The sequence below is a fragment of the Notolabrus celidotus genome, chromosome 21, assembly GCF_009762535.1.
Source record: "Notolabrus celidotus isolate fNotCel1 chromosome 21, fNotCel1.pri, whole genome shotgun sequence".
In the NCBI taxonomy this organism is placed as follows: Eukaryota; Metazoa; Chordata; class Actinopteri; order Labriformes; family Labridae; genus Notolabrus; species Notolabrus celidotus.
In genome coordinates, this window is record NC_048292.1 from 12,132,846 (window position 1) to 12,256,300 (window position 123,455).

The 123,455-nt window shown below is 40.3% G+C and overlaps 4 protein-coding genes and 2 long non-coding RNA genes across 14 annotated transcripts; 5 read left to right on the forward strand and 1 right to left on the reverse strand.

Moving 5' to 3' along the window:
• Positions 1–801: 801 nt before the first annotated feature.
• trim24 (tripartite motif containing 24) lies at positions 802–19,414 on the forward strand. Of its 6 annotated transcripts, none has more exons than XR_004629361.1 (20): positions 802–1,558; positions 4,338–4,456; positions 4,546–4,693; positions 6,627–6,756; positions 6,918–7,034; positions 7,128–7,242; positions 7,329–7,475; positions 7,590–7,704; positions 10,916–11,058; positions 11,199–11,459; positions 11,716–11,838; positions 11,923–12,070; positions 12,166–12,223; positions 13,879–14,005; positions 14,105–14,406; positions 14,946–15,054; positions 15,177–15,251; positions 17,186–17,347; positions 17,509–18,594; positions 18,745–19,414. XR_004629361.1 is itself a non-coding variant. In XM_034673825.1 (19 exons), the coding sequence occupies exons 1-19, from the start codon at positions 1,285–1,287 to the stop codon at positions 18,277–18,279; spliced, it is 3,447 nt and encodes a 1,148-aa protein (XP_034529716.1). In that variant the 5' UTR covers positions 802–1,284; the 3' UTR covers positions 18,280–19,414. The 6 variants fall into 6 exon arrangements, 4 of the variants coding, with proteins under 4 accessions (XP_034529716.1, XP_034529718.1, XP_034529717.1 ...); XR_004629360.1 differs by having other exon boundaries at positions 6,624–6,756; positions 18,745–18,978; XM_034673825.1 differs by having other exon boundaries at positions 6,624–6,756; positions 17,509–19,414.
• Positions 19,415–22,148: 2,734 nt separating this feature from the next.
• Positions 22,149–40,010, forward strand: LOC117804671 (fibulin-1-like). 2 transcript variants are annotated; one of them, XM_034672971.1, is made up of 17 exons: positions 22,152–22,457; positions 22,684–22,792; positions 23,524–23,659; positions 23,787–23,940; positions 26,660–26,728; positions 26,854–26,943; positions 27,421–27,558; positions 28,058–28,195; positions 28,276–28,419; positions 28,537–28,659; positions 28,756–28,881; positions 30,627–30,746; positions 30,854–30,985; positions 31,116–31,239; positions 36,686–36,822; positions 37,860–38,000; positions 38,133–40,010. In XM_034672971.1, the coding sequence occupies exons 1-17, from the start codon at positions 22,403–22,405 to the stop codon at positions 38,270–38,272; spliced, it is 2,076 nt and encodes a 691-aa protein (XP_034528862.1). In that variant the 5' UTR covers positions 22,152–22,402; the 3' UTR covers positions 38,273–40,010. The 2 variants fall into 2 exon arrangements, with proteins under 2 accessions (XP_034528863.1, XP_034528862.1); XM_034672972.1 differs by lacking the exons at positions 36,686–36,822; positions 37,860–38,000; positions 38,133–40,010 and adding an exon at positions 32,353–33,184 and having other exon boundaries at positions 22,149–22,457.
• Positions 40,011–40,236: 226 nt separating this feature from the next.
• On the forward strand, positions 40,237–57,498 carry atxn10 (ataxin 10). The gene is made up of 12 exons (XM_034674166.1): positions 40,237–40,257; positions 42,803–42,984; positions 43,136–43,327; positions 44,855–44,940; positions 45,045–45,141; positions 45,863–46,027; positions 46,174–46,254; positions 47,832–47,988; positions 48,177–48,294; positions 48,621–48,805; positions 53,260–53,323; positions 55,481–57,498. The coding sequence occupies exons 1-12, from the start codon at positions 40,237–40,239 to the stop codon at positions 55,660–55,662; spliced, it is 1,530 nt and encodes a 509-aa protein (XP_034530057.1). The 3' UTR covers positions 55,663–57,498.
• A 1,057-nt stretch (positions 57,499–58,555) lies between these two features.
• wnt7ba (wingless-type MMTV integration site family, member 7Ba) lies at positions 58,556–66,659 on the reverse strand. Its single transcript, XM_034673370.1, has 4 exons — positions 66,577–66,659; positions 65,099–65,325; positions 60,648–60,919; positions 58,556–59,765 (listed from the first exon to the last, which is right to left on the reverse strand). The coding sequence occupies exons 1-4, from the start codon at positions 66,657–66,659 to the stop codon at positions 59,286–59,288; spliced, it is 1,062 nt and encodes a 353-aa protein (XP_034529261.1). The 3' UTR covers positions 58,556–59,285.
• Positions 66,660–85,711: 19,052 nt separating this feature from the next.
• LOC117805212 lies at positions 85,712–86,896 on the forward strand. Its single transcript, XR_004629370.1, has 3 exons — positions 85,712–85,962; positions 86,126–86,155; positions 86,717–86,896. It is a non-coding gene; the product is annotated as an uncharacterized LOC117805212 (long non-coding RNA).
• A 38-nt stretch (positions 86,897–86,934) lies between these two features.
• LOC117805211 lies at positions 86,935–121,495 on the forward strand. 3 transcript variants are annotated; one of them, XR_004629368.1, is made up of 6 exons: positions 86,935–87,143; positions 91,842–91,898; positions 112,671–112,806; positions 116,787–116,836; positions 119,914–119,969; positions 120,642–121,495. It is a non-coding gene; the product is annotated as an uncharacterized LOC117805211 (long non-coding RNA). The 3 variants fall into 3 exon arrangements; XR_004629369.1 differs by lacking the exon at positions 120,642–121,495 and adding an exon at positions 105,129–105,147 and having other exon boundaries at positions 119,914–120,021; XR_004629367.1 differs by lacking the exon at positions 120,642–121,495 and having other exon boundaries at positions 119,914–120,021.
• Positions 121,496–123,455: the final 1,960 nt, after the last annotated feature.

Consider the following 123,455-nt stretch of genomic DNA (forward strand, 5'->3'; position numbering starts at 1 on the left):
GAGGGATTTTTTGGCTTCAGAACCGTACACCGGGAAGAGGCGGAGCAACGCTGTTCATTTTTATTTACAGTCTATGCTGAGAACCTTCACAGACACTTCTAATGTGCCTTTGCAGGTTTTTTTTGTTGACCCTGATAAATCACATTTTCACCTTGCACAGTCAACACTCTGCCTTTAAACTGTCTATGCTGTTGAAATACTTCCAAATTTTACTGCGTTTCTATGGAGCCAAAACAATGACTTTAATGTTTGGTATTGAAAATAAAATTTGACATGGAAAACAGATCCTGAAACTGAAAAAAGAAACATTGGCATCGAAACACTTGTATTGTAAAAAAAAAAATGTAACGGCATCAAAACAGGTATTGGCATTGAAACGTTTCACTTAAGTTAAAATCACAGACATCAAATGTTATATTTAATTTCTAGAAATGTTTACATTCTAAAATGTTTTTTTTAATGACAGTCATATTATACGTGCTTTGGCAATAACATGTCTTTGTTCATACCAATAAAGCAAAATTGAATTGAATTGAATTGAATTGAATTGAATTGAATTGAATTGAATTGAACTGAATTGAAATTATATTTATTTGATGTCACTTTTTTTTCAATGACAGATTCCTGATCCCACTTCTCGTTTTCTCACCTTTCCAATCACGTGAGGCTTTAACAGAAAAAGACGAAAAAGTAAAAATAAACCGGCTCCCATCATTCACCTCAAAAGAGCCAGCTCTTAGAACCGGATTGTTCGCGACCGAAACATCACTATTTAGAATCGCCCACCACCACATGTAGTTGGTCCCTTCACGTACACCGTAGCTTTAAGAAACCGCAGTGCCGTCTGGGTAATATGTGGTATATGTTTTGAGCTAAGAGTTCGCAGATGGTCGGCTCTTATGACATATGAGCTTTAAAATACTACTCGAAAAGCTTAATTTAAAATATTTTAGTGAGCTTGAAATGTTAACTTTCATCTTTATGATGCAGGAAATCCACAAAGGAGGAATACGTGATGGTTTTTTTTAAGCATTTGAGTAGTTGTAAGAATGCTACGTTGCTAATTTAGCTTCGAAAACGGAACAAAATATCAACAAAAGCTGTTCTCAGAGTTTGATACGACGACTTGTGAGATGGAATGATTCTATTTTTAAAGAACTGATGTATAATTTTCACATCTATATTCCCTTTTAGGCTTATTAAGCCAGGAACAAGTACAGGCTTTGTTTCCAGTCGTAACGCTTTATTGATTGGTTGACTGGAAAGATCTGGAAGTCGGTAAAAATGGATGAAAGTGCTGAAAATATGGACAACGACGACATAGTTATTATAGTGGAGAACGAAGCAGAAAGTTTACCCGCCGAAGAGGAAAGGCTGAAACAACAAGGCACATTCGGGCTCATGGATACCTGTCCTGTCTGCAAGTTGAGCTTCCACAACAGAGAGCCTAAACTCCTGCCATGTCTCCATTCGTTCTGCAAGAGGTGCCTTCCTCCCCCTTTCAGGAGTGCTGAACCGAGACGGGACTCACAAGGACAAGCCGACAACAACAAACCATGTGAGGATGTAGTCTGTGTTGATGGGAGGGCTTGTTAAAACTGCAGTGGTGGACTAAGTACACAGCTTCATTACTTAAGTCAAAGTATAGATACTCCAGGTCAAATATTACTCCAATACAAGTGAAAGTTGCTTTGTCAGATTATCACTTGAGTTAAAGTACAGAAGTTCTTCCTTTTTAAAGATACTGAAGCATTCAAAGTACTTACATCATGTTTATTTAGAAACAATTACTTGAAATCTCTAAAACTATAGCATGGAATAAAAACAGACACTAAGTTACTCCAAGCACAGACAACTTAATTTGAAATGTTCATCTGAAATGAAACAAATGTTACATAGCTCAACACGCTTTCTCAGGTTGGACAGTGAATGTTTGTACGTTTGGTCAGAGTGGGAAACAGGGAGAACACTTCACATGATACGTATCATTCCACAAGTCAAAAACCTCTAAAGGGGAACTACTTTACCCTGAACTAAAAAGTTCCTGTGCCCCCATTATTGTCTGCGTTTTGACCGCTGGCTGAAGTCCCAGGTGGATTGTGCAAATCAGGCCAATGACGTATGGAGAAAAAAAATTATATTAAATAATATTTTGGAATCTTAATCAACAACTAAACTAGTATGCATTCCCAGGAACTCGCTCTGTCTTTTAACAACTGAGTAAACTCCACAAACACTGTTACGTTCAACCGAAAGTCCCAGGATCTTTGATAAGTACTACCCCCAAAGTAGGCGCTTTTCACCTACCCCTGAACTAAATTTAGACCCTGGTTCCTCCGGTCGAAACACATGTAGTTCCAGGGTAAACTTCCTGTCGTCGAAAAACGCCTTAACACGGGCTGAAGATGTGGCCAGTAAGGCGTTTTTCGACTGCAGGAACTTTGCCCCTGAACTACGTGTATTTCGACCGGAGGAACCAGGGTCTAAATTTAGTTCAGGGGTAGATAATCTCCCCCCTGAAAAGCCCCTGCTTGGGGGGTAGTACTTTTTAAAGGTCCTGGGACTTTCGGTTGAACATTACGGTGTTTGTGGAGTTAACAGAGTTGTTGAAACACAGAGGGAGTTCCTGGGAATGCATACGAGTTTAGTTTTTTATTAAGATTTCAAAATATTACTTCATAAAAAAAAAATTCTCCATACGTCACTGGCCTGATTTGCACAATCTACCTGGGATTTCAGCCCGCGGTCGAAACAGGAACCTTTTGGTTCTGGGGAAAGTAGTTCTGAGGGCTAAAAGAACCCGGAACTCTTGGTCGAAATGCACCTATGGGTGCAGAGGTGGAGAATTATAGCCATCATTACCACCTCTACAGGAACTGCCTGATCTGAGTGAAATTTGCTCTGTGTTTGCTCCCCGTTCAACCGTGGGATCAGATTTCAGAAAAGAGAAGTAAATTCATGGTCTGACTTCAAAGCCAATGTAGTGAGTAACTAGAGCACTGATAGAAATGTAGTGGAGTAAAAGTACAATAATTGTCTTCTGACTGTAGTAGAGTAAAAAGTAATAAGTTCCCTCATAAAATGATACTCAAGTAAAATACAGATACTCAAAAAATTTACTTAAGTACTGTACTCAAGTAAATTTACTCTGTTACTGTCGACCACCGTAAAATTGTAATAAAGATTGAACTCTCAGATTCAGACAGCAAAGCTACTCTGCACGTTGTTCCTGTTTTAGCTGCATGACTTCTTGTCACAGGACTTTTTGGACTATGTTGGGCTGCATGATGTCAGCAATACAACATTTCAGACTGTGTTGACTTAATATCCTAATACTGATGTAATTGATGCTTGTTAGTGACGTTATTTGTCGGCTTACTCACTAATGACATCCATTCAATTTAACCCTTCTGTTACCCTCAAATTTACTAACATCTTTTATCCTTGGGGTCAATTTGACCCCAGCAATTTAAACCCCCAGAAACTGATTGTTACCCAGGTTTATGTTTCAGCTACTTTATGTATCTAAATAGTCAACAAAATATATTTCAAGCACAAACACAATTTAAAGCATTTAGAAGGACTTAGTTTGTAAAACAGAAAATCAAACTGCTGCGAGTTTGTCATGCTCTCATCGGCCCTGCCTTGTTTCTATGTTATCAAAACGTATGACACAGGACTCATCATTGAATGTCTTTAGAGACACTGTGGCTGGAAATATTATATCTCAATCTAAAGGTTGGCGGTTCGATCCCAGCTCCTGCAGTCACATGCGGAAGTGTCCTTGGTTATAGTGACCTCAATATCATCCAAAACAACCAAAACAAATGTGTAAAATTTGATATTTTTTATGTTATATACAGCTTAAACAGACAAGGGTCAAATTGACCCCAAGGAACACCCATGCATAATTTTTTTTTTACAGGAAATTGTAACATATCAACTTTTTAATTGTATGCTTTCTCAGTTGCCCCTTTTAAATTAGAAAGTCATGAAATATGATGTTTGTCATTCATTTAGAGATGTCAAACATTGAATGGGGTCCAATTGACCCCAAAGATTAATAGGAGGGTTAACTGAAATATTACACTGAAGTCTACACTTAAAGTAAGACTAAGATTCTTATGTAATAGCATCTGTCTAATAATACAACAGTCTATTGGAAATCCCTCTTTGTGTTTAATATTACATTTCAGTGTGATTTTTTTTTTTTTGGTTCAAGTCCCTAAATATGTCTTTAATTGCTTATTCCTGTGTTTTAGTTGAAATGATAAGGTTGTGGGTTTAGTTGTAAGTGAGCTCACATTTCCAACCTTCAATCTGGTTTCTTACTCTAGTGGGCGCCCTTCGATGTCCAGTATGCAGACAAGAATGCTGGGAGATGGACGTGCTGGACAATTTCTTCGTCAAGGATTCAGCTGAGGTACCGAGCAGCACGGTGGAGAAAACCAGTCAGGTTAGAGCCACTTGTTTCCGTGTCTGCCCTCTACAGACACTGCAGTGCTGTATTTGCTAAGTCTTCCTGTCGTGTAATGTCTTTTACAGGTGTGTATGAGCTGCGATGACAACACAGAGGCGACCGGTTACTGCGTGGAGTGCGTTGAGTTCCTGTGTGTGACTTGTGTCGAGGCACACCAGAGGGTCAGGTTCACGAGGGATCACACCATACGCCAGAAAGAGGAGATGTCTCCAGGTAGTGTAACGTCAACTTTCTGCAATTAGATTCATCTTAAAGGGGACAACACCTTTTTTATTGACTCTTTTGTTGTGATTATGCGTTCTGCTGCATTCACTTTGAGCCATTCATGAGGTGGAAGAGAGCAGGGTCAGATGTTTAGCAGCTACCTCACACAAAAAGGTGCACATTTTGAAAACTAGGGGTGAAAGATTTTATTTTTTTTGAACATTTCATCACAAAACAACAATGCAGCCATCAGACTCAGAGACAAAAAAACAAACAAGATTATTGAAAACACCTAGTTCATAGTCCGAAAGTAAAGATAAGTGAATAAATAAATAGATAGTTCACAATTAAAAATAAGTAAATACAAACATTCAAAATAATAATAATATTAGGATTGTAATGATTGACACAGAGATAAAAAATAGTAATAATAATAATGGTAATAACAATATAAATACTTGTAAAAATAGTAATTAGGATAATAATAATAATAATAATAATAATAATAATAATAGTAATAATAAAAACAACAACAATAATAATAATAATAATACAAAAAATCCTCACAGTAAACTTCAGAGAAAATAAGTCGGGGGGGGGGGGAGATTCTAAATGAGGAAAAGAAAAATAAGGGATGCACCAAGACTTCTTCTTTCTCTGTTATTACGGTGGCCCTGAAGTACAAAATAGAACAAATAAGACAACACAACAACAAAAAAGAAAACCCCACAATAAATCAGAAAACATGACAAATCAGAAAATAACATTAGCTCCTGGACAGTCCAGTGTTCGAACAATCAGCAATGATCCTGTCACAGCAGACACCTCTCTTTTCCGCCAGAAGTTAATGTTGTTGTAGTTTTGCACTTCAGGGTCACCGTAGTTTATGTCAGAAGTGAATGGTTAACCTCCGAGGATAGACTCAAAATAACCATGCACGTTCCATTGAGTCCTTTAATACCTGTAGAAGATTAGATTGTTGTACCTGAACTAGTGTTGCAAAATTCTGTGAATTTTCAAAGTTGGAAACTCTCCATGGGAACTAACGGGAATAAACCAGGAATTTACTAAATTCAAAGTTGGGTCTTACTAGGGAACTTAAATATAGTTGGGGAAAATATATTTTAGCATAATCCTGACTAAAACAACCAGATTTCAGGCAAGTACAGTTGAATATCTATGCTATTCCTCAATCACATGCACATAGCACACTGCTTACTGCAGGGCTATTGAGACCACGCCCCCTACATGCACTGTGCATTCCTCCATCACATGCACAGGTGATTTCTAGTATCCTGCAGAGGATAGGTTTTAGAAGCTTGTGGGAAGATGCTTTCTATATGCATGTTGAATGGGACTTTTTTGGAGGGGGAGGGGGTCTTTTCATTTAACATTTTGAATTGGACTTTGTTGGGATTGCATTTTTGTTAATTTTTGAATGGGTTGGGTCGGGGGGGATGAGTAATATTTAACTCAACATTCATGTTTTTGGTCTTCAATGAAAGAATTGATTGTTCAATAAGATATTTCACTCTTGATGAAGTTCTACTTACAAATACATCTGTTTAGTTGTATTATTTTGGATGGATGTCTGCTTATAGCAAAACAAATATTTATTCCTGGATATGATACCTTTCCATTAAATTACCCTCAATTCACCGTTAATTCCCATAAATTCCCATGAAAAGTTTCCAATTTGGAATATTTCCAAAATTCCCAAGCTTAACTTCCCATGGAAATTTACCAAACAATTTCCACCCCTTTGCAACCCTGACCTGAATTGATCTCAAGGTGTTCTGTCTGCCTGAATCCTCAGGAATTCTTCTGAGTCTAACACTGTTGAAATGTTGAAATGAGAATATTTTTTTAACAACCAGGTGACTTATGCTGATTGTACATTTCTCTCTGCTCTTGAATCCCCTCTTTCTCTGTATCCCAGAAGCAGTTGGTATTACCACACAGAAGCCCGTATTTTGTGACATCCACAAGCAGGAAGCGCTAAAGTTGTTCTGCGAGACGTGTGACCGACTCACCTGTCGAGACTGTCAGCTGCTTAAGCACAAGGATCACAAGTAGGCTGCACATTTTTCCTACCCCATAGACAATGCATTGTTACACGAAACTGTTGACGCTGCCTGTTATAGCGTTGTAGGTTATTTATCAAACATGCTTCGATGTTACAGGTTTTGTTGAGCACTCCAAACTATTAATGCACATGTCTTTTTGTCTGCAGTTATCAGTTTTTAGAGGATGCGTACAGAAACCACAAGCAGTATTTGGAGAACATGACGCAGCAGTTGCAAGACAAAAGGAAAGCCATCGAGGATGTGTCGAACTGCATCAACACTGGGTAAACTCATCCTCTACAGCTGGAACCTGATCAGAGCTCATGTTCAGATAGACGTTTATTTGCTCATTACGCTGATGTCATTGATTCTCACAGACTCCAGCAAGTAGAAGAAAACAAGAGGGCTGTAACAAACGAAATCAAGAAGTCCATCTGTAACCTCATCATGGAGATCAACCGGAAAGGAAAGATCCTCATCAACCAGCTTGAGGTGAGATCACTCTTCTGCACAGTATTTCTGATTTTGTAACGATCAAGGAGCTTTCAAGACAATACACTTACACATTCACTCTAAAGGCGCTGACCAAGGACCACGAGTCGAGTTTGAAAAAGCAGCAGGAGGACGTCAAATCTCTGAGCAGACACCTGGACTACGTCATCAACTTCACCAAATGGGCCACAGCCAGCCACAGTGGAACAGCGCTCCTGTACTGCAAGAGGCTGGTCAGTGACTTCATCATCACACAGAAAATACACTCTTGTTGAAGCATGCAAGTGTTGCAGGCACCTTTATGTTACATTGACAGCTTCAGTGAAATACTTTTTGTTGTTTCTCAGATCCTTTTTCAGATCCATTACCTGATGAGAGCGAGCTGTAATCCCTCCATCGTCCCCCAGAGCTCTGTTCGGTTCCAGTGCCGCTCCGGTTTCTGGGCTACGAATGTAGACCTCGGTAAGACTGGCATCCCCAAACACTTTACAGGAGAGACAAAGCTACAACAAATGCCTGATTAGTTTATCCCTGCCGCTGATTCTTGTTGTAATCAATCAATCAATCAATCAATCAATCTTTATTTGTATAGCGCCAAATCAGAACAAACATTATCTCAAGACGCTTTTACAAACATAGGATTTCTAGACCACTCTATGTCAAATTATGAACAGAGACCCAACTTCAAGACAGGGTAAGACTCAGTCTGACCCCACCTTAATCCATCATGAGCACTGCACATCGCAGTATTTAGCTATTTACAGTGGCGAGAAAAAACTTCCTTTTAACAGGCAGAAACCTCAAGCAGAACCAGACTCATGTTAGACAGCCATCATGCCTTGACCGAGTTGGGTCTTGAAAGAGGGATAGAGGAGAGTAAGAGAGAGAGGTGATAGTGATGAGACGAGTAGTAGAAGCTGTTGCCGCTGTGAAGAGTTAAAGAAAATATAGAATTACCATCAAAAGTTTGATTTGATTTGATGTCTTTATTTCATGTGAAAGTAAAATAGAAAACAAACATACAAGTAGAAAAAGAAGAAATAGTTATACAAAAGAAACAAAATCAATCAGTTCCATTAGCAAGCACTGAAACATTTTACTTTACATGTGTGAAAAGGAGTAGGAAGAAGTTCAAAATGATCTAATCCTACCCCTTCATTCACTATTTTCTGGCATTATACTAGTGCACTCCCACAAAACAAATCTTCATACTCACTCCTACAATCAAAAGTAAACCCCTCGTGATTCTCAACACTTGTCTTCCTCCTTGTACCTCATGAAAATCATGTCTTTAAACCTCTTCCTGAACTGGATTATGTTCTGACATTGCTGTAGCTCCATATTGAGACTGTTCCACAGTTTTACTCCACAGATTGAAATACAGAAACTTCTTGTGGTCCGAACACTCACATTCGTTAATCTTAACTACCCTCTTAAGTTATAACCCCTCTCTCTTTCACAGAACAATCTTTGAATATTTCCTGGCAGTAAACTTTCCTTGCCGTATACACAATTTTGACAGTTTTAAAATCAACCAGATCAAATAATTTCAATATTTTGGATTTGAGGAACAATGAATTTGTGTGTTCACGGAAATCAACATTGTGAACTATTCTGATGGCTCTTTTCTGTAGTACTGACAGTGGTTGTAGTGAGCTTTTATAAGTGTTAGTTAGTGTTAGTGACAATGTTTAGACAAGATAACGTAATCAGCAGCTGAGGTTTTTGGAAAGGAAAGGGTTAATAATACCTCAACACACCCCTCAAGAGGGTAATGTGGGTGTCAAGCAGTTTGATAGGAAGAAGCCACTGTGGGATTGTTTGCTGCAGCGTCATCCATACTACAATATTATCTTTATTTGTCATTGAGGTTACACCCCACTAATCTATTTTGGCTTCAACAACATTTACCTCATCTTACTTTTTGAGATATCATAACCTCTCCTTTCTGCTATCTTCTGTTTTGTTGTAGTGTGTGAAAAGGAAGAATTCTTGTGGTCTTAGATATGTATGTTGTGTTAAAGTCTGGCCAACAGGCTGTTCTCATGAACTTGCTACATTTCAAAATATGGGACAACAGTTTCTCATACACAAGCCTCACACATTGTCCTGATTGCTCCGATGCTCCAGTCATTATATGTAAACATACCATACTGAATTTTTAGTTCAGAACAGAATTCACAAACCTGTAAAAAATTCACTCGCCTCTTTGCATATTAACCTTTGAACAAGATCCGAACTGAGATAAAGGGTCACACAGACCTTAAAATGAACGTTAAAGATTAACTCTGGTCTACAAACCATACAGTGAATTATGTGTGCCATTAGCAGGGTTGCAAAATTCAAGGAATTTTCAAAGTTGGAAACTTTCCATGGGAATTAACAGGAATAAAGCAGGAATTTACTTAATTGAAGGTTGGCTCTTATTAGGAAACTTAAATATAGTTGGGGAAAATAAGTTTTAGCATAATCCTGACTAAAACAACCAGATTTCATGCAAGTACAGTTGAATATCTACGCTATTCCTCAATCACATGCACATATCACACTGCTTACTGCAGGGCTATTGAGACCACGCCCCTTAATGCACTGTGTATTCCTCCATCACATGCACAGATGATTTCTAGAATTGGGACCACACTTTTGAGCCCAGAATACAAGACTATTGAAGCCACACATTTAAGCAAAGCGGCAAACTCTGGTCTAAAAATTCAGTCCAATGCGGAAGTGCTAAAAACTGCAGTTAATCTGAGATCCGCTTGAGACTGGCTCCTGAAGTCCCGGAAACCACATACACACCAATTCTAAAAAGCTGATCGTTACAGCAGAAATAAAAACATGTTTACAGCCTGGTACAAAAGACGAGTGTAGTCTGGATAGCTCATGTCTTGATCGGCACACACTGTGAGGGGGGGTGAATTATTTTCTAATGCTGTAATTTCAAAGATATTGAGATTAGGAGTCTTCCAATGAGAGGCACAGCTGACTTGATTGACAGGCGGGAACACTGTAGCTGTTGGCTAGGAGGCTCAAAGCCCGCCTCTTTACGTCACAATCACTCGACAGCAGCAATATGGCTGCCACCGATGATTGGCCTCAAAACAGCTCTTCAGAAACAGATGGGTGACGTCACGGATACTACGTCCATATTTTATACAGTCTTTGATTTGAGCCTGTGGACACAAAGTTTTCCCCAACTTAACTTCCAAAGGAAATTTACCGGACATTTTCAACCCCTTTGCAACCCTAGCCATTAGTTATTTCTAAATCTAGCAGAGTACATGTCGAGTACATTTAGATGAAAAGAGATTGATTCATGTGAGAGTGGTAACAGACAGTTTTTGTGTGATTGCTCCATTACTGCTGCATGACACAAAAAAAGCCACTGATGATGTCACTTTATTTAAAGTATGTTGAGACAGAAGACTACAAGTCTTAAAGTGATCTTTAAAACCCAAACCCAATCGTGAGCCAAATTGTTGCAGCCTATGTTGCCTTTTGGGTAATGTAGTTTCTTTGATTGTATCCCCTCTGTCTCCACAGTCCATGAGTGTGACAGTGTTTGGATTGCAAAGCAAACCTTAACTATCTTAAGAGCTGCTTTTAAAGCTATAACAGGTCATGATGACACCGCTCGGACAGGGTGAAGAAATCTTTCTAATGTTTTCTCCAGGGTCTCTGGTAGTTGAAAGGGGACCAGGCCGGCCGCCCATCACCAACCACCAGGCGGGTCCCAGACCAGAAGCACCCACAGGCACAGGAGGTCTGACAGCGGCACAGCAGAGACAGAGCACACTGGCTCAGCTCCAGATGCAGGTAGGACTCTCTTCACAGTTACTTCGTTTAGTGACCCGATGAGTCCACTTTTCACCCTTTGATCATTTAGTAACACCGAAAACACTCTCCTTTTAAGATTTTTTTTGAATTGATTCACGTCTCCTATTCTTCTGTTTAAGGTTGACAAACTTTCCCAGCATCCCCACAGGCAGCCCGGTCCCAACCACTGGTCCTGGTACCAGAACACCCAGCTCCCAGGACCTCCAGGACCTCCAGGCCCTCCACCTCCAACCAGACCCATCCACGGTGGATCCTCCCCCTCGCAAGGCCCGCCCAACATGGTGCAGCCAGGACGCAGATACGGCAACTCTAACCCCAACCCCAACCCTAGAAGCCCCACGTCATCCATGATTCACAACACAAGATTCCCGTCTGCTCAGGTCAGTGCATGTGTGAAGAAAGATCAGACCGTGTTAGCATGCAGGGGATTTAATGTATGTCTGATTTGCAAAACATTTCATCCCCAACATTGAGCTGGATCAGGTCGGTTCATCTTCTGCATAACTCTGTATCTTTTTAAAATTCTAGATTCATGCAGCAAACAGCTTCTGTCACACATAGTAACCTACATTTGATGCTTAGCTGGCTTTAAGGAAACATGAGCTACTGTCTTACCCACATTTTTTCTTCATCCAGTCTCTGAGAGAATTGATCCATAGCTCCAGCTTCCCCCCTAAACCCGTGGATATGTTACAGGGTACGTCCCGCTACCCTCAGCCCCTGACCGCTGGAGCCGCCACGCAGACATCAATACTTCAGGTTGGTGAGAGAAGAGATTCAAAATGAGGCCTGGATGATTTTGAGAAGCATCAGTTACACACCCTGTTCTCTATGTTCCTGTAGCGGGGCCCCGTGGAGTCGTTTTACATGAAGAGGACTGAGCCAAGTGGAACAGTGCCCTCCATCACCATCTCTATTCCCAAACCCAGCTTGGTGCCAAGTTTAACTTCAGCTACTGCAGACAAACCAAGCACGCTTAATCACATATCAGGTCATTATAACGCTATAATGAAGCAAAATGAGAAAAATAATCTGAAGTTAAGCTTTAAATCATAACAGTGTTTTTCCTCTTCTTCTTTTTTCAAGTTCAAGCAAGGCAGAACTCCCCGATGGCCAAGCCCTCATCATCAGACAGAGGCACGGGGTAAGACAGATCTTAAACACTGTTCCCCCTCTTCACACCATCCAAGTTAATGATCCAGTGTTGAGATATTCAGCCTCAGTTCCATGTTACCTGTAGCAGTCTGTCTGTTTCTGTTGATTAAAGGCATCAAAGTCCAAAATAAGACTTATTATTTCAACTTAATAACATTTTCCTTTAGAAAACAGTTAATGTACCCTGAAAATGTCACCGTAGAGTTAAATCTTTGAACCTTGCAATAATCATATAATGGTTGTTAGACAGAAACCTCATAATTAATCTCCATATTTATTTCATTTAATCTAAAAAATGACAGATGAAAGAATAAAAAACCCTTGTGGTTGAATCTCATGCAGTGCTTTTACAGGAGATGTTAGTTGAGTGTGTTCTAATCCTCCAGACGATGCTTTTATTCCATTTCAAATATTATGAAGGCAGGATTTATTTCTTTATCTCTTTAATTCTCTTTGATTCTATTAGCCTTTTATCTTTTGCTTTACGATGTTTGTTTTTATTTCCTTTTAGCCGTTGCTGTTTTTTTAAGCCTTTTGTATTGTTTTATTTCTTTTTTCTATGGTGGTCTTAAACTTTTTATCCTGATTTATTTTCTCGTATTCCTTACATTTATCTTTTATTCTCTTTCTCATTTGTAAAGCACTTTGTAACCCTTTTTTGAAAAGTGCTAAGTAAATAAAGTTTATTATTATTTATTTTTTAGTTTAAGAAAAACTGTTGATTTACTTCCTAGAAAGTAGTGGTTTTGGAGATACGAGGTTTCTGCCCCATTAGGTGCATTTCGACCAAGAGTTCTGGGGTCTTTTAGCCCCCAGAACTACTTTACCCTGAACTAAAAGGTTCTGTGCCCCCCATGTTGTCATCTGCGTTTCGACCGCGGGCTGAAGTCCAGGGTAGATTGTGCAAATCAGGCCAGTGACGTATGGAGAAAAAAAATTATATTAAATAATATTTTGAAATCTTGATAAAAAACTAAACTAGTATGCATTCCCAGGAACTCCCTCTGTGTTTCAACAACTGTGTTAACTCCACAAACACTGTTACGTTCAACTGAAAGTCCCAGGACCTTTGAAAAGTACTACCCCACAAGCAGGGGCTTTTCAGGGGGGAGATTATCTACCCCTGAACTAAATTTAGACCCTGGGTCCTCCTGTCGAAACGCACATAGTTCTAGGGTAAAGTTCCTGCGGTCGAAAAACGCCCATGGTCAGGATATTATTTTTATTGTGCAGATTTTTTGCCTTTTTTTTTCCTTATTACTTTTTTCATACATTTTTATTATTATGAGGTTTTACAAAATAATTGCTGATATTTTTGCTTCATGTTATTTTGCTAAATGTTTCTTCAGACATTGTAGCCCGACCAGATAGACACGGTTCATTTGAGTTTGATTGAAAGCCTTTGTGATGCCCATCATCTAAACGACTTTTGGATTGGTCATGTTTTGACGGCCCTTGTCTTCTTCTGACTCACAGAATAATAGAAGCAGTTGTAACCAGCCTTCAGTAACACTCTACCTCTTTGTTCTGTTTGACGATACATCAAACCAGCACAGAAATCTGTCTCTCTAGCTCCTTAATATGTATGCACAGTTTCCTTGTGAAACTTCAATCCTCATCTCTTCTCCGCTCTGTTCTTTTAAGGGCACCCTCCTGGAAGCCTACATTTGAGCCCCCATCTGCCCCCTCAGCCAAGCGGCGAAGAAGGTCGTCCCCCGGGCCCATAATCGTCATCAAGGACGAACCAGAGGACGAGGATGAAGTCCGTTTTGTAAGAGAACTAGTTGAACATCAGAGTTCATGTTTCCATCGTCTTTGACTCACTGTTTCTCACTACAACTTAATTTCTACACATCGTCTTCGCCTTCAGGTGCAGTCCAGCGTCAAGTCCAGCTTGCCCGACAGCAGCACCGGGGCTCAATCGAAGCCTCGGCAGCTAATAAAGGTTCCCGCCCCGCTCACTGCCCCTGCTTCTGAGTCCAACTCTGGGAAGGAGCAGCGCCCCCTGCCTGCAGCGCAGCCTGAGTCTGAAAAGAGCGCGGCGCCAGAGGAGGATCCTAACGAGGACTGGTGCGCCGTCTGTCAGAACGGAGGGGAGCTGCTCTGCTGCGACAAGTGTCCCAAAGTTTTTCACCTGGCCTGCCACATCCCCACTCTGAACGAGTCCCCCAGGTGAGGGACGGACTGTCTCTCCGGTCTATAGTTGCCTTTTTTAAATGTGATGTGTGCTGTGCTTATGAATAAATCTGAAGCTCTAATTTCTGGCCTGAAGACTATATCTGCACTCTACTTATTCTAATCACTCTAATCATTTAGCTGTCACTCACCAGTGTGAGAGTAATTCCTCATAATTACAGGAATAATTGAGCTTAATCTTTCTTAGTTTAGAAACTCTTGTGTAAAATGATTCAGTAATTTGCTTCTTTCAATACAGTCAACACAAATATGAGGGGCTGGTTGATTTGAGCTTCTATGTTCACTCCTTTCTTTGCCCTGAATGTCAAATCCTGACCATGAAAAATCAGCAAACAGTTCCTATATTTCTCAGGGTCAAACAGTTCTACACCAGGTTGTACATGTGTCAGAAATCTGAGTTTAATCATGGATAGATGATCTCTGTCTATGTAGGGAACAATAAATGAACACTGCTGACAGGAAGGACTATCCTTCCATGTGGTTAATTGCTCCCCCTCTCTGCCGTCTCTCCACAGCGGCGAGTGGTTCTGCTCATTCTGCAGAGATGTCATCTCTCCTGAGATGCAGTACGACTGTGAAAGCAAAGACGACTCCCATAAAGGCTTCCCAGCAGCTGAAAGAAGGGTATGTCCTCTCAGGTGTTTGTAAGAGTAACCTACATGAGACGCCCGTTATCCTCACTACAACAGTTTTTAGCTTCTTGTTCTGCCGTAACTTGAGTTTCATCTTGTGTTTTAAAAATGCAGCGGTGTGAGAGGCTCCTACTGCGCCTGTTCTGCAATGACTTCAGCACTGACTTCCAGCAACCTGCTTCTCCATCGGTGAGTAACTGTCTTGTGAAAGCTGATCTAAACGTTTCACTAAGTTGAGAAATACTTGTGGATTTTCAGTGTGAAACATCAGAATGGCTGCAGGTTTCTTTCAAAGATACTGTCTGACATGTCAGATGTTTTTTTTTTTGTCATTTAACTTTTTATTGTATTTTTTCAGTATTTCTTTGTTCACCAGAAGTTGACAAATGATATATACGTTATACAAAACCAACAAAGAGAAAAAGAAAAAAAAATACATATAATAATAATAATAATAATAATAAAAATAAAAAAGAATAATAAGAATGAAGACAATAATAAAATATCATTCTTAATTTTCTCGGTGATGTTTAGAGGTTAACAACTATAGTATTTTATGTCACAATATTACATTTCATAATCATACATGACGTTCATCAGAAATAATAATAATAATAATAATAATAATAATAATAATAATAATAATGAACTTTATTTATATAGCACTTTTCTTAACAAGGTTATAAAGTGCTTCACAACAAAAAAGCAGAGAAATAACAAAACATAAAAAACGGTGCAAACAGGGAAGAAAAAAAGACATAAGCAAAACAAGACATCTGAATGCAGAGCAAATTCAAGAATTAGGGGTGGAGAATTGCCTTCTTATATATATATTTTTTTAGTGAGGATTTAAAAGCAGTTAAGGTTATGGACTCGCTAATTGGCAGTGGCAGGGAGTTCCACAACCAAAGCACCCACCAACATTAAACAAGAAAACAAACTTCTTCTCAGACCAAAAGCCATCTTTTATGCAAATGTATATATAAAATAAAATAACATGAAAGGGTAGTACACAGTCAAAAAATAAAGATATCATATAATCTCCACAAGCTTCAATCAATATGTATTGAGGTTTCTATCAGAGAAAACTCATTCCTTCTCCTCATCGTCTGACAGCTCAATACTTTTCACAAAGGCAGTAAAGGGTCCCCATATTTTTTCAAACTCGTCACTTTTTCCTTTTATAATATATATGTCACTTTTTCCAAAGGAAGGGTTACAAGCATTTGTCTTACCCAGTATGATATACTTGGTCTGTTTATATTTTTCCAAAACATTTCAATGGATTTTTTGGCGTGCAAAAGACACAGATCTATCATTATCTGGTCATTCTTGGTAAACTTATGATTGTTTGGGTAAAGTCCTAAAATAAAAAGCCTGGGATCCATCGGAATATCTTTTAAAACATTTTTTTCTATCATCTTTTTAATCTCTTCCCAGATCATTTTAATCTCAGTACACTGCCAAAAACAATGAAACAATGTCCCCTTCTGCTCAGAACATTTTGTGCATAAATCTGGAATATTCTTATTATATAAATTTAATTTAACTGGTGTGATTTATGTTCTTATTATTCATTTGTACTGTAGCAGTCTCAGTTGAGAATTGATTGAGAATAAAAAAAGCTAATTTCACCCAAAAATACTTTTTTTTTTTTTTAAAAGTTATATTTTTGGCCTTTTTGCCTTTATTTGATACGACAGCTGAAGAGAGACAGGAAGTATGGGGAGTAGAGAGTGGGGGAAGACATGCAGGAAATGGTCAACCAGCCGGGAATCGAACCGGTGACCCCTGCGACGAGGACTGTAGCCTCTGTATGTGGGGTGCTTAGACCACTAGGCCACCAGCGCCCCCCAAAAATACATTTTTGAATGCAGATTAGTCTCCTCTGGTAAAATACCTAGCACACATAACGCTGGGCTCTTAGTGAACTCTGTTTTTAACATATCATTTATACATTTAACTACAGCTGACCAGAAGTCCTTTACAATTTCACATTCATACAGCATGTGGATCAATGTGCCCCGGCTTTTATTACATCTCCCCAGCCTTGTCATTTTTGAGGGTGACCAATATGTCAGCTGTTTTTATGGTGCTTAACTGGAACTGATTTTTCAACGCAGGAGACAAAGAGGTACAAAGAGCTGATCAAGACGCCGATGGATTTGTCCATAGTGAAGAAGAAGCTGGAGTGGAAGTCGAAGGATGGTGAATGTTACAGCAGCCCTGAGGACTTTGTCACAGACGTCCGGCTTATATTTAACAACTGTGCAAAGTACTACAAGGTAAAAATGGTTCACTTAAAAATAAAATCACGTTTTACTGCTTGTTGTGAAATAACGTGACAGTATTTTCAGGTGCTTCCTTCAACTTTAATTTGAGTTTTTCCAAATATCCATGAATCCAAAGTAATATCTCCTCTTCTACTTCTGTGCTATCTTCACAGGGGACCTCAGAAGTGGGAAGTGCAGGCTTATACTTGGAAGACTATTTTGAGGATCAGCTGAAACAAGTCTACCCAGACAAACTATTCCCTGGCGGAAGGGAGGAGCAGATGATCCCTCCTTTAGAGGATGAGATCGAAGATGAAGAGGATGAAATGATGGAGGAAGGTATGGCCCCCGTTGAAGACGATAAACCGCAAAGTCCTGCAGGAGAAGGAATCCCCCCTGTGGAGGAAGACCTACCTCCATTGGAAGAATCAACCTCAGCGCCGCTGGAGAGCGAAACACCAGCAACGGAGGAGAAGGAGGAAACTGATGAGACTACAAAAGAGATGGACACACAGGCAGATGTTACGGATGTAGCTGTGCCTCCAGTAGAAGAAGTAGAGCAGGAGGAGAAAAGTCCTGAGCAAGAGGGGGAAAGTCCTCCTGCTGCTGAAAGTGAAACAAAGGATGGAGAAGCTCCAAGCTCCCCAAAAGAGGAGATCCCTCAGCTACCCTCTGACAAGACTGAAGATCCCCCTGTGGATCCCCCTGCAGATCCCCCTGCAGATCCCCCTGCAGATCCCCCTGCAGCTCTTCCTGCAGCTCAACCTGAAGCTTCTCCTGCAGATCCACCTGAAGCTTCTCCTGCAGATCCACCTGAAGCTTCTCCTGCAGATCCACCTGAAGCTTCTCCTGCAGATCCACCTGAAGCTTCTCCTGCAGATCCACCTGAAGGCCAGGAGGAGGAGTCAGCTTCTGCAGAGATAGCCAAAGAGAAGGAGGGATAGATAGACAACTACAAGCAGAAACTGTAGAAATGATGGATGATTTTTTTTTGTCTTCCACTCAAGCGGCTCCAGTGGGGCTCTACATTTGCTGCAATCAGACAAATTTTTAAGGTTATATTTGCAATAGAGAAAAAAGGGTACTGCTTTACTAAATAGTCTTATTTAGCAGTGTTGAAGCTGTAGCTGCACTATGAGCGGAGCCCCTGAGCGCTCGATGGACTGAGGTTACTTTTTAACTGTAACATAGCAGATTATTTTCTGTGATGACGACACCCAAAAGCACACAAGAGACATTGTTTGTTGATAGGATGATGGGTAAGTCATCTTTTATCCTGCTTATCACTTGTTCATATGATGCCATGAAAAGAAGGCACACGTGCTGCAAGAGAATAAGAAGAAAACAGACTTTGGATAAGCAATGCATGTAAGATGTGCTGATATAAATGATCATTTTTGTGTTTTCAGACTTCTGCTCGTCATAAAGATCATACACAAGTGTTTCATCTGATGGCTTCTTATGGAGGGATGTTGACTCAATGCTAGGAATGCAATAAATGAGGACTGTTTTGCACTGAAGGGCAACATGTATCAGACATGCATTGTTTCTAATAACAGCCTTGCATTTTTTTTTTTAAGTTCAGAGTTGTTTTAGAGCAAAAAATGTCAGATATGTTGCCAGTTTGAGGCCTCTTTATCCCCCCCCCCCCCCCCCCCCCCCTCCCAACAATGCTTTATCATAGAGCAGCCTTTGTTTGTGTCTAATCTGTTATCACTGAGAGATAACTCAGAGACATGATCATCACCTTCTCATCATCGGCCTCAGACAACAGTGTTTTCCAGATTGTGTCCTTGCCTCACTGCAGTGTGATTACTTTACATGACAGCCCCTAGATGTGATACCCGGTCTGTCGGAGACCTCTGTTTCCTGAACACTCCTGTATGGACTTAAACTTGCTTGAGGTGAAAGAGCTGTCACTCTAACCTCAGTATATATACATCATTTTTGTTCAATGTCATTGTTTTTATTATTTATTGAGGATAAGAAGGTCCTGTACATGAGTTCGACCATTATATTGAAATTAGAAAAACCTGTATTTACAATATTTGTAATAAACAGGGTAATACATAGATCTTACTTTTGTCTTGCTCTTGTTATTTGTTTATTTATTCATTTATTCATTCATTTGATGATTTATCAATCTGCCTTCACCCTGTAGTTACAGCCCTTCGAGGCTATAGGTTATTTATTAACTTAATTTTAAGTTGTCTCAGCATTACAAAAAAAAAAAAGCTCAAATCTTCACAAACTTGAGGCAGTTGTTCATCTATACTTCTATCATCAATACTGTGGATTTTTTTGTTATTACTAATACATATTTTTCATTATTATTTCATTTAAGTTTTTACAATAACATACTTGGTGTTCCTTACTTCATTTATTTACAGCGGCAGATCCAAAGGCTTGAAACTTGATTGGCCCCCCTCAGGTTTCAACCCCAACCCCAAATCCTGAAGAACAACTGGTTACTTCTCTTGTCAGAGGCTTGAAATGTGTTAAAATCAACCATATGGGTCCTTGCAACAGGCTGCTAGTTCTGCATTTCAATGTAGCATACTTGCTTTAACTGGAACTTTAAATGGACGTAGATCTGTCTCCGTGGGTCAGGGTTAAGGTTAGGGTTAAGCAATTAAGCTAAGAGGATCTAAGTAACTTTTTAAAGTAAAAAAAAAATACACAGGAATATAATATCATTTAGATACTTGAATGTGAGTTGTTGAATTATTATTAGTTGAGATAAAAAAGGGTAAATATATGTAATTTATGTCATTTGTGTGTTTGTACCATAGACTATGAATAATGGACGTAGTATCCGTGACGTCACCCATCTGTTTCTGAAGCGCTGTTTTGAAGCCAGTCGTCGGCGGGAGCCATATTGGAAATGCTGAACACGACCTAACTTCTGTCGAGCAAGTGTGAGGTACAGAGGCGGGCTTTGAGTCCTGCCAACCGCTAGTGTTCTCGCCTGTCAGTCAAGTCCTTATTTGGGCAAAACTTGTAATCTTAATATGTTCTGAACTGTTGCATTCTAAAAACATTCACCCCGTACAGTGTGTGCCGATAGAGAAATGAGTTACTCTGACCAAAGTCATGTTTTGAACCAGGCTGTAAACATATTTATTAATGCTGCAAAGATCGTCTTTTTTGAATTGGTGTGTATGTGGTTTCCGGTGTTTCTGCAGCCAGCCTCAAGTGGACGCTCAATGAACTGCAGTTTATAACACTTCCGCTTAGGATGCATATTTTGAGACTGGAGGTCGATGCTTGTAGTGTTGTAGTACGGTCTTGAGACCACTTATTTAAGGTCTCGGTCTCTTCTCGGAATCGATTTCATTTTTACTCGGTCTCGGACTGGGCGAACTCCGTATTTTGTATCAAGACCGGTCGAGACCACAACTGATGCACTCTGTGTCAACACCTATAACCCATCAGATAAAAACACTACAAATATTACCTAAAGGAAATAAAATCCACACAACTAATGAGAAAAGAAATACTCAATACCCCTACGACCTCGTACCTCTCCTGAGATCACAGGTAACAGAAAACTCCATTTTAACTCCCATCAAAAGTGAAAGTTTAGGGGCGCTGGTGGCCTAGCGGTCTAAGCGCCCCACATACAGAGGCTACAGTTCTCCTGCATGTCTTCCCCCGCTCTCTACTCCCCACATTTCCTGTCTCTCTTCAGCTGCACTATCTAATAAAGGCAAAAGGGCCAAAAACATAACTTAAAAAAAAGAAAAAACGAAAGTTTATCTAACTACGACCAAAACTAAGCTTAAGGAGTCAAAAGTATCTCTCAGCGCGTCCAAAAGAAAGGCATCAAAGACAAAACCAAACCTTGTTTGGTGCTTTCAATTGTATTTAGAGCAAACTTAAATCATTTAAACAGAAGTCTTTTATTTTGTTAACTCTCATGATGATTTTTCATTGATATATATGGTCTTGTCTCGGTCTCGCCCTGCCTCGGTCTTGGTCTTGACTCGGTCTCAATCCCTAAATCTCTTGGTCTTGTCTTGGTCTTGGTGCACTCTGGTGTCAGACATGTCTAGGGCTGTTTCCGAAACGGCCTGCTACATACTACTTACTAATGTAGTAGGCAGTAGGTATTGCCTACTACATACTGCGTTTGAATTTAGTATGTAGTATGACTGTTCTGTCCGATCTGTCATGCAGCATGCTGAGCCAGACGTCGCTGGATTTCCGGTTTCGGAAAGCGGAAGTAAACAACGGCGAAGCCGATAAATAAAATGCTTATTTAGCATCCATGTATGATTGAAAAAGTTAGGAAGTGGTTTATATGTAATTTGATAACTTTCACAGCACCCAAAAACGGATTTCCTCCCGTCAAAAAATGAGGAAAAAGAAAAAGCAGAACGAGCGCTATGCATTATGGGAAACAGTACGCGAGGAAGACTGGTCCGATGCACACTGAGATATTTTCCCGAATCAGTAGACATCCGGGGAGTTCTGGCATACTGCAGATTTTGCTCTTGTTCACATACTACTTACTACATACTGAATTTTGGACATATCAGTACGTACTGCTAGTATAGTAGGCGATTTCGGAAACAGCCTAGGTCTCGTGGTCTTGACTACAACACTAGACGCTTGGTTTGCACACTTCCTACGTGCCACCCCTGCAACAGTCTGTGCTGCCCTGGTTGGGCCACCCGGTCAAAAAAAACCTGGACACGCCCCTGTTCATTTAACAAACTCTCTCATAATGTCCCGGTATATTATATCCTCTCCCATGGAAACAAGCTGATCTTTAGTATTAACACATTAAACCCCAGCATCAGTGGTGTTTTAATTCCCTCGTAGCCCTGACAGGGGAACACAGCTCCCTCCACCCCTCCCTCTCCTCCCCCTGAACCTCTGAGCCTCAGGGTGAGATGTCAGTCCCCGCTCAGCTGCTGTGAGTGAGATGTTCTCCATGTTGACGGGTCGCTTTTCAGAGGAGACGTCGTTCACTGTCCTTTTTTCACTCTCCTGCTGTTCAGAATTTATAACCTTCATTTTTATTAGAAACTTTGCGTCGGGAAACTCCCTTTGACACGTCTGATGGCACGGTGGATCATACTTTTGTTTTCTTTATACGGAGTTCTGCACGGACAAGGTAAGAATTTATTATATTATTAAAACGCACTAGCCTTCATTTTCTGAGTAGTCGAGGTTAACATTACTTCTCATATTCTACAATTTAGAGGATATTTTGAATTTTTAAGGTAATGTAGAATATTAAACATTGCTTTTACACCCTTTTTTTCTGACAGTGTGAGCACTGCTGCTTACTTTTACTGCTGTTTACTTGTAATACTCATCCCATCATCCCAAAACTGCAGAAATTCAGCCTCCTACACTCCAAGAGTGCTGTCAGGATGGGAGGGATAGGGCCCACGGAGGACAAGACTGTACAATTCTCCCTCTCATCTCCTCTTTCCAGACCTGCAGGTAAGCAACACCTGGTTTCTCAAAGCAGCTTGTTCCCTTTGAGGGTCTCAAAGTGGGACCCAAAGAGAGATCACTTTAGAGACGTTCAAAGACGAAGTTCTTGTATATGTGGTGTCTACAACCAGACCCTCCTGGGACCTCATATTTCCAAGGATGTATGGACTTGAGAGAAGCCAAAATGTATGATATTGCACATAAGAAGAGAGGGGGAGACTGGTGTATCCTGTGGACGGGAGCTTACAGAGGTATTTCTCTTTTAAAGCAGGAAACACCCTCAGGGTTACAAGCCCGAAATCATCTCCAACCATCCATCCTGCTACAGGGAAGTTTACTACATAGTAACTACATAGTAAGTGCAGGCGTTAAGAGCCCCCCTGGAGCATTTTAACACTAAAGGGCCTCGTTTGACTCTAAGAACATAGAGGGGTGATTGATGGAACAGAGGAACACCTGGTCAACACACGGAGGTCAGCTGAGGGAGCGTTTGCAAAGGAAAAACTGAGAGAGAGACACTGGGTGGACGTGTTTTTTTTACCATGGCAAAATGAATCATATTTAATATCAACAAACGTTGGTTGAAGAAGCTGCTTGTATTCATTTATTTGTGTATTCAGAGGGGCTATCATTCCTCCACATTTCATTTCTTATCCATCTCTTCCTCAGAGAGTAAAAACAGTGCACTTTCTCTTCTTAAAGATGCTTGGTACAACATGTCTTATGTTTATATGCAGGATCACCCAGGAGCAGTGCTGTACAGCAGCAGTAGCAGACCGACTCTGTGACAATGGCATTACGATGGCCAGAGGACAAGGGGCTTGTGAGAGGCCCTTCTTCCAAGGAGACCCTTGGGAAACCAAAATATCTAAGGTTAAACTCTCTAAACGGCATCATCTTTAATCTTTGAAAACCAATACATAGGGAGAGTTACGATTATTGAGATAAGATTCTTCCTCTTCTTCTTCTCAAACTTTGACCCTCTCTGTCTCCTGATTAGGCGTGCTGTGACTGCTGTTCGCTTGGTCTGATGCTAGCCAGCCGTGGCTCGAGCTGCGAGCTTCAGAATTTGTTGCTGGGGAGACAGTGTGCACACACGGCTAGAATTTGCTGTGGCAAGAACACAACAGAGGAAACCAAACCAAAAGCTGAAGGTAAAAGACCCAAACAAACTTGTTCTCTTTCTGTCCGTTCGAGCCTTGATTAGCTATGCTGTGTGTTATCATGAGGGAACGACTACTGGGAGTCTGTGACACTCAGTATAATCAGTGTGTTTGCTGTTTGCACATTAAGTGCTCTCTGATTAAAACAAAACAAAGTACTGACTCTTTTATTCCACCTTTTTTTTTAATCATTGTGAAACCTGGTGCTTAAATTACCCACAATGCAACTTTGGCCGTTCAGTTGGAGACGTCTTAATACTTATAAACCTATAAGTTACAACTCATAAGACTTATTGGTGTAAATGGTGCCTGTGATTTTACCAGCACTGGCAGCAGAACCTTGACACCCGCTGAAGTTTGTTTGGGTGAAAAGAGCCAGTTTTTCAATGAGTCGAGCACCTCACATCAAAACAGACAGTTTTCCTAGGGGCAAAGAGACCAGTCATGTTTCCATAAACTGCTGAATAAATGGCCTTGGTTTGACAGCTGTGGAGCAGATTGCTGCCAGAGAGACAGACAGACAGACTGGGGGTTGCAGCAGGGGTATTCACAAAGCTAATCTGAAGACACCTTGCCAAATGGTAACTCAGGGCCAACTGGTGTTTTGACTCGTAGCTTTTGTTCCTGTGTTAGCTTACAGTAACATAAAAATAGCAACAGCAAGACAAACACACAAAGCTGCACAAACACCATGTGAAGAAACTAAACAAGTGTCGTCCATATGTAGAGCGAAAGCCAGAGTGATGCAGAATACAAGACAAGAGAGGATAGTAGTGTTGTACTTTGTGACAGGGCTGAGAATGTAACCGGTAGTTGCTTTTAAAATATTTTATTTATAGATTTTCAGTGAATAGACAAGTAACACAACTACAGGAATAATACAGAGGTGGGCAAAGAAAGACAAGTACACATACATACCTACATAAATACAAATAAAAAGTAGACAAGGGAAAACCTGCTCTAACAAGATACATCATTATACAATTCTATAGAAGTATAGGTAGGGGAGAGCAGGGTTGGTTGTCTTACGGGATGGTTGGCGCACTTGTTATATCTCGCCACCAGAGGGCGCTGTCTCTCAAATTGGGGTATGGACATTTCCAGAATTAGGATCAGAGCTCACCTACATAGTCTTCTCTGGAGTAAGACAACTGAACTTGAGGGGAGAGGACTTTTTGTGTTTTTCATGTTAAATTGTAAATATTCAGCTCCTCAGTATTTTTCTTCTAGGCTTTTAAATGATGGGTTTATAACAAAACAAGTGTTACCCTTACAAAGTGTGAGGGGAAAGCTATAGTTTAGATTTTTATTAGCTAGCTAACTACTTGTTAGATGGTAGTTAGCCTTGATGCTAGCAAAATATTCCAGTTGGGGTTGGTCGTCATTCTCTTTGGGGTTGGTTGTCACATGTAACAACCAACCCCAATGTTGGCAAAATCATGCATGGTGAAATTAGTTGGAGTGCGCAGACCCTACATTTGCCATCACTGTAACTCAGACAGTGACTGCATGTAGCCTAGTTGAGTAGGTCATTATTGTTAGGCCTATTTGTTTTGTTCTTTATGTTGTTATATAGGCTGGTCTAAAGATGTGTTTCCTGTTCATGTTCCTTGTTCATTTTATGTTAAAATGCATGAAGTTATTCAGGCCTATCACATGTCAGTGCAATTAAACTTTCAAATTTAGTTCTGCCTTCTTGCCGTGTTTAAAAGATTTTTCCCATTGAAATACCATTGTGACAACCAACCCCATAGTGTGTGACAACCATCCCCCTGATGGGGTTGGTTGTCACAATGTGTCAGAGTGTCTTTGATAATTAATTGCCTCTTTGTCACAATTAGTTGGAAAATGAGAGGGATGCACATTTCAAGCACACCGTAAGCTTCAATTTAATGTAGGAATGACTATTGAAAGATGTTTTGATGATGAGCAATCATCAAAACAGTAAAAAGTGTGACAACCAACCCCGTTCTCCCCTACATCACAAAAGCCAACACTTATACGTAAATAGAGACTTTAGGTAATTCTCGATAGGTAAGACAGAAATGGTTGCCACATCATGTCAAAGGCTGCAGAGTTGAGAGAAACATTGTGTCAGATCTTTTCCATCTGTAACAGATTGGTAATTTCTGCTAGCCAGGTCTTAAAAGAAGGGACATCCTCATTTTTCCAATGAGTTAAAATAGTTCTGTTTGCAATAACCATACCATATTGTATTGTTCTCCAATGTAAGTGGGTAAGAGTGGAAAGAAATCAAGTGCCACCTAAGATCGATGTTAAAGGGTCAGGGGAGATGTCACAGTTATAAACGTCAGAAAAACACTTGAAAATATCAGACCAGAACTGATTTCATTTGGGACAGAGCCAGAAAAGATGACCCAGAGTTCCCTCAGCCGACTTACATTTTGGGTAAGTTGGTGAGACAGAGGGATAAAAAGACTGTAGTTTGGTGTAAGAGTAATGCAGCCTGTGGAGAACTTTACACTAAATAAGTTGGTGTCTGGAATTTATAGAGCAGTTGTGAATATCATTGAGATAAGTTTCCCAGTCCTCGTCATTGATCGTCAGATCCAGGTCTTTATCCAGGCTACCTTTAAGTGTTGTGTAGAGACTACACTACATGAAGTGAAAAGTTGGGAAATGAGTCTCTTCGAGTCAGGGTCTTGGTTCATACCAGTAGTTGCTTTTAACAAGGGTTTGTCTTCCATAGTACCAACAACAAAGAAGCCTGAGGCGAACGTTACTGCCAAGCCCACAGAGGAATCCCGTACCTGTAAAGGTACAGCATCTCTATTCCTATTCTGTTTTAACATGAGCTGTGAAAGACTTTAGCACTATCTGTGATCTAGGACACTTGTTGTATAATTTGCTGTCTATCTCTTCATTTGTCTCTGACGTTTTCAGACTCCAACTGCTCCCAGTTGTGTGTAGGTAACGGTACATGTGCTTGTCATGATGGGTATCAACTGCAAAAGGATGGAGTGAAGTGTGAGGGTAAGTAATGTTAATAAAAGCATGACTGCACCACTATTCTCAAAGTGTGAAACTTGATTCAATAAATTCATTCTAGACCCTCTAAATGACATTGCTGCAGGTGCTTGAGAGTTTGAGGTTTGCTTTTTTTTCACTTAGTGCCATGTTAAAGGCTTTCAACTTCTTACCTTAACCAATTCCTGCACAGATTTCCTTACAGTATCTCCACTCTGTCAGATGTGAAACAGAACATTCTAGCTAGCATAAACTCTAGATTTATGGTGTTAATGGAAAGCACTGTTCTCATTAAACGTAAGCCTGTTAACATTATCATTGTAAATATGTTGCATGCTTACATACCTAAATACCGACTCACAGAGATGCTAGCATTGTTTGTTCTTTCACTATAAAACAAATAGAACTATCATTCCGCCTATAGCATTTAATTATGGGATACATCGCTCTACCTTTCTTTTGAGTGCATGTCTCTCTCCTCAGATGTTAATGAGTGTCTGACAGCGAGTCACAACTGTGTGTACGGCCAAGTTTGCATCAACACAGAGGGCTCCTTTCGCTGTCAGAGGGAGACTGGTTGTGGCACTGGGTATGAGCTCACTGACAACAACCACTGTCAAGGTAACAAGATAAGAGCGCTGCAGGAATATGTATATATATATGTATTTCTATTTATTTTATTACTTCTCTATGTTTATTTTGTCATTTAAAATAATTTTTCAACAAAAATTTTCTTCACGTGTTTTCTATTAATTTATTTATCTGTTTATTTTATTCATTTTATTTTTAATATTATCAATTTTACTTTATTTCATTTCACATGTCTGAGCCTGTTTGTTTTTATTTGTTTTGTCCTGTTACATTAAAAAAAGTTACAAATAGAATATTAAAAGATAAATAAATAAGCACTGCAGGAATGACACAAAAGTATGAAATAAGATGGCTTATAAGAAATAAGAGAAGGAAAAAAATCTGTATGCTGTTATGTATTTGTGAAATGAAATTGTAACACAAAAAAATCCAATACATGACCTATGGTTTGAAGTATTGTAGACTTGTACAAACAGTTTTTGTAAAGTTTATTTTGATTTAACACGTATTCCTCCTGACCCTTTTTCAGACATAGATGAGTGTGCTTTGGGGACCCATAACTGTGGGGTAGACTTCCTTTGCACCAACACAGCGGGCTCGTTCCGCTGCCGCCCGAAAGAGAGGTGTGGAGGTGGTTTCATCCAGGATGCTGCCGGCAGCTGTATCGGTGAGTTCAGTATCACAATCAAAAGCTTTCCACAGGTAAAAGCGAGCTGCTTTGCCTAATGTGTTTTTTTTTATTATCAGATATAAATGAGTGTGTGGCTCACACCAACCCATGCCTGCCAGGCCAGACTTGTGTCAACACAGTGGGCTCCTATACTTGTCGCAGGAACTCAGTGGCCTGTGGAAGAGGCTATCATCAGACTGTGGATGGCACACGTTGTGAAGGTAGAAACTTTGTCACCACACCTAACTTTCTGTTTTATGCTGAAAAATGATTTTTATCTCACTTTAACTTTCCCTTTTCAAACTAAAGAGATTACATTTCTCCCCCTTACATCACAGATGTAGATGAGTGCCGTACAGGAAACGTGTGTGTTGGCCACGGTTGTGTAAACCTGCTGGGCTCGTTCCGCTGTGAATGCAAAATTGGTTTCACTTTCAACAGCCTTACCAAAACGTGTGAAGGTACATCACAAATTCACCACTATTTATTTACATTTCAAAATGTTTTTCTATGATTTTGTAAATCCTGACTCTTGAATGCACCTCTGTCTTCATTAGATATCAATGAGTGCAGGCACTATCCTGGGCGGCTCTGCGCCCACAAATGTGACAACACTGAGGGGTCCTACATATGCAGCTGCACCACTGGCTTCAGACTGTCCCATGATGGCAGAAACTGTGAAGGTAAAATCATTTGAATTATCAGTTAAGATTTATGTTATACTTTATGGGATAGTTTACAGCAGGGGCTCCCAAACTTTTCAGCCTGCGACCACCAAAATATAGATGCCAAAGACTCACAACCCACACTGTCCCTCAAAGTGATTTAATGTGGCTTCATTTAGCTGGTCTGCAGAAAATGACCCTACCTATATGAGCATGTAGCTGTGTTTCATGTGCCTTTATGAATTAACCTACTGCTGCTGATGCTTTTGATAATTAAGTGTTCACTAACCCTAAACTTAGGAGTCATCTGGCAAAAAGAAAGGCATTTACATTTTCTATTTTAAAGGTTTTATTTCAAGTTAAGCTACTATTTTTGTCAATATTTTTTACTATAATGGGTAAAATTTACTATTTTTAGAACAAAACATTCTGGAAAACATCTCACGACCCCCCATTTGTGTCTCGTGACCCATCAGGGGATCTGACCCAAACTTTGGGAACCACTGGTTTACAGTATATCTTATTTTAACATGGGCAATGCATCTCGGCCTCCTACTGCTGCATGAAAATGTAGCCCAGTTATTGCAATGAATGGGAAAGATCTCTCAGGTTGGCACAGTCTACAGCGTAGTAGCTTCTTGTGTTGTTTTGACCCTCAATAATAATAAGAATAACAATAATAATAATAATAATACATTTTATTTATAAAAGCGCTTTAAAAGTTTCTCTAAGACACTTTACAAGAAAATAAATTATACAATAGAAAAGCAAAGAGAAACAGTGCAAAAAAGAAATGGAAAGCAAAGCAACAAAACAAAATAAAACAAAACAAACAAAAATCAATCAATCATAGTTTAAAAGCCTTTCTAAATAGGTGGGTTTTGATTCCGGATTTGAATTTGGTGAGTGAGGGAGACAATCTGAGGTGTTGGGGGAGAGAGTTCCAGAGGTTGGGGGCAGCGACAGAGAAGGCCCTGTCCCCCCAGGTTCGGTGCTTGGGTTTGGTGAGAGGGGTGAGGAGGTTGGCGTTGGTGGAGCGGAGATTGTGGGAGGGATTGTATGGCTGCAGAAGGTCGGTGAGGTAGGAGGGAGCTAGGTTATGGAGGGCTTTGTAGGTGATGAGGAGGGATCTTGTACTGTATTCTGGAGGTGATGGGAAGCCAATGGAGGTTCTGGAGGACTGGGGTGATGTGGTTTCTGGAGTGGGAGTGAGTGAGGAGGCGTGCAGCTGAGTTTTGTTTGTATTTTAATTTGTTGAGGAGGGTGTTGGGTGAACCGTAGAGGATGCTATTGCAATAATCTATTCTTGAGGTGATGAAGGCGTGGATGAGAGTTTCAGATGAAATGAAAGAAAGGGAGGGGCGGAGACGGGCGATGTTTTTGAGGTGGAAGAAAGCAGTTTTTGAAATATTGTTAATGTGTTGTTGAAAAAAGGTTATGAAAAGCTCAGTGACACTTTATGAATAACTAAATGAAGCTAAACTTCTTGGGAAAGAAAAAGATACTCAATATAGTTTGATAAAAGCTAATTATGACACAAGGCATGTTTGAGGAAACATATTTGAAGTGTATTTTCATTTTGAAGTTTGACCCCTTTCTCATCTGTTACCATGGAGGGGGAGGAGGAGCCAGTCAGTAGGTGGAGCTCCTAATGTTTTGGCTTCACTTTTGAGGAGCTGTGCACTCGGAGATACATTGTTTCCGTCTTCTTTTCCAGTCTAGGTTAAAAGTGTAAAACACAAATTTTTTTTTATGTTTCGAAGATGTCAACGAGTGTGACGCAAACCCTTGCAGCCAGGAATGTGCCAACGTCTACGGCTCCTACCAGTGCTACTGTCGACGTGGTTACCAGCTGAGTGACTTCGATGGTATAACGTGTGAAGGTACTTCACGAAGGCTGACGATATAATCAAACAGGAAATCAACACAATTAAAATCCACACTGTTAACATTGAAATCAAGGGCTCACTGTTCCTTTCTGCTGTTTCAGATATTGATGAGTGTGCTCTGCCGACTGGAGGTCATGTGTGCTCGTTCCGCTGTGCGAATGCTCCAGGAAGTTTTTATTGTACCTGCCCTCCAACGGGATACACTCTAGCCTCCAATGGACGCACATGCCAAGGTCAGTGAACACATTTTGGTCGTTGCTTTTCTGCCCTTCCCTATACATGTAGTGACTGATTTATAACTTGTTGGTGTGCTATTTTTACTATTATCTACTCAACCTTAATTTGTCCCTACATTTTTTTTAGACATTGATGAATGTGCAGCTGGGAGCCATACCTGTTCTGTCTCTGAAACCTGCTTCAACATCCAGGGAGGTTTTCGCTGTCTGTCCTATACATGCCCTGCAAACTTCCGGCAAGCATCAAGGGGGTAAGAGCTGATGGTTACTTGGCTATGAGTTGTTTTTCTACAGCTGAACGTGATGTGTCTTTCTTATCTGTTGTTTAATATTTCAAATCTGTCCCTGCCTCTTCCTTAAAGGTGACATATCATGCAAAATCGACTTTTTAATGGTTCTCTACCTGAAATATGTGTCCCTGGCATGTCTACAAACCCCCCGAAAATGAAAAAAATCCATTCTGCCCCTGTTCTGATTTCGCCACCTTTCTGTAAATGTGTGCTGAAACAAGCCGTTTCAGTTTTCAGTGTTTTTTTTACGTCAGAACGCCATCTGTGTAACAGAAGTCAGAGCTCAGAGCTTGTTCAGCCCATAGACTGTATAAAATACAACTCAACTCCTCCGTTTTTCATTACCTGCACACGTGTGTGCTAACAAGCTTAGGAGGGAGGCATGCTAGTTGTTGGCTGTCTTAATAAACACAAAGGTCGGTTTTACTCCCCACGTCTGCAGATTTGAAGATCTAGTGGATGATTTTTGAAAGTGCTAGCGCTAGTTAGCATAGCCACATAGCTACATGTCGTAGCTGTGTACAAACACACACGTCGACATACTGACAAATAAAACAACAAGAAACACAAAATCTGTGACCAATCGTTCAGAAAGGTCCTGCTGCGGGCGCCTCTCCGTCAGGACCAAATTCTGGATCAAATTCAGAGGGTTGAAGTAACGTGGGTCTGTGAGCAGCCGTGTATATTCAGCCAACATGTAAACATTAGATCAACGTGCTGGAGAGCTGAGGCCACATCCACTTCCTGTGGGGGCAAAAATCTGATTTCAAAGTGTTTTTGAGCAATAAACTTTAAAGACATGTTTTGGGGACCTCTTAGACCACTATATTTTGATGAAAAAGAGCACAGTATGTCACCTTTAATGTAAACTCTTTTTCTTATTTGACCTTCTGTTTTGTGGATTTTTGTGGCTTCACTTCCTGGAGAGCCTGCGATTTTTTACAACTGTAGATCATGAGCTCCTTTCACATATCTACCCCACTTCATTTTTTCACTCTCCTTCCTCTCACTCTCCAGCCAGTTCTTTTAATTTGTTCGCCTTCTTCCTGTGAGTATCTGTTTTTTCCTTTGCAGCCGTTGCGAGCGCGTAACTTGCGAGTTAACGCGGGATCCTGCGTCGTGTTTTTTGCTCCCACTGAGAATCTCCTTCTACAACATCAGCTTCCCTATCAACACTCCCGTCCCTGCTAATGTTTTCCGGCTGGGACCCTCAAATTCCGTGCCTGGAGACAAAATGCTGCTCAGCATAGTCTCTGGAGATGAAGAGGGATACTTCATGGTACAGCAGCAGCAGACTCATGGAGGGGAGATTTCACTGCACCGTCCTTTAACCCAGCCCCGGGACTTCTTTCTGACTGTGGAGATGAGGCTGATTCGCTACGGGACGCCACATCTGTACATGGCCAAGATTGCTGTGTTTGTCACACCTGAGCAGATCATAAGGCCCTCAAGGACATTTCCGTTTTAGAAGTCTGGGAAATTCAAAGAAAAAGTTTGAGCGATTTCAAAAAGGTTTCCGAACTTATGTTAGCTACTTACTGCCGATTGTATTTGTGGTTTTAGATTCCCACTATCCTTTCGGTAATACTCAGAGATTCAGCTCTCCATTCAGACAAGGATGAGAAAGGGATTCATCATTCTTGTTGAGAGGAAAAACTTCAAAATATCCCAAAGCAAAAATGAGGCTACAACAAACTTTGTGGTGATTTTGAGTTAAAAAAATATGTAATTTCACCGTAACAGTTTTTTTAAACCGTTGTCTATTAAATTTCCTTCTTTATAAGGTACCTCAGCTCAACATATCAGTCCAAAACACCCAAACAGAGGTATGCTCTATATCAGGGGTTCCCAAAGTGTGGGTCAGGACCCCCTGGGGGGTCGTGAAACACAAATGGAGGGTCGTGAGATGTCCTCCAGAATGTTTTTTTTTAAGTTATATAAAAATAGTACATTTTACCCATTAAAGTAAAAAATGTGGATAAAAATAGTAGCTAAATTTGAAATAAAACCTTGAAAATAGAAAATGTAGTGAGTTTTCTGCCTTTCTTTTTGTCAGATGACTTCTAAGTTTAGGGTTAGTGAACAGTTAATTATCAAAAGCATCAGTAGCAGAAGATTAATTCATAATGGCTCAGGAAACACAGACACATGCTCATATAGGTAGAATCATTTTCTGCATACCAGCTAAATGAAGCCACATTACATCACTTTGAGGGACAGTGGGGGTCCCAAGTCTTTGGCATCTATATTTTGGGGGTCACTGGCCAAAAAGTTTGGGAACTCCTGCTCTATATCATTGTGCATCTTTTGCTTTAAATGTAGCTATCTTAATAATTGATTTTAAACTAAGTGAAAGCCTGAAGTGAAAGTTCAATATGTAATACAGTGTAATCAAAAGTTGAAATAATAGCTCAACATTTAAGAAACAGAGTATTATACTGAGTTCTTACAAGATTAAATGAAAGATTGATACCACTTGCTACAACCAGCAGTTTGTCAGCTTGGCTTAACAAAATCACTTGAATACAGTGGCTGCTTTTGGAAGTCACTGTGCCTAACCAAACTTGTTAAACACACAACTTTTGAAAAAAAAGAGAAGAAGTTAATGAGATTTAGAAGATGATATGGCAGCTAATTTAACCCCCTTTTGGTGGAGTGAAGTTTAAGCTAGCTGTTCAGTAATTGCTAACTAATTGAGCTAACTAGCTTCTGTAGTTCTTTTATTTTACATAAAAACACTAAAGTGATAATGATAGTTTTTTAATATTCTTTAAAAAAGAAGCATAATGCCTTCTCAAAAACATCCCAGTTACTTGGATTGTGTTTAATTTGTTAATTAATTCATTTACAAGCGCAAAAAGGCAACATTATTACAATTGCAAATTGTGGCCTGCATGTAACAGGGTCTCGAGATGTCTTACAGGCAGGGGCGTCATAGTGGGGGGAAAATGGGACTGACTACCTAGGGCCCAAATGGGGAGGGGGGCCCTTAATGGGCCTGAAATAAAATGTGTTTTCTAATACGCTTTTCTTTTGTTTTGTTATAACTGCAATAAGATAATTAAAATTGTCTGAATAAATAAATAAACAATCAGAATTCCTTTCGGGAAAAAAGGGGAGTCTCCTCCTGTCGACTAGATTTATCTGCTTCGTGAGATGTGCGTCTCATGCCTAAAGTGTGGAATTATCATATTTTCATAGCATCAAGTGTGGCTGAATCTCATTGAAAGTAAACTGTAGGTTTTTAGAGTTTTATTTGACTTCATGAGGTTAGATTATACCAAATAGTGCCCCCTTGTTGTTATTCAACAAGTCACTTGGATTCAAATAATCTTGTTCAAAGAGGTGGACAGTCTGAAGGTCAATATTGTGCAGTTACATTTCGAGAAATTGTAGTATATATATATATATATATATATATATATATATATATATATATATACATATTGATATGTAGCTTAGATTTGAGTCAGTTAACCAGGATAGTTAATCATATATTTTTGTTTAATGCAAATAATCCAGTATTATAGCAGCAATGTTATATTTTGTAGGGTTGGCTGTGGTGATGGGGCCCACTGAGATATCTTTTCAGGGGGCCCAGAATTCCTGGTGACGCCCCTGATTACAGGTCGGTATGGTCCGTGGATGGCTGATGATTTTTATATCATAGGATGTAGCAGTGAATTATATTGAGAAACCCTCCGTGATACCACTAGATGGAGCTAATCATCTGTTGAGTATCTTTTTTAACTCTGACAGGGTTGTTCATTAATTTGCACCGATGGCAGCTCACTTTCCCTCGTCTGTCCTGCAGCCTCTCTCTGTGTGTACTTTCTCTGTGTTTGGAATAAAATACTGACAGATAAAAATGTATTTTCAGTCCTTCTGGTTTCTTCCTTTTCAGTGGCCCCTGCCACTATTCTTGTGCTTCCTTCGCTGTGGTCATTTCTAATGTTGAGATAAATTTTTCCGATGATCTGCTCCAAGCGGCCTCGACGTAAGATCAAACAGGCTTTGCTTCAGCAGACAGTAAGAAAAATGAGCGCTGAATTTATTTATGGGCACCTGGTGTGCGGCCAGCATGGGGCTCAATTAGTGGTGGAGCAGCATTACGGCACATAAGATGGATTGTGCTTTAGTGTTGGTATTGGGTGGTTATCAGTTAATTTGCTGAAAATAATATCAAAATGCTTGTAGCAGTGTTGGTCAGCTTGGCGAACGCAGCTTTACACACTTTCCAGTGGTGGTTTTTGGGGTTTAATGCATGCAGAGATGAATTAAAATGCAAAGATATAATTTACTGCATCTCACGTTTTATTCACTTAAACCCTTATATTTCATAACCACCTGCTTCTGTAAATATTTGCTGGTTATTATTATAAAAATTGTAATTAAACATCAGCAGTTATTTGATTTTTTTTGCTCTTAAGCGGTACAGTCAGTTTGATTCTGTTGCAGATTCTGTCAATATTGTGAACTTTGTCTTTAGTCTTGCATGTAAGGATCACATCAAGGGTCTTTATATATGCCCTCTTGTGGTTTTCTACCAGCCCATTTTTCCCAAGTGGCATTTTATTAATGTGGAACACCGCACAATCATTCCGGTGGTTTTGGCTTCATGTTAGCTGACAACTTGGACTCACCTGCTTGCTGCTAATTACATGGCTCTGCTCCATTTGCAATTTTTGAGGTTATGTCTGAAAACGCTACTGTCTTCAAGTTGGTTAACCTCATAAACATGAGGATTCAAAGTTTTTTTAAAAGTTACCAGTCTCTTAGTCAACCATGGAAGTCTATGGGGCTATTCAGGTGCTGCCAGCTTTCTCTGTTTTTTTGTCTGTCTTTCTCATAAATACCATCGTACATGTGTTGTATCTTGACCGCCCGTGATGTGTAGATGCTGAAGGCATCTTTGTGACACTGGCTTGCTTGTTTAGTAATGCATTTATTACAAGAAAACAATACCAGTATCGGACAAGCACCACAGAATGCCTGGAAGACAGCGTGTCAATCTGTGTCTTTCTGTTTGCAGTTTACCAGCACCTCTTATAGGTCTGCGAGCCGTTGACATAGCCTACTGCAGAGCACAAACTTATCTTAACATCTAGCCTTTAATTGTACTCTCCTTGGCTCTGCTGGCTTAAGGGTCGCAAAACTTATCCCTGCAAGTCACAAAACAGGAAGGGGGTCTCAATCTAAATGTCCTTGAGAGTCTGAGACAGCATAGAGTTCTCCTTGACTTATTTTATGTCAGATACTTATTTTATATTAGATACTTCACATGTGTGGGTTAAAATTATGGGAAATTCACACTTTGCCATTAGATGGTTTGTATTCATTTTTTCTTTGTGCATATATGTATGTATTTCATTTTCCTTATATTCTTTCCATTATCTTTCAAATCCAGACAAGATGCTTCTGTCAGTGTGCGTTGTATTAAGGCCTGCCAGCTCAACGACATCGGCTGCAACCTAGACCCCATCCACCTCATCACCCACACCAGCCTGTCACTGCCAACCTTCAGAGACTTCACTGAGCCAGAGGGTAAGGCAAAGTGGAAGTAAGGCATGTCCTTGAAAATACATTTTAGATCCATTCCATCCATCATCCATAAAGGCCACACACACTGGTCCCCTTTAATTTGATAGTGCATGTCTGTTTCTTTGAGGCAGTTGTGAATGTTTTGTTGTAATTTCAATTTTTTGCCTTATTTTTTTTAGTTCCACATTTGTTTTATTATTTCCTGTATTCCTCAGTTTGGAAAAAATGCTTTTTATCAGCCATAAGGTGCAATTTCCACCAAGAGTTGTGGGGTCTTTTAGTCCCCCAGAACTACTTTACCCTGAACTAAAAGGTTCCTCTGCCCCCATTGTTGTTTGCATTTCGACCGCGGGCTCAAGTCCCAGGTAGATTGTGCAAATCAGGCCAGTGACGTATGGAGAAAAAAAATTATATTGAATAACAATTTGAAATCTTAATAAAAAAACTAAACTAGTATTCATTCCCAGGAACTCCCTCTGTGTTTCAACAACTCTGTAAACTCCACAAACACTGTTACGTTCAGCTGAAAGTCCCAGGACCTTTGAAAAGTACTACCCCCCCAAGCAGGGGCTTTCAGGGGGAGATGAACTACCCCTGAACTAAATTTAGACCCTGGTTCCTCCAGTCGAAACAAATGTAGTTCCGGGGTGAAGTTCCTGCGGTCGAAAAACGCCTATAACAATAGACTATAAAATGATGGATGACACAACCACTCTCTGAAGGGAAGCCAAAACACGCAATGCTCCCCCTGGTGACTGGCTGCAGCATAGGTCACTATAAGATGGCAGCAGTTCATCTGAAAATGACCCTAAGGAATTTGATCTTGGTCTAAAGTTAACTCAGTGTGTGTTGGCAAATTAGTTACAGTCTCATTGGAGTACAACCACTTACCAAACTGCCACAGTTCATAAGCTTCTGTTACTTTTCCCCCCACAAACAGATATTTTAACCATGCCATGTATATGTGGTCAAGACCCAAGTGCACTTTGGGGTTTGCTGTTATCGAACTAATACAAACTTCTAACCAATTTTTCCAACAGAAATAGTTTTCCTGCGGACAGTTGCAGTGGCTAACCCTGCTCCTCTACCCGATGCCACTGATGTTTTCTTCGATATCCTGGCTGCAGATCCTCAGTTCTCTTTCGATGTGCAGAAGAGCTCCCACCAAGGCATGATCATGGGTAAGAGGAGAGAGTTTAACACAAAACAAGGCAGTTCATTCTCACCCAATAGTATATATGCTTATTAAATTTACATTTATCTTTCCTCAAACTGAATTTCACTCAATCGTCACAATCTGTGTCATCCATCAGGTGTGGTTCGGCAGGTAAAACCTATCGTTGGCCCCAGGAACCTTGTAATGGAGGTGGCCATGAACTATGTCAAGTCAGGAGTCATATCCCATCGCAATGTCGTCATCATCAACGTCTTCATTTCTGAGTTTTGGTTCTGAGCTGAGCTAAGAGGTGAATACAAAACAACATCAACAATACAACAAGTAATATATGGAGGAGGCTCCACACCTACATTTCTACAATTTTACAATTCTACAATTTCATTTAGCGGACGCTTTTGTCCTAGGCGACGTACAACACAAGCAAGAATTTAGACTGGACGGCAAAACCTTAGTAAGTGCGACAAAGTGCCTCAAGTTGATTGGCCACAGGTTCTGCCGTCTAGTGCCACCTCTGTTGCAAAACACTGTAAAACACCTCAAAAGCAATGCTGTGTCATGCAAGATAGATTACTATATAATAAATCACTGGATTGTGTCGATTTTCTACTGTTAGATGTACCGAAATGTTTGAGGAGGGCGCGTTGCAACTTGTTCATGCTTTAGGTTCTGACAGCTCTTGCTATTTCACTGCAGTATTGACCAATAGAGCAAAACATGCAATCAAAACATACCGGGCTAATTGCCTATTGCTTTGATTAGCTTGCAAGCAGATCTTTGGGGCTTTTACAAGGCAAGGCAACTTTATTGGTATAGCGCATTTCATACACGAGGGCAACTCAATGTGCTTTACATTAAAACATTAAAAGCATTGGAAACATTCAGACAAGCATAAAAGAGCACAATTAAAATGACAGATACAATAAAGCAGAAAAGAAAAGGATTATTAGAAATATTTATTGGAAGTAAATTTAAAATGTGCATTTAAAGTGAGTTAAGATAAGCTAAGATAGGAAGGCAGTGTCAAATGAAAAAGTCATAAGTCTTAACCCTTACAGAGGGTTTTGCTTTTTGCTAAGGCTTGTATGCTAAAAAGATTGGAATAACTTACATGCAACTGTTAAGCTAGTATGTTGTCCACTAAGAGATGCAGTATAAAGACATGTTCATCCAGTTAACATCTTAGTTTACCATGTTAGTAAGTTTGCTAATTGCTGGTTAATGCTAACTTCATATGTGGCTAAGGAGAATGTTGTATCTGATCATAGACTGTATAAAATATGGACGTAGTATCCGTGACGTCACCAATCTGTTTCTGAAGAGCTGTTTTGAGGCCAATCGTTGAAAGCAGTCATATTGCTGCTGTCGAGCAATTGTGACGTAAGGAGGCGGGCTTTGAGCCTCCGAGCCAACAGCTACAGTGTTCCCGCCTGTCAGTCAAGTCAGCTGTGCCTCTCATTGGAAGACTCGTAATCTCAATATCTTTGAAATTACAGCATTTGAAAAAAATTCACCCCTCGTACAGTGTGTGCCAATCGAGAAATGAGCTATCCAGACTACACACGTTTTTTGTACCAGGCTGTAACGTGTTTATTTCTGCTGTAAAGATCGGCTTTTTTTAATTGGTGTGTATGTGGTTTCTGGTACTTCTGGAGCCAGCCTCAAGCGGATCCTGGATGAACTGCAGTTTTTAACACTTCTGCATTGGACTCATTTTTTTAGACCGGAGGTTGCCGCTTGTATCTGATCCAAAAAATAGTTTTCATAACACAAAAAATTCTCTTTTGTCACTTTATAAGAGCTGAAAAAAATCAAGTATTATAAAAACAAAGTGGTTTTATACCCTTAACCACTGTCTACTGTATTAACTTTGAATAATGTTTGTTATAACGAGTGCCATATTTCATTTTTACCATTGGTTGACTTGTTGAACTTTTTGATACTTGCTCCTTTACATTGATTTTGACAGACCAGCTGTAATATGCTTCATTTGATAATAAAATACTACATGTATTGACTTTCTTTCAACAGTGATTGTGATCTGCATCATCAGACTATAGGTCCATCTGAGGATAACGTATGTGGTTAATTGTGTACATGATTTAACAGAAATGAGCTGGATGTTCTACCACAGCAGACTAAACCAGCTGTCGTCTAGTAAACTGAAATGGGGTTTCCAGAATAACAAAATTCTGATAGAATTTCACGTCTTTCCTGTAACTCAACACTTCAGATTCCCAGTCATGCCCTACCACTTCCAGTTTGTGAGTATATTTCCAGTTATTCCACTCAAAGAATGAGTAATGGGATTCCTATACTGGGAATGTTTGGTTGCGCGAATGCCTCGTCTTTAAGCTGACAAATTGCTTGAGGTGGATACTTTTTACCATCCACAATCAACCCTCTTCCACATCAAATCTGCCTCTCACCACTGCTGTGCTACGCCTGGCCAGTGAAAACACAGGGGACAACCATACAGAGGAAAGTAGTGTAATCTTAAATTTGCCACTTTACATGAAAATCCCCAGAGCTTGTGTTGAGGCCTTGTTGTTACAGCTGCAACAGTTGATCCTCAATTTCTCCTGGTTCAAATAAAATTAATCGTCAGACCTTAAAAGTTGTTTTGGGTAAATGGATTTCAGATGTGAGCTCAGCCTGTGCAAAATTTCTATGTGAAAGATTTTTGGATGTAGTATTGTGGGTATTTATGTGTACATGTTTGGGGTGGGCCTGATTTAATAACACATTTCTGATGTGCATATGCTCAATTAACACTCTCTAACACCTCATCTGTTACTCATGTTAGATAAACAAGCTATAGCATCAGTGAGCTTCATCTAAACCCTCTGTGAGAAGTTCTAACTGGTTATGAATTCTACTTAAATCATCAATCAAAACCCTAAATGACCAACAAAAGCATACAGCATCATCAGGAACACAGACTATTTCTTTGTTGTAATTCTTTATCTCTCACTACTGCCACTGTGTCGGGGTCAGATGAGGCAATAAACTGCACACTGCTGTTTCTGAAAACATTCACAGGGTGATACATTCGATTGTTAGATCTGAAATGTGCTTTTTTGCAAAGCTTATTAAAATGCTATAAGGATGACATGCAGCTGATCTCATAGTCTTAAATGAACTGCGTAACATTTATGACTGATAGGGTCTAGTGTAAAGCAGTGATGGACGAAAAGCAAACGTATGAGTTGACATGTAAAACAAGGTATTTGTATAGGTATACAAAGGGTTCTGTTAGGTTTCAGTTCCAAGAAAACCCCAAGGCAGGCTGAAGCAGGTAACAATGTAGAAATAATAATAATAATAATAATAATAATTTGTAGGATTTATATAGCGCTTTTCTGAATACTCAGTTGCTTTATATAAAATAAAGTAAAAGTAAAACAGGTAAATAAAACAAAATAAGGACAGAGGTGGGGCAGGGTTAGAGGTCATGTGTTGTATGCTTTTTTTGAACAGGTTGGTTTTGAGGTGGTTTTGAATGATTGAAGTGAGTCAGAGTTGCCATTTAATGCTCAAAAAAACAAAACAGGCAGTGAAGGCAGGGAGCTGGCTGGCCAGGAAAGAGGATCCTGATGTCAAAGCAGGGAACACAGGCAAGGTTCAGTTGAAGCAGTGAGGCACACCGGAGTACCTAAGCACAAGAAGAACACAGGTAAGAATGGAGAACTTCCTGAGCACAAGAATACACCCCAAAGCAAATCTCAATAGTCCACAGAAAGAATCACTAGAGGACAGAGGAGTGAACGATCAGGCTTTTATAGACAGGATGATTAGTCAAGTGGAGCCAGGTGTGCCTCGTCTGCTGCTGAAGAAGCAAGCCACACCCCCTGCCACTCACATACCTGCAGGAGAAGGAAAAACAGAAAAGGGAGGGGCAGAAGGAGAAGAAAAGCAAAAACCCTACAACAAAACCAACAGAATCATCACAGGGTCCTCATCAAAAATGTGGTTTCTTTTTATTTTGCTGAATAAAAGCAAACAAACAAGTACTCTTAGCAGTATATGAAACTGAAGTCAAAGTTCTCAGTAAAAGTTAAAGGCAACATGGTATATCTTATTTTGCTGGTTGGTTATACCAGGTTGTTTAATTAATTTATATTGAATTATAACAAAATATTTGCAAAACATAAGGAAAGCAAGCAGACATTTATGTTAGCTTTGCATCCCTTAAATGTCAAATTTCTCTCCCCCGTAAACCCTGAAAACTAATATGCAACTTTTTTTCCTTTCTCCCCCTCACTGGTTCATGACAACTTTTTTTTTTTTCAACTTTATTTTAGATGTACATAACAAACAATGGGTGCATTCAGTAGGAGCATCATACATAAAGAATCATTGAAGACAGAAACAATACAGCTTCAATTGTTAAATTAAGGTAAATGAGAAAACTATACATATATAGAAAATAAATAATAAAATAAGTTGAGTAAGGTGAGGGAATCATTTTATTAATTTATTAATGACTGTAGGTATATTTGGAATTCATTTAGAAAAACAACAAATTTGGGGGAGATTTCATAGTCCTGTTTTTATGAATAAAGAATTTTGAGTGGCACAGGATTATGTTACAGCAGATTTCATCACTTTTATTTTTTTAAATCAAACCAAAAGTTCTGCCATTTGTGAAAATGAAATTAGAATGGATTCATTTTTTACTTTCAACCATTTATAGATATAAGTCAAGAAGGTTTTCACAGTTGTCAAGAGAAGAAATTGGTTCATGACAACTGTGAAAACAGCAGCACATGCTGTGACTCCGCCCCCTTTCCTTTCTGGGACCAATAGCGTACGAGCAAATTATCCGGATGGGACATCCGGGTATTGAAGATGACAAACATGGCAGCTACCACGAACAGCAACTTGGACCTCACAGCGTCCATCGCTGGCACTTTGAATGAGAAACACTGCCATGAACACTTGCAGGTTTTGAAAACATTTACGTCTTCGTTACGGGACAAGGACTACAGGTACGGTAGAAAGTTATTTACGGAGGTTCACGCAGAAACGGAGGATGTTAGCTTGACGGTTTGGCTAGCATGCAGTTCAGTTGATGACTACGCACTGTGAAATATAACCATCATATATACAATTATTTAAGACCCAACTTTCTGTTCACAGGGATGCAGTAAAGGAGGAAGCATTCTCCAGCACTTTCAAGGTGTTGTCCCGACTGTATGATGAGCTGCAGACTGCCAGCAGTGAGGATCAGGATCTGGAGTCTGTCAGTCTACTGCTTCAGTTGATAGCTGAGTGCTTCAGAGCTCAGAGGAACGCCTGTGTTCAGAGCACTCGCAACCAAAGTCTTATCAGGTCAGTCCAGATCCAGTCCTGGGCATATAAGTCAGCGTTAGACATGTAAGAAAGAGACTGTGTCCAGATATAAAGACCTATCAATGGGAGTATACATGAGAAAATACAGTTGAACTCTTTGTTTTCAGAAATGAATGCACAGTTGAATCTGCTGAGGCCCTCAAGGACAAAACAAATTTACAAAAGATGAAACACTTTTACTAAGTCGGAGACATATTTACATTTTGGAAAACATTTTTACATTTTATAAAACAAAATTACATCAGCAAAACACTTTTACCAAAGCCAAAACAAATTTACATTTAAGGAAACACTTTTACAAAAGATGAAACACTTTTACAAAAGATGAAACACTTTTACAAAAATTGAAACACTTTTACAAAAATGTAAACACTTTTACAAAAGATGAAACACTTTTACAAAAACTGAAACACTTTTACAAAAGATGAAACACTTACAAAAAATTGAAACACTTTTACAAAAATGTAAACACTTTTACAAAAGATGAAACACTTTTACAAAAATGTAAACACTTTTACAAAAATGTAAACACTTTTACAAAAGATGAAACACTTTTGCAAAAATTGAAACACTTTTACAAAAGATGAAACACTTTTACAAAAATTGAAACACTTTTACAAAAATGTAAACACTTTTACAAAAGATGAAACACTTTTACAAAAGATGAAACACTTTTACAAAAGATGAAACACTTTTACAAAAATGTAAACACTTTTACAAAAGATGAAACACTTTTACAAAAGATGAAACACTTTTACAAAAGATGAAACACTTTTACAAAAATGTAAACACTTTTACAAAAGATGAAACACTTTTACAATAGATGAAACACTTTTACAGAAGATGAAACACTTCTGCAAAGTTCGAGACAATTTTACAAAAGATGGAACACTTTTACCGTTAAGTCTGACTCCTTTTAGCCTGAGGCTATGTGGTCTGAGGCCGTTTCATCTGAGGTCTGACACCTCTCTCTGAGACCCGAGGATGTCCTTATATGTAAACCATGTCCATCTCCATTTGGTTTCTCTCCATCAAAACAAACTAAATGACCCCTGACTCGATCACTTCCGGTATTTGGTACATTCCCTTTCCGTAAAATGAAATGTTAATTTGTTTCAGAAATGGGAAAAGTGTTTCATCTTTTGTAAAATTGTTTTCTTAAATGTAAAATTGTTTTGTTCTTGGTAAAAGTGTTTTGCTGATGTAATTTTGTTTTATAAAATGTAAAAATGTTTTCCAAAATGTAAAAATGTTTTCCAAAATGTAAATTTGTCTCCAACTTTGTAAAAGTGTTTCATGTTTTGTAAATTAATTTTGTCCTTCAGGGCCACCGTATGAATCAGCCTGTTATTTCACACAGCCTTATTTGATGTTTTAGGTACGATTACAATGCTTTTAAATTAGGTTATACTGTAAAGTTTGTATTTATGTTTATGTTCACTGTCTTTGACTGAAGAGATGAGCATGGAAACAACTAAATATGAATGAATACATTTTTCCCCATAGGGAGCTTGGTTTCATCAATGTGTCCCTTAAACTCCTGAGTTTCCTTCAGACCAAAAACTTTGAGAGCAGCGATGGAGTATTTGAACGTAAGTTTAAAACAGGGCTTTTGATCCTGCTTTAAAAATGTAGTTATTTTTAATGTGGCCTGTTCGATACTGATACTACTTTTGACCCTTCCTTTGTGTCTCAGCTCTTCGTTGTGGGATCCAGTTCCTTGGTAACTTGGCAGTGGGAAACCAAACCTGTAAAGATGAAATTTGGAGCCTCAGCTACCCAGATCTTCTCTTGTAAGTTTTGTATACAACAGTTGAAATAAAAAAATGAATGCATATAATAATGATAATAATAATAACTTAGCACTTTACAAACAATTTAAAAAGCAGTAGGCAGTAATTAAGAACATATCATTATCCAGCAGTAGTAATAAAACAAGGATCAAAGCAATAAACCATAAAATCAATAAAAAGCGGGTTTTTAAAAGAGACTTAAAAGACGACTGTGTGTTAGCTTCCCAGATTTCCTTGGGCAGGTCATCCCACAGCTTTGGGGCCCGGACAGAAAACGCCTGATCACTTTTTGTTTTTTGGTTTGAGTGTGGAATAGTTAGTAAAGACCTACCGGAGGATCTGAGGTTACATGATGGCTCGTAGGGAGTCAAGAGGTCAGCAATTTAGTCTGGAGCTGACCCCCTGCGAGCTTTAAATGTCAACATCATCATTTTAAAATCAATTCTAAAATGGACTTGGAGCCAGTGGAGCGATTTTAAAATGGGTGTGATGTGTTCTCTCCTGCTGGACCTGGTTATGAGTCTGGCTGCAGCATTCTGGATTAGTTGGACTTCTTGTGCCTCTTTCCCAATAACACCTAATGTATTGAGACAGCGTCACTCATTTTTCTAACTCTAAAACTTATCTTGTATAAGTGTTTACATGTGAGAGCTTTTTTACAGACCTGTGTGTTTTAAGAATTTGTCCCCACGTTAAGTCAAACCCAAACATTCGCACACAGGCAGCTGCTCAACACTGATGATGAGAAGACAGTGAACTATGCCTCCATGGTGCTCCACACGTGTCTGGATGAAAGCAAGGTGGAAGAAATGTCCAATCCACAGAATGTCCAGTTGGCACTCAGGGTGATGGAGCTCTGTAGGACGCAACCAGACCTGGACTGGACGTAAGACACTGTCTGTCTTTATGTGAAGAGAAATGATTGGTTTGCATGTCTGTAGAGTTGAACGTGTGTGTATCATTTGAAGGAGTTACCAACTATATTCTGGTTCCTGTATGCAAAATTTGAATCCTGTTTTAATTCTTTTACAGGGTCCTTATTGCTACTCAACATTTCCTCAAGTCTTCAGCTCTGGTGGAGGGCATGTACTCAGGGATGTCAAACCATGAAAGGTACTTTTAAGTTTAATAATAATAAGAACTGAGGACTCCAGAGGGTTAGGGCGCCGATGGCAAACGTTCTGATCCCCAATGTGCGATGGTTGGTCTTGGTGATGAGGCTCAGGAGGATGGCATCCGATGATCTGGGGTAGCGTTTGAGGAGGTCGGTCAGGTATGAGGGGGCGAGGTTATTATTGAGGATTCTGTTGGTTATGAGCAGGATCTGAAAGTGGATTCGGTGCTGTATGGGGGAGCCAGTGGAGGTACTGCAGGATAGGTGTGATGTGTTCTGGAGCGTGAGTGGGTGAGCAGCCGGGCAGCTGAGATCTGAACATGTGGTAGTTTTTGGAGGTCAGAAGTGGGAAGGATGAGTGTTTCTGCTGCAGAGGAAGAGGAGAGGGTGGATCTTAATTGTTCAATGTTGCAGAGGTGGAGAAGGATGTTTTGGTTATGTTTCTGATATGTGGTGGCAGGGCGTAGAATTCACTTTTTACCTCATCTGCCATTGGCTAGTGACTTAAAAAAATGTACCGGCAAAAAAAAAAATTTTTAACGGCCAAATAAAAAAATCATGCCTTATTTGATTTAAAATAATTACCAAATGTTTTTCTTATGCAAATACAACTTAAGCATCACTTAGAGAATACAGTTATGTACAGATACAATTAGATTATTGCTATTTTAATAGGTTATACTTCATTTCAAGGTGACTGCTGCATCATCATGTATTAGAAATATTCAAAAGTGCAACCTTTTACATTGACTGAGTGAGCCAGCCATTCCCGATTTACCAAATCACAACACAAGTACAGTGTGCTGCGAGGGTTAAAATGGCCTGACAGTCGGCAGAAATGGACGAAAGTATGAAAACAAAACCTCACATGCAAAACAAAATTTTCTATCGGCCAATGGCAGGTGTGTGTTTTTGTTTTACACACCAAACTCGTTTTTTTACCTGCCATTGGCGCTTGGCAAGTGTTAATTTTACGCCCTGTGTGGTGGGAAGTAGAGAGTGGGGTCGAGGATGATACCAAGGTTACGGACTAGTGGGGTTGATGTGACTCTGTGATTATCAATGCTCAGTGAGACATTCTGGGTGGAGGGGAGGAGGGATTTGGGGCCAATGAGAATGATTTCAGATTTTTTGCAGTTACATTTGAGGAAGTTGCTGTTCATCCAGTTTTTTTATGTTAGTGAGGCGGTTTATGAGGGTGGAAAGAACGGCAGGAGTGTTTTTTTTGTGGAGATCTGAGAGAACTGAGAGAACTGAGTACCGTCGCCGGAGCAGTGGATGTGTAGTCCATTTCAGCGTATGATGGGGCCGAGGGGGAGCATGTAGAGGATGAACAGGAGGGGACCAAGCACCGATCCTTGGGGGACACCGTGTGTAACAGGAGTGGTATGGGATTTGCAGTTATTGATAGATGTATTGAAACAAAAGTTTGAGGAAAGGCAGTTCATGTTGATTGATCTGAACTGAACTGTAGCACCCAGAGAATTCAAAACTATCTATAATGAAGATCGAGATCCATCATAGATGACCGAGAACTGTGTGTGTGTGTGTGTATATGTGTGTGTGTGTTTTCTAGAGTTACCTTATTAGAGCTGATATTTGCCCAGCTGCAAGAGGAGGACTCAGAGGAGTTCGGCATCCCTCCCAGTGTGGCCGGTTTCTTAGCTAGTTCCTTCCAGGAAGGTTGTGGAGCTGTGCTGACACTCGCAACCGGCTCTGCTTCCAGTGAGGAGGTAAGCATAAATCAACCCTACTCTTTTTTTTTTTTCTACCTCAGGCCCTTATGAAGACTGAGGATTTGTTTAGCAGCGGCCTGTGACACTGTTTTTGGCATTGTGTTAGTTCCTCCTTAAAGTGAGGCTTTAGTTTTTCATCAAGTCCTCTCCATGTGATCACACCAGTTGCTTGCACTTCTCTTCAGGTCCTGCAGGAGGCGCTGACAGTGATCAGTCTTTTGGACGTGCTATGTGAGATGACCTCAGACCTCAAGCAGTTCATGTTCCTACAGGATCACCCTGATCTACTAGTAACTACCGTCGGTAAAGTAGAATACATACTTGTTTAACCGCTTTGAAAGGCTCACAAACTGGAGTTTGGGGGTCAGATTTTGCTTTTTCAGCAAATATGTCATCTTTAAACCACATCGAATCCTTCATGTGGTGTTATGACTGATCCAGATCCCCCAGCAGATTGTGCACAGAACACAAATAATAATTCCTTTGTGCATGGCCTACATTGACATGCAATAAAAACACAGCAGAAGTGGCATACATACAGCCTACTCTCGGACAAAATGTCAGAAAAAAATCTATCTTCTGTAGAAATCTCCTCCTGTGCGTGCTCACTCTTGATATCTCCTTCTCAGAGCTCCTGAAGCAGGTTCATGCTATCGGGAAGGCAAGTAAGAATATCTTCAGCCCTGCTCAGAACTTCTCCTCCTTCAGCGGCGATGTAGAGTCTTCCTCTCAGTCACCTGTCATTAGCTTCAAGGCCCACCTCATCAGACTGATAGGAAACCTCTGTCACAGCAACGTCAACAACCAGAACAAGGTTTGGAATGAATACATAGGAATACGTGATACGTGCATTATCGCCTTTAGTGGTGGTGCAGATTGTGCTAACGCTGACTTAAAATCAACATTTTGTTCTTACATTACTTCTCTCTGTCCTTTAGAGCCCCCCCCCCAGGGATAAATAACGTTTCTGAATTGAATTGAATTGAACTAAACAATAGCTGTAATCAGACAATCATTCAGGCTACGACTGAGATCGACAGATTTCACACTAGCTCCAGAATTTGAACCCAATGGGCGAATTGGCAGTTTGTTTATGCCAATTCAAACAGGTACAGAGTAGGGATGTTCACAATTAATCGACTATCGGTTAATTGATTGATAAGAACTTACTCAAACACATTTTTGTGTTTTAATTTTATATCACATGGAACAAACATCATGTGGTCTCATATTTCGTTCTGCTATCAGGGAGGTGTTTTAAGTTTAAAGGTAACATATCACGCTTTTTTCATCAATATATATTGGTCTAAGAGGTCCCCAAAACATGTCTTTAAAGTTTATGCTCAAAAAAACACTTTGAAATCAGATTTTGGCATGCCTGAAAAGCCCTCTTCTTCAGTCCTCATCAGAACACTCTGTTTTCTCTCTGACCACGCCCCCTCATGAAGTGGATGTGCCTTGGCTCTCCGGCACGTTGATCTAATGTTTACATGTTGGCTGAATATACACGGCTGCTCAGAGATCACGTTACTTCAACCCTCTGAATCTGATCCAGAATCTGATCCTGACGGAGAGGCGCCTGCAGCAGGACCTTTCTGAAGGATTGGTCACAGATTTAGTGTTTCTTGTTGTTTTATTTATCAGTATGTCGACGTGTGTCTTGGTACACAGCTACGAACATGTAGCTATGTGGCTATGCTAACTAGCGCTAGCACTTATCCATGATAAATAAAAATCATCCACTAGATCTTCAAATCTGCAGACGTGGGGAGTAAAACCGACCTCTGCCAGAAAGGCAGCAGGACCGTTCTGAAGGATTGGTCACAGATTCTGTGTTTCTTGTTGTTTTATTTGTCAGTATGTCGACGTGTGTCTTGGTACACAGCTACAGCTACGAACATGTAGCTATGTGGCTATGCTAATTAGCGCTAGCACTTTTCCATAAAAATAAAAATCATCTACTAGATCTTCAAATCTGCAGACGTGGGGAGTAAAACCGACCTTTGTATTTATAAATACAGCCTACAACTAGCATGCCTCCCTCCTAAGCTCCTTGTTAGCACACGTGTGCAGGGAATGAAAAACAGAGGAGGAGTTGAGTTGTATTTTATACAGTCTATGGGCTGAACAAGCTCTGAGCTCTGACTCCGTGACAGACCGGATATTGTTGTTACGTAACAAAAACACGGAAGTCTGAAACGGCTCGTTTCACACACATTTACAGAAAGGTGGAGAAATCAGAACAGGGGCAGAATGGATTTTTTTAATTCTCGGGGGGTTTGTAGACATGCCAGGGACACATATTTCAGGTAGAGAACCATTAAAAAGTCCATTTTGCATGATATGTCACCTTTAAAGCATGTTTGGATGTGAATCAGCGGACTAAAGGTGTTGCGCACAGCGGAGATGCTCAGCTGGGGCTGCGGCTGAGTGACAGGTCTCCACGAGCACTTTTTTTTCTCCGCTGCCAGACTGATTAGACCACGTACACATGCTTATTTTTCTCAATAAGAACGAGTAGACAGAAAACTGGACACTGTGAGTTTAAAATATGTCTCTGTTCAATTCTCTTGTTGTAGTCTGAGCCTTCACTTGTATGACCGTGTGTCCGCGGAGAATATGAGCCTGCTCCACATGTTGATATTCAGCGTGTTTAACGTCACCTCAGTACGATACGTCGCTATTCAATACTGTCAGTTATATACATTGTGTCGTGAAGGAAAATTTGATTCAGAGGAAAAACGCATTTGGCTTTGTTTTTGACATGGAAAACATCACGTTTTTTAATGATTAATCAATAAATGATTGTTAACATTTCCAAAGAACGATCAAGGAAAATACATCACATGTACACTTCCAGTCAAAAGTTTGGAAACACCTTCCCTTTCGATGGTTTTTATTTATTATAATAATTTTCAACATTGTACATTCACTAGCAAGGACCACACCAAAAACATGCGGAAACCAGAGCGAGAAAGGAGGAAATGGTCAGGTTTGAATTTATGGGAAAAAGGGAAGAGGCGCGGTTGAGGTGTGGCCCTGCTCCTGAAATTTTGATATCTTCACCACTTAATACTGAAGATATCCAAACTATGAAATAATCTGGTTTTGCCATAATATGAATTTCAACAGTAGTCAAACAGGGCTATCCATTGTGTACTAACCCTACCTCTGAACAACACAACTAATGGTCTCAAACACATTAAGAAGGCAAGTCATTCCACAAATGAACTCTTGACATGGCTCATGTTAATTAGAAACCATTCCAGGAGACCACTTCATGAAGCAGACTGAGAGAATACCAAGAGTGTGCAAAGCTGTCATGAAGGAAAAAGTGAGCTACTTTACAGAATCTAAAATATAAAACATATTCTGCTTTATTTAAGACTTTTTGTGAATTAAATAATTCCATTTATGTTCTTTAATACTTTGGATGTCTTCAGTATGAATCTACAGTGTTTCAAATAACTAAAATAAATACAAACCCTTGAATGAGAAGGTGTTTCCAAACTTTTGACTGGCAGTGTACATCTAGTACAGAGTGATAAGCAGAACACTTAATGTGAAACCTTGGATTGGATAATATATGTTATGTAATCATGCATATGTTTCACCCTAACACCATGTGGTAGTATTTGATGTTAATATGCTTTTTATATGCACTGGGCTTAGCCTGAAGTCAAAGTCTGGTTTCCTGTGCAGGCTTGGAAACAAGAAAATCACTATTATCTAACTCAGGTTTTTTTTGCCATACAAACATAAACTGCTTTGTTTATGTTTTTTTGGCAAACACCTACTGAAATGTCAGTTTTTGCAGCTTTAATTGCACTGCTTAACTAAATGTTGTGAAGCACATTCTAGAAGCACATTCCAAAATCCTTAAAGATGCCTATTGCCTTTACTTATTCATGACAACCTTATGAAAGCTTAGGAATAAAGTGATTAAAAACAATGTACAAAATGAGCATAAGAGCAATATAATGGTTCTCAGACACAAGATGTGAGTGAACAGTGAGAAGGATGAATAGCTGTTATTCATTCTTTGTTTATCCTTTGTATCCTCTCAGATCCTAAAGGGAATCAGGGGTTCTTAAGACTTACCAAGCACCCTCAATCAGACTAACACAATGAGGTCATAGGTCAAGAGGAGGTTTAGGAGGCCCCCCTGCTTGTACTTTCACAGCCCTATCTCTAGACCATTTTATAGAGTGCAGGTTCCTTTGACGAACCAACTGATCCTCTCAGGACTGCACCAACTTGTGATCGCTAATGAAGCATTGTGCGATGAGACTGGAAGCTTACAGAGCTCTTTCAACACAACAACTTAGTTTTGCATTGAAATGTGAAACGCTCCCTCCCTCCTCGCTGTAGAGATTTTTATCAGCGTCCCTCCTTTGCCATCTGTCAGCGTCTCTCTATTAAGAGAAAGCACAGATAGATAATAAAGCGGATGGGGAGGAGTTGGCCTCTTTCTGCGACACGTTACAGACTCAGTCCTACTTAATAGAAACAGATTTGTGGAATGCCTGTGGGATGGCCACCCTCAGTTGGCCTCTCTGTAATATTTATGGATGCTGATCTGTGGTCTGTCGGTGGTCAGAAATCACCCCATATCTGTTTTCACTGAGATCTCTTCCAGTAAACCGAATGTCATTCTGTTCACCTTTGGGAGAGATTGTAATTTCAGATGTGTGCATGTGCAAAGTGCTGAACTGTATGTACCAGGCATAAGTCAAGGTCCAGCCGCTCGTTATTCATCTCCTCATAGGTTTGGACGTATAAGCAACTTTGGGCAACTGAACTTGTTTCTTTGACGTCTTAAAGTGAATTTTCATTTTCTGAAAATCAGCACTTTGTATTGTTTCAGAGCTGCTGTCGTTCAGCTCGGGAGGGAAACCACAACGGCAAGAGGAGGGCAACAGCGAGCGAAACATTCAAACAAAACAAAACAAAAAACAATTACGCCTATAGAATGCAGCACATGATACAGAACAGAGCAATGCGTCCTGACGGTCTGAAACCACACTGCTGCTTTAGCATGGACATGGGGGTCTCTAAAGGACAAGGACATGAAGCTTGGATGTGTCTTACTTTTAAATGAAACTGTTTTTGCTGTCTTGCTACACCGCACTGCTCGACAAAACCATTAAATCTTCTCCAGTGTTTCAGAGCGTAACTCTTTCTCTGCTTGATCTTCACTGAGGATGGAAAGTGAGTAACGTTGTTCTTTCTCCTTTCTTCTACATCATTCTGAACTTCTCTCCTTAGGTAAGAGAACTCGAAGGCATCCCCCTCATATTGGACAACTGCAACATCGACAGCAACAACCCGTGTATCCTTTTGTTTTTATGGTCTGGACTCCTCACACATCCGTGTTTATTTGAAATATTTCAAGTCTATCAGAGCTGTATTTATGCTCATAAGTCAATGTGTATCTGATTGAATTGAATTTGGCGTGTTTACGCAGGAAAGCTGGTGGGTTTGTAACCAAAAATAAGTATTGATTTAAGCATTGATTTCCGCAGGATTTGCCAGTTGCTCAGCTTTAACTTCTTGAAATGTTCACCAACCTTTCCCCACATTTTAATACAGCTTCCCTTAAAGCAGGTCAAATACACAGACATCAGAAAGTGGACATGTTGACGTCTCTATGGTTATTATTTTAGCCACAGGGATGCTTTTATTTCAGTTTGCATTTTTATATGTGGTTCTTAGGTTTTGTTATGTTATCAGAAACACTTCTCAGTGCTCCACAAGTCAATACAAAGTCCCCAAATACATTTTTAAAAGTGGCCGACCCTTCAGAGTAAGTTCAGGCTGTGTGCAGATGGAGTGGTCACATGATGTGCTCTGACTTCCCTGCATCACAAAACTCCAGTTCTTGAACGATTCCCATCTCAAGCCCAAACCGAGCATCCTGCTGTCTGTTGGTGTTAGCTAACCAAAGTCAGGACTAGTGCTGTTAAGAGATTAAAACAATTGAGAGATTAATTAATTATGATCTGTAATTAATTTATCTAAATAATCTCTTTTTTAATCTCACCTAAAAATTGCTGAGAAAAGCCCTCAACTTGAGGTATTTCTTCTTCTTCAGCCAGTCGTTGAGACAGACCAGCTTGGTCACATTTTCTGGGAGCAAGGCTGCCCTTTTATTTTGCACTATGTGGCCTGCGAGGCTAAACAGTCTCTCACGAGGTACAGAGGTTGCCGGGGAGGCCAGGTACTTGCGTGCTAGGGCTGACAGCCAACTCACATTGGTAGCAGGATTTGTTTCTGTTCAGGAAAAAAAGTGAATGAATTCATGCGGGGAACTTCAGAGTGTCGAGTTTAGAATACGTAATGTCATGAAACATATCCCGTCTGCGGAGCTCGTTTGTTTGCTGAGCTGAATGTGGACTCTGCGACCTGAAGCAAATACCAGGCGGCGCTAATGAGTTTGACATCGGGATACGGTCATGTTTGGCACTACTGTTAACCTCTCTTTAAGATCTGTTAACCTCAACACATTCACTTTGCTATGAAAAAGATTTTAGTTTGAGCATCTGGCTTTAGAACTACGTGCACATGCTATTGTCTACTATTCGTTTTTTTGTTTGAGGTGATTGTGATCATCTGGATTTATATTCAGACAATGAAATTGATGCCTTGCAGGACTAATTAGTAGCTAGATTAGTCTATTAACTTTTTTAAAGTTATGTTTTTGGGAATTTTTGCCTTTAATGACAGGACAGCTGAAGAGAGACAGGAAGTGTGGGGAGTAGAGAGTGGGGGAAGAAGAGAGTGGGGGCCGTCGACCGTTGAGGACTGTAGCCTCTAAATGTGGGGTGATTAGACCACTAGGCCACCAGCGCCCCATAGTCTATAAACTTTTAAACTATTTTATCCATCTATCCATCCATCCATCCATCCATCCATCCATCCATCCATCCATCCATCCATCCATCCATCCATCCATCCATCCATCCATCCATCCATCCATCCATCCATCCATCCATCCATCCATCCATCCATCCATCCATCCATCCATCCATCCATCCATCTTCCTACGCTTATCTGAGGCTGGGTCGCGGGGGCAGTAGTCTCAGTAGTCTCGGCAGTCTTAGCAGTGAAGCCCAGACACTCCTCTTCCCGGCCACTTCCAGAGCTCCTCTGGGAGGACTCGAGGCGTTCCCAGGCCAGCTGAGAGATATAATCTCACCAGCGTGTCCTGGGTCTACCCTGTGGCCTCCTCCCAGACGGACATGCCCGAAACACCTCCCCAGGGAGACGTCCGGGAGGCATCCTTACTAGATGCCCGAACCACCTCCAGACTATTTCAGTTTATTCTAAAACAGCATATTTGTAACCTTATCCATTGACGTTCTCTTCATTTATGAAACAAATGAATGAAACAGTGCTGATCCTGTTAAACACCAGAAAGAAACCCGGTGACATTAATACAACAGACGTGAAATATTCATGTTTCTCTCCTTAATCACGTGACCTTCAGTTATCAGCCAGTGGGCCATCTTCGCCACCAGGAACCTCCTAGAACACAACTTGCAGAACCAGGAGCTGGTCGCCTCCCTGGAGCGCCAAGGCACCGCTGACTACTCTGCTCTCAAGGAGTTGGGTTTCCAGGTGGAGGAGCGAGACGGACGCCTGCTGCTCAAAACTGTGAGGAAGGACTAGTGACGAGCTCAGGGGAGCATCAGTCCCAGAGAGGAGGTGCTCGACGCGCAAGCAGGTTCTCATGAAGTATTTGTTTAGAGAGAGAACGTACATGCGCACACTTGTGTGAACATGTACTCATGTTATGCTACAAGCTTCAATAATACTAAGTCTATAACTCGTCCACTTATTCCACATGCGTTTGTGCCTGTCTGTAACGACCGACAGCCATACTGCCGATGTCTTAAGCAAAAAAGTCCTTTTGAATTTGATATTTCTATCAGAGAAGTATGCATAACGTACTTTTCTACCTCAGCAATGCTTGCACTATTTCCTAGATAGGGCTTAGGGTACTCTTGAGCCACAAAGGACCCTCAGGGTGCCCTCGGTATACAAGCAGGGGCTATTGTTTTGTCTTGACTTGAGTCTGGGAAATGAAGAGTTTGGGAGAGGCGAGCACATGCTGGTACCTTTTGGCAAGACTGCTGCTTTGGGGTTTAATCCAAAGACAAAAGCGCACCACAGTGTCTGTGGCTTTTCACTTTTCACAGACACCGGTGTTACCAGCAGGGGCTGGTTTTTTTAATCCCAGGCCCACAGTGACTTCTACAGTATCCACGAAACAGAGAGTGACCAAAACATGATGTAATCAACCCCTCACTGCTTTTTCCTACTTAAATACTGAGAATAAAAAATGTGTTTATCCACATTCAGGGGCTTCAAATAAATTATTATCTACTGAAAAAGGGCGTAAAACTATTAAATATACAATATGAGGACAAGTCTATGAAAACGCAATACTAAAAGAAGAGTATAGGACGCTATGCATGTCTTCTAACATAAAAACAGTGCTCAGTATACAGTGTGAGGTTGTTGCAATGTCTCCTCTTGCTTCTGCACTTCTTACATTAGGTCAAAACAGGAATGAGTATACTCAATACAACATACTCAACATAATGAATGTCATCTGTATCGTCTTAATCTTCTATTTTTATCTTATTGCACTACACTATGATACGTGAAGCAAAGGGGCTAACAGCATGCATAATACATGAATAAGGTTTTAAACTCATGACACTGACTTCATGTGTTACTCAATAGACTGCAGGTTATCGCTCTGAGAAAGCTGGATTTGAGTTCTACCCTCTGCATAGACTTTTTTAAGGTTGAGTTTTTAAGTGTGTTCCTGTTTAGCTTTAGCAAATAGTGTGTTTTAATAATTCTTGGATTAGTGATAGTACTTCTGGATGTGTAGATGATGTAGTGACTGAATCAGGGAGAGGGAATCAGACTAGAAGCATTAGTGTGCAGAATGACATCCCTCCCTGCTCCTCCTGTTGCTGGATAAGCTGAATAGTCCTGACACCTCAACAATGCAGCGCTTTACAGGCCTGCTCACACCCTGCTCACACCCTGTTTGCTCTGCCTCTGATTTTTAATGACAAAATGTATTGAAACAATCGGCCGGTCTCTCCCCTCAATCCGCCGGCATAGTGAGGGGAGCTTATGCGGTTCCGGTCCCCAGGATTTCAGACAGCTAACAAAACAGCTGTTACTCGCGCTCGGCTGGCTGGCTGCAATGCTATTCAGCCCCAACAGGAAAGAGGCTGTGCGAGTCAGCCGGGCTGAATGAGGTGGCACGGTTGCTGCCGCCCCGTTCACCTCCTAACACGTTAGACCCACATCAGCCGAGGCCGGGAGAGTTTGCGTTACCCATCTCAGCGTTTTCTAACACCCAACTGTACGATGATCTAACTGTGCCTTCTGGTGGAGACTAACACGTTGTATTAATTGAGGTCAATGCATTAGTCAACATGTTTATATTAAGCTTAATAAAGTATTGAGTGTGACAAAGCAGCTTTTTGTAATGATTTCAAGACGATCAATGAGGCTCAGTGTGACAAAAAGAGTCCAGACTTTAAAAAAAAGGATGCTCAAATTTTATTGGTAAAAAAGGAGAATGTACAACTGTCCATGTCGTGTGTTGTGTCGACTTTGATTTGCCACAAAACAAACAATGTGAAGTAAGAGCTACACTCTGAAATTTGATTGGTTCAAAGCTCCAGAGCGAGGCGGTTCCTAATGTGTGATTTTTGATTTCAATATTTTAAAAGTTTCCACATTTTTTTAACTTCTTCTTCTTCTTCTTCTTCTTCTTCTGTCTCAGCTTTTAAAGGCTACGTTGAATTGTGAACGCTCACGTTGAGAGATAGACAAATCTGGGCTACTGTGGTGAAACACATGGAATATTTACAATGAAGGAACTTTTTGATCAAAGACAGAGACTCCAATAATTTATACGCTTTTTTTAAATCTGAAAACAATGACATTAAAACGCTTGTAAATAGTGACTTTCTTCTAAATGACATAAAGTGCCACGTTCCTCATATAAAAATATACTCTTCAAATTGTTTGTAAGTTATATAAAGCCCTAAATAAACATTTCTGAATACATTAAGGGTGCTGTCCAAAAATAGCTTTCAGGCCTTTGATCCTCGTGTACCCCCCTTTCTGTGTGGTTAGCGCACATGCCATCCACCCAGGCAGGCCTAAACCACACTGGAAGGCCTTGTGTAAGCAAGAGGCCATAATGTGGAATTCCACATCTCTGCTGCTCATGGGAATGTTGGATGTATCTGAAACCTGATTGCACCTCTATGGAGTTCCAATGAGGCTTACATGCTGTTCTCCGAAGTCAAGAGCCCTCCGAAAACAAAACAGTGAACACAGTCAGGAGGGAAAGTGCCGTTCAAACGAAAAAGTTGGATGCTTAAAATAGTATGGGAGTATTTTCTGCCTCTTTGGTTCTTGGCATAACAAAAGGTCTGGACTTGGGGAGGGAAATGGTGGTGGTGGTGGGTGGGTGGGGGGGGAGTCCATAAGAGAGATGTCAGCACAGCACACAATAACGCAATACACCAACTTAACTATATCCCATGAAAAAGAGGAAGAGTGTGACTATAAGAGTGCAAAAGAAGACTAAAATGTAGTGTAACAGGCTTTTGATGCCTTGTGATGGATGAGGAGGAATTAGCAGACCTTGCAGTTGAATGTTTGAAAATGTGACTTCAACATCTGGGACTTGGGGAAATCATCAAAAATGGGGTCAAATGCTTCGAAAGCACATATCCGTCCTACAAGATTTTTGGGGTTGAGAGATTCTTTAACATAAATAAAATTGTTTTATTTCAGTGTTCAAACAGAATACAGTGTGAGCATACAGTTCATTTTTTCCTCTGCCATCTCTCAGTCGTCATCCGGAGTGTGTGATTCACGGCAGTCCTAAAGCGCTTCAGCATAAAGATTTCTCCTCTTGCTGTTTTTTTCCCCCGTGCAAGGCGTGGCATCTGTAAGCTGCATCTTTGTAAGATTTCGTCTTCCAGATATGACTTTGCCACAGGCCGACAAAGAAAATTCAAATCCTTTCACCTGAAGTACGTTTGAGTCGAAAGTCACGTCTCTCTTTTTTTTTCTTTTAAATTCTCCTAGCTTTGCATCAGTTTCTTTTTCTTTTAAAGAATTCCAAAACAGGATGTAAAAATGTGCAAATTGTTAAATAAATACTTCCAAGTCTTCTTCAAATTCCTCTTCTCTTTCATCCATTGTCTTTTCCTCATTATCTCCTCAGGCTTCTTCATCTTCTCCTACTTGCAGGTAAAAACTTCTGATTTCTCACTGCACGTGTTGCACTTGACAAAACAGCACCAGTGGAACTTACAGTTGCACTGCCAGATGCGTGTGTAGTGGTGTGTGTTGTAACCCCTTCCGCAGCACATCACGTTACAGCTGTCCGTGAGAGTGGAGGTGCCGTTGCACACTCTGCCTCTCGTCCCTGTGCTCCCCGTGGCTGTGTCCTCTTCACAGTAATTGGGCGACCGCTCCAGGTACACCAGGTCTGTGTCCGTCGGTTTCTGGTAGCCCCGGGCCTCTTTGAGTCGTAGGAAGGAGGGTTGGCGGAGACGCGAGGCCCGGACAGGCTCCACTTGAACTGCATCGCTGTAGCGCTCCCTCAGCAGGTAGCCGATCTCTCTGAACTTGGGCAGGGTGATCCAGCATGTCTTTGTGGTGCAGGAACCGGACACGCCGTGACACTTGCACTCCAGCTTCATCCTCTCCTCAAGGACCTGAACATAGAGAGAAGCTGAAGATAAATACACTCATTCTCAGGACCTGCTTTAGAAACAGTAATTCAGATCTCTCCGTCTGTTAAGCGAGGCTTTCTGCAGACACTTAAACTTTCAGCACACTCGTCAGTGCGCCAACTTTATGTCAGAATCTGGAGGGAAAAGAACCCTCACCTCAAAACTGTAGTCTCTAATTAACTTTACCTTTACTTCCACCACATAATGGCGAAAAACTGACCAGACCTGTTGTGCAACCATATACGTGTAGTATTACATCGTGGTTTGAGCCACATTTCTATTATAATGCAATACCAAGATTTTCAGATGATAAAATTGACAGGTGACTGTTGCGATTTGGCTGGAGCTTGAATTTCCCTCTCTTTTTTTGTGTGGATACATTTCCTTTTTTATTTCTTTTTAAGGCAGGGAGATTTGGACTAAGCCTAAAATTAAAGCAACTTGTAGCGCGGTCACATTCAGTGTGTGTGTGGAGGTGCAAAAACATGAACTCTGGTCCTGCTACTGACACAGAAAGAGAAGTCTGTCCTCTCCTCACCTGATGCAGACTTTTTTAATGAAGTCTGCACACTATGCCTTCCAGCTACTGCCCTCTAGGAGGCGCTACAGGACAATTGCCTCCAAAACAACCCGTTTTAAAAAACAGTTTTATTCCCCTTGTTATCAACTTTATTAACTCTGAACTCTAAACACCAAGGATGAGGCATGGCCCTTGTATTTATTGTTTTTTGAAATGTTACGTCTACATGTACAATTATGTTTCTATGTAATGTTGGAACCTGCAGCTGTACTGAAAACAAATTCCACTAGCTCGGCTGTGTGGTCATCAAAATAATCAATCAATCAATCAATCATTGACCTCACCTTTCGCCCTGCCTCGTTGTTGTGCAGGTTCATCAGCCGCCGGGCGTTTTTCTTGATTTCACGGGCGTCTACAAAGCGGCGTGAGAACTCCACGCCGTACTTAACGTCGGCTGAGCAGCCCCCCCACTTCCAGCCCTCCTCCTGGTCGTGGTAGCCCTGCTTCTCACGGTCGCAGCCACACTGGCTGAGGTTGCCTTGGCTACAAGCTGTGGTCACTGCATGGGCGACTCCTGCGGCGGTGATGGCATAGGTGAATGCTGCTTCCCTGCTGCCTAAACAGAAAGAGCAGAATCTGAATAACTTTGATGCATTCTTTGCATTTGATTCTTTATTCTTACGGACTTCATTCTTAGGAATTTAGAGGGCCCAATCTTCAAATCGTCATCCTATGAAAATAATGGCCTGAGTCATTTTTTGATGAAAATGAGTTTTTGGCCTAAATCATCTCTTGATGATTCTGGCCACCTCTGGTAAAATCACCTTAATCCTTAGTTGAAAGGATTATGCTCTTTATGCCCTATAGGACAATGGCCTATGTCAAGAGGGTGACTTAGGCTATTTTATTCTTCTCCTAAGTCAATTATTTTGATTCTTTAGGATACACCCGTCGAGTGTCATCACTTCTTTGACAATTTGCCACATAGTTAGGCAAATCAAGATGACTGAGAATGAAAATTCAGGGGATAAACTGAATAGTACTGGGATAGGTACAAAAACCCAGCAAAGAGCTGGACAAGTGAGGAGAGGGACATGCCTCCTCAGCATTTGATTGACCTGACATTTGTTCAATTTAAGTTAGAGTTATTTACGTTTTGAGTTTGCTTTATGGAATTAAAGAACAGTTAAGAGTCAGGTTTCAAAAAGTTGTCAAAACTGGATGTTGGAAATGGGTTAAGTTCAATAAAAACCCAGCAAAGAAGACCTGGAGAAGTGAGGAAAGGGACTGCCTCCTGACTAATTTGATTTACCTGACATTTGTTTAATTTAACTCAGGGTAATTTCAGTTTTGAGTTTGCACTATGGAATGAAAGGGCAGTTTAAGCCAGGTTTAAAGTTGCCTAAGTCACACTAGAATGTTCGAAAATTGGCCTAAGTCACTTTATTCTTTAATGTTAATTGACACACAACATTCTATGTATGTCAACAGTCATCCACTGTCAAGGCCTTTTTGATTGAAATGATTAATAAATATCATATGCTCTGCATTTGGTAAGGTTTTTTGTGTTTTCCCAAAAATTTTAAAAAGTGACTTATGCAGTTATTTCAATACGGTGACGAAATGAAAGATGCTGCTGAGCTGCATTATGGGAAAGTAAACCACCCAGTATTTGTGTAGCCTGACTCACAGAAGACTAGATCTCAGTTTAACTCATCTTTGGCTGATTTTTAATTTGAACAAACTTGTTTTATTGATCCTAAAAATCCAAACATCTTCTTACACATCTTGTTTTGGCGAGTTTGTACTTTCTAGTAGAACCTAAATAGAAATAAACATGATTTTAATGAGATCACCAAACTTTTGATCCATGTTATTAACAATCTCCCAAGTTCTCCCATCAGAACACATGCACAATAATACTAAGTATACTGTAGATTGGGGGCCACGCACAGTGCTGAGGAAAAAAACAATATACTTCAGATGTTTTGGGCCTTGGTGACCCTTGTGGCCTTGGCCTCTCCAATGAAGGCTCAGTACAAAAGAATAATGTTAAATCATTTAAAGTCTTCCAATAAATGTCAGTGCAACTCTAAGTTGTTACACTGTTCCTGTCAGAAAAGATTTCCACTACTTGTGGGTATTACTTTAGAGCCCTTTCCATTGGTCGAGTATATTAATGTTGGCTTTTTTATGACTTATTAGTAACCGTGCAACCACTTACTACTCTTTAGTCAAGTCCACTTTATTTATAGAGCACATTTACAAAAGAACCGCAGTTGGTCAAAGTGCTGTACAAGCTAAAAAAAGAAATCAATAAAAACAATTAGTAATAAAAAAATGATATTAAAAACACAATAGATCACACAAGAAAAAGAATAAATAAAAACAAAAATAAAATGTAGGATGTCTCGCTCAATAGGTATTAAAAAAATATTGTCATGTTTTTTGTTTTTTTAAGCTTTATTTTTTGCCTTCATTTGATTGGACAGCTGAAGAGAGACAGGAAATGTGGAGAGTAGAGAGCGGGGGAAAGACATGCAGGAAATGGTCGACCGGCCGGGAATCGAACTGGCGACCCCTGCAATGAGGACAGTAGCCTCTGTATGTGGGGCGCTTAGACCGCTAGTCCACCAGCGCCCCTGTAACAATTTTTTAATGCGTATTTAAGAAAGAATTATTGGATCTGATACTTTTACAGCACCTTTTTTGACCTTTAGTTGATTTTAAGTGTTAAAGTGAGATTATAAGGCTGCAAATCAGAAGTTGTCTTTGAGCCTCAGTATGAGGACAATTACAATTTATCTATACAAACTCAACACATGTTACATTTCATTTCTTTAAACCATGTTTCATATCTCAGATCTGCAGCAGTAGTCTCTCACAATAATTATTACAGTGAAGCAAACACAAGTGACATCTGCTGGCTGACTAGAGGAGCTTTTTTTTTATGAGTCTTTTACTGCCTTCATGTTTTTCATCAATAGAATTTCTCATGCGGCTTGAGTGTCGTTCTGTGTCCGTCGTAGGCGGTCCACATTATTATAGCAAATGATACCACTGTTCAGCATGTTGAAATAATCTGTGGCCAGACTTCACTGAGATCTGCCCGTTTCCAAGCTTTTGTATGTCACCATTTGATCTTCAAAATAAACACGTTGTTATTTATGGCGTGGAGGAGGAAATGAATTCATTGGCACTACAAATGGTAACAAGATACCCTCCCTCTCCAATCAGGATAATGTGGGGCCTTTCGTTTTTTTTTTTTCTCAGCAGCCCAGAGTATTAATGCACAGCGTCTCTGGTAGAGGCGATTCTAATGGCTCCTCTCCAACCTGACAAACTCGCTCGCAGAAACCATCGAGCCTGCGGTTCCCCCCCGATCCATAACTCATAACAAAGTCTGAAGTCCTCTCTCATCAGGCGAAATCCACGAGCCACTCAGATGTATTGTATGGTGAGCATTTTTCAAGGCATCAGGCGCATGCCACGGCCAAACAGCCATCTCTTTGCACTGTGATTTGTTTTCATTGTACGGCAAGCGCATGCAGGGCTCCATTGTTGCCATCCAGCTGCCGGAGCTGACTTCAATTAGTGGTTTGCTTGAATCTCTCTGGTCTTTCTCAGCGCCTAATGAGTGCACTGGCTCGGCAGGTCAATCAAATGAAGTTGAGGATAGTACATTAGTGACCCAAGAGGGGGTTAGGCCCTCGCATGGGAATCCATAATCCATCTTAACTAAATGTGTCTTTAAATTAAGTTTTTATACCGCTCTGTTTCAATCCTGTTTTCCAGTGAGCTCTTACTCTGTCAAACTTCTTAAATGAAGAGTACACACGGATCAAAACTGCTCCAAAGTGTCTCTCTGCACTCGTTTACACACCACAAGAGAAAAGAGACATTTCCTCTGACAAAAGAAATAAAGGGATCCAGACGTCTGTCTGCCCGTCTCCTGTGTAGAGGAAAGTGATTGCTCCCAGAGCTGCTAGATTAAACATGGATCCAAACCCACAGCAAGACCGCAACAAAACATCTCAGACTGAAACACAATTTATAGAAGAGGTTCACATTAGGAGCAAACAGGCCTCTGTGGGAAATAAAACAAGGAAGAATGTTGAATAAAACCAGGGAGAGCATGATGGATGGTGTGTGTTTCAGATGTAGGTTATTGTTCAGAAGGTGGCACTCGGATCGGCGTCAGAGCCCGCTTCACGAGAGAGTCTTCACACGGCATTTATATCTGCTTTGGTGTGACAGTAAGTCAGTGATGTCACTCACTTAAACCCTCATTGATTCTCCTCTGAGGATGTTGAGCTGCTTTTTTGTTTTAAGTTTCTAAACAAGGCAGAAAATCCTTGAAGGCTTCGGTGTGTGGTATTCCAAAAATGCTTTTATTGAAGTTTCGCCACCCTTCTGAAAGTCTGCTTCATGCTGCTGAGTGCAGTTATGCAGCAACTTCTAAGTTACACGACTGACAAGAGTCTCATTTTGGTTTGCTTGGACAGAATAAGTGGGAAGATAAAGCAACACTGAATGACAAGTAATGTCTTGATCACACTCCAGACAGTGCAGTTTCAGGCCTGAGATTTCTGCTTTTTGTGTTTACATTTGTTTTAATGATCTGACAAATCCAGCCGAGGCCTTTTGTTGCATATTTAGTTGAAATCTCACCAAAAACTTGTGCTCTAAGCATCTTTCTCCCTCTTACATGAGTGTACTTTTCTTCTTTTCTTCTATCTCTACTGCGACTGATGTACTATGGGAAACTCTATGACTGAAATCAAAACAGACTGACCTACTCTCAGCTCTTGTCCAAAGACCGTCCTCTCGCCCAGGGCCGAGCAGTTCCAGCGGCCGTAGCGGAACTGGTACTGACACTCGTTGATGCCCAGCTGGGCGCCTTCCCCGATGACAATGATGGCATCAGGGCGACTCTGACAGAGGGCTCTCTGACGGGGGGCCAGTCCTGGTATCTTGTTGCAGATGATGTTAGCACCTAGAGCCACCACGGAGGACAGCGCCCTGGACATGGAGAATTAGGGGTTAATAAATAAGAAGAATGTACCAAAATATACACATGCATATTGCATATTGTGGCTGAGCTTTCTGCCAGGTTTAAGCTTTACCTGGCTATGATTTGTGGGAAATGTGATAAGATTTGTAGTGATATGAAGCTGCAACTTTTGCATAAGCTCAAGTGCCTTTGCCTGATTAAATCATTTAAATACAACTAAAATAAGATATTACTTAACAAGACAATATGAGGAGATTAGAGCACCCTCTGCAAAAATAACCAACATCACATCATGTGCTTTTAAAAGGAGCAGCATGAAACATGAAAGTAAATAAGATTAACTCATAGAAATGTGTTTAAACCCAGTTCTATTTAACTTTTTCTCTGTCTGTTACAGAACACATGAGCCACCACAGCTATTTAAAGTGTCAGGACCTTCCCCTGCTCTGAATACGAGGCACGCATGGTGCAGCAATCATTCTCTTTGTGAGGGCCTGGGTCTTTTAATGCCATGAGAAAGAGCTCATTACATTTCCCTGCGCCTATATGCGGAGCTCCAAGTAGTCCAGTATGACTCTTTTCCATATGCTGCTTTCCAATTCTTTCCCATGTCTGACGAGGTGCTCCTGTGACAAAGTGGTTCTGGTGTAATGTGTAAATCCATCAGAGCAGGTTATCTCATCAGCTGAGCTCATAGAAGAACATGTGAAAAAATTATGTAGATTATATATTGGCTTCAGGCATTCAAGTCTTCATGGACTCTGCTCGATTTATGACACGATGTTGGAATGAGAAAGACATTACTGCTTGTGTTCTGAGGACAAAACCCACAGCTCATGTTCCGTGGCAGCGAGTGATTGACTTGTGGAATAAAATGAAGATGATTGAACAACTCATGTCACGCACTTCCAACCCACGCTCTCAACATTTTTGGTCAAATGGGTATTCTAGGTTTCATTTTGCCATATCCACAATAATTTCTGTGCCACAAAAGAGCAATAGGAAGCCACATGAAAGGGTTGAAATATGACAATTTACTTCATCAACCAGAGCTGACTTCAGAACTGCACTGATCATATTAAGCGCATTCTCTCTTCACAATAAAACACCTGCAACAAATAGCAATTGCTGTCAAAGTGCGCCCTATAACTTCAAAGTCCGCGCGTAATTGGCCAATGTGCGCGTAAGGCACAGCCACTCGCCAGCAGATCAAACCGAGCTGTGTTGGAATAAAGCAAGTGCACTGATAGTAAACGTACAGGTAGCTACCGCTGGTGAGGATGAGGAAGATCTGCGGGTAGTAGACGGACAGCAGCGCACTGCGAGACGAGATGATGAGCATGGTTGCGCATTGAACACAACTGGTCCTGCTCTCTTTTAGTTTGAAAAGTTAGGAATAAAAAAAAAAGAAGTAAAGTATAGGACGAGTTAAATCCTGATTTTTTGTGAAGTCCAAAAGTGCCGTCTCTTCTCCCCGTTGTTTGCCTTCAGCAGTGGAGCTGTGGCGCGCTTCGGCAGCTCCAAGCTCCGCTCTTCATGCGTCGGAGATGAGAGGCTGCATCCCACGGCCGTAGTGCGCTCCGCCACCTGGACTGATAGGCTAGAGGACTGGGTGGGAGAGAAAAAAACTGTAAGAGAGAGAGGGGGTGGGAGCATATGGGATACCGGATGATCGATACGCGCCGCTCACGTCTCCTAAAGTGAGAGTGTTGTTGCATCGAGAGGGTGGGAGGCAGTGGCCTCTCCCGGTGCACCAGCCCCCGGGGTGAGTGTGCACCCCGCACCTTACCGTATCCCCACCCATAACACACCTCCGACCCCCAGTTGATGCACTGCTTGTTTTGGGACCAATGTATAATCCTCAGGATTTGTTATCTCACTTGCAGCTCAAAACTGAGCTTGAATTCATTTCTTGCTTGTAGGATAGCATCAACAGGTTTATTGAACTGCATAGTTTTATCCTCAATAGAGTCACCCCGTCACTGTGCCTTCACATAACATGGCAGCTATATATTCATGTTTTCTGTATAATTTAACTGTTTCAAAGTACTTAACGAGTCTTTTTTTGAATCCAAAAAGAGTCAAGGAAGTTAGCATGGCATTAGAAAAAAGGTTGTAGAAATGTCGTTTGCAAAGCTGGAATTTAAGATTGGCTATTATTTTCAGTCACATACTTGTAAATTGAATCAATTTTGCCAACATTCTGGGGACCTTCTTTTTCGTTTTATTCATTTATTTGACAAAAAAATGCCCAAAATGATTACGTCACAGCTCTCAATGTGTCAGTTTGATACTCCTCATCGTTAATGATAGTAATTTGAACATATTCAAGTTTAAGTCTGCTTAATATTGTAGTTTCTTTATTTTTACTCTGTCTAACTTTTTAGAGATACATAAAATTAGCCATTTAATCTTAAAGATAATCAATTAAAAAAAAAAAAAAAAAAAATGAAGAAAAAAAAAAGTTAATTTGCAAAAACAGTGAACTCACTTTTGAAAAATTAAAAAAATGTTTCAAAAAACTTTTTTTTTCTAATACTAGCTTTTGATAAGATCAAACAACTGAGGTTGTGTGGCTTTGACTAAGTCAAAATGACTTAACTAATCAGAGATATCTTGAAAATTTAACTTTGTTAGGAATCTATATCAAAAAGAAATATGTTTTTTGAACATTTATTAAAACGGAGTTATCTGTTTTTGCAAATGAACTCTTCAAATAATGTTGCAACAAGACCATTTAGGAAGACTAGCATATTTGTGTAGAAGGATAAACTCCTTACACTGTGTGACACTAATCACGTGATGTGATTAATTCCAGGTGTTTTTTAAAAGGTGATTGAATTTGACGATTTTCAGATGTTCACTGTTTGTTCAGTAGCACTGATGATTTTGGAGATGCCTCAGACAGATATTTGACTGCCTGAAGCACCACACACATTCAAAACAGCGCCCTCGTGTGGTAGCATGAAGATGTCACTATTCTGAAACAGCCATTTCAACACTGATGTAAACGTGTGCAGCAGCAATCAGTTAAGTAATTAACAGTTCTTTCATTTTCTACTTTTTGAACCATTATATGAAGTCTCTATGATTGTTTTCCTTTAAGGAGATGCTAGATTTCTGCATGATGACTAATCCTCTTAAACTCACACACTGTTTCATGTGCCCAGGTTTAATCAGATGGAAAAGCCAACAAAGAAGACTCAAAGGTAAGAGTTGCTTCCTCTAAAGATGTTCAACCCTAAACAGCACCTTGTTTGTTGAAAGTTAAAAAAAGATACAATAGGAGGGGACCATCCTGTTTTAATCCCACCGGACCTTTAAAGGATGAAGAGTTTTACAGGTCTGTTTCACAGATCGGACAGAGGACAGAGTTCATACTTTATCCACGTGTTGACATTTAGGATGCCAAAAACTTGGGCGTTGTGAGCTTCACTTGAGGCCAAAAAATAACCACAGGGGGATAATATTAATAGAATCAGTTCCAAAATGTGATATAAATCATCGACACTGAAGTGATACCTTCTCTTAGAAATGTTTGAGGGTTAGTTTTGTGGAAATAAACCTGTAGTTTGAATGCACTGTAACCACAAGTAACACAGTTTGAAAAATAGCAGAGACTTGGAGTGAAAGAGAAGAGAATAGCTTTCATTTTTTGGCTGTTGAAAGATTTTGACTGATTCTCATGCCTACTCTAACTCTGTGAAGCTAAAACTGATGAAATATATGAAGTGCACTTTTCAGAAAGTTTGAAAGCAGCGTTGGACTACTGGACCATATTTAGCTGCTGAGAGATGTTCCAATTGAACATGATGAAACCTTTTCATGGGAACTCAATCTACAGCTGTTTCAGAAGAACACTGACAGATGTCTCCTGCTTCTGAGAGGTTAAACCCTTATTGTCAGTGTGTGTGTGTGTGTGTGTGTGTGTGTGTGTGTGTGTGTGTGTGTGTGTGTGTGTGCACGCATGTGTTCAGTATATCTCTAACTTCCTTCTTGTCTTTCTTGCGCCCCCCCTCTTAGATTTCTGTCAAAGTAATCCCCCCAAACCACAATTTCCAAAGCCAAGATAGCACTTTAGCAGCATACACTCACTGTCCTGGCGCCTGCTCAGTATATCTGTTTCTTTTCACATTTTTGACACAGAAAACGACTTGAACATGGAGACCTGAGGCTGCCAGAATATTCTTCTTCCTGTCCAACGGGTGACAGTGGCTTTAAATCTGAAACATCTTCTGTTTTTTTTTATTTGTCAGGACAGCTGTCAGAGTTTTGTCAGTCACGACTCTGATAGTATCATCCTCATGGCGCTGATGAGTGACAAGGCCGGAGACAGGCAGGGGGAAACTGGAGCAGTGATGCAGAGGGGGCCTCAAACTGTAAGTAGGCCTTAGAAGTCCAGACTAATAATGGTGTCAAATGGCTCTGTGGGCTTTTGGGACTGTCTTGTCCTTGAGCCCAGAATTTGTAGCCGAGTCCCTGAGTGGTTTTCGAGGGTTTGATACTTCTGAAAATTCAATATCAGCGGCTTCTTTCTGTTGAATAGCTGGGCTTAAAGGTGAATACGCAAACCACACACAGTTTCAAGTGTAAAGGACTATATTTAACAAGTTCAAGAATCTGGGGTCAAAGAAAAAAACATAATATTATTGTGTCAAATGCAGTAACCAAACCTCAATCCGCTTTGAAGGGTACTGCTCATTGTTCAGAATATGTAGTGTTAATAACTCTTGAATGACCTTATGAAATATGCTGCTTCAATTAATGCATCCTTCCAGATCCTTCATGTGGTTGCACTGCAAAAACTTAAAATCTTACCAAGTGAAATTGTCTCATTTTTAGTCAAAATGTCTTATCCTACTTGATCTAAGATACATTTACTTAACAAATAACATTTGAACAAGATAGAGGGACCTGTTTTAAGACATCTTAAATATCTTAGGTCAAACAATCTTGAAATGATCTTGTTTTGAGTTGTAATTTAGAAGAAACAAGGTTTATTTTACATTTCAGACATTTTTCAAGCTGAGATCTTATTTGTCGAAGACGGGTAATCTTGATTTAAGACAAACACTTTACTTGATTTAAGTAAATGCATTTTATTGGAGAATCAGAAAACAGCTCCATTGATGAAAGAAAGAAAGAAAGAAAGAAAGAAAAGTTGTTTTTTTTAAGAGTGGGTTACAGTTTTCAGGCACTGTTTCTTCTAAACCAGATCAAAATATACATCCTCAAACTACATGCACACAATGAAACACCTACTTTTGAGCATAGCTGGCTTATCCTAAAAAAACAACATGACTGAATATTAGTATATCCAGCTCACTATGAGAAGACATTATATCTCAAAATGCTCAAATTAAACTTTGTAATCTTATTTCAAGTACAAGATGGTTTTAAACCTAGAGAAGTGCCGCTATAATACAACTCAAATTAAGGTGAATATATCTCAAATTAAGAAAGTGACATGAAATGTATTAGTGCAGAAATCTCTTTTTAAGTGAAAAAAATACTAATTGTTAGCATTCCTGTCTTATTCTGAGACACTAAGCTTTTAATTCCTGGTAAAATATTGCTTAAAATAAGTTTTCCCTGCTAATTTGAAAGTTACAGTTTTCTAAATATTACGTCTAATTTTAAGAAATCTTACCAAGCAAATTTTCACTTGTACTATTGGCAGATTTTTTCTGCTTATTTCAAGGTAAAAGTACCAGTGTGGCTACTAGCTGATTCGTAATTTCCATTCATTTCAACATGTTAACAACACCACCTCTAACCCAAGCCATGCTCTATACAGTTAATATGAACTGTTACCATCAAACATGAGATACAGGGTACCACGTTTTCATAGTTTAGTGACCTAGTCAATTCTGAAATCGAATATGGAGCTGAATCCCAGATCAAAACTATGAAGAAGGCCTCTGACTGAGTGTTCAATACCCTACCCTACCACACCAATCCAGACCACACTCTGCCCCACCCCTCTATTTCTGTACCATACATCATTTTGATGCATGTACAGTAGGACTATAAAAAACGCATAGATAGACTTGAGTACTGTAACATCATGTGTTGTGATTTTAAATTAATTCTCATTCCTTCAATAGTTTAAGTCAAAGTGACTCTTTTTATTTTTTGTGTTTAAACCCCAAACCCCTAGATGGCAGTGTTGTAATTGCTCTGAATCCAAATGACTCGTCCACTTCAACATAACAACCTGAACTAAGACCGGAAGGATGTAGTACACGCATAAAAACAAAGAACATTTCCTATAAAACATGCGTCATACCTGGCACATTTTATCAACACGCCTTTCATTTAGCAACAAAACACAAAAATTCATAATCATCTGTTTCTTGATTGTATGGCAAGGCCAGATTCTTGGTATTACACTGCACCTTACACCTGTCCATCTATAAATTAAGATGTACAGGACTATTACAAACTGTCAAATAACTTGCATACTATATGGGATATTTTGTGGATTAGAAATAAACACATCTTTAATGTTTTTGTAAGTACATTTTTTCCAGGCCATACTCAATACATGTTTGTTAAAGGAATTACATAAACTAATACCTTTAAGAATATTGTATGCATCATTTTTCATCCATTACTGAACCAACATCTCAACTTCCATTATTGCAATATAGTCAGGAAGTATCATATTTTAAAACATTGAACATTTTCAAACCTACACTTACATCTGTCTTGTTTTTAAAGTTTTAAATGGGCTTGCCCCTCCATCATTGCTCAAATTTATTAAAAAAAAAAATATATATGGTAAATACTAGAGCACAAACTAGAGAGGACTGTGATGGACCGAGACGAAAAACCAAATTCAGCCAAATGGTAGAGTCTGTCAGAGGCACACAGTCGTGGAATAAACTACCAGCTCACATTAGGGAGCTTGAGAACTACTGTACCTTTAAAAAAACACTTTAACATTAAAAACAAACCAGTCATGTACTCATGAATAATCTGTTTTCTCACTTGATGCCCGTTCACCTTCCATCCTGTTTTTATAATGTCACAAATGTTTTGCATGTAAAATCTATCTGTAAGTCAGTTCCTGTAGTGTCCTGTTTACTGTTTTGTGACATCCTTTAATTTAAAAACGTATTGTTTTATGTTTTATGTGAGTACCTGCTTTAGGACTACGGATGAAATTTAGCTATTGTTCTAATTCTGGCATATTTACATTGAGGCATACTGTTGAAATGTTGATTAATGTGCATTGTACTAATCAAATAAAAATCATCTGAGAAAAAAAAGTAGGAACACTCAGAGGCCGGGTCATTACTGACTGTCACTACGTAATGTGGTGAGTATTGTGACATGCAGAATATGCTCCAAATTTAAATACAGGTTGTAATTACTGACAACAAGTAAACCAAGTGTACATAGTGAATTTCAGAAGTGACTAAAAAATTAAATCTCAGTACTTGCAGCAGACAGTTTAACAAAACACCTGGCTTTCTGGCATAGTAATCCATTAAGAGTACAATATAGAAGTCAATTTATGAGATATCTCTTTGGTCTGAAATATAGGACCACTAGTTTTACAAAGTATCTCAAATATTGTAAGAAAAAAGTAAGCCACGTCTGTGCATTAGGTGAGATGTTTCTTCATTACACTGGGGATTGTTTTGAGTGCCATGCACACCAGTCTGTTTCTGCAAACATCACCTAGCTCATGTTCATCCACAGAATAAAGTAGGTCCCAACACATTCACTATCAACCTTTGAATAATAGGATAGAATAGAATAGAATATACTTTATTAATCACTGAATGGGGAAATTCAGGTGTCTGGCAGTTAAAATTATAAAAATCACATAAAACAAGTAATTCATGTGTCTGACAGCTCATCTCCCATTGGCTAGAGAGTTATGAAGCCTAATGGCTGCAGGGATGAATGATTTTCTGTATCTCTCAGTCCTGCAGTGCAGAGAGATGAGCCATCCACTGCTGCTGTTTCTCTGGTCCACAAAGAAGTTGTGAAGTGGATGATCTGTGTAATTTAGAATGGCCTCTAGCTTCTTCTGTGTGCATCTCTCCACCACAGCCAACCTGGTTCCAATCACAGTGCCAGCTCTTTTCATGAGTTTGTCCAGTCGCCTTGTATCCTTGTGTTTTATACTGCTTCCCCAGCAGACTGCAGCATAGAATAACACACTTGCCACCACAGACTGAAAACGCATCTGCAGCATCTTTCTGCAGATGTCTATGGATCTGAGCCTCCTTGAGAAAAGAGGCAGCTCTGCCCCTTCCTGGAGAGTGCGTCTGTGTTAAGGGGCCAGTCCAACTTGTTGTCCAGGTGTACACCTAGATATTTGAAGGTTGGCACCGCCTCCATGTCCACCCCTCGAATGTTAACTAGCTGATGGCAGAGCCTGGATCTTCGGAAATCTACTAGCATTTCCTTTGTCTTTGAGGAGTTCAGTAGGAGGCGGTTTTTGTGACACTGAAGGCTTTTGTCAGATCCCTGTATTCAGTTTCCTGTCCATTCCGGATACAAGCCACAATAGCAGTATCATCTGAGTATGTCTGGATGTGGCAGGACTCAGTAGTAGTGTTTCCTGTAATCTGCAGGTCAAGAACTATGAGAATATTACTTTACTTCTGCCCCAAACCAACATGTAGTTGTTTTTGGTCTTTAGTCAATATCCTTATTCTTTTATCATTTTCATTATATGTGGATAGATGCATCACAGGCTCTGTTGTGTGTATCGTGTGTGTGTCTCTGTTCCACAGTCACCATGATGGGTTTAATTTGTTTAGACCAGACAAGTGCACATGGGTAATTTCTGCACACAGCTCCACACAGCATAAGTGGTTTGCTAGCTTTACCACAATGTCAGAGGCATTGTTTGGCCCGTAATATTGCAAGACAAACACATGGTGCTTATATGTGTAATGGGGTACAACACATGCTGGAATGCAAGAAATCTGATTGTGGTTTGGGAAATGAATCTCAACCCCCCTGCAACTTCGGAGAGTGTCACAGATGAAAAACAAACCAACCCGCGGGTGAGAAGGCAAAGAGAGTATTTATGACACGACTGAAAGAAACTACTTTGTAATCAAATCTAATTTACACCGTTTGGAGCATCCATGAGACACGACGAAGCTGACAGGGGGAAATTGCTTCCATGTTGCAGAGCGGCGATCCCACTTTTGAGCAATTATTGTCGTCGAAGCATCTTGAACCTTTTTGAGCACACATGAAGGCAGGGTTATATTTTCAACAATGCCATGAGGCACATAAATGTCTGAAGAAATTAGTCCTTTTATGTAAACAGGATTTATGTTTTTTGGTGTACAAATACGGATTGAGAGTTCTAAACATGTTGCAGATGTTGAGAAACTGGATATGAGAGACTCAGATGGTTTTGAGGAAAAATGACAAGTCCTGCTTTTAAACACGTTTGTGATTCAGCTTTTGAGAAGTTTAACAACTTTTGACAAGCTGGATAAAAACTATGGTTTGTGCATTTATCATTTATCATAACGTTTATGTGCAAATGGAAATAATCTGTTGTACGAGCTCATGACAAGAGGAATGAAATGCAACATTTGTCATTCAGCATTTTTGCCCTTTGGGGTTCTTGTTATTTTTCCACTTTTGAAAGATTTGAATCTTTCCACACTTTGAGCACTGCTTCTGTCTTACCTCAGTTGTAACTGCAGAGGGAGACAATGCACCAGCAGAAGGCTTATTCCACATCACACTCCTCCGTTTCGGGTCAAGAGTGTCACTTTTACGACTGCGTTTCCTCTTTCATCACATGAAAACTAAAAACTATAAAAGCACTAACACAGCAGAGTCTCACATTGCATTCTGAATACACTGATACAGTTTCTATTATAAAGCTACCTCATTATCCTTCAGTATGAAAAAGACTCATGACAGCTTTTGAGACACATTCTGTCTTCTTTCCACCCTCACTTCTTTTTTTAAGTCTGTGTGAATATTTCGTGTTCATCCTGAGGATGGTTTGTCATCACTCCGAGGCAGGAGTGTGTTAAGTGAGTAATTCTAAGATCCTCAAGGGGGCTCTTCACTCCTATGTTTTAAAGTACAGGAGGCAAAGCAGCTCGGAGTTCCCACCACCCCCTCGGTGGTTCCGCCATCTTGGTTCCTACCACCGAAATTTTCAAAAATTTAACCGTTACGTTTGTTCGTGGCATGAAACGTTTCCCCCTGAATCTGCACAATTTTAGTCACCCTGAAATCTGAATTTAACTATGTTCATGCATGTTTTTCATTTATCAGCTTTTTGTAACAAACAACAGATTTAAATTTAAAATGTGTTGCACAAGGTATAAAAAGAAGGGTATGCTTCTCTTTATTTTCCACAATCAATTTTTCCCGCAGGAGGTAATTTTGTCTTGAATAAAACAGAAGACGTCACCTGTGTGAATGAGGATGTGCAGTCTTGTACAGAGACATGCAGGGATGTACAGACTTTTGATGAATTGTACTGTGAGTGTGTGTTATGTGCAGACAGACACAGGCACCTGATTAGTGTTTGACAACGATATTTAAAGGCCATCAGATCTTATTAAGTGTTCGCAGCAATTCGTAGAACACGTCTAATTAACATAATGTGCTTTCTGAGCCCTGAATCCTGTTACACTGTAGTGACACGTCCTGTTACCTCAACGATGACAGGAAGAGTCATGTGAGGAGTGAGAAAGTCTTTGCATGATAAAGCCAACATATATGTTGTTGTTTTTTTGCAGGTTTTGATTGAAGAGTGTGTGGTGGTCGTCAGGCTCATAATCCCCCTGTGTAATCCCGGGTTTGAATCCCATCTGTTGCATTCTGTACTGGTATCTCAGTTCAGACTGCTCTGGCTTACAGAGTTTACTTAGTTTTTTCATAGGCTTTTTAATGTGATCATGCAGGAGGAAACAATGGGATGCATGTAACAGAAAAGGTTAGGATTGACTTTTTGATCTCTTTTAAAATCGTCATTTTATTTATTACTTGTATTTTATTTTATTTTATTTTATTTTATTTTATTTAACCAGGAGAAAACCACATTGAGATTAAAAACCCCTTTTCAAGTGTGTCCTGGCCGATATCAGCAGCAGCACATTACAGACATTACAACACATCATGGGTTCAGAACAAGTCATCAGTCAAAGCATCTACAAACTGAAGCATCTTCCTCAAGAGCCTTCAGTCTGCTTTTAAACACATTTAAAGAGACAAGCTCACTCAAACCCAGGCTCTCCTGCAACAGGTTCCAGGCAGCAGGAGGAGAGGATCTAAAACTCTTTTTACCCTTTTCAAGACGCACTCTGGGGACCGAAAGCAAAAGCAAGTTTTGTGACTGGGTCACAGAGCGGAGACTGTAGCTTCCAGTATTTTTTAAATGATTAAAATCGCATAAATACGAGGGAAGCAAGTTATGAATCACCTTATAAACAAGGACATGCCAGGGATGTAGCCCAGTGGTTCTCAAAGTGGGGTCCTAGGACCCCTGGGGGTCCGCGAACCATAGCGTGGGGGTCCGTGAAATAATTATGATAAACTTCTAATAAATTCTTAAATTGTGCTGTGTCATTAAAAACAACATATATACAAATGAGGTCCATTTGCGCCAATGAAACCAGCATATTGTGCCCATTACTCCCACCCTAATCGACTTTGGGCCAATAGAAACTGATATGACTGTGACACTCACATCAATCTGTCACTTATCACTCATTCACACTTCACTCCGGTCACAACTGTTCCTGCCACTACTTAGCTTTGCTTACTACCTCACTAGCATGGTGCCATTTTTAAATCAGTTCAAATCGTCAAGTGATGCTAAGCCCTAGCTAGCTAAGTTAAGAAAATATAACGACGTATAGAGACCAAAATGCGTCATGTGTCTTCAGGTGCTAGCGAACAAAGCTATGAAGCCAGCCAAGCTAAAGCGACATCTGATCACCCGGGATATAAGGACAAAACTAAAAACTTTTTCCAGCGAATACATCCGCCAGAAAACACAGATGGTGAAGTGTTTTCTGTTTATCACTAACAGGTCTGTAGTATTTAGATTGATACGTTTTACAATACAAATCGTTCCAAAGACATCAAAGAGTGCAAATGGTAGTAAGCATATGTGCTTAATCTATGATACAATTATGAGGGGGTCCTTGGAAAATATTCTCACCTGTAAGGGGTCCCTGGCCCTCAAAACGTTTGAGAACCCCTGAAGTAGCCTACGGGTAGACAATGCTGTCCAGCCAACTCGAGCATACAAGATTTGAAACCTGTAATGAACCTCAGAGCTCCATGAAGAACGGTGTCCAGAGAGTAAAGGCAATGAGTGGATGCATGCATATATAACCCATCACCATAATCAATCAGAGGCATGGAGGTAGCATCAACAAGTTTTTTCTTTGCGGCAAAAGAAAACATAAAAGGAAGCTACAGTCAAAAATATCTGCTTTTATAAAGGAAGTTTGGTTGATCACAGGATTAATTATATTCTTTCCTTCACAAAGGTTTGTATTCCACTACAGCTGGTTGGATCCGGTGTGACTTGATTTGATCTGTTAGTATTTCATATGTGAAGAATTATTGCACTGGGGCTTTGGGAATCAAACATGTGTTACACTTCTGTAAGTTTCTTCTCCCTGGAGAATACTTGGCCCTTAATGGGCTGGGCCTTACAGTCGAAACACACTCAAAATCGCTCCCACTCTCGATCTCTTCCCCTCATTCTCACACACACACACACACACACACACTCACACTCACACTCACACACACACAAATTGATATAACCACAAGCTCTCAACCGGTTTTAGCAGGCTCTAATAGCTCAAATCATTCAAAGTTAAGGGAAAAACTTTTGTAATAGTCACATCATGTTAGTGCTGACCTTGCTGATTGAGTTTGCGCACAATCACACGGGTCAAGGCTGAGGTCAGGCCCATGGATCATTTAGTTTAATGGCTGTTTCCTGCCTGCTCAAATGTACGTGCCACATTGTAGGAAACGGGGAGATACAACCACATTATTACAGGACATAATGCAGCATGGAAGGAGGTGTTTAGGGAAGAAAGAAGGAAGGAAAGAAAAGCATAAAGAGTGGGAAGAGAGAAAAAAGCAGGACAGAGTGGAAGATAGTAAAACAAATCCACACCAAATAAAGTGCAAGCCAGAGGAAAAGAAAGAGTCGGTGACAAAAGCAGAGAGGGAGAGAGAGAGACCTCTGCTAATTTTTGTGGCCTGTCTGTGTCACCAGCACCCTGTTGGGACGACAGATGTGCAGATGATGTCATGTAGAAAGGGGATAGGGCGGGAGGGCGGAGCTATCAGAGCGCGGGAGGACAGTGGACAGGCGGAGTCTCGGATGTGAGACAGAAGAGGAGAGGCGGGGAGAGAGGGGAACAGGACTGTGGCGATCCTTCATTGCCCTGCAGTCACGCAATTTCCAAAGATGTGTCTCAGTAAAGTTTCCCAAAGAGCTACCTGTGCTTCTTCAAACTCCTCGGTGTTCATTGAGCCTGTTCGGTGATGCAAACGACACCACTTGCAAGAAAGATGACTGCGTTTACTGTGGCATCGTTCTTTTTGCTATGCAGAGGCAACAAAAGTGCTGAACTGGTGGTTTTTAGTTGCAGGACCTCTCACAATGTGCAACCTCTCCAAACCACACAGGCTATTGGAGCTATAATTTACTTAGTGCAGTCATTGCCCAAGTTTACCCTCCCATCCCCTGACCAGCCGCAGCATAAGAACCCGATTGTTCTCATGGTCAGCAGTGACAATGGCTGTTTGTGGTCATCTAGAGAAAAAGATCAGGATCGAAAAAGGGAGAAAGTCGGCCTGTGCGATCAAGTCATTCGTAGCTAAAGATACAGTTGGGGTGAAAGTCTGAGTGGGGGTCAGGGTGATCACTGAGCCCCTGTTGGTATTGCCTCAAGGACACCATTTTCCCAACAGCCCTGCCCTGTTCTTTAACCCACCCAGGCCTCTAACGGTTAGAAGCGTATGACCGTTAGCCTGCTTGCGTTTCAGCCAAAAGCCTCCCAGCCTTCTCTGTCCCCCACCTGCGCCCTTTCAGGCCAATTGTGCTGGCATGGCGGAGGGAGAAATTGAATGAATTAGGCAGTCGGATGTTGCCTAATGGTCGTACTGCACAAATGCAGCCATTCCTGGCATTGTTACGTGTTCGAGTGAGACTGAGAGGGATTGTGCTCTTCGCTCCGGCACAGGAAAACAGCTAATAAGTGAGACAACCTGTGGGAATCAGCCCAAACCAAAAAGAGGAATGAGGCAGTTTTTTCCCCACCCTGTGTTCCTGGTAGCTTCACTTTTTGAGGCCTGCTTTTAAACATTATCGATGTGTAATGTAGGACAATGCTCCAGCAATTGATTGTGTGATTGAATCATGGCTGCAAACATGGAGGCTGTGAATCTGATGCAACACAATCAGAAGGTAAAAAAGGATGAGAAAAATGGCCACTAGTATGAAAATGCATCACATCATAAAATACCGCATTACCTCCTGCAGTGGGGCCCTGCCCACCAGAGAGCCCGCACTCATAATGTGAATACTATACAGCTTCTCAAACTGATAAGACACTGATAAAAGCATAAGCTCAGAATTACTGTTGTCACCATCTCTCATGACCTGAGCGTGAGGACACTCTCGCCCCCTCTGGGTAATCATTGACCTGTTACCTGTGGCAACAAAGGCACAACATATACTACCAGACCGCTGATGATGCAAGTGCACTGACACATTCAGACAGCTGTGAATGCTTCTGTGGTCACACTTTGAGTGGATGCCTAAAAGAATAAATTAGATAAACTGAACCATTATTGGCCTCAGGATAAGCTATTATCTTTTATTCTTTTTCATTATTTTACTAAACAGGGCGTTGCTGTAAAAACATGCATGCTCAGCCAACCTGCACTGTACAAACAAAGCTTTAATAAAAAATATTGAGCCCTTACCAACCGCAAAGGAGGAGTTGGACGAAAACAAGCTTTGAAGGTCAGATGTGGAGGAAATCATGGGTGCATTGGGGATCTTTTATTCCTGATATTGACTCTGACTAGTTTACTTCTTCAGAAGTGATCTTGTGTTTTTTAAATTATAATTCATATCTCTTTAAGTTAAACCCTTTATTTGTATCAGGTTGGACTTCTGAGGTCTTTACACTTTTGATTATTTAAAACAAATTATCAAGGCCAGATCAAGATGTTTTTTAGCCCTACAGTATTACTTATAGTATCACCCCAATTCCAAAAGAGTTGAGATGCTGTGTAAAATGTTTTAGAGATAGATTTTGATGGTTTGCAAATCATTTAAACCCCACATTTAATTGAACATAGTGCAAAGACAACATATCATATCATATATCATAACCTGGTGCAATTGTATCCGTGCAATAACTTACCTTATCTATTTATCAGATAGAAGTGTACATAATGTGTATACAACTATAATAGTTGCCATATTTTATTCTATTGTATTTTGTTTTATTCTGTTCTATTTTATTTTACCTTTACCATTGCTATTATTATTGTTATTATTGTTAGTATATTGTTGTATTCCCCTGTCCTGTGGTGTAAGCTGCTGTAACAAAAGAATTTCCCCCATTGGGAGACCAATAAAGTATATCTTATCTTATCTTATCTTATCTTATCTTATCTTATCTTATCTTATCTTATCTTATCTTATCTTATCTTATCTTATCTTATCTTATCTTATCTTATCTTATCTCATCAAATGTTGAAACATTTTTTTTTTATTGTTTAATGAAAAATATGTGCTCATTTTAAATTTGATGTCAGCAAAATACCTCAAAAAGTTGGGACAGGGACAACAAAACACTGATAAGTTGTTTAATATAAAAAAAATAATAATCTTCAAACTTTTACGTTTTATTTGCAACAGTTTGGTAACATCACTTGGTGTAAAAAAGACATTCCTGAGAGGCTGAGTCTCTCAGATGTAAAGATGGGAAATGGTCTACCACTCTGAGACTACGTGAGAAAAGAGTTCTAAAATATAGAGTGTTATTCTGCAAATGACTGGAATCACCTGCAACAATCCCTAAAGCTGACCTCTCTCATTTCACTCGCCACTTTCAAAAACTTAATACACCCCATAACTCAACATCACTACACTTGCTTTTAAATTGCTTTTAAGTTGTTCACTGCTGTCATATTTTTTGTATTGTATTGTTCTGTCTCTAGGTTTCTCTGTATGTCCTCTCTGTTTTTTGTTTTGTTTTTTATATATTGTAATGCTACCTGTGTTGCCTCCTTGCTCAGGTCGTTATTGCAAATGAGAATTGGTTCTCAATTAACTCACCTGGTTAAATAAAGGTTAAATAAATAAAATAAATTCTTCAGCGCAATATTGCAAAGAATTTGTGGATTTCGTCATCTACAGTTCACACTACAGTATCATTCAAATATTTAGAGAGTTGGAAAATCTCAAAATCAATGCTGGATGTCTGACTGATCTTTTTGCCCTCAGACAGCTCTGTGTTAAAAACAGACATGACTCTGCAGTGGAATTTATTGCATGGACTCACTAACAAACTCCACTGTCTATGAGTGCAGCTTGTCACTGCATCCACAAATTCAAAGAAACCATCGCCTCGCAGTTTAAGCGTGCGCCTCATATTCAGAGGCTATAGTCCTTGTTGCAGCAGTCGCTGGTTCAACTCCTAGCCTCAACCGTTGCTGCATGTCCTTCCCCACTCTCTTCTCCCCACATTTCATGTCTCTCTTCAGCTCAGCTGTCCTATCAATGAAGTCAAAAATGCCCCCCACAAAAAAAAATTACATTCAGAAATTCTTGTTTCTGTTGTGAGCCCAAGTCTATTTAAAATGGCTGAGATGGAAATCCTTCCTGTAGTCTGAAGAATCAAAATTTGACATTCCTTTTGGGAATCATGGACAACACTGACGTTATCTGTAATGATAAGGGGATGCATAAGTGACCATGGCATGGCATGGGTCGCTTTACATCCGAGAAGGCACCATTAGTGCTGAACAATACATACATGTTATTGATTAATATATGCTATCATCCAGACAATGCCTGTTTTTCAGGGAAGACTTTGCATTTCTCAATAAGACGATGCCAAACTAGATTCTGCTCATCTTACAACAGCATGACTCTGTAGTAGTAGAGTCCAGGTGTCCAGGTGCTAAAGTGGCCTGCCCGCAGTCCAGACTTGTCACCCAATGAAAATATTATTATTCAGTAAAGGACACCCCAAACTGCTGAGTTGCTGAAATCCTATCAATGCTATTGCACTATTTTTAACCAAACATAGACTTCAAAGGATTTTCAAACCATCAAATTCTATTTCCATTAATATTTAAAACAGCATCCCCGCTGTTTTGGAATTTAGGTTGTACGTATGCATTTGGTGCATTTGCAAAACAGAGCTGCTTGATAGTTGATTGAACTCTGCTTACTGTAGTTATTATCATTAGTCGTGCTTATCTTAATATTGTCATTCTGCTTGTAACCATAAGAAAGTTTTTCCTTGCCACTGTTGCCAAGTGCTTGCTCATGGTGGACTTGTGTTGGGTCAAAGAAGCCAAGTCCTTTCTTTGCCTGCTCTTTTTGTGAGGTGTCCTGAGTGTCCTGTTGTGAGGTGTCCTGAGTGTCCTGTTGTTTTGATTTGACATTATGTAAATAGGAATTGTTAACCTGATTGACTTGGAATGCTAGAATGAGAATTTGCGCAGTGTAGCTAAAGTTGGTGAAGGGGAAAAAGGTCACGATCAGCTCTTCTCGATAAATCCGATCTCATGTCTTTCGAATGGGCAAGGTGGGGTGTGGCACTGCACTGCAGCAAGTTGAGGAGGAACAGGGCCAGGGTAACATCCAAAGAGAGGAAGAGGAGGGTAGGAGGTGAGGGCGGTGGGGGAGAGGCAGCAGTTTGGCCCTTCGATGAAGCCTCCGCCCATTTTTCCACACCACACCTCCCCTCGCCTTCTTCCTCTTTTGAAACTTGCTTGTTCCTCCTCTCCTCTCCTGAGCTCCTGTCTTCGGGTGCTCTACGTAGAATGGTCTGTGTCTGAGAGCAGTGGCCTAGAATAAAACCCAAAAGGCGCCTTGGACGGACAAAAATGCTCGCTTTGTCTCAGCTGCCATCCACACTTTCTGGAGACAGGGAAGGAGCTGAATGAGAGTGTCTGATTGCAAATTAGCAGTGCCCAAACTGAGAACCAACATCACCTCTGAGAGATTTAGAGCCCTTGTCTTCCATTTTCTGCCCTCTTTTCCTCTTTATCTCTCTCCTCCTTTGACATATTTCAATTTGTTATGAAGATATTTAAATATGGATGAAACATCTTGTTAAAGAAGGTTTCAGAAGTCAGTATCATTTCTTTTAAAAACTTCTTAACTAATGTAAGTGATTTGATGTACAAGTTTTTTTAAATGAAACATTGATGAGTATTGAGCACCAAATTCAATTTTGGTGCAATGATTCGGACGATAAGTGCTCATTCCCAAATCTGCTGTATGTCCATTAGTGAGATTTAGAGCTATACTGTCATACTGATAATGATATTGCACTTTACTTCAACATTTCAATCATAATCTTATTCTTATTTATTCCCGACTGATTGATCATATTTCTGTTGAAGTGTCACTTTCACTGTTTGTCTCTTTCACCCCAAGTGATGAAAAGTTCTTAAAGTTCTTTAATAGCTTCTGCTTAAAATTTCTACAATACAAAACAATAAGTGTTCACAATACAGGGAAAAAAAACAACGTAATATTAAAATAACAAATAGCCTAGTTGAAAGTAATTAAAAGGAACACAAAATAATTGTATAATGTTAATTTAAACCGTCATAGGATTACCAAAAATGTAAATGTTAATTTGGGATTCTCAATATCATATAACATACCATGTGGTATTACAATAATGACATAAGGACAGTTAGAATATCTAACAGGCTTATATCTTAATAAGATCATCTGTATGAAAGTAAGAATAAGTTGAAGTCCAGTATAATTTAAACTTTTATAAATATAAAAGAAAAAAATGCCACAAATAATTAGTTTTATTAAAAATACATTTGATGTACAATAAATTACTTTTTTACATACTTTTCTTCAAAGTATATTTTAAAAGGCTATAATAAATATGTTAATGTGCACTCACTTTCAATACATAAAACAGCCTCTGTGACCAGAGAGCCATTCAATTTTCAACAAATTTTAACCACTTTTTTTTTTTTCTTCTAATTTATTCCAAGAGTGTTTACCAAAAAATCTGTTAGTAATGTTTGCTTGTCTGGAGTTACATCAGGTGAAACTTGTGTCACCCTATAATCCTGTAAGCTATAGCTCACATGCTTAGCCGAGCTGTGAACACACACACTGACACACACACACACAAACACACACACAAACACACCCACACACTCTTAATCCTATATCTTTCTTTGCATAAGGATATAGGCGTACAGTAAACAGAGCCTGGTCACTGAGTGCAACTTTAATATCATCTGTCAATACGGCTTTATCAGCACTCAATACACTCGTCCTGTGTGTGTGAGTGTGTGTGTGTGTGTGTGTGTGTGTGTGTGTGTACATGTTCGCAGTAGAACTTGTGCCTCGAATAATGCAAAAATCCAAACACACAAACACAGACCTGAATATGAATAGTGACACTACCAAACATTTTCCCCACTGACAAGTCAAATGCTTTGCTTTTTAAGTACTTTTTATTTTGCTGAAGTAAGTATTTATATTAAGTTGAAATTGCACTATAAATATCACTCTCTTTATGCTTCTTAATATGAGTTTTAGTGAAAACCTTTACTGAAACAATATTTTTGAGGGACAATAAAGATTCTTAATATGTTGAAGTAAAAAAAAATCTGATTAAAGATTGTGTTGAATTTCTAAAATCTTTGTCTTTTGGCTACTTATTTACTTTTTAACCTCACATACAAGACTGGTATGAGACATTCTAGGGTGTCCATTTTTTTATCCATTAAAAGCATCGTCCTCAAAAAGGCAGAATGCTAAAATTTGTAATCTTTGTTTAACTTCTCTTTACTGAACTCTGCTTTAATTTCTACCATCTTTAAAAATAAAGACTATCTATCTATCTATCTATCTATCTATCTATCTATCTATCTATCTATCTATCTATCTATCTATCTATCTATCTATCTTTTCAAGGTTAAATTAATTTAATCAAGAGACTACATTTAAAAAAAAAAGATAAAACCACACAGATGGAGAATAATCTGCTCAAATCTCTATTTATTCTCTCCATCCCTCAGGGTGAACACCAAATGAGTAATTTCCACCCCCAGTGTTTTCAACATATACAATAATTAGAAATTTAGGACCAAAAAATGTTCTATTAAATATTGATTTTGGTTATCTGTCTGAATTACATCTCATAAAAAACAGCATCACAGGTTTAATGATGCCCTGAATGATCACATGTCTAATATGAATATGTATATATATTTTAACACATTTTTGAGTGGGATTTTGATTGGTCCTTTAACAGCTCTATCCTGTCTCTCTTTCCACAGCTGATTAATCAATAAAGTGTCTGTGAGGCACATCGGGGAACTCAACAAGTCTGGGCTTGTCTTCATGTCACCTGGTGTCTAACTGTGTAAGTAGACCTTCATTGACTTGCAGTGAGGGGGGGGACAAACCTGATTTCACTAATTAAAGCAGGCAAACAGGTGTGAAAAATGCAGCTTTAAAACGCTTGAGTTTGTTTCATTAGCTAGCATAAGGAGAAAATAATTAAAAAGGTTTTTTCTGTCTTTAAGCATTGTTGGAGGATAGACCACCGAATCCAGGTACCTCATGTCACATTATTAAATTTGTTTAGTTTATTTAATACAACATTTACTAACTCCTATATAGACTTTATAGCCTACTTTACAATTTTGGCTACACCATGTGACAAGCTTGCTATTTAAAGGGTTGGCACACAAAAATACGTTTTACCAGTATATTAATTTAAAAAATCAAAAATAAATACGTCGAAGTTTCTCCTTGAGGCTAACTTTGTGATTTGAATGTTTTCATGCTGCACTCCATGTAATATTGTAAATCCATGAAAACAAATGTGTATTCTTCCTTTATCCATGTCATAACTTCATTTTATAATCCAGCATGGATTATTTTAGCTTTTTTCAGTCTTAGGTAAAGTAAATGACAGGATGAAACCTTTTTTTTTTCTTTTTTTTCACAAGACTGACATCATGTTAGTTCAACAAAGCATAAAGTGCATTTTAGATCTGCGGAGGGGGCAGCAGGAGGGGGGAGAGTGAGGCAGCCCTTAATAATCATCTCAACACAGGCTGCTTTTGCAGATATTTCAGTGTGATGTGTCTTTCCCCCTTTTTTCCCTTCAGGAGACATTAAATAATCAGCGCGATAGTGCAAGCTGCTGCACACCGAGGCTGCTTGTATAACGGGGATTCACCTCAGCTGAACTTGACGCATCTGGTTCATCGGCGGCGCAGGACGCGCACAGCGCAGTCAGCAGCCTCTGTGTCCCCGCTGAACCGAGCTGGAAGGCGGCGGAGTGAAAGGCAGAGAGAGGAGGGGGGTGGGGGGGGGTAAACACAACTCGACTAGACAGTCATCCAGCACATTCAGTTTGATGACTTTTTCTACTTCTCAACCTTCAAGTGCTCTCGCCTCGTGCTTTTTAGGCTATATTCTGCTGGGTGCAGACACATAATAGAGGACAAGAAGCCACCGTCTACAAACAGAAAGCCGGCGGACCTGGTTGTTGGACACGGGAGGAACACACCACATAACTTGAACTTGAGACAGGTTAGTGCGCAGTTTTAAATCCTCTCCCCTGTGTTAGGCCTGTTTTTAAGAGGTTTGCGTAAAGTGCGCAACATGACGGAGCATTGTTCGTTGTCATGTAAAGCGTAAAAGTAGCCTCCTTTTTTAAAGCATGAAACAGAAGGCAGTATCTCTCCTAGACTGGCTCAGTGAGTATTGACAGTGTTATATCTGAATCGGTCCACTGTCCTCGGGGAAGTTTCCAGGGTGCGAAAAACAAGCGCGTTCTGCGTATCAACGCCACAGCTTTAAAAAACGTCGCCACAAATGTAAAAAAACAAACAAAACAAATCAAAAGAATTTGCAGCCTTTCCTTGAAGATGAAATGGTCGCAAGGCGGTTTATTATGGCTTGCGATACACAAAAAGAGGTCGCCTTTTCGTGCCCTAGTTTCGCTTCAGTGAGGCATAATCTTTCCCTTTGTTGTCCCCGATGCAAAACAAAGATAGGCAGCAGGGCAGATCACGTCAGTCCAGCAGAAACATCAGCACTCACGGAATGAGCAATTTATAGGATTTCAGCTTAAATGTGCTTTTAATCAGAAGACGCTTCATCTCCTGTGCTGTCAGCCTGCAGAGAATCAGTGTATGTAAGACATGAGAACATATGGCAGAGCTGTGCGGTTTCCCGTGATGTGTCACTGTGGCTTCCCTCAGTCAAGTTTTTGATGAAATTAATTCATTGAAATGTGAGAGGAGCTCAACTCAGCATGGCTGGATGTATCTGTAATGGTTAAAAAGGCCTGTGTGGGTTTTAGTGTGTTTCTCAGGTGTGCAGCCAGCTTCTTGTAAAGAGTGAAGTGTGTTAAATATCTATAAAAAAATCCTTTGGGACTTGAAATCAGGTTTGCATGTGTTCATATGTATGTTGTGATATTTGTGAGGTTGAACACTCATGACAGTAGCTGCATATTCATCAGGGAAAGACATTGAGATTTGTCGGCAAGTGTGCCAAACAAATGAGTCCTTAGGTTCATACAGAGTTCATTGTTTATCCCAAACCTTTTCTCCCTGTGGCTATAGATTAATAAATAATAAGACTGCACATTTTCCCCCAAAAAAATCATCTGTTTTTTTAGAGCAATCACAGCAAAAAATAGCATCTGTGCATGTAGGATCATCTGCGCAATATTGATGTGCATTAATATCAAATAGTTTTTGACACGACACGCATAGAAATGCAGGATTTGAATTGTAAGTGTCCTGCTTTAAAGCACACGCAAACACATCGCTCTTTTATTTGTTTGTGTCAGCGATCTTGAGTTGACATACCGCAGATGTTCGTCATGCCAAAGATAACTAATACCCACAGCTTCACAGCACATATCTGGAATTTCTAATCAATACAATCTTAAGAGGTAGCTTGTCCTTCATAGCATCTGTGGCATTGTGCACACCTGAGCATGTTCTTTCTCTGCAGGCATGTGTGTCTATCGTGTGTGTGTTGTGTTTTCTTTTAGAGCTGGCTGCAGGCTGGCTGACCGGCTGGGTAAGATTGTGCTCATACCGGCTTGTCAGTCGAAATTGTAAAGAGGTTGAGATTCTTACGGAAAAGGTTTGTGTGTACTGACAGAAACAGAGCGTTGAGTTATTCTGTCCCCCCTCCTCGTCTCTCTTTCCTCACTCTTTCAGTAGAAAGAGGAACACAGAACTGGTAGAGGCCAAAACACGAACAGGATCAGAATGACCTTTTGCCGAAACACTCATTTGCACACATGCCCTGTCATGGGATGTATTAAAACACGAGTATTGCATTTTTAGAAACAGCGTACAGTTACAAAACGGGAAAACGCCTTTGTGACTGTGAGGAGTAGGAGCAGAAACACAGGTGGCCCTCAGACAATGAACTCGGTCTCATTTCTCCACTGTGAGTCAGTGGGACAGGAGAAAAGCACATGGCTGCAGAGGGAAAATTGGCGTGATTATCATCTGATTTAGCCTGCCACCCGGTAGCTCAGAGCCCCACAGTGGGCCATTCTGGCAGTGGCCGGTATAGAGCTGAGAGGAGGCTTGGATTTGCCCAAATTTTCTCTCATTTGCTTTCTGAACAGCTTCATCCTCCCTCCCACTCTCCCTCCAGCTCACTCATATCTCATGCAATTGATTGAAACCCTAAACGGTGAGATCAGGCCGAGCTCAATCAAGCCTCTCTATGAATAGTGGATTGGATGTGAATGTGATGTGGTGTGTTGTGTCTTTGAGGGCATTTCAGGTCAGAGGGTGGGAGGTGGTGGGGTTGGTGGGACGGGCGAGGGGATTTTTTTTTTTTGCTGTGCACGTTTCATACTGCAATGTGGTGTGTTGTCCCATCCTGTCCTAAGATTTGTGTGATGCTCTGAGAGTCCCGTCACTTCCTAATCAGGTCATCTGGCATTTTCAGAATGCATGCACGTCGTGCTTTAGTTTGTGCTTGATAAGGGATTCAAAGAGGTTTTCTAAGTCATATTTTTAAACATATCGTTTGTTTTATGATCTGTCTCCGCCACCTTGTCATGTTCTAATCCTCACAGCCATGGTATTTCAAAACTAGGAGCACGGGGAGTCAGTCACTGTTTTTTTTTATATTGCTATTAATAATGTGGCAAGCCAGGAACTGTCAGTGCAGTGTGTAGATAGTGTGTATTTTTGAATGCAACAAGCGCTTGTCTGCGTGCATGTTTGTTGCTCCAGTATGCCTTTGCTGTCCCCACCAAACACTTCATGTTTTAAATCTCTGCACATCTCAGTGCAGGGCATTTAAGTGCTTGACCTAATTTCTCTGGCAGCGAAGAATCCACTAGTGAAGGCCTTTCTCTGTGTGTATTTGTGAGTGTGTGTGCATGTGCGCACGCGCGCGTTGCTCTGGGTGTTTCCTTCTTGCCTTTCTAACAGGAAGCTGATGTGGAGTTCAACTGAGGACAAGGAAAAGGCCCTTTCTTTCCACTGTGAATCATTTGAGAGAGAGAGAGAGAGAGAGAGAGAGAAAAAAAAATGAAAAAAAGAGAAGGGGAGGGAAAAAAAGGACCAGGCCACTGCATTGATTCAACCCCTCTGCAATCTGGTCCTCTTCTCTCTCTCCCTCTCTTTCTCTCTCTCAGTCTCATTCCCTGCCTTTCTGTCTCTTCATTCTCTTTACCTTATTGTCTGTTTCAGCCTTTTTCTCTCACTCCTTTGTTTTATTCCTAGTTCCTCTGATGTTGGATAGACAGCAGTGTTCTGGGGGGAATCGGCGGGTTTATGGAGAGTTCACGAGTCCTGTGAGAAGATGGGGAGGGAGGGGGGGGGATAAGAGGAAAGGAAAGACGAAAAGCAAATGAACCAAAGCTCTATGGGGAGTAGTGCAGGTTCTTCCGGTTCACTTTTAACATACCCACAGCAAAAAGTGGATGCCTGCTTTAGGTACTTAGGGGGCTACAAAACATAAAACACCCACATGAAACTGCACCACTGGCATTATTTAGGCCAGTGTTGAGGCGCTGTGAGGGATTGTGAAGCCCCTTGTATAACCATAGATTGTATGGAAAGAAAAAGAGCTGAAAATAACTGATAAACCTGGTGGTGAAAGATAAATAGGTAAATAGCTTCAATATTTAACTATGTTTCCAGAAAAAAAATGGCAAAAAACAAGATTGGTTCTTTATATATAACACAGGGATATCATGCCAGCTGTATTCATGTATGATCATAAATGTAAAATGTATTCAATATGAAGGTCATTGATTTTTACGGAGGGACCTATAGTGTTGGGAGACATGAGTACATGTCTGAGAAATGTCGTCACAACACGTCCTTCACCCTCCGTGTTCATCCTGTATGTCATTATAGGTTTTCTTTATGTATCGCAGTAGAAATGGATTTTAAGGAAATAAATAAGAAGAGATATTCTGGCAGAGCCCCCTCCTCAGCCTCTCTCATGTGCTTGCAGAATCGTAAACTGTTGTGTTTGTACGTCTGCAGGGCTGAGCTGCAGTGTAGTAGGAGACGAGGCTGCTGCATCACCACAGAAATACTCTTTTTTTCAGGGAACATTTTAAATATTGTCTGTTTTTTAATGACCGGTGCTGTTCATGGAATAATGCAGTGACCTATCCCTCACCGCTGACTGTAAATATATTTTACTGTCAGTGTAGCAGCAGGACCAACAGACCTCAAAAAACGGGATTATGTTTGACTTTCCTAACAACCAGAAAAAGATTCAGTGAAGTGATTTGTTATTGTAATATTGAAATGTTACTTTATAAATCAGTTATCTCAAATTAAAAAAATATCTCACCTGTCTGTTTATGTTTATGTAAATCTTCCTTATTGATTCGCCTGATTAATGTTCTTAATTTAAAAAGAGTCTTTGATTTTATTCATGTAGGAAAATTATTAATCGTCATATAAATATGTTGTAAATAGGATTTATGAAAGTATTGTAATGCAAAAAAAAGTCCGTTGGTTGAATATAAAAATGAATAAAAACCATCTGGTGCTCTGACCAGCAGCGCTGACATGTGACAGCAGAAATGTTCCACTAAGGATGTACTGTGCTCAGCGTGTACTAGAACACTGTGAAACGACATGCAACAAATCATTCGACCGAATGCCTCATCACCGATTTTGATTGTTTTTCACTGTGCTGAACGAAACGACGGTGATGACGTTGCACACTTGTATTCGTAATTTGAACCTCTCTCTCGGTCTTGTGTTTTTGGTGCAGGGCAAGCGAGGACACGAGGAGATGTGGGAGCACAGGGCCTGAGTTGCTGCAGATCAGGTGAGCACATTGACACACACACAAACGGTCCTTCAGTCTGTGAAGAAGAACATAGTGGTAAATACAATAAGACAAAAATGTCAGAAAACAGAACATAAACTGTTAAAGTTGCCAACATAATTTTTCATTTTGTCACCCTATTAAGATAATGGCCGACGTCATTTTTTTTTTAAGTTTTTGGGAAAACACAAAAAACCTTACCAAATGCAGAGCAAATGATATGTATTAATCATTTCAATCAAAAAGGCCTGGACAGTGGATGACTGTTGACATACATAGAACATTGTGTGTCAATTAACATTAAAGAATAAAGTGACTTAGGCCAATTTTCAAACATTCTAGTGTGACTTAGGCAACTTTAAACCTGGCTTAAACTGCCCTTTCATTCCATTGTGCAAACTCAAAACTGAAATTACCCTGAGTTAAATTAATAAAATGTCAGGTAAATCAAATTGGTCAGGAGGCAGTCCCTTTCCTCACTTCTCCAGGTCTTCTTTGCTGGGTTTTTATTGAACTTAACCCATTTCCAAATCTAGTTTTGACAACTTTTTGAAACCTGACTATTAACTGTCCTTTAATTCCATAAAGCAAACTCAAAACGTAAAAAACTCTAACTTAAATTGAACAAATGTCAGGTCAATCAAACGCTGAGGAGGCATGTCCCTCTCCTCACATGTCCAGCTCTTTGCTGGGTTTTTGTACCTATCCCAGTACTATTCAGTTTATCCCCTGAATTTTCACTCTCAGTCATCTTGATTTGCCTAACTACGTGGCAAATTGTCAAAGAAGTGATGACACTCGACGGTGATCACATGTTTCATGGATTGAAGGTCCTGGAACTTACTCTCTTTGATTGGCAGAGCAAGAATTATGTGTAGAGCTTCTTCTGCCATCATGAAAGCTTGTGAAATTGCCCAAGTCAGACATTTTATCCTAAAGAATAAAAAAAATTGACTTAGGAGAAGAATAAAATGGCCTAAGTCACCCTCTTGACATAGGTCATTGTCCTATAGGGCATAAAGAGCATAATCCTTTCAACTAAGGATTAAGATGATTTTACCAGAGGTGGCCAGAATCATCAAGAGATGATTTAGGCCAAAAACTCATTTTTCATCAAAAAATGACGTAGGTCATTATTTTAATAGGATGACGATATGTTTGTTATAAACCATGTGATGTGTCCCATCTGAAATCATGCTCTCTATCAGCGATGCATCTTTTTTTTTTTCATAATGACATCTTTAAACCTAATTACAAACCTCACTTCCCCACTTCTTGTGAAAATAAGATTACAACACACAAAAAAAAATGTTTGCTCAAATTGACAGTTGCCGTCAAACATTCAATGAAGCCGAATATATTTTTAACTGACTGTAAACAGTGACGCAGATTACAGTGACGAGCCAGCAACACCCTGACAACAGACTTGTTCAGGGGCCTTGCCTTTTGTCTCATTATGAGGGAAAGTTTTTTAAAAGTGGAATTCTTTGTGAACCCTCTGGGACGAAACAAGGTGGTTTCATTTAAGTTACAGAATACATCCTGACAAATTTATGTTTTTGTTCCTCATAACTCCTTTATGCTTTAGACATGAATGTGATTTTGATTGAATTGAGCTGTGACTGAGTTTTTTTCTTATTAAGAACAGCTTTCAGGGTATAAACACTGAAATTAAAAAAAATAAAAGCATGGCTTCTAAAGAGAAAATTAATGTGCCCAGACTGGATAGAAGTAGTTTACTTTTTTTCATTTTTTTAAAGTTATATTTTTGGGGCTTTGACACCTTTATTGATAGAGGGTGAGGACAGTGGATAGTGTAGGAAAGAGTGGGGGAATGGCGTGCGGGAATGGAGCCACAGGCTGGATTCAAACCCGGGTCGCCCCCTACATGGGTGCACAACTTAACCAGGAGGCCAAGGCTGCGCCCAGAAGTAGTTTACATGTGTCGTAGTGTAAAATTAATTCTTAAATATATTTTAAAAGTTAGCTAAAAAAGCTAAAAGTTCACAGCAGTAGCTCCAAAACCAGATGTCCTTAAATCTGCACAGTGTCCATAATGTTAAATAATAACCCTCTTCTACATGAAAGACAGTGTCACTGACACACTCCATTCCCTGTGAAAGGCTTGACAGAAGCCACAGTGTTTAATACTTGTGTTATATAAGAGTTTAAAGATCTGGACACGTCGCCCTCTCATCAATTAAAATGATTTTCCCATAATTCTGAACATTTTTAGTTTATTTGGAAACATTAACAGCTTCAGTGGGATAGGGTGGGGTGTGGTTTTGAACAATACTTGGCAGCGGAATTTGCTTTTCACTGATGAAGTGAGATGGAGGAGTTTCTATTTTTCTTATTTTTAATTTATTTATTTGCTAAGCAAGCCTTCACCTATGTCGTTTTCTTGGGATTTTAAGGGATCAAATCTAAATGGGTCCCTTCATTGCACTGAGCCTTTTATTCATGTCAAAGTGAGTCCCTAAGGTATTCAATCTAATAAACTATGAAAAACTGGTGAAGTTGTTTGACCAAAATGTGGTCGGTCATCCACCTGGCCCTCCTTTCTCCTCTTTTTTCCTTCCCTTTCCCAACTAGCTATAGATCACGTGTGACATCTGTAGGTGTCAGTCCAGTTACAGCCGGTCAGACATACCCACCGCAGGACACTGGATCAGCTTGATTTTTTTTAAGACTGATAATAAAAATTAAGTTGGAACATAGCTCAGCTTAATATAAAAAATGTCAAAACAACAATTTTCAATAAAAAATTGATATCAGAGTTCTTTGACTTTGCTTGTGTGAAAGCAACTCTGTCTGTAGTTTCACTGAAGTCCTGTTACCAGATGCATTTCACTGTAAGTCAGTCAGAAGTCAACACCAGGCAGGAGGAGATGGGAAGAACAAGGGAGAGGCAAATTACCCAAGAGGGGATCAACATTTAGAGCTAAGGGCAGAGAAGAGCAATAGAAGAACTGACTGACAGTAAGTGGAAATGGACCTTAATATGCAACTTGGCTAAAATGGAAGTGGTTCGCAAGTGTGTGGAGGCATGTGGACAAGGTCATGGGGAGTGCTTGGCCTTATTGCAGGACAGGTAGAATTGGTAGAAACTAAAACAACAATGGAAACAACACAGTGGGCTCCTTTCCCCTCATACTCCCGATCCGAGTGTGGATCCAACAGACAAGGACATTTGAGGACAGACAAAAGCTGGATTGATCCCTTTGGAGATGACAAAGGGGCCAGCAAAGCAAAGAGCCAATTTCCTGGACTTTATTCTCAGAAGTAGGTTACATGTAGCCATGTATCTGGCCAGACCTCTGTCCCACAAAGTAATGAGGGGCGATGTACAAAGGCTAAGACTGAGGACACGCTGGCCTCCCTCTCCTGTTAAGGGAAGAGTATCAGTTGATGGGCGGAGTATTAACACAGGGATACTTATAGGAGCTGAATTGGTTCACTCGTGTTGTTTTCTCATTGGATTGTGGATGAAATTAAGTTGTTGATGGCGATTTAGAGACGGATTTTTTACAATTATTTTCGGAATTGAGAGATGAGTTGAGGTCCTCAGCGAGAGGTGATGTCTCGGGGAAACATGCTGTAGAAACAGCTTAGACGTCTGTGGATAACTTTGGAAGAGGAAGGAAATGAGAACTAGAATTAATGGTGCCTTGGTCACCAGGAAACACAGTAACAAAGTGTCAGGAAATGTGGGACCAGCGTGGATGACGAGCAGGACCACCAATTAGAGGTGTGAAAAAGTATTGATACAGCAATATATCGTGATAGTTTGACCTCTGATATAATAGTGATATTTCAACTCTTAATATTGATTTTTTGTAAAAATAAAAATCCATATTTTAGCCGAGTTGGAACTAAAATACGACTTCAGTATTTCAAAAACAATAAAGTGGAAAAGTTGTTTTCAATCAAATAATTTTGACTTTATTTGTCCTTTTAGATTTTTTTTTTTTTTTTTGACTTAAGTTTTATTGGATTTTAAATTTTCAACAGCACATATCCACAACATACAGGACCAAATAGTGCCGGGCCAAAGAGTGCAAAAAAATAAATGCTGTTTGACCGTCATGAAAAATAATAAAAAACAAACAGACAAATAGACAAAACAACAAACAGAGAAGAAAAATACTGTATCAGACAATAAAAATAAATAAATAATAATGCACAAATAATGATGTCCATATGTCCTTTAGATTTTGAGTAATATTGTGTGATTTACATATTACACCATCTCTATTTTTTTCTGAGTTAACTGTAGAATATCGCAATATATCACAATATTGTGTTATCGTGATATCTCGTAATGGTATCGTATGGTGACCCAAGTATCGTGATAGTATCATATCGTGAGGCTCTTGCCAATACTCACCCCTACCACCACTGTGGGTTCAATGTAAAGATAGTGTCTACTTATGTTTCGTACTTAATTCCACAGGAGACTGCTTTGAATAGATGACTATGAGGATCACCACCGGCTCAGCTGAAGTGTCCTTATAATGGGCGTTGCAGAATGACTCTCCTATCTTTGTTTGTCTTGGAACATGAGTAGCTGAAAAGAGCAAAGATGCTTCAAAATGAAGTACACCTGACCTGGCAGTGATCCAGATGCTTAGCTTTGCTGAGTTATTCTTGTGGTTGGTCCACAACAGTTGTCTTCCTCCTTTTGGTAACACATATTACACATGTTCCTGCTTGGTAAATCAGAGCCCTTCATACAAAACCTACACTTGGTCAGCATGTGTTGGAGTTTTTCTTGAATGGTCTTGACTGCAGGACATTTGGTTTGATATGAAAACAACACCAGTCTGAAGACAGTCTGCCACTCTCACCCCCTAATATGACCAAAAGATAAGCATGGGCAGAGTAGTGAATAAAGAGCAGAAGAACTGACTGGGTACCTGATTTTGACTTTGATGTGAAAACCCTGGTTGTTCATGCAGAGACAGAGTTTTTTTTTGTTGACGGGGCGAGGACTGCACTTGATGGTGGCAAGGGGAAGGATAATTCTTGTTCCCAAGGAGGCACTGGTGTACTTTTTTTTTGCTTGAGGTTCAGAGGCAGGAAATAAAGCTGGCCCTTTGATGGAAAAATGCCCACGTTGAGGTGTTGGGTGTGAGACGGAGGAAGAGAAGTGGATGGGTTTTATTTTAGATTTCTGCCTTATCCAGATATTTGAAAGAAACTCCAGAGAGTCCTCGAAACTTGGTGAGCACAGCACAGGGAAGGACCAACCAAAATGGCATGACAGTGAAGAGTGTAAAAGAAAGTAATTCTACAAGACTGTTAGAGTGTGGATTTTCTCTGAAGAGCCACTGACTGAGGTGCTCTCATCAGGCTAAAGAGCTTGCTTTATGCTCATTACCAGCCAAGCCCAGACGGACAGGGATAGTTCCATGAGCCATCATTCAAAGGGGGTGTTCCTCAAAGGGGGTGTTCCTCAAAGGTGGATCAGGGAACTGTAGGTGAGCCTGACAGCAGCTTAGCCATGACAGTCTCCTTGAGCATCGGCTCAAGAGTGAATTAGGGTGCCTGCTGCTGAAGGTAAAGGAGAGGTAGGTAAAGCCATGTGCAGGATGGTGACTGTACATGGCTTTGACAGCTGGAAGACTTGTTATCCTCCCTCCTCCGCTCCTGGAGACGATTGTCTGGCTGACTGATGAGAATGATGGGAACAATGATTCTGTCCAAGTCTTGGTGAAGCTCTTGGACAGAAAACACCTGTTTGATGAGATCAGACATTCTGTTATATATCAAACAAAAGAAGAGACATCCCACTTTTCTTTTTTGCAGCGACAGTTCTGACACCAATGGCGTAGACAACCACTTGACTTTCACCTTGACTTGGATTTAACAGACCACAAGCTGCCTCTCCTCGTGGTTTAAAAACCTCTTAAGCTTGTTGGTTAACCTCTTTACTGAAGAGTATGCAGTTGACTCGTCTACCCCTGTCAGGCAAAGTCCAATCCTTGGCTCTCCCACTCCTCTGATGATGGAAGCCACACAGGATCTCTGGGAAGCTGGAGCCGACAGTGGCTGCCTCACAAGCTGAGTGAGCAGGCGAACATCTCAATCAGTAGAGTCTGAGCTTGGAGCAGGTTGATCAGGAGGGATGGAAAGGTGGTGCCAGAGAGGAGAGAGCTGCCTATTAATGTATGGATATGCTCAGAATTTAATTACCATGATGTTTGTGTGATGAAGTGACCATTAGCCTGTGCAGCCTGTTTTTAAGTGGAGTTTCAGAGTTGGCATGGTCCATACCTGTATTTCCCTGTAAAGGCTAAGTTAATTCACCCCATAGCAAAGCCAGTTAGGCACAGAAGTTAAGGTCAACTTATCTGGTTGGGTGTCAGGCTATAGAGCAAGTTTCCACAAGGCTTTCTTGGGGTCATAAGAGCCAAAACCCAGACTGGCTCAGAAAACAACTTGAATGCTGTGGCAGAAGCACAAGTGCAAGGCTAGATGGTGTCACACAGTCTACTGCTGGTAGGTGGGAGTAGTTAGATCTGAAAGAGCAGGATAATTAGGACATGACAAAAGAAACCCATGACTTTACAACCCATCAAGTCTCTCTTTAAGAAGACCATCAAAACCTCTTAACTTCAATTATTGCAATATAGTCAGGAAGTATAATATTTAAACATTGAACATTTTCAAACCTACACTTACATCTGTCTTGTATTTAAAGTTTTAAATGGGCTTGCCCCTCCATCATTGCTCAAATTTATAAAAAAAAACACAATATGATAAATACGAGAGCACAAACTAGAGGGGACTGTGATGAACCAAGACAAAAAACAAATTCAGCCAAATGGTAGAGTCTGGTACCTTTTAAAAAACTTTCCTTTAGCAACAAAACACAAACATTCATAATTATCTGTTCTTGATATGTATGGCAAGGCCAGATTCTTGGTATTGGTACAGCACCTTACACCCGTCCAAAATGCAATAAATTAAGATGTACAGGACTATTACAAACTGTCAAATAACTTGCATACTATACAGAATATTTTGTGGATTAGAAATAAGCACAACTTAAATTTTTTTGTAAGTACATTTTTCAGGCCATACTCAGTACATGTTTGTAAAAGGAATTACATAAACTAATACCTTTAAGAATATTGTATGCATCATTTTTCATCCATTACTGAACCAACATCTCAACTTCCATTATTGCAATATAGTCAGGAAGTATAATATTTTCAAATCTACACTGACTCTGTCTTGTTTTCAAATTTTAAATGGGCATGCCCCTCCATCATTGTTCAAATTTATAATAAAAAAAAACCTACAATATGATAAATACTAGAGCACAAACTAGAGAGGACTGTGATGGACCGAGACGACAAACCAAATTCAGCCAAATGGTAGAGTCTGTCAGAGGCACACAGTCCTGGAATAAACTACCAGCTCACATTAGGGAGCTTGAGAACTACTGTACCTTTAAAGAAAAAGTTAAACATTAAAAACAAACCAGTCATGTACTCATGAATAATCTGTTTTATCACTTGATGCCTGTTCCCGGGGGCTTTGTCCTCACCTTCCATCCTGTTTTTATAATGTCATAAACGTTTTGTATGTAAAATCTATCTGTAAGTCAGTTCATGTAGTGTCCTGTTAACTGTCTTGTGACATCCTGTAGTTTTAAAACTTGTTGTTTTATGATTTATGTGAGTACCTGCCTTAGGACTACAGATGAAATGTAGCTTTTGTTCTAATCCCGGCATATTTACATTGAGGCATACTGTTGAAATGTTGATTAATGTGCATTGTCCTAATCAAATAAACTCAAATTTAATTTAATTTAATCAGCCTATACGGTCCAAATAGCTCATCTGCCAATGCTTGATAATGAATGACACCATTTTCTAACATTTTTCCCTCATGAAATTATTATCATGAACAAACTAAGCTGAACGTTTTTTTGAATTCAGGACATTTCAAGTTATTTCTGGTTGTTGTTTTAGCTCCCACCTCATGTCTACTTTGAATTAAACGCTTCATTTGATAGATTCTGTTTAGTGGAGGTCCAGTAGGCAGCATGCCTCAGATCAGGTGTTATCCAGATGTGGTGGTCAGAGCCATCCTCCAGATTCTACCAATCTCTCATTTTGTGGGTAGAGGGAAGAAGAAAGCACTTCATGACTACCAAAGACCTAATGTGTTGTACTGTACTGTTATACCACACAACAGAACTGGTTATCTGTGAGGGGTTGATTTGTTTCCTTTGTGCAGAATCATTAATCATAGAGGGCTGTCTTCATTAGGATTTTTTCATTTATTTTTCCTGAGTTCATAACTTGATAACCAATCCCCCTTTATTCTCTCTCATCGTTTCATATCCTGTACCCAGAATTAAAAATGAGGATATGATATTAGTCACAGTGACACACATTTAGGAAGCCCAAGGTGGATTAAGCAGTGTCTGATTGCAAGCATGACCGGTGTAACGCTTGATAACAGGAGAAGTTCAGGTCCACTGGCGTCCAATTACATAGTATTACGTAGAAGGTAATTATGGGGTAGAGTTCTGGCAGTGTAACATATGCAGTTTGGTAAGAGCACAACAGAGGTGTAGAGAAACTTTACCTTGTGCATGTGTCTGTGCTCAGGAAGGAGAAGTAATGAGAGTAAATGGTTACTCTCCAACAAACAATCAGAATAAACTGCGCAACTGCTAAAGAAACTCTCTCTCCCCGTCTCTCTCTCTCTCTCACCCTCCCTCTCAGACTGGGGGCTGCCCTGCCTCCACAGAGCACACGGCCACCGCTGCATTGTGGCCCGGGGCCTCATTTGAATGGGCCTTTAGTATTTTGTGTGAACAAGTCAGCGCCATTTGCATTTGTTCCAGTCACAAAGGTTTAACAGGTCAATAGGGACTCCCTGGCAGAAAACTAACACACTAGGGTACCTTTTTTTCCTCCCTCCCTCACGTCTGCTCCATCGCTCTGGTTGTCAGGCACCCGGCCGGCTCGTCCTGGCAGTATGTAACTCGAGCATGTGCTGTATATACGTCTATTTAATGTGTCTGTGTATGCATTTAGGGCATGATTGGAGACAGCAGGGTGCAGAGTCAGATAATAGGAGCTAATACTCTCCAGCCTCTGCTGACAAAGGTTTAATTAACACACAACTTATAGCAGCAGCTTGTTTGAGTGACAGAAGGGGTTTGTTGTGCGTCTCTGTGAGAAAAAAGAGAGAGAGAGAAAGCAGGCAATCTCTTTGGCACATACCCACCATTAATTTAGTGTCTGCCCCCTGCAAAGTTTCATTTCCTGATCCAGGAATATTTGAATAAAACTTTATTCATAGTGACAATATGTGGGAGCTAATTTCACCTCACTAGTTTCAACAAGTGTAATGGCAGGATAAAAGACTCTTGTGTTATTTATACGGAGATAAGGTAAAATTCACTCAAAGTCTTGCAGTTTTCTCTTCACTGGGGTTTCATACATTATAGAAAAAGTCTGTGGAGTCATAAAAATAAATTTGTAGCACTTTAACATTCCCAATAGAGTCTAATGGATTCTTTTGGCTGTAATATGTGAAGTTATCTGAAAGAACCTTTTATTCAAGAATGTGAAAACTTTAAAATCTTTAACTTTGTATGTTATGAGCCGTCAAAAAGCTTCAATCAGATCCCATTAAAGTAATATCTCATGTCCAAGAAAAATACAAGCTTTTTAATGTGTGAAGAAGTGCTTTTATGAAAGCCCTTACAACCATTATTGGTCCCAACATTGTAAAACTGCTGTTTTTGTGCCAGCAGGCCTATTTGGGGAGAATATCAGGAGGGAGCAGAGTATAATCTCATTAAAGATTTATTGTGATTTTTGGAAGGATAGCAGACTCGCTTTTTGTGGTTCTATTATTTTTTGAGTGTAGCCTCAAGTGGCTGGCTGTGGACTTTTGCAGTCCAAAGCTAACAACAGAGAACACATTTTTTTTTTAAATTCTACTAATTGTTAAATCAGTTACGTAACCTAATTTTAAGAAAATGTTAGATAACTCAATGTAAGCGGTATGCACTTGAAACAAAAGGATAATGGTGGTCCACCACCACACTTCTGTCCACTCTATGTGGGTTTTAATTGCAGTCGGTGCAGCAGGTTGTCCTAGTGCTCAGAGAGATTGTTCTGCATTTAAAATGTCACAGGTTGCATAGTCCTAACAGCCAGATGTGCTGCTGAAGGGTCCTCAGACAGGGTTCCCCCCCCCCCCCCCCCCCCCCCCCCATGTTTTAAATACAGGCACTGGGCTGTGGATGTTCTTTCTCTACCGATCATTGAAGCTGTTTATGTGTGGATTTTATATCAATAGCAGAATCCTTATTTGAGTAATCCTGCATGATAAGACGAACTCTTGTGTTCTTTGTGAGATGTAAGTTTCACAAGTCTTTGTTTTCATGGTGTCACAGTGCGTAGCTTGTGTCTGAGCAAAGATACAGTGAAGAGTACATAGAGTGTTCTGTGTCCAGCACACCTGCACAGCTGTACACGTGATTAAAATATGATGTTTGTATTTCTATCAGCACATATCTATTGATGAGTATTTGATGGACAGCAGACGAGGCTGTTATCAATTATTGGTGGCAGACCTGAGTGGGAAGCATGCTCATGTTTGCTCCTGTCATGTCTACCTCTCTTTAGCAACGCACTTTGCTGTGCTGCGTTTTGTTGTACTTGTTAATGGTTAGCCGTCTGACCCACTGTACGGACTTCTGTTCCATTATCTTTCAAAACTCTCTGCACCCCAAAGCAAAGAAAAAGCAGGGTGAGAGCCCAGCGTCAGGTGCTACAAGCTGCTAGCTAGGCCTGTAGCCAGGCCCAGAGAGCCAGACCTGGCAGCTCCGAGGCTGCGACGTGTGAAACGCTGCACACAAAGGAGCTCGCTCCATCTGTATGCACCCTACATAGGCAGGCTTTTGTTGCAGCCGACAGGCACATGACTGCTAGCATCTTAACCCCTGAGAGCCAGCGTCTCTTTTCCCCTCTCACTATACTTCACAGTGCAGTAAAAACCACAGTGAGTTAATACTGTATGGAGAAAAAAACACTCTATAGTGAGGGCTAATTAATGATCTCAATGTGTGCTCAATCTGTGCACATTTAGAGCAGTGCAACTCCCCCAAACATTATAAAAGATGAAAATTGAAACATTAACCTTTAGTTTATTGTAATATTCAAGACTTTTTACTTTCAATTCTTCAATTTTATTTTTTTTAAACACAATGAATGTCACACATTGTTTTAAGAAGTGGACCAGGGATTCATTTTCCAACAATGACTTGAGGTTAATATTCAGGTCACCCATGAATAGACCTGAGAGCAGAGAATAAAACAAAGAAAATAATTAGTTCTCCATATGAAATATTTTGATATAATGAAGGAGAATATTTATCATGCTGCTGTATTGATTTAAAAATCAAAATAACACAGGTCAAATGTTAAATGGATTTTTAATTTCAGCTGTAATTAAGTGTCTTGAGCCAACTTTACTTATTTGCCTTTACATTCTGCATGAAGTCGCAGGGACAATTTAGAAATGGAGCCGCCGATGTCCGCCGGGAGACCCCTCTGAAAAAATCCAATTAAAGATAAATCACTCGATCAAGACTCCACGGCTGCTGCAGATAGGAGAATCTCCGACCTATTAGCACTCTTCATTTTTCAATTTGAGATTTGCTACGTGGACAGAGTAGATCATTAAGTCACTCGTGTTCTGTCTCTGTCTGAGTGTTGCTTATTAAAACACAGCAGTAATGTAAAAACAAATATTACTTCTTATTGTCTAAGCCTTTAACCTTTTCCGCTCGTTTTTCTGTAACAATGGAGCAATACTGCAGGTTTATGTGGACGTACTTGCGTGCTTCATGTAACCCCGTGGAGCACAGACAACTCCAGACGTTTGCTGAATGTGTGTGCACGTGTGTGAAACCAGGAGCATGTGTGTGTGTGCAGACTTGTGCTCGGTATGAAATCAAACAAACATTCCCTTTGAAATGTTCCTGGATCCTTAGTCAGCAGACGATTGCACTGTCTCTCATTCAGACAAATACCTGCTATTCTAACAGCAAGAGACGAGAGGGGAAATCACAGGAAGGACAGAGGAGTCCCATAAAACAAGGCGTCACGTCACCCGCCCCTCCTTTTTTTAAAAAAAAAAATACCTTCCTCATACAAGGTGTGTGTGTTCGGTTTTTTGATGGGGGCTGTGGTGCGGAGGGCTCCTATCTGGGCCGAGCTAGGTCACACAGGCCCATCCAGGCTGCAGTGGCTCTGTGACGTGGCATTAAACTAGAACCAACTAGCAGGCCCGAACCCTTTAAGAGGTGGTACTCCCTCAGAACGCCACAGACCTGCCATGTAAGCTGATGTTTGATAAGAGCTAAAAACAAGAGAATTAATTGACGCAGGATGGACCCAAAAATGAGAGCGGGAATCAGGAGAGGTGTGTATGTTTGTGTTGGGTGGAGGGGAGAAGAGGGGTAAGTCCAGATATATATAAAAAAAAAAACATGTGAAGAAATGTCATTTGATTTATCTTTTGCAGTGTGTGATTTGTCTTTTGGGTCTTTTTTTCTGTGTAATTATCATGTTATTACAACACACATTAAAGTGTAGAAACATCATTTGAAGCTGCTTTTTCTTATGTTATCTAATATTTCAAAACATTTTGAAGTGATGCAGTGAAATATAATAAAATATAAGCTTCAAGCCGGATTTTGTTGGAAATTGAATGTCATGTTTTAAAAAATTTTGCAACAAGTTAAAGAAAAAAACCCTTTAAGACCGAATCAGAGAGGCACTGCTTTGTTCCCTCTGTAATAATTCCCTGTGATTACTTTTTTTCATGTCCTTGAGATGGGCAGTGTTTTCCATTAGGCAAATTAGAACCAAACTTTTTCTAATAAACCTGGCAGTTTAAAGTGACCTAGAGAGAAGAGTCTCATGGTTAACAGAAAGTGGGACGACGATTCTCCCAAAGCACTGCCCTTACTTTAATGAGAGAGGAGCTGGAAAAAAAAAAAGGGACGAGCTGCGAAGCTGTCAAAGTGCTGCCTGTTTGGGATTTATTGTCTGTTTGGCAGTTTTAAAAGCTGTTTAGGACACTTGTCTGCAGCGAGTGCAGGTCCATTTTGTCTCTCTCCTCTCTTCCAACCTTTGCTCTGCTCTGCTCTGCTTTGCTGTCGAATGGGCTGCCTCCACACAGAGAAGCCGGGTTTTCACTGGTGAGTGGCTTAATGATTATCAAAGAAATACATTTAAATCCCAGTGCTGTGTTGGTCCTCTGATGAGTGTTAACTGTGTTCAGAAAACACTCCTTAAGGTTGCTTTTTCCTGCTGACCTGTTCGACTTTGTTTATTTTATTTTAGAGCACCCTGAGCTGCTTTACCCTCTCGAGCGTTTGTTTTATAAATCTTTGAAGTCTTCTTCATAGCTTAGGCTGAATTTACACATTTACATAACACTTTAAGATAAAGAGTAAAAAGAAAAAGCTTAAAGATGGAAGAATTTAGGAGAAATAAAGCTGCTTTTAAAAGAATGATTTTTAATTACACATTCAAAATGTGTGAAAGATGTTAAACCCAAATGATTGTTGATGCAGATGGTCATTTAATTTCATGACAAAGACATTTTATTTTTGTGTCTGGCCTTTGCAAAGAGATTTAAAGTTACATAAGAATGTGTCGTAACAAGGAGAACAACCTTCTTACTACACTTTAAATTACTAAAGCTGGGAGAGAAAATTATCTTTCTTATTAATGTGTTTTTAACAAACTTTAAATATTAAACAGTTTAAAAAAAAAGCTGTTTCCTTATTTTTTTAAACTGAAATGATCGTGTTTCTTTTCTGGAGTTCAGTCATGGAAAGGCTGGATTGAAAAGAAATGCACCATTTTCAACTTTGCTTCATTACTTTGAAGAGTACAGTTTCTGTAAAAAAGGTCAAAGTTATATTTATTTTGAAGTTCTGTTTGACAGAAAACAGTTCAAACTAAATTAAAATTCTTATCTTTTTCAGATATGCTACTTTTTTCATGCAGAAACTCTGTCCTAATGCAGGACGCCTTTCTGAAAAACCTGAAATTCTTTTTTCAAGGTCACACAAAAAAGGATCAGTTGAACTAATTTTTCCAATAAATAAAGTCCTGTATTATCTCTATTAGATATCACATTTATTATGTTTTTAAAAAATTAATTCAGAACATAAATAAATGTTTTTATCTTTGACTGATTTTGTCTCTTTTTCTGCTTGAACACCAAAGTGAGACAAATCCACAGCATTCATAAAGCAGAAGGCTTTTATTTTTACTCTGTTAATTACACTTTATTTAACTTAATACATCATTAATGTTTAAACTTAGTGTATTTAATGAAGGTGCTCTATTCCTGCTTTTCAAACAAATCCATCGACCCACATTCGATATGTAATTATTATTCTGAGAGGGGGAAAAAGGGTAAATGGGTCTGATGGATTCTTTTTTCATTCTGGTTTTAATTTCTTAAATCCCATTTTAAAAAAGGATGAAAAGCAGAAAATTAGAAAACAGTTTAAATACTGAAATTTTCTCAAACTACATTTGAGGGGGAAAAAAAATCAGAGTGACAAAAAAGGAAAACAAACAGAATCTAATAAGTGGACAGTGAACCTGCAGACTCACTCCTCGTCTTTAACCTCTGAGTCTGTCTGGTCCCAGAGTGACTAAAAGAACTCATGTCTGTTTTTAGGATACTCCAGTCTTTAGGTTTTATTTTAGGCATCTGTTGAAAATAACTCTTTGTTTAATAAAGAGGTAAGTTCTGTATTTCACGTACGACAAACCGATTTGTCAAGTTCTGAACTCTACAAGTGACTGCATCACTCAGGCCGCCATGTTGTCTCCTCCTGTCCTCCATTTTGTGCTCCGTTCTCTCAGGTTCTTGTTCACCTGCTTTTATCGAAGTCAGAACAAACTCCATCTGATATTTTACCAGAGTTTAAAAAAAGGATTCAACAGAAATTTCACATGAACAATAGCTTTTATTTTCCATGAGACCTGTGAAGGTTATTTTTCTGAGACAGCTCACTTCCCGGTTGGTTACTCTGCTTTTATCTCATCCAACGTTCTTCAAATATTAAAATCTGACAACTAGTGCAACAGGTTAAAACCTGGTTAGAGAGGCGAAAGCTCTGAAAAGAAAGAGTCCTGTTTGACGAGGCGTTAACCTCTTACGACAATTGTCCGTGTAATTAGTAACACCCGTGTTGGAGGTTGCATGCGATGTTAAGTTTTAAAGCTCTGCAGTGAGAGCGACTGTGACCCGTGGCTCCTTAATGGCCGCTGAGGGTCAGGGAGGTTAATAGAAACTGATGTATGAGGCCCCAGAGTGACATCCCAAAGGGGATGGCCCCTTAATCCTTATTAGGCCTCTGTGTTAGTGATCCTTACCTTTCAAAGCAAACAGCACGCACTCTTAGCCGAGGGGCCCCGGCCTGCCCCCAGCGTTACACTTCTGACCCCGGGGTCGTGGCCTTTGTTCAGAAGCTTTTGGAGAATGACCTCAGAGGTCATGGCTGTAATAGAGAAGTTGTCGTGGCGCGTGCGGCTGAGGGGCCCCCTCAGCGGACCACCTCGTAGAGGGAGCGGGCGCAGCGCACTGGTCACCAGAGAGCAAAGAAAGAGTGTGTGTGTGTGTGTTCAACGGAGTGTGAATGTATAGATAGCTGTAATTTAGAGGGTGGGAATACGACGTGGAGTAAACCTGCTAGTTATCATTATTTTCACTGAAGGTTTTAGCATGAAAATCACTCCTCAGAGTTTAGATTTTTAAATTTAAAAAACATTAATGTACAGATTTATTTAAGGAGCTCACAGGTGGTTTTACGTTTAATTTACAGCAAAACTCCAACTTTCATTTAGAAGAAAAGGGAATTTCACCACTAAAATCAATTCTATATTTTCTATTTATAGATATTTTTGCCCACAAAAAAAGAACATCCTCCTTGAAAAAGCTTTTCATGAATCCTTCTACCTTCCAATGATTTATTTCATCTTTATGATTCAACTCCTGCCTCTGAGCACGGATCTATTGTGACTGATATCAGCCTGGATAGCTGAATGTACTGTCTGTCCTTGGTCCCTACATGCAGCATGTGTGTGTGTGTGTGTGTGTGTGTGTGTGTGTGTGTGTGTGTGTGTGTGTGTGTGTGTGTGTGTGTGTGTGTGTGTGTGTGTGTGTTATACATTCAGTGTGTGTATGTTAATTTGTTGTGTTAGCTGCAGTAGATTGGTGGCATGGATCATGAGGGTGTGAAGGTGTCAGTGGTCTGATAAGACCACTGAATCACAACTTGATTGTTTCATCTTGTGAGTGAACTGTAACTCATTTGGCCTGTGAGACATTTACTGCAGTGTTGTCACATGAGTTGTGCATCAGTGACATATTTGTTGCGGTCGGTTTCACTGCTTTTTATTTCATTCTTCTTTCTTGAAGTTTGGAGAGTTTTAAAGATTTGTTTAAACTAAGCGGTGTAATGCAGATCTTTGTCTTCCTGACTTGCTTTGGCTCAGCTGAAAAAAAATGCTGATCTTGAAAGCACAACTTACATCTTATCAAACATCATCAGCGCTATCTGCCTTCTCACCCTGACGAGACACGTGCGGTGAGAAGGCAGAGCACAGCTTCCATTTAACCTGGATACAAAAAAAAAGAATGTTTGTGGACTTTTGGAGGTGTCATAAACCAGGTTGTTAATATTGGAGTTTCATCAATGGCAGCATTACGCAGGCCGCTCCTGCAGGGGCGAGGCCGCGCAGAGGGCTACAGTGTCAGAAGTTGGCAGCTGAGCCAAAACCAGAGTCGTATCCTCAGATGAACTCTCCACGACGTACGGTGCAACAGGCTCTGCCAAGTTTTTTGAATTCCTGCCACATGTTAGATGGTAAACAACTGACTCGCAGAGACAGTGTCTGAGATAGACGAGGAGGGCTGAGGGACTCTTCACAGTGCTGATGAGACACGAAATTTGTTTACACTATTGTTTGATTTATATTCAGCATGCAAGTGGCGTTTTGTTCTTGGAGGGATTGCGATTGGTTAACAGACGTGGCGAGATGTGACGTCACAGGGTTCAACCTAATGACTGTTTGGTGCTGCGTCCGTTTTTCTCATCAAGGGGGACACAAGTGAATTTGTGTCCTGATAAAGTGCGCTGAAATCGACCTGTGGTAACCCGATTTCTCCCCGTCCTTCGTCTAAATCTTCACAATGAGAATTTATCGCGTTTGCGCCTCGTGTTTCTTTGATATGTGGATAGTGCGGCAGTACACAGAACCCAGGGTTTCTGAGTTTCATTCGAAGCTGAGTAGAGTTAGGCAAGACAAGTGCACTCACTCTCTATCTCTCCCCTACACTCTCTCTGAGGTAGACACACACACACACACACACAGCAACGTAATGCCTTTTCTTTCAGCTTCCAGGACTGAGAGTGAGGAGGTAGGAGATACTGCAACTAACCAAGCGGCCATATTAGCTTGCTTTTCAATGTCTTATATGCGTTTTGGTTTTCATCACCCCTCTAGTATGAAAAAAAAGAAAAACACGAGGCGTACAGGAATGTTTTCCCACCTGTATTTTCCTGTTTGTAATTTCCCCTTCGACTCTGTGTGAGCAAAACAGGTCGAATCAAAACTAGCTCGTCATTCCTCCGTGATGTGAGATGTGTCGTTTCTTTGGACAGTTTTCCCTTTTTCCTCTCTCTTTTGTGCGACTGCAACTTCGGGAAAAGAGAGGAGGGGAAAAATTTGCCTGTGTTGAGTTTCTTTTGGGAAAGAGAAGCCCTGCAAGGGAGGGGAATGGCGTCCAAAAAGAGAGGAAGTTGTTCTTCTGCCATGGGGGAATGTGTTGCAAACAGCTAAGGGGCATTACAGCACTTTGGCCACAGAGAGAAGGGGAGTGGGGGGGGAGTTGGGGGGGCGAGGGGGTGGTGGACGGAAACCGGACGGGTGTGAATAACCTTCAGCAGGCTGATGCAGAGGTTGGTAGGTGTGCATGAGGCAGAGGGGGAGAGAGAGAAAGAGAGACAGCAGGGCTGGTATCTGGCACAACACACTTAAAAAAGATTCTCCTCATGCAGGCTTAGATTAACACTAAGGTTCTCTGAGCCGGGCTGTTTATTACTGTAGGCTAGAACTGTGCTACTGGAAGGACAAGAAAGGGTGGGAGACAGAATAGGCTGGACGCTGAAGGGGAGGCGGAGGGGGAAAGGAGGGTGCAGGACACGAGCAGAATCATCAGCAGAGTCCATTTTATCGTTCAGTTACTGCCCGACATTTCTGCTCTCCAGACTCGCACGCAGGACGGCTGCAGATCGCAGCGAGGCGAGCGTGGCCTGATAATGGCACAGGGCGGGCACACTGCGGTAAATATTACAGGATTTTACTGCGTGGTTCAGTGTTGCAATCATGGCGGGGCAGTCGCACCCAGGTGCTTATCAGGCTTTGATTGCGTGCCAAAGCAGTCAATGTTGCTTTTCATTTCATTAACTGTGGTAGAGAGAGAGACGCAGCAGTCAAGACCAAATTCATCAGCGATGAAGCCCAGATTTCTTTTTCGGCCTCTTCAAAAAGAACGCCTTTACTTCCATTGCTTCTGTTGCCTCCTGAAAGTTTTGTGATAAAACGACCTGTAGGTCAAATTTACACGTCTGATATCAAACTCTTAAACGTATGAATGAGTTGTTAATCTTTACCATGAACCTCAAAGTTAGGAGTTGTAAGTTGCCCCAGAATCTTTTAATCATTTGTGAGTGTGTGTGTGTGTGTTTGCTGTGACTCTCCTCCTCAGGAAAGTGCACTCTGTCCCTCCGCTTCCCTCCCCAACCCGCCCTCGTGCGCGCGCACGTCGCATCGAGCCAGTGATGACAACGCGTAGAGCTGCACGCACTCCTACACGTCCCCTGTTTCATCATCAGCTGAGCTCCTTCTCCTCCACTCACAGCTCTTCTCCCCTCCCTCTCACGCCCCCTCCCCTCTCAGCTCCTCGCTTCTTTTTCTATCCATCGCTCTCCTCCTCCTCTCTCCCTGGGTCCCGGCCACATGCGAGAGGGTAGACTAGGACGCTGCAGCTCTGAAAAAAAAAAGAGGGGAAAAACGCTCTGCTGCTATTTCTACAGGCGGGCCCTCCCCTTTAGCTAGTCTGTGCCAAAAGAGGGAGGGATTTTTTACTACTCCCAGTCCCAGGATTTTAACCCTCTGCCTGCTCTTGCTTCTCTCTGCAAGATCTTCTCCTCAATATCATGCAACAAGTGGCTTCGCTTTACTCCTACTTCGACATAGCTGCGCCATGTTTGAGACATTTTTCAGGACCAGCGTTTTTTCACAGGCTGACTCTGATCAAACACACTTTTCCAGTTTTTGCTGCTTCTGGTTTGTGTTCAGTAGAGTTAAACCGGACAGGATGGAATCAGGTTTTTTTTTTTTTTTTTATTCGTACCCTCCTGTGATGCGAAGGCCCTTTTTTCGAGCACGTGCTTCTCGGTTACTCGCCATGCTTCCTTCTCTCGTGAGTCGTCCCCTGAAGCCGAGGAAGAAGACGGCGGCGGCTTGTTTCTCGTGCAATCTTTGACCAACTGTTTGATTTCATGCTACCTGTGCATGAATCTGGATTTTCTACAGATGATTTCTCATGCATTTCTCCCGTTCTCTTATCTCTCCTCTGCCCTCCTCCTTCCTCACCCTTCCATCCCCAAACCTCTCCTTCTTTTTGGTTTGTTGCCCCACCCTCTCTTCCTCACGTTCTCTCCCCTACTCCCTCTCTCCTTCTTTCTCTCTCTCTATCTCTCTCTCTCTCTCTCACTCTTGTGGGCAGTCTCCAGTGAAAGGGGAGCAGGAGGGCGGGGCGACAACGGGGCTTTTTCTGGGACAGGTGCCAATTCCAAACAAAAGACACAAAAAGCCAAAAAGAGTGAGATAGTTCCCAACTACTGGCAAAAAAGTGGCATATTGCGAGAAGTGATTTGTAGTAGTGACATGTGTGTGTTTGTTCCTGCCCTCCTGTTGCAGGACTTGAATTTTTTTTGTGTTTGCTTGAGTTAGTAGCAGCAGAGATCTTGAAGCTCTCTTTCCCCCCTCTCTCTGCTCTCTTGCTTCCGTGAAGGCATTTGAGTTTCGAGCTGGGGGGAAAAGAAGGAGGGGTGGGTGGAGTTGGGAAGGGGCAGCAGGAGGCGGAGCCATGCCTCCTCTCCTCCCTGTCGAGTCTTCTGCATTATTCATATGCCCGGGCCAGTGCTGCAATCTGACTGGCTGCCTGGCTTAGCATTCAGCCGACATTCAGCAGCTCTGTTTGCTAACATTCCTCATTCAAAGCCTTGTTAACTGCCAGACGGGAGGAACACGCGACTCCATGGGAAACCCACATGGCCTCCTTATTGTGGCGGGCCCTGACAGTGGCAGACTAGGAGGTGGCAGACAGGGGAGAGAGAGGGGAGCCGGTTTGTAAATAGTAGAAAGCAGTTAGCCGAGGTTATGCAGGTTACCCGAGGCTTACAGACCAGTTATGGCCAAGGCGGCTGGATTGACAGGGTGAAACCCAGACAGAGGGGCAGACAGATGGGAAGACAGACTCACAGACATGGCGTTGAGGCAGACAGGAGGCTGGTACTTTCTGGGACTCTGAATGGGTCTCTCGTTGGCGTGCCCGCCTACTCCTTGCGGGGAGTGCAAGAGCTGTGTGACTGAATCCGGGCTCCTTCTCTGCCCTTCTCTGCAGAGAGGATATGTGGACATGCCCGGAGCAGCGTGAGAGGGATCAAGCACCACAAACGCCCGGAGATTTCGACGCTTTACCCCCCGGATAGCTGATGGCTGCGGCGTGTGTGTGCCAGTTCTCCTCAAAGTCTTGTTGGGTAAGTCAGGGAGTATGTGTGGGTGTGGAGGTAAGTGTGTTTGTGTATGCCTGTGCAAGTGTAGGCTTTTAGAAATACTCACATGCAGAGTTTTTTCTTCAGACGAACGATGAGACAAGCGCCTCGGTGCGGTTTTGTTCGACCCGATCTCTGTGTTCACGTATTTAAACGTTAAGTTTGGGTGTTGATTCTCGAGGGCGACATGTCGACCCAGAGAGGGGAGGCTAACTGAGTATGGACAAACCAGGGGGGGAAACGTGGCAAGGCCTTTGAATTTAGACGAAATCAAGCTAATCTCTCCTCTGCGGCGTTTCCTACCTGCAGTTTGCTTTTCAGGTCGGCCTTTAGTGTGAGACAGAAGGACAGTTTTGGAGGGAGCAGAGAGGGACGAGTGCTGTAATGTTGGGCTGAGGGCCAGACAAGGCCTGCTTCACAAGGCCGAGCCCCACCACAATGCTCTGTCTCTCTCTCTTTCTCAGGCACTCTCTGAGTCTCTCTCCCTTTTTCGGTCCTGGTCAGCTATCAGAAAAGTGTTAGCCGCCATGCTCCGATAGCATTTAATCATGGAAACCTCATCCGCACATATGCATACGAGGTTTTTGCTTCTTATAAAAGGTTAAACATTTGAAAACGGGTCATCGCTGACACGTGGCCACTCATAGTGATGATAAAGTACAAACAGGCCTTTTTGAACATACCGCTTATTACGTTTTTTAACTACTGCCGCTCACACATACAGGATTATTTTACCTTTCTGAATTTTTCCTCACATACGTAAACAAATCAAGAAACTACAAGGCATTCGTCTGCAGCGATGTCTGTCTTTACAGCGATTGTACCGATACCAGACGTAATTCTGGACCTTTGGAATTTAAATATCGAACACAAACAGAGTAGTATGGTTAGTAAAGCTTCACAACCTAGAGTAAGTAATGGCTCTAATTTCGTCTGCATTGATTCATATTTGTTCTCCTGATAAAACAATATATAAGCCACACCCCCGGCGATGCCTTCAGGGACCCCATCTCTTAATTATCACTCATAATTCATTCCCTCGAACAAGCGCTAATTGGAGAATCTTCCATTTGATCCAACTTTGCCTGTTGCTATGTCTCTGTGATAACACCACAGCACATCAGACTGTACCATGACCAGTAGGTAGGAGTGGAGGCAGTGTGAATCATCACAGATAGCTCTAGTCATCCCACCTACGTCCCACGTTACGCACCACACTGCCTGGTGCGGGCTCCGCCATCATTGTGCGCCCCCACCCCTCTCCCCCCCTCTCCCCCACCCCCCCATCCCTCCCACGGCAGGGAACCCTAACTTTGCTTCCTGTATTAGGTGTGTCCAGACCCCCTTTTCTGAGACCAAGAGCCTGTCGTGACTACGACTTGGTACGTCAGTATTTGGAGAAAGTACGCGTCATCGCTGAACACCAATCGGCTCCCGAGGTGCAGCAAAAAAAAAAATTGCAGCAGAACCGAATGAAGAATGTGATCATATTTTGATTCTCCGCTCTTTTCTATTTCGTCCTTTTTTACTTTCTTTCATCGTAACACATGAGAGGTAGTGTTTGCGCAGACTTGTGACACGCTCCACAATCAAACGCCAAAATCGAACGGAATCATATCGTCACTTGGAACCTTTTCCTGAAAAAACGCCCAAATTATTTTTTTCTTATCGCTTTGAAATGACACGTAAAATGTCCTCTTTGTACTCAAGAGCTCTATTTCATATTTATATGAAAGGAATAAAATACAAGTTATTCAGTTTATTTCATCAAAATATTTAAAGACGTAGAATGAATAACGAATAGAAATAGGAATAATAATAAACTAACGAAAATAACATGAAATTCATACAAAAATAGAGGTTTTGTAAATCTGGCACCAAGTTGTTCCCAAAAATAAGAAGTAATCACTGTTCAAAAAATATATATATCATGCAGCTCCTGAATCTGTTACCTTTATATTATATTAAAAACGAGGAGCCCAAAAATAGCAGCAGTATTTTATTTTATTTTATGCTGAAAAAAAAGTGGTGACGATAAAATTGCAGATTTTATTGTCAAATTGAATCTGTAAGGAATGTTTAAAAAATAGATTTAATTCAAAGGCTAACAAAAAGAGTACCGCACTACATTGTGAACTTGACACATAGGACACATGCACGCCCTCAGACACACACACACACACACACACACACACACACACACACACACACACTCATGCAAACACCCAGACACATTTGATGCTATGTACCCCACAATGAACCCTGGCTCCTGAGATGAATGGGGTTCCCACGCCTCTCCCAAGGAGTGCAGGGCACAGCCTCCTCCTCTTGAGCATTCACACACACACACACACACGCACAAACACACACACACACACACACAATCACACACACACACATACACACACACACACACACACAATGAATCTACTACACATGGCCACACAGTCTTACTCAAACACACAGGTGCATTTTAGTGAAACACAGGCACACACACTTCCAGGGAAAAAGCACAAGGACACATTTTAATAGGCACACAAAAACAGAGATGTTTTAAAATATTGATGATTATTCAGAGAACCTGCTGCCAATGAAGAGCAATTTGAAGAAGCAGACAGACACATATCTGCTGAGACAAGTCATCATTTAATATAATGGATTTAATTTGTAAAGCTGCAAACAGGAACGTTAATGAGGCATGAGATGCGTTTGTGCAGGTTACATTCACCTCCAGTCAAGTTATATCTCTTCTTATTATAGAGAGCATTAGAGTGTGTGTGCGTGTGTGTGTGTGTGTGTGTGTGTGAGAGAGAGAGAGAGAGAGAGAGAGAGAGAGTGTGTTACTGTGAGGATGTAAGAAAGCCTTTGTTTTAAAAGGGGAATTTAAATGAAGCAGAAAATGTGGGCATATCTAACATTTTATTTTCTAAGCCTAGAGAGCAAATCTTAAAGTGTGTGTGTGTGTGTGTGTGTGTGTGTGTGTAGGTGGTTTATAATTTAATATCTTAACATAGCATTAGCTTTTAAATATAAAAATATGGTTATTTAATTGAAAAATGATTAACATATTATTTAAATTTATTTTTGCATTTTAACATTTACGTAAATACAATTTTAATATATTTAAATGATCAGGTTTTTTTTTTCTCGCATTAAAATATGAGCTTTAGTTTGTGATAGAATACAAAAAATAGGATTTTATACAGTGAAGAGAATTTATTTAATTACACATCATAGAGGACAGGACTTTTCTAGAATGACTGACTTTGACACCGCAGTGTGTGTGTGTGTGTGTGTGTGTGTGTGTGTGTGTGTGTGTATTTGGACTGGGAGGGGGCTAAGTATGTATTTATATAATGTGTCACATGCAGTGTTTATTTCACATTGTTTGTAACTAGAAAATATATTTTTGCAGTATTTTATTTTAAGCTAAATTTGATGTGTTTTTCTAAACTTGTCTTTAATGCGTTTTATCTTTTTAATCTGTAATCAGTATGATTTTTGAGGATTTTTTTTTTACATCTTATTTCCTGGAACTATAATTGGATCGCATTAAAGAAACATAAATTACAGAAAAATAGAGAAATGCCGAACAAAAAGGCACGACTTAATTTGTAATTCTAATGAGGAACAACCATTTACTCCCCCTGGTAATTCATGGAGCTTCTCTCTCAGATGAATCTTCAGCTTCTTCAACACTAGCCACTTTTTATCAATACAGTTAACTGGTCTAAAACGAGCGGTAACATTCTGAGCTGTGATCACTCTGACATGTTACATTAGCCTTAATGATTCACTCAAGGAACTACTGCTCGGCAGGTTTATGACCTGAGGGCTACATGGACACCTTGATGTGTGTGTGTGTGTGTGTTTCAGTGTGTGTGTGTGTGTGTTTTACAGCATTTTCCTGGATGTGTGTATCTATGTAACTATATTTAAAGTTTTTTTTTCTCTGTCATTTGCAGGCTCGTTATTTTGGATTGAAACATTTTCCTGCTCAGACCTCAAAGTCGAGGTGAGCTTCAATATCCTGTCTTTTCAGTATGAGATTTCGTCTTCACACTCATTGACGAATAACTGTTTGGTCTGTGTGGGTGTGTGTGTGTGTGTGTGTGTGTGTGTGTGTGAGAGAGGGAGAGTTAAAGAATGCAACCACACTGAAATTCAAATCATTTTAGGAAAGGTCTGCAGCAGGGATTATGAATCCTCTGGTTTCCTCCCCTGCAGCCTGCAGACACACAACACAATTAACACAGTTTGTCGTTAGTTTATTGAACACAGTCCGGCCCACATTGTTCCCAGCACACAGCAGCGACTGTGGCCGTGGACGTTGCGTCCCATCTAAAACCGGCTCTGGCGCATTGTGTGTGTCATGTCATCTGAATCACTAAGTCTGCGGTGCGGCTCAATGATAATCTCCTCAAAGAAAATTAGTCGGGAAAAATGGGGGAAAGAAAAGCCGTCAGCCTAAAGGTCAAATGAAGATTAGAGGGAAACAGTACACGAGGGCACACCGGCTGGCACCCGGAACTGCACAAAGGCCTCATTGTCACGGGAGCCCTGGGCTCTGCTGACACTCTCCCTGTGTACGTGGGGAGACATGACACCTGTTGGTGACTTTGATCAACTGCAAGCAAACTGACTAGATGCCTCCAAAGGCTTTTTTTTGTTATTATCACAATCGAATAAACCCCTAAATGTCTGAAATAATATTAAGTGTGACTCAGCAGACACAGAGACTAACACAGGCCTGTTGTTTGTTGTGACAAAGCAGGGATGAAAGATGAGAAATGATAAGAATGCCATTAGATAAAGATTTAAAGAAATCCAATAGTTAAAAAGAAAAAAGACAGAAACGCTTTTAATTTGACATTTTCCCAATGTAACTGTTACATTTCATTCCTCCGGGCACACAGGGCCTCCTCTCTTCCTTCACAGAGTCAAGTGCTTAGTGTCAAATCATTTGTAGAATTCTTCTTGACAGTTAAACAAGGTTTTACGGTTTATGGCGTTGTGCGTAAAACACTTTGGGACAAGTGTTCTTTGGAAAGTTTTGCTAAAGTGAATAGCTGCAGGGTGTCACAGCTCTCTTCAGATAATAATACCATTACATTTCTTACAGACGGGATACAGCTCTCACTCATTTGACCCTCCTGTTATGTTGCGGGTCAAATTGACCCTTTTTAAAGTGTATTTTAGGAAATACATGCCTTCCAAACCAGCTAAATGCAGCATAAAAATCTGGGCAGCATGTGACAGAAGAGGTGTCGTGTTAATTCATCAACAAAAATTCAAAATGAAATGAAATAAACAAAAATCTATGTCATGTGAAACTATTGTATTTATATTAAGGGCTTTCCAATGTACATTAAAAAATGTTTTAACATTAATTTTAATGAAGAACGAGTGAGTTATCCTCTTTGAACCATGATCTGTGAGAATTAAAGAACACCAATGGAACAAATCTTGATTTAAATGGTTAATAATGGAGTTCAAAATTAGATTTAAAAAAATGTGTATTGGGATTTTTTTTCGGTTCTGAAACTTTTGGATAATTGAATATGCCCCGGGTCAAACTGACCCAGGGACATTATTGCTGTTCCAGAGAAACGAACATAATAGGAGGGTTAATGTAACGCTCTGAACACATTTTATTCCTACCGTAGAAGTTTGAGATCTTATAAAAGTAAAGAAGAGGTTAAAAAAAAACCCAACAATTCAGAATATTAATTTAGCACTTAAATATTTTGAACAGGGTGCTGCTTTTTAATGTTTCACAACAACAAATGACCAAAAACATGTTTTGCACTTGATGTATTGGATTATAACTTTCCAAACAGGTTCTCTCTGATTTTTTTAGGTCTTAAAAAATTGCCTCTGACATTTTGTATCTGCCTGGATACGATGTAGTGGTACAGCAAAAAGAATGGTGACAAGGTGCTTTCAAATTTCACATTCTTATCTAATGAATTTATCACATAATGTTTGAATGTGCAGAAACCGTTTCCTCATGATCCTGGATTACCCACACAACAAGCTTTTAAATTTCAAGGACTACTATCAAGAGAAAGAATAAAGTCAGCTCAGGTCGAGGTCTTTGAAATTGTCAGATCACAACATTTTCACTTCTGTCGGCATCAAAACTGAAATGAAATCCACTTTCATAAAGGACGAGAGTAGAATCTCAGAGACCACCAGAGGTAAACATGAAAACATATCTCCTTTAAATTACATGAATCGACCCTTTAAGTAAAAGAGCTGCTCCTGTGTAAACTTGATACCTGGCTGTACACACATAAGCAGTGTGAGCAGAGAGTGCTCTGCTGTGCTCCTCGCAGGCCTGGACGTTAAGTAGCTCCTGTGGAGATTTGTGTGGCATTTATAGGAAAACCAACCTGCAATAAACTAGCCGCAAACTGGTGCCTGCGTGCGTTTACATTCCTGCATGTGAGGAGTTTAAGGCCGTGACTCACTTTTATATGTCGGACCTCACCTCCCCACCTCACGCCTCCCCTGTCGCTCCCTGGCTCAAGGGGAAACCGCAGCAGAGCCGCAGCCTCTCCTGTCTGACTCAGGAAACTCCCTGAAACAACCACAACCTGTCTGTTTGACCTTTCAGCCACACACACACACACACATACACACACAGACATACACACACACACACACACACACACACACACTCATTTGCATAAAGATATTCAAACAATCTGCAGAATGAGATTGAGGATGAGGATTAAACAGAGCAGTTTTAGGTTAATGGTGCTGTTTATCACTTGTTACCTAAGCCAGCAGGTAACGACACAGTCCCCCTGCTGATTGCCAAACAAGATCCTCATAAATAATCCAAACAGACAACACTCTCACTCACTGTGGGTTCAGGTGCATGCATGCAAACTCCTGCGTTTGTATGCAGGTGTTAAAACCCAAAGAGGCACAGATACTGCTTTTTATGTTTTATTTGCTCCTACACGGGTGCAGGTTTATGTGCACGAGGGAGCGCTGTCAGTGTGTGTGAGACAAGAGGTGAAAGTGTGACCTTTTGACTTGCGGTAGCATCTCACTCTCTCTCTTCTCGTTTGTTTCCCTCAGGCGGCGGAAACCTGAGAGGACAAGAGCCGACACCAGCACAGACCTGCAGAGAGGAGGTGACCTGTTAGTTATCAATGACTTTTGGGAAATAAGTCAACAGCAGTTTTTGAAAAGCACTAAAAGGTTTTCATTTTATGATACATCTGAGGTTAACTCTGCTATATGTCACATCAGGATTAATTCCCTGTAATTACAGTAAATGAAATGTATCTGTTTTATTTTTATACTTATTATTTAAATGGTATCAAAAAAAAATCTTAATTTAAAAAAAATATATTATTTTTTTTTAAATAAATAAAAGTTTAATTTAAAATATAAAAGTAAAGCAGCAATGTATACCACCTCTGTGTTAGTCTGGATATGTCACATCCTAGCAATTTATTTTAATTTTTATGATTTAATCTGAGTAAAAATTAAAAGTCCCAGAGGCCAATGTGTTTCCAAAAAGAATACATTATTTATTTATGAGAATTTAAACACAATGGGGACTAAAAAAATACACAGTTATGATACATAAGCATGCATACATGTGAAGGAAAAAAATAACTCAAAGGCAAGATATGCAAGATTTTTCTTTGAGTTTAACTGCAACCAAAGTTGTATTGAGCAAAGAGAGGGTTTCAAATATTTGTAGTTAGGAGTTGACTGTCTGTAAATGTTTTTTAAATGTCTTTTTGAAGTGATCTGTTTTCAGCATCATATGTCTGAAAGTCTTTTGTTGTTTGAAGTTTGTCCTACAGCAGGCCGATATTCAACAACGCCTGATGAGACGACCTGCAGGAGAAAAACTGTCCTTTGGGGTGAGGTAGTAGGTTGTATAGTTTTAGGGTCATTCCCAAGCTGTCAGATGACTATACAACTTACTGTCTTTCCTGAAGCGACTGTAATGGCATCTTCATCAGCATCATCATCATCCTCATCATTAAGGGAAAATAAAACTTCTACACTGTAAACTCCTTTTTTGACATTTTTCAAGCTTTCATTTTTTAACTTTTGAAATTGAATATTTTGAAGTGTCCATTTGTGATTCTGTTGTAATTATAGAAGCTCCAACAACATGCCCATTAGCTAGTATTTGATAGGTTGTTGTTTTTTTGCTTGTGTTGAGATGTAACATGTTAGTCTGAAGTTATCATCAAAAACCTGCGATAGCCACCAACATGTGATCCTCCCCCCCCTCTCCACCTGGGTGACATTATGGTGTTCGTACAGGGTGAGGTAGTAGGTTGTGTGGTTTCAGGGTTGTGATTTTACCCCATCAGGAGCTAACTATACAACCTACTGCCTTCCCTGGAGGGCAGCAATACATCACAGGAGCACACGCCTTTCTCAGCCATCACTGACAGACTCTCTTGAACTAAGCAGGTCAAAGGACTGAACTTTGATGTCGAAGGTTTCGTTGGATGGGTGAGTGGTGCGCAATTACAATATGTATTTAAAGGCTCAATAAACTACTAGAATGACCAGTTAAATATCAATTTAAAATAGCCAGGTTAGCTCTGGAAATGTTTTTATTATGCTGTTTGACTTTGTTCTGTTTTTTATGAAGAAATAAAGACTGGATGACAAATTGTGAGAAAAAGCTGTGTCTGATCCTTTCAGTGTAAAGCACTAAGTATTCAGAGTGGTTTCCTTTTGTAATCCTTGTAAGGAGCTCATGATATTTTAACAGACCAATCCTAGAAAAGCTGTGTGTCATACGTTTTTACATAAAGACCTGTTCAGGATAAGATTGTCTTTTCTTAAGTACTCATTAAGTCCATCAGTTCTGATTTTCCCTGCTGGATTATGTAAATGCAGTTCATCAAAGGATAAGGAAATTCTTGTAAACAATCACATTCACGATTGAATTGTGAGCAGATCAATCTTATCCGAGCCATATGTTCAGCATTATTTAACACATTCAGAATGTAGTCCTCTGGGCTTTTAAGCTTCCTCCTGAAACTTCACCAAAGCTTAAATCCAGTTAAATCAGAATCCAGCTTCAGTGTGTCTGATTCAGAAAAACCTGAGCATGTGGGTTTTTCTCACAGATTTTACAGGAGACCAGCTCCCTGCATAAAACATAATTTATCAACCTCCCACTCGTGTGATAAAACAGCTTCAGAAGACTTTTGTTGTCTACTGTAGGGAGAAAAAACAAAAAAACAAAACAAGATGGAGACCAAAGACCTGTTTCTCTCGTCAGGATGGAGACACATTCACAAGTTGCTGTTCAAACACACAGTAGATGGCGCCAGATATTACGTGTTGTGCTTCACTTGGGCTGTTTGTAATAGACACTTCAGTGAGAGAACACCTTTACAATTGGTGGCCAAAATACACTATAAAAAATGCTGCAGATTAACTATCAAAGTTTATTCTATAAAACCACAACCATGTGACTTACTTACAATATTATTTTTTTATTAATTTAATGACAACCTTTAATTACTTATTATTATGATATTCCAAACATTGTTCAAAATGTGCATGTTTTACCAACTTCAGCTAACAAAAACAACGGGTTCTAAAAAGTGTAAAATGTTATATAAGAATGTAAATCCTTCCTTGAAAGGTTGGCTTTATTGTGTCCTGTAGTATTGCGTTATATTAGCATTGCCTATGCATTGAAATTCACAAATATTTTCACTAAACGTGGTTTTAAATACTACTTTTACTTAAATTAACTTTGATACAATTGTGAACATAGCGTGTTAAAATAACAATAATGAACATCATAAATGGTTAACACTGTAGCCCACAAAGTCAGAATCTGAATTGTGCAATGTAAGTATGGAGCACTATGAATTATATTTAAGCACTAACTTATCATTTAATCACATGAATTGAGTTTGTTATGCTTTGTCACGTCCATTTGTTTACATCTATTGGCTAATTTACCAACTTGCTATATGCAAGAAGAGGTATAATGCAGACTACTGTATTCAGCTGTAAAGTGCACGTTATTTGGCATTCCAGTGTGAAAACAGTGTTGTAATGTAGTATTTAGGTAATTTGCGTACGATAAGCAGCTTACTGTTGATATAGAGCAGGGGTTCCCGAACTTTTCAGCCCGTGACCCCCAAAATGTAGGTGCCAAGGACTTGTGACCCCCACTGTCCCTCAAAGTGATTTAATGTGGCTTCATTTTACTGGTCTGCAGAAAATGACCTGACCTATATGATTATGTGGCTGTGTTTCCTGTGCCATAATGAATTAACCTGCTGCTACTGATGCTTTTGATAATTAACTGTTCACTAACCCTAAACTTAGGAGTCATCTGGCAACAAAGAAAGTCAGAAAACTCATTCCATTTTCTATTTTCAAGGTTTTATTTCAAGTTTAGGAACTAATTTTGGAGATATTTTTACTATGATGGGTAACATGTACTATTTTAGATTCTAGAAGACATCTCACGACCCCCCCATTTGTGTCTTGCGACCCCCCCAGGGGTCCCGACCCCCACTTTGGGAACCCCTGGGCTAGAAAATGTATAATTCCGACTACTGTATTCAGCTGTAAAGTGCACGTCTTTTGGCATTCCAGTATGAAAATGATGT

Coding starts and splice junctions, on each gene's coding strand:
- trim24 (XM_034673825.1), top strand. CDS start 1,285: ATGGATGAAAGTGCTGAAAATATGGACAACGACGACATAGTTATTATA. Junction 4,457..4,545: donor CGGTGGAGAAAACCAGTCAG/GTTAGAGCCACT, acceptor TGTCTTTTACAG/GTGTGTATGAGCTGCGATGA. Junction 7,476..7,589: donor TCCTGTACTGCAAGAGGCTG/GTCAGTGACTTC, acceptor GTTGTTTCTCAG/ATCCTTTTTCAGATCCATTA.
- LOC117804671 (XM_034672971.1), top strand. CDS start 22,403: ATGGCACGGTGGATCATACTTTTGTTTTCTTTATACGGAGTTCTGCAC. Junction 27,559..28,057: donor TGACAACAACCACTGTCAAG/GTAACAAGATAA, acceptor ACCCTTTTTCAG/ACATAGATGAGTGTGCTTTG. Junction 28,660..28,755: donor CCTTACCAAAACGTGTGAAG/GTACATCACAAA, acceptor TGTCTTCATTAG/ATATCAATGAGTGCAGGCAC.
- atxn10 (XM_034674166.1), top strand. CDS start 40,237: ATGCCCTACCACTTCCAGTTT. Junction 45,142..45,862: donor AGCTACCCAGATCTTCTCTT/GTAAGTTTTGTA, acceptor ATTCGCACACAG/GCAGCTGCTCAACACTGATG. Junction 46,255..47,831: donor GGGATGTCAAACCATGAAAG/GTACTTTTAAGT, acceptor TGTGTTTTCTAG/AGTTACCTTATTAGAGCTGA.
- wnt7ba (XM_034673370.1), bottom strand. CDS start 66,659: ATGCTCATCATCTCGTCTCGCAGTGCGCTGCTGTCCGTCTACTACCCG. Junction 65,326..66,576: donor CTCACCAGCGGTAGCTACCT/GTACGTTTACTA, acceptor CTCCATGTCCAG/GGCGCTGTCCTCCGTGGTGG. Junction 59,766..60,647: donor ACAACGAGGCAGGGCGAAAG/GTGAGGTCAATG, acceptor CTCTATGTTCAG/GTCCTTGAGGAGAGGATGAA.